Source organism: Odocoileus virginianus, chromosome 8 (genome assembly GCF_023699985.2).
Source record: "Odocoileus virginianus isolate 20LAN1187 ecotype Illinois chromosome 8, Ovbor_1.2, whole genome shotgun sequence".
Taxonomy (NCBI): Eukaryota; Metazoa; Chordata; class Mammalia; order Artiodactyla; family Cervidae; genus Odocoileus; species Odocoileus virginianus.
The window spans coordinates 20,620,178-20,764,356 of record NC_069681.1 but is presented as its reverse complement, the minus strand read 5'-3'; the positions used below and the strand labels follow the sequence as shown (position 1 = coordinate 20,764,356).

At 44.0% G+C, this 144,179-nt stretch overlaps 1 protein-coding gene across 1 annotated transcript; it reads right to left on the bottom strand.

Moving 5' to 3' along the window:
- Positions 1-45,339: 45,339 nt before the first annotated feature.
- FOXO1 (forkhead box O1) lies at positions 45,340-137,808 on the bottom strand. The gene is made up of 3 exons (XM_070471307.1): positions 136,691-137,808; positions 49,039-50,395; positions 45,340-48,577 (listed from the first exon to the last, which is right to left on the bottom strand). Exons 1-2 carry the CDS (start codon positions 137,360-137,362, stop codon positions 49,061-49,063), a joined length of 2,007 nt encoding a protein of 668 aa, XP_070327408.1. The 5' UTR covers positions 137,363-137,808; the 3' UTR covers positions 45,340-48,577; positions 49,039-49,060.
- Positions 137,809-144,179: the final 6,371 nt, after the last annotated feature.

Genomic DNA, 144,179 nt, shown 5'->3' with positions numbered 1-144,179 from the left:
ATACACTAGCTATATGACCTGGTTTGCCACTTTCTTTCCCAGGTTCTTCAAGAATTTCTTTCCTGTGTAGCCACTATGGAAAACAGTATGGACGTTCCTTAAAAAATTAAACATACAGTTACCATATGATCCAGCAATTCCATTTCTGGACATATAGCTGGAGAAAACTCTAATTTGAAACAATACATACACCCCAATGTTCACAGCAGCACTATTTACAATAGTCAAGACATGGAAGCAACCTAAATGTCCATCAACAGATGAATGGATAAAGAAGATGTGGTACATACATACAATGGAATACTACTGTCAGAAAAAAGAACAAAATGATGCCATCTGCAGCAACATGGATGGACCTAGACACTATCGTACTAAGTGAAGTAAGTCAGACAGAGAAAAACAATATCATATGTGGAATCTAAAATAATGATATAAATGAACTTATTTACAAAATAGAAACAGATTCACAGCCATAGAAAGAAAACTTATGGTTACCAAAGGAGAAAAGGAATTAGCAGATACAATTTGCTATATGTAAAGTAGATAAATGATAAGGTCCAACTGTATAATACAGGGAACTATGTTTTATATCTTGTAATAACCTATAATGAAAAATAATATATAATATATATTCACATATATATATATATGAGAAGGAAATGGCAACCCATTCCAGTATTCTTGCCTTGAAAATCCCCTGAACAGAGAAGCCTGATGGGCTACAGTCCATGGGGTCACAAAGAGTCAGACATGACTGAAGCAACTTAGCATGCATGCATATGTATATATATGTATACATACATATATATATATATATACATACATACACATGTATACATAACTTAATTGCTACACACCAAAAACTAACACAACATTGTAAATCAACTATACTTCAATAAAAAATAATCATTTGGAGGAGACTTCCCTGGTGGTCCAGTGGTTAAGAATCTACCTGCCAATTCAGGGGACACAGGTTTGATCCCTGGTCTGAGAAGATCCCACACGCTACGGGGCAACTAAGCTCCTATGCCGCAACTACCGAAGCCCATGAACCTAGAACCTGTGCCCCGAAACAAGAGAAGCCACCACAGTGAGACGCCTGAGCACCACAACTAGAGAGTAACCCGTGCTCGATGCAACTTGAGAAAGCCTGCGCACATCAGTGACGAGCACACGAACTGCAACAAAGACCCAGCCAAAGATAATAGTAAAGATAATATTTTTATAAAGAAAGAGTCTTTCCTGAATGTGATTTCTAAATACTGGTCTCCAATGTGGGGCAGCAGGGGTAGATTTCTCATCAAAAACATTCCACTGGTTCACACTGCTAAGAGACAGAGGTCCCTTGACTTCTCATGGTCTGCTCCCCTTGGAGTGGGCAAAGCAGGAGGAGAAAGAGCTATGCCTGGGGAAGCAGGTGCTCAGAACAGAAGTCCATCCTGCTGGGATCTAGGGGTAACACCAGATTTATCCCTCTTCGCTAATTAGAGCATCAAGAATCCAAGCATGTATCCATGACTTCTTTTCAAAGATCTTATCTTCTTAATGTCCTACCTCTTTTATTGTGATCTGAAATGTTTTGTTACAATTCACATGTTTAATATCAAAACATTTCAATGAATTCCTTATGCAAATGCATGAAAAATACTTTGTGGTGCATTTATGTATAGGTGCTGTATTATCAAGTACATGCTGGATAAGAGAGAACTTCTATTTTGATGAGGCATGGATAAGAACTGAATCCTCAATTTAAAATGATAAAAGAATAATTTATCATGACATAGCTTCTGGCTCCTTCCATTTCCAACCCTGATTATCTTCTGTCACCCCCATATTTCTAGTGGCGGGTGCCTTAGCACCTGTTCTCATGAAATATCAGCTCATGGTGCTGGTGGGGTCAGTACAGTGGGCACTGGGAGTATTTCTGGAAACCACTCCTAAATCAGAGTGGCCAGAGATACTTAACTCTACACAAGAGTGACTGGGAATCCCATCAATATAGGCTTCTGACGCAAACTAAATGCTTGCCCTACTCTGCTTGCCTTAGTGTGGTCCCTAAAATGCCTGCAGTCACCAATTCAAGAAGTATATGGAGAAGAAGTCATATGGAAGGTCAAAGTGGTATTAACCAACTAAAATTAATTTCTCTTCGGTGTACAAGTTTTACAAAACCACATGTCCATGGGAATAGAAACTTGCCTAGAGCCTTCACAAAGCTGTCAAAACAAAGGATTCTGAAGCTGAGACTTGACTACTTTTATGTAAATCCACTCTGGCACCAACCAATCAGAACAGATGCTGGGTGTAAAAAACCAGCTCCATCATCTGGCACGTACTGGCCGAATGAACATCCCTGAATTCTGACTACTGACATTCATAAATATCCATGGATGATAAATGTCCATAAAGACCTGATTCTCATTCTAACTCATGAAAAGTTCTGTTTTGCCTTCTTTTCTTTTATTAGAAGTCAAGTGGGCCTTAGGAAGCATCACTACAAACAAAGCTAGTGGAGGTGATAGAATTCCAGTTGAGCTATTTCAAATCCTGAAAGATGATGCTGTGAAAGTGCTGTACTCAATATGTCAGCAAATTTGGAAAACTCAGCAGTGGCCACAGGACTGGAAAAGGTCAGTTTTCATTCCAATCCCAAAGAAAGGCAATGCCAAAGAATGCTCAAACTACCACACAATTGCACTCATCTCATACGCTAGTGAAGTAATGCTCAAAATTCTCCAAGCCAGGCTTCAGCAATACGTGAACAGTGAAATTCCAGATGTTCAAACTGGTTTTAGAAAAGGCAGAGGAATAAGAGATCAAATTGCCAACATCCACTGGATCATTGAAAAAGAAAGAGAGTTTCAGAAAAACATCAATTTCTGACTTTATTGACTACGCCAAAGCCTTTGACTGTGTGGATCACAATAAACTGTGGAAAATTCTGAAAGAGATGGGAATACCAGACCACCTGACCTGCCTCTTAAGAAACCTGTATGCAGGTCAGGAAGCAATAGTTAGAACTGGACATGGAACAACAGACTGGTTCCAAATAGGAAAAGGAGTACGTCAAGGATGTATATTGTCACCCTGCTTATTTAACTTATATGTAGAGTACATTCTGAGAAACGCTGGGCTGGAGGAAGCACAAGCTGGAATCAAGATTGCCAGGAGAAATATCAATAACCTCAGATATGCAGATGACACCACCCTTATGGCAGAAAGTGAAGAAGAACTAAAGGGCCTCTTGATGAAAGTAAAAGAGGAGAGTGAAAAAGTTGACTTAAAGCTCAACATTCAGAAAACTAAGATCATGGCATCTGGTCCCATCACTTCATGGTAAATAGATGGGGAAACAATGGAAGCAGTGGCTAACTTTATTTTTCTGGGCTCCAAAATCACTGCAGATTGTGACTGCAGCCACGAAATTAAAAGACACTTACTCTTTGGAAGGAAAGTTATCACCAACCTAGACAGCCTATTAAAAAGCAGAGATATCACTTTGTCAACAAAGGTCCGTCTAGTCAAGGCTATAGTTTTTCCAGTGGTCATGTATGGATGTGAGAGTTGGACTATAAAGAAAGCTGAGCACAGAAGAATTGATGCTTTTGAACTGTGGTGTTGGTGAAGACTCTTGAGAGTCCCTTGGACTGCAAGGAGATCCAACCAGTCCATCCTAAAGGAGATCAGTCCTGGGTGTTCACTGGAAGGACTGATGTTGAAGCTGAAACTCCAATACTTTGGCCACCTGATGCTAAGAGCTGACTCATTGGAAAAGACCCTGATGCTGGGAAAGATAGAGGGCATGAGGAGAAGGGGACGACAGAGGATGAGATGGTTGGATGGCATCACCGACTCAATGGACATGGGTTTGGGTAAACTCCAGAAGTTGGTGATGGACAAGGAGGCCTGGCGTGCTGCAGTTCATGGGATCGAGGAGAGTCAGACATGACTGAGCGACTGAAATGAACTGAACTGAACTTTTATTAAACAGCTCATTCTTGCCTTCCTTTAAACTCTCTCATCTTCTGCATTCTTAAGTTCTCATTTTTTTATGATGTTGCAATTTAATCAGGGTAAATTAAACATTTTAGAATATATGCTGTGATAAGGGGCTTTATAAAGGCAGGATCCAGAACAGCAGGTCTCCAAAACAGCTAGGAGAGCTGGAAAAAGAGTAGCTCAAATGAAAAGGCAAAACAGGCAGATCAGGTAAAGGAGGCTAGGAAGCAATAAATTGATGACCAAACCAACCAACTTATGGGGAGTCCTAGAAGCATTTTCCAAGTCATTGCCAGCCCTCAGATTGGGTCAGGAGCCAGACATGTCTGTTTGTTGGTTTCTGCTCAACAAGAACGTTAAGGCTGTTGAAGGCAAGGGTAGCATCCTTTATCTCATGAATCCAGCATGATACAATCAGATTTATTACTGGGCCAGTGGATGAATGATCCACTGGGATCAATGGGAAATTGTCCTTGTTTGTTGGTGGTTCAGAGTCACTGGAAACCTTGGCAAGTGTGATTCTGGCAAAGGTGAAGTAGAGGAAATCAGACCAGAGGAATTCCGGAAGAGTGTTGTTTATTAAGGAAGCTCATTGTGCATGCCTGCTGCAGGATGTTGGGAGCGAGGGGGGAGGGGAGTGCAGCTGTAAACAGGGCCAAACATCTGGGTTTCATTTTATATAAGAAGGTGTCCAAAAAGAAGGGCTAGGACCCAAAGTAGAGGAGTGAGCTGGGAGGAAGGAGGCAGGGCAGGGAGGTGTCAAGATGAGGGTGACAAAGGGCCTTCATGAAACCATGACTTAATGTGTGTATAATGTAGGGTCCTGAAGCTTCTCATATGCCTCTTGGCCCCTTGTGGGAAAGTGCTTACCTCAAGGGCCGTGACACCAGCACAAATGAATGAGTGCCCCAGCAAGAATGAGTGACAATACAGGAGAGACTGTTTAACCTTCTCCTAGAGGAGGAAAGTGAGGTCATCAGAGATGGAGGAGACGGCAATACTTAATGCCTACAAATAGCAACAGTGGGATTAGATGCTTGAAAAGGTACTGATGGGTAATGAGAAGAATTCTAGCTCAGCCCAATGAATGAACACATAGTTTTTTCAGACTTTTCTCTCATTAAAAATCATTTGTTCATTTTCTTCATTGTTCTCTAGGATATCCATCCTCCCATTTCCACTGAGGATTCTTAAAGGTGACAAAACTGTTGAAATGGTTAGAACCATGCTCACAAGCAGTGAGAGAACTTGTTCAGTCGCCCAGTCATGTCCTACTCTTTGCGAACCCATGGACTGCAGCACACCAGGCCTCCCTGTCCCTCACCAACTCCCGAAGTTTACCCAAGCTCATGCCCATTGCATCAGTGATGCCATCCAACCATCTCATCCTCTGACACCCTCTTCTCCTTCTGTCCTCAATCCTTCTCAGCATCAGGGACTTTTCCAGTGAGTCAGCTGTTCACATCAGATGAGGGAATATTACAACCTAATTAATACCATTTTGAATGTTTAATTTGCTTGAACCTGATCTTTTCCTCACCTTCAACCCCAAAGTTGACAATAGCCTTTCCTAAGATGGGTGCATATTTTACCTAAGTTACCCATAACCTTTAATTTCATCTCCGTTAACTGGGTGTCCTTCCCCAGTTGTCCGCATCTGTGTTGAGTAACTGCGTTATTGTAACTCTCCAAGGTGCCAGCTTTCCCAGACTAACACAATGTTGCACGTAAATTGAATGTCTACCCATCCACTTATTCAGGCACAAGAACCAAAAAGAAGGATGCTCATTTTCTCTTCAATGAGCTTTTTCCCCCTTTTTTTTTTCTTTATGCCTATTTGATTCTTTGAGATAAACACAAAGTGAACAGAAATCTAGATAAACACAAAGTGAACAGAAATCTAGAAAGAGAGAGAAAAAGAAGTCCATGCTGGAAGGAAAAGATAGAGTCTTTTTCTATTTCATTGGCTGGCAGCAAAACCTGAAACTCCATCACTACGTTGCCTGGCAACATAGGAAATATTGTTCTGATTAAACAAAAACTATCTGGAGTAAATTCACAATAAAACGGCTGAAAAGCGTTATATCATTCTGCATTCCACCATTAAGATATTTGCAGCAGACACCTTGGGATGGTTCACTCCCAAGAAAACAAGAACAAATATACTGACATCAGCAAGAGGTCAGGAAATGCACTGAACTGAGGTCAGAAGTCCTGGGCAAGGCTCATAACCATTGGGGGACTTGGTTATTTTGGTTTTTTTTTCTCATGTGCCTAAAAAACAAGTGGCATTAATGAACAGTGACATTTCATGATTCAAAAGGAACAGTAAAAATGGAGAGCATAGTATGTCAGTTTTTGGAATGACAGCATTTACTCTACCTGTGTTGGTCAAGAACAAGGATACATGCCTAAAGGCTGAAAGTCATCATTTCACCTTAAGTGAAACCCACAGTGGGGAATGGTTGCTTTCCAATAGGCTACTGATGCTCTGTTATTACAAGAAACTCTCTTAATTTAGAAAAGCAGACGCTCAGCATTATGAAAACTGCTCATCTCATTAAGACAAAAATACCTCCTAGAAATTTCTTCAAGACTATTCTAATGAGCAATCCCAGTGACAAGGAGCTCTGGTGAATTTAAAGCAAACTGTTTGTGGAAATCACGAATGAACAGATCATAAAGTTCTCCAAACAGAGATGCTGCAGCAGAAAATTAAAAACTCCAGCAAGCAAGCTTTGAAGAGTACCGTGTTTCCGTTAAGCAGCAGACCCTGGGGACTTGCCTGGTGGTCCAGGGGCTAAGACCCCACTGGATCAAAGCAGGGGGCCGAGGTTCGATCCCTGGTCAGGTAACTAGATCCCACATGCTGCAACTAAGAGCTCGCATGCTGCAATTATAGATTCTGAATTGCATTCCGCAACAAAGATCGAAGATCCCACATGCCACAGCAAAGACCTAGTGCAGCCAAATAAATAAATAAACAAAATAAAAAATAAAAAAAGCAGACTCTGGTTTTAAATTTCATCTTTACCACTTGTACTGGTTGAGCTGTTTTTTAAACTCTCTGCCTCTCAGTTTACCCATCCATATGTGGGTGTAAAAGAAATACACACCCCTTTTATGGTTATTGTAGAAATAAAATGAGTTAGTAATGTGTTTAGAATAGTGGCTGACACATAGTTAGCTGCTGCTGTTATTTCTGGCATGAGCCGATGATTGCTCCTAGCAGTGCTGGAGTCAGATGAACATGGATTTCAAGCCCAGCACCACTGGCTCTTAGCAAGAGCCCTTCGGGCAAGCTTCTTAACCTCTCGAAGCCTTGGCTTCTTCTTGTGTAAAATGAGAATAATCATAAAGTACCTCCTGGAGGTTTTGTGAAGATTAAATGAGATCATGCTTGTGACAGGCACAATACAATGTAGCTACTGTGAATTATTATTATCAAGGATTCATCAAGAAATTTCTCTGCAATTTCTTTAACTTCTCATCAGTGCTTTTTGCATGTCATAAAAACTAACAATGTATGCCAAGACATTTCAATGAGAAAAGAATAGTCTTTCAACAAATGATGCTGCAAAAACTGGGTATTCATATGCAAAAATAAATGAGGTTGTACCCCTTCCTCACATCATATATAGGAATTGACTCAAAACAGACCAAAGACCAAAAGAGAAGAGTTAGGGACTTCCCTGGAGGGCCAGTGGTTAAGGTTCCGCACTCCTGAGACAGGGGGTGCAGGTTTGATCCCTGGTCTGGGAACTAAGATCCCGAGCTCTGCACATCACAGCCAAAAATAAAGAAAATAAAAATAGAAGAGTTAAACTATTAAACTCTTAGAAAAACCACAGGCATAAATCTTTGTGGACTTGGATGAGGCAATGGTTTCTTAGCACCAAAAGCGCAAGCAACAAATAACAATTTTTAAATGGACAAATCAGACATCATGTAAATAAACAACTTTGGCACTTGAACTGACACCACCAAGAAGGTGAAAAAACAATCCACATAACAGAAGAAAATAGTTGCTAATCCTATATCTAATCAGAAGCTTGTATCAAGAATACACAAAGAACTTTTATAATTTGATAATAAAAAGATAAATAACCCAAGTAATACATGAGCAAAAGGTCTAAATAGGCATTTCCCCAAAGAAGTTGTACAAATAAATGGTCAGAGAGCACATGAAAGATTCTCAAAATCACCAGACATCAGGGAAATGCAAATTAAAACCACAGTGAGATATCATTTCACACCAAGTAAGATGAATATAATAAAAAAGGAAGAAATAGCAAATGTTGGTAAGGATGTAGAGAAACTGAAACACTGCTAGTAGGAATGTACAATGCAGCAGCCACTTTGGAAAACAGCCTGACAGTTCCTCCAAATGTTAACATACAATCCAGCAATTCTACTCTTAGTTATACACCCAAGAGATAAAAATATATCCACACAAAAATTTGTACATGACACATAAAGCAGCATTATTTGTAATAGTTAAAAAATGGAACAGGGAGCTCAAACCCGGTGCTCTGTGACAACCTAGAGGGGTGGGATGGGGTGGGAGGTGGGAGGAGGTTCAAAAGGGAGGAGACGTACATACACAAGGCTTCTTCATGTTGATGTATGGCAGAAACTGATACAATATTGTAAAGCAATTATCTTTCAATTAAAAATAAACAAATAAAAAATATATATAATAATTTTAAAAGTGGAAATTAATGTCCGTCAACTGATGGACATTAGGAAATCAACCCTAAGTACTCATTGGAAGGACTGAAGCTGAAGCTCCAATACTTTGGCTACCTGATGCAAAGAGCTGTTTCATTGGAAAAGGCCCTGCTGCTGGGAAAGATTGAGGGCAGGAGGAGAAGAGGGTGTCAGAGGATGAGATGGTTGGATAGCACCACTTCTGGATTCCAGAGGTAGGAGAGAATACATTTCTGTTGTTTTAATTCACCAACATTGTGTAGGTACTTAGTTACAGCAGCCCAGAAAATGACCTAAAAGGATGGATCAGGCACCACTGAACCCACAGAAGAAAGATATATCGGGAGAACAATTCTCCATACCTCAGGAGAGACCTACTGCACCTGTTCTACCTGTCCCAACCACCGGGCTTGACAGGTGAGAGGGAGAAAGCAGGACTAGACTTGGGTGAACTTTCCATCATCACCGTTGGCACCTTGAAAAACTGTGGGCATGGATGACTGCCCACTTCTTTTTGTGCTGGGTCGTTCAACCGCCTCCTCAGTAGGCAGAGACCAAAGTCAGGATAAGGGCTATGACTACACGGACTAATGCAGTGGCTAGTACACTCTTACTGTCTCCGATCCCTTGGAGAACAGGGTATAATCTAGGGATCTTCTCCCAAGAAATACATGCACATTTCCCCTCAAAGTCGCATAGAGTCTCAGAAATTTCACAGGTCCCCTGAAGCTTTGATCATCTAATTCATCTATAATGGATGACATGGCTAAATTGAAACGCAGAGTACACTTCCCACGGTGGTGAGTAGCTTTGTTTCTGTATATGAGCACCAAGCACAGCAGAGGGGGACACCAAGTCCTTGGCGTCAGACAGACTTTGAGTCGAATCCCAGCACTCCCTTTCACTAGTAAATTGATTTAAACTCTCTCAACATCCGTGTCTTGTCTGAAAAAGGAGGAAGAGCAACGCCTACCTCCCATAGCTATGTGAGAATAAAATAGAAGTAAAGTTACTTACAGACTTCCAGGGGGTCCTGGCCCTCCCCCGAGTAGGGCTTTGCTCTCTTATAATCACTCAACGGCTGCTGTTGGGTGGCTGTTACCCCCAGTGGACTATCAGCTTTGGAGAGTTTATTCACAACTGTATTCCCAGGGGATCTGTACCTTTGGAAAGAAAGTTTTGCTCAGCACAGTGCCTGGTGCATGGCTTGATAAATGGTAGCTCTTATTAACATTGAGCTCATACTGATAAATACAGGGACACCTTGCTAGTCAGCTAAAGGGTATCGGCTGAGACCTTTGATCCCAGAAATACACTGAGAAAATAAGTGGACTCCACAGAAAAGGAACGAGGATTGTGTCCTGTGTTGCCATCTGTAATAGCGATGACTCAGAGTCTGCCACCCCCACAGTCTACTGGGAGTCAAGCTCCTGTCCCCAGTTCTGGTCCACACAGCAGCCTTGAGCCTCAGCCCAATCTGCGAGTCCAAATGAACAGGATACCTACTGCCGAGTGGGAGGCTGTATCACCCAGGGTAGGGGGCCTGGCCCTTTCTCAGCTAGGTGTTACTTTTGATTTCCTTCAAGTATGATCAAGGTGGGTGAAGTTGGGGGCTGCTGGAGGCTGTAAGGTGTGGGCTGGCTGACTCAGTGCTGGTCAAGTTTCCCTTGGGAAATTCCCAGGGGGAGGAGGTGGGGGACACGCTATTATCAGCCAGGAAATTAACCAGGCATGACTTCCAGTTCAATGGGTGGATTATAACCTGGATTTAATGACTGGATAGAACATTGGGGTGGAAATGAAATATGTAGAATGAAGTCCTTCACCTTGACCCACTCTGTCTGCCAATATTATTTCCCATCTCTCTAGCTCACAAGAAATGTCATTAGTATAAATAAAATGAAATAGTATAGACATATTTTTAAAAACTGAAAAAGTACTTATGATGTAGACAAGTGAAATATAAGCGAATTGGGTGGATTTTCGTGTTGTGTTACTTTTATAAGCAAAATGACATTGTAAGAAAAATATTACTGAAGAAACTTTATGTACGGCATTATGAACATTATTATTATTAGCCTCCACTTTGCACCAAGGAACAGGTTCCCTCATACCGGAGGATGGAGCTGAAGCCAAAGAATTAGGGTCCTTGGGTAATTTTTATGTTATTAGCCAACCCAAAGAAGCAAAAAAAAAAAAAAAAAAGTACAAGGGCAATGCAACAATTAAAAGATGTCTTAGAGGGACTTCCCTGGTGGTCCAGAGGCTCAGAATCCATGTTCTCAATGCAGGGGGCCCAAGTTCGATACCTGGTCAAGGAACTAGATCCCACAAGCTGCAACTAAGACCCAGCACAGCCAAATAAATAAGTAAATAAGTATTTTTTTTTAATATCTTAGAGACATTTAAAGCTTCCTCTCAAATTCTCATGTTTTAAATTAACATGTATTTTAAATTCTTAACTCAAGCCCTAAAGAGTGATTGGTAAATAAATTTGCATTAAAGGATCACAGGTTAGCAGTTCAGGGTAATAAGGGGGCCCCAGGAAAGAAATCTTGAGATAAAGACTCTTTCCTCCCAAAGATAAACATGCAGGGAAATCTTCTCCCACAACATAGCTTTGGCTTTCTTGGTTGAGTGGCTTCTGTGACACAAAATAAAGGACTGTTCCCCAGGATGGGAAGACGAACAAGCTTTTCATTAATAATGATTTTCTTTTTATCAGACATCAACTATGCATTAGATAATTCCTGTGCATTATTTCTAACCCTCAAAACATGCCTCAGGTTTTTATTTATTTCTTTATTTTCAAAAAGTTCAAAGAAATCTGAAAATACTTTCAGATTTTTTAAAGTTTTATTTATTTTTGGCTGCACTATTTATTTCATTTTATTTATTTCAAATTTATTTTAAATTTTATCTATTTGTTTTAAATAGATAAAATAAATTTTATTGATTTATTTATTTATCTTTGTTGCTGCATGTGGGTTTCTCACTGCAGGGGCTTCTCTTGCTGTGGAGCGTGGGCCCCAGGGCTTGTGGCCCTCAGTAGTTGCGGCTTCCAGGCTCTAGAGCCCAGGCTCAGTAGTTGTGGCGCACAGGCTTAGCTGCCCCACAGCATGTGGGTTCCCAGTTCCTAGACTAGGGATCGAAACCATGTCCCCTGCACCGGCAGGCAGACTCTCCACCACTGGACTGATAAGGAAGTCCCAAGCCTCAGCTTTTAAATGAGCTTGAGAGGGCACAAAGGATATATGAGCTCAACATGCTTATGCTCATTATACTTAGGAAAGATCATTACATTATGGGAGGTGGCCCAGGGTTTGAACCCAGGCCTGCCTGCTCAGTCGGCTTGTCCTTCCTTCAGCCACACTGAGGTCGTTCCCAGTGAAACCCACAGTGGGTGGCACTGCCCATGTTGGAGGATAAGCATCATGAGATGGGGTCCAATCGGGCATTTTTGTGGTCTGGGCTATGCCTCCTCTCTAAACTAGGACACATACTGCCAGAAATCCGGTATTGAACCAGACAACCCCTGATTTTAGCTTCTCTCCAGTAAAAGGGAAATTTAAAAACCAGACATGAAAAAAAAATGTTTTAATGTTTTATTACAGAAAATTTCAAACACACACACAAGTCAAGAAAGTGGTAAAAATTAACCCCCCATACCATCACTGGGTTCCAACTACTATCAACATTTTACCATTCTTACTTCATCTATTCCTCTTATTTTCTGGGGTATTTTAAGACAATCCTAGACCTCATATTATATTACCTGTAAATTTCAGTGTTGGTCCTCATCTATGAAGATTAAAATTCAACATAACCACAGATCCATTATCATTCCTAAGAAAGAATTACTTAATATTCTTTCTTTCTTTTGGCCATGCTGTGCAGCACCTGAGATCTTAGTTCCCCAACCAGGGATCGAACCCACGCCCCCTGCAGTAGAAGCACAGAGTCAACCACTAGACCGCCAGGGAAATTCAATATTATTTCTTAATATATTCTGTTTTCCCCAAACGTCTTCTTACAATTGGCTTACTGAGTTCAGTCCACACCTTACCAAATCTGCTTGTTTCAGTCCTCTCCAATTTCTTTTTTGGGGAAAAATATTTCATAAACAAGGAAATCTTACTGTTGGGTGGTCAAAGATGTTCTTTCACAGTGAACTCAGGAAGACAGAACTACACAAGTCAAATAACATTATCTGAGCAGTGTTCTTCACGTTGGTTGTAATTATCTCAGTGTAATCAGTCGACTCCTGTCATGGCTGCAGGCACAGGGTGGATTTTCATTGGAAGGAATAATGTGTGGACCAAGGAGGGAAACAGAATGTGAGTGGAATGGGTGAGAAGCGAACCTGGTGATCTCCTGAATAATCTATGCGGTTGTCTGGAAGTAAAAGAACTGTATCTTAAAAATAAATAAATACATAAATGCAGCACTAATGATCACTGCAAACCATCCACTGGGGGAATTCCTGGCAGTTTAGTGGTTAGAACTCTGCACTTCCACTGCTGGGGCCCGGGTTTGATCCCTGGTTGGGAAACTAAGATCCCAGAAGCCAGCCATCTGGCCAAAAACAAAAACAGAAAAACTATTCTTTGAATGCAGGAATACTTCTTTAAATTAAGAATAAATTTCATGTTTAAATTGAAAATGTAAAATATAATTCTGCAAAAAATATAATACATATATAATTCTGGAGTTTTAGATGTTCTTTTACTTAGAAAAATAAAGCCGTGGCTTTAAAATAATGGTAAAGATAATTCTTCTAACTTAGCTAACCAGTTTTTCTCATATTCCCAGAGAAGTTACTACATTTTGAAAAGTAAGTTGACGCTATTTTGTCTGACACCTCTTCTCTGTTCCTATTTCATAAAAGAAGATATTTTAACCTTTTGCATGTAATACTTTTTTATAAGTATTAAATAAGACAATGTGGACAAAAAAAGAAGAATAAATTTTACACTCTCCCTCCTTTAGAAAATAAGGCATCAGTGTTGAAGCCATGTTCATATTTTGTAATTCACATAAGAGAAAGTGAGAACAGATAAATCATGTTACCACTCCCTCTGGCCCTCAGTTTTCTTAGCTTCATGACAGTGGTATCTAGCAGGGAGGTGATGGTCTTCAAAGGATTCTTCCAGTCAACCAACTGGGGTAGAGATTGCCCTTCAACCCTTGAACTTTCCTTCCCCAGGATGCCTGTTGTTTTGGGTTCCAGGGGTTCACAGGTGAGTCCCTCCCCAGAAACTACACTTGACCCAAGTTCACATTCCCTCGCTGGGCATCAACCATGACCATTGTCTAGTTGATGTAGGAGGTATGAAAGTCCAGGCCTCAAGCCTCAACTGAGAAGACTCTAAAGGGCCTTCCTCTTTAAGGAAGACTGAGAGTTCTGTAAAGAAACCTGAACACCGAAGAATTGATGCTTTTGAACTGTGGTACTGAAGAAGACTCTTGAGAATCCCTTGGACTGAAAGGAGATCCAACCAGTCCATCCTAAAGGAAATCAGTCCTGAATATTCATGGAAGGACTGATGCTGAAGCTGAAACTCCAATATTTTGGCCACCTGATGCGAAGAACTGACTCATTGGAAAAGACCCTGATGCTAGGAAAGACTGAAGGCAGGAAGAGAACAGGGTGTCAGAGGATGAGATGGTTGGATGGCATCACCAACTCGATGGACATGAGTTTGAGTAAACTCCAGGAGTTGGCGATGGGCAGGGAGGTCTGGCGTGCTGCAGTCCATGGAGTCGCAAAGAGTCGGACACGACTGAGCGACTGAACTGGACTGAACTGAGAGTTCTGCTGTACTGTCTTACAGTTCAGCATCTTTTCCTGCTCCCCTATACCCAACAGATCATACCTGCAAAAGCTCTCCCCAGTCTACGTCTCCTGCACAAGCCTGAGCATCTGGGTCTATGTGAACTGACCCACAAGAGCCTCTGTGACTCCATGACCTGCAGATCATCAGTGGGGACCCTGTGTGTGCTTCTTAGCCTCTCAAGGCCCAACATGGGCAGGTCAGGTGCAGCGGGGTTAGCAGCCAGAAAGGAGGTGGCTCCCTTTTGAATACAAGAGCTCCGAGGCCAGTAAAGCTGAGAAACCACTCTAAGGCCAAGCTGGCAGGCCAAATTCCTCCACGGTCAGATTATTTGCACAATCACCTGCAGTTACAACTGTCATCCTTGACTGTGAACCCAGAAAGAGTTGTCAACAAAACTACCAGGGGATGAGAAAGACAATGATATATCTATGTAATAATCAACACAGCAGCCAGATTGAGGCTTTTAAAACAAAAATCAGAGGCTTCCCCGGTGGTCCAGTGGCTATGACTTCACGCTCCCAATGCAGGGGGCCCGAATTGGATCCCTAGTCTGGGAACTAGATCCCACATGCCCCAACTAAGAGTTCATAAGCCACAACTAAAAATACAGCATGCTGCAACAAAGCTCAAAGATCCCACGAGCTACAAAGACCTGGCACAGCCAATAAACATACAAATAAACATTTTTTTTTCAAAAAAAAGAAATTGGGGCATGTCATCCCAAGCTCAAAACCTGGCAAAGGACAGCTATTCTTCCCATCTCACTCGGAATATAATCCCACATTCCTACCTTGCACTCTAAAGTCTAACATGAGGCTGATTCCCTCTCTGGCCTCATATCCTACCGCCCTTTCCCTTATTCACTCTGCAACAATGAACACTGGCCTTCTTGCTATTTCCAGAACATTCCAAGACCACTCCTCCCTCAAAGCCTTTGCCTTTGTGGTTCCTTCTGAAGTGCTCTTTCCCTGAATAACTTTGTGGTTCCACCCTCACTTCCCTCAGGTCTCTTATCGAAGGCCACGTTATTAAGGATGCCTTTCTGCCTTTTCCATAGGAAGGTCTTCAAAATAGGGTACCTGCCCCCAGAGATACATAAACTTCCAAGGAGCACCTAGGCACTTACATAGTTTTAAGGGAAATATTTTTCAAAGCTTCAAGCTCTTCCTTCATTTTATCCTAAACTGACTTAATGAAGGTCGAATATCTTACAAGTTCCCTCTTCTTACTTCCTCTTTCAAAAATCCTTCTCCCAGTTTACAAAAGAAATATTTACCTCTTCCTCATCCCAAATCTTATAATGATGCCTTGTCCAATACCTCCAGGTGGCCAGGAGAAGTTTTATTTGGAATGCTGAGGTCTGAGAAAGTGTAAACACTAATAAGTAAATAAAATATCTTCTTGTAGTTCAACTCATTTTAATGCATTGCTTTTAACAAAATGAAAGAAGCTCCTAATAGACTTATTCACTATATTCATCTAAAAATAATTTCTGATGAAAGATCCCCAAGTGATTTTGGCATTTAATTCAGAAGGTATTCAGAGAATTGAGTGACATGCTCTAACAGAATCTTTCCACTCCTATCTACTTACGTATGCAGACAAGATTTCTTAGCACTTACATCTATAAAAATAAAAAATAGTAACAGAATTGATATTGAATGTTATATTATCCAAACAGTGTCATATTCAGCCAAGGATATTTGAATTCAAGTTATAGTCTTCATAACTACTAATGATAAAATTTAGAAGTTTAGTTAAAAAGGTGAGAATCAACACCAATGACCCCATAGACATTAAAAGAAATAGAGGAATATTATACAAAATTCTATGGCCACAAGTTTGATAACTTAAATGAAACGGACCAGTTCCTTGGAACACACAAACTAACAAAATTCACACAAGGATAAATAGATAATCTGGATAGACCCATATCTAGAAAAGAACTGGAATAATTACTAACCTCCCTAAAAAAAGAAAGCAGCAGGCCGAAATTATTCCCTGATGAGTGCTACCAAACATTTATGGAATAAATTATATCAAATTCCCACATCTCTTCAAGAAAAGAGAAGCAGAGGGAATACTTCCTAACTCATTCTATGAGTCCAGAATTACCCTAATACCAAAACCAGATGAAGATATTATAAGAAAAGAAAACTACTGATCAGTATCTCTCATGGACACAGTCACAAAAGACCCAACAAAATAATAGCTAATCAAAGCCAACAATATATAAAAAGAACTACCATAATGAGGTGGGATTTCTGAACTGAAAATCTATACCCTTTTACCAGCCTCTTCATACTTCCCCATCCATAAAAAAAGCCATCTCCGAGCTTTTCTACTCTTTACTACTCTTTCTACTTTTCTACTCTGTTACCGAGAGTTTGACTTTCGCCATCCCTAGATTCCACATAGAAGTGATACCATGTAATGATACCCTATATACAAAACAGAAAAAGAGACACAGATGTACAGAACAGACTTTTGGACTCTGTGGGAGAAGGCGAGGGTGGGATGTTTCGAGAGAACAGCATTGAAACATGTATATTATCTAGGGTGAAACAGATCACCAGCCCAGGTTGGGTGCATGAGACAAGTGCTCGGGCCTGGTGCACTGGGAAGACCCAGAGGGATAGGGCAGAGAGGGAGGTGGGAGGGGGGATCGGGATGGGGAACACATGTAAATCCATGGCTAATTCATTTCAATGTATGACAAAAACCACTGCAAAGTTGTAAAGTAATTAGCCTCCAACTAATAAAAATAAATGAAAAAAAATTTTTTTAAATAAAGTCTATGACAGGAGAAAAAAAAAAGAAGTGATACCATGAACTATTTGCTTTTCTGTGTCTAACATTTCACTCAGTAGGATGACCTCCAGTTTCATCCATATTATCACAAATGGCAGAATTTCCTTCTTTTTTAAGCCTGAATGACACTCCAGTGTGTGTGTATATTAATATCTATATCACTTTTTCTTTATCCATTCATCAATTAACACTGGAGTTGTTTCCATACACTGACTATTGTGAAATAGTGCTGCAATGAACATGGGAATACAGATAGCTCTTCAAGATAATGATTTCATTTTCTTTGGCTATATACCCAGAAGTGGGATTGCTGGATCATATGGTAGTTCTATTTCTAATTTCTTGAGCAACCTCTATAATGTTTACTGTAATGGATATAATTCTGGTTTTCATTAATACTAACAGAGTACATCTTTTCTCCACATCCTCACTAGCATGTCTTATGTCTCATCTTTTTGAGAATAGATAACCTAATAGGTATGAGGTAATATCTCATGGTAATTTTTATTCACATTTCTGAGATTAGTGATGTTGAACACATTTTCATGTACTTATTGACCATTTGTACATCTTTTTTTCTTTGGAAAAAAATGTCTATTTAGGTATTTTGCCATTTTTCACTCAAGTTATTATCATCATCATTATTATTATTCTCTTGTGTAAATTTATTTTATATTATAAATATCAATCCCTTATTGGATATGCAGTTTATAAATATTTTCCCCTATTCCCTAGGTTGACTTTTCATTTTGCTGATAGTCTCCTTTGCTATGTAGCAGCTTTTTATCGATGTAAACCCATTTGTTTATTAAGACCTACGTTGTGGCCCAACAAATGATCTATCCCAGAGAATGTTCCATGTGCACTTGAGAAGAATGAGCATCCATCTTAGATGTAATGTAAACCCTAGGAAAAATCCCAGCAGATTATTTTGCAGAAAATAACAAGCTGATTCTAAAATTTATATGGAAATGTGAAATATAGTAACCAAAACAGTATTTTAAAAGAAGAAGAAAATTGAAGATTTATATCTCCTGACTTTAATACTGACTAGAAAGTTATATTGATAAGTATGGCTCTAGTGCAAACAATATGATACTATTGTAAAAACAGGAATATAGATGAATGAAGGAGAATTAAGAGTCAAGTCATAAATCTGATTTTTATGGGCAATTGACTTTCAACAAAAATTCCAAGGCAATTCAATGGGGAAAAGTTAATCTTTTCAACAACTGGTGCTGGGACAATTGGACACTGACATGTAAAAAGATTAATTTAGACCCTTACTTTACAGCATACACAAAACCCAACCCCAAAATGGATCTAGGGCCCTAACTATAAAAGCTAAAACTGTAAAACTTCTGAAAAAATATAAAAGAAAATCTACACGTCCTTGAGGTGGGCAAAGACTTAGAAATCACACCACAAGTATGGTACATAAAAGACTTCATCAAAACTAAAACCTTTTGTACTTCAAAAGACACTGTTAAGAAAACAAAAAGCCAAGCCCCAGTCTCGGAGAAAATATTTGCAAATCCTAGATCTGACGAAGGATTTGCATCCAGAATATATAAAGAGCTTATGCAACTCAATAATAAGACAAAACAATTTCTAAAATCAGGCAAATTATTTAAATAGACATTTCACCAAAGAAAATATGCAAATAGCCAATAAAAACTTGAAAAGAAGTTCAACATTAGAGAAATGCAAATTAAAACCAAAATGAGAAAGCACTCTACGCCCACTAAAATGGTTATAATCAGAAAGATAGGCTGGGAACAGGGCAAAGCAAGTGTTGGCAAGGATGTGGAGAAACTGGAACCCGCATACATTGCTGGTGGGAGTGTGAAATGGTACAACCATTTTGGAAAATGGTTTCCACACCTAGGTATCTGCCTAAGAGAAAATAAAACATGTTTGTATGAAGACTTGGATGAGATTTTTCATAGCAGCATTATTCATAATGGCCAAAATCTGAAAACAATCCAAATGTCTATAAGCTAGCAAATGGATACATAAAGTGTGTTATATTGCACAATGAAATATTGTCTGGCAATTAAAAGGAACAAGTGACTGATAGAGTGGAGGCAGAAAATATAATTAAACAATCAGTTAGGTTCTCAATAAAAAACTTTATGCTCTTGAGTTGAATTGAAAGTAACACCATGAATTAAGATGTATTTTATCTTTAACACTTTTTTCTAGCTTTGTCTACTAAAAAATCCTAGTGAAAAATAAGCTTGTTATTGTTCTTCAGCCATCTCTGACTCTTTAGGACGCCATGGACTGTAGCTCATCAGGCTCCTCTGTCCATAGAATTTTCTAGGTAAGAATACTAGAGCAGGTTGCCATTTCCAAGTCAGGGGATCTTCCTGACCCAGGGACAAAACCTGCATCTCCTGCGTCTCCTGCATTGCAGGCGAATTCTTTCCACTGTGCTGCTTGGGAAGCCAAATGAAAATAAGCTATCCAGAATGATTGAGGTTCCTAGTGCCCAGACTATGGTCTCTGAATACAATTTTCCACCAAAAAGAATAAGTTCTCCTTGAAGAAATGACTGACTCCAGATCTGTGGCACAAAATGTACCAAATGAGCCTGGAAATTTTTGTCATACCACCGAAAAAAAAAGAAGAAGCTACCAAAAACTACAAGAGTCACATCCAAAGGAAAGAGGTGCCAAGTTGACTAGATTCCAGTGGGCACAAAATGGAACAACTGAGCATCAAAGAGGACAATTACCACAATAAACTGAAATACTTCCAGTAAGTCTGAATCTCTGACTTTATAATGACAGTAAAAACAAAACAAAACTCAATGACTGTCTTTGAAGGATGCTGGAGAATCAGCTCATTATTTTGAAAAATAATAAAGCAAAAAAAAATTAAGCATCTGTCTTGCCTTTCATATTCAAATTCATTCCTTAGGAGACCAAATGGTTTAAGAGGACAAGCTTATCTTACAGAAGTAATAAAGGCAGAAGGAAAATGAAATTAAAAGCCACCATTTTGCAATTCTAATGAAATAATGGACTTAGGCAATCATTATCAAAGGCTGCTAATGTCAAGAAGAGAGATAAGTCACACACCTTGACACCCTGTTGGAAGCACACTATCCCACTCATGATATAATCGAGCTAAAGGAAATAATTGTACCTGAACCTAAATGAGTCCCTACACCCAACTTACAGGAAATGCAGAAAGAAAGAATTATGTTAAATAATATCTCAATGATGCAGCTAACAAAACCCAGGCAAAGACCCATTTTTTCACTTAAAAAAAAAATTTTAAGCTGATATAAAGGGTAAACCTATATATTAAAAGAGACGTCAAAGACATCACCCAAATAAAACATTAAACAAAACAAAGATGACATCTCCCAATCACCATGTATTGGCCCTAATAAAATCATGATGCAAACAAACCATTAAAAATGTTCAAGTGTTTTAGGACTGAACTGAGGTGATGTTTGCACAACTGTACAAATTTACTAAAAATCAAGCTGCACATTTACAATGAGTGAAGTTTACAGTTTGTAAATTATACCTCAATAAAACTGAAAAAAAAAGTGTGTCAAACTATCAGGGAAATTTGAACACAAATGGATAATAAAGAATTACTGTTGATTTCTTAAGGTATGATCGTCAAATTGTGGGTTTTTTTTTTTTAAAGAGCATTTTTTAAAGATTAATGCTGAAATATTTGCAGGTACAGATAATTTGAAGCATTTGAGTTCAAAACTCTCTGGTGTGCGGTGAATAAGAGCTATAGGTGTTAAATCTGAATATTAATACTATTCTACACTTGTGCCTGTTAGAAGTGTTCTATAATAAAAAGGGTGTGGTATAAAAGCTTGATTTGAGAAACAAAAAGGGAAAAAGAAACAATGAGGAAGAGAAAATCTTTTAATAAAATAGTTTTCTCTTCCTTATTTAGTTTAACTTATCTTTCCACCTTTGATATTAATACAAATGCCTTGTGGGAATGGATGGCATCTAAATAACACTGTAAACCAAGTCCCATATCTTCATAACTACATAAAGTATGGAACTACTGCTACCACCCCCCACGCCCGTGGATGTTGCAAGAAAACTGGAAATCAACAACCAATACATGGACATGATCCCACAAATGATGGGTAATGATCTGAGTATGTTTTCATCATGACTTACAGGCATCCCAATGTCTCACATAGACTTCACATAATTTACTAGGGTCAGGCTGATGAAGTAAGATCCCCAGACCCATTCAATGCCTTTTTTTTTTAAGTACACTAAGTTCCCTACATAAGTTGTGAACTTTCAAAGATGTGAACATGCCTGTATGCCAGCTATCGTACTGTACCACTGAACTTTTCAAAGTACTGTTTTGTAAGATTAAAGATTAAAGATGTTGGATTCGTGTTTGCTTTTCATGTATTATTTGTGTGAAAAGTATTATAAACCTATTACAGTACAGTACCATATAATCAATGGTGTTAGTTGGGTACCTAAGCTAGCTTTGTTCAACTTACAAATTGGATTTAGGAACACGCTCTTGGAATGGAACTCATTCAGAGGTATGGGACTTCCTATAAAATACTTCACACTGTTTCCAGAAAGTCAGACCTCTCACATCTATGAGTAACATTACAACAGGAAGATTCTGAGTAGAAGCGAGCTTTCCCCACAAAATTTGGTAAAATACCCCTGTGGAGTATAAAGATCTCACCACGGTTTTGTGTAACGGTTGTTTATTGGATTACGCAGTTTATTCAACTGCCCCCTTCTGTTATCTTTTTTTTTCTTCTTGAATCGTGGATTATTTGTTCCAGAATCATCAGTTCCATGAGTGAGTTCGGGGGGCATCAATTCAATCCATAAGTGTTAGTATGATAAACCTCCCAGAGGCTACACGAGGGGTGGCTTGCATTGACTCACATCTGTCAGGTCTGTAACCTGTTTTTCCATATCTGAACATAAGCATCACTCACCTTGAACACTCAGCCACAGAAAACGGCTAACATTTCTTCTCGACTCATCTGCATTCATGCTCAGCTGTGTCCGACTCCAAGACCCCCATAGACTGTAGCCCGCCAGGCTCCTCTGTCCATGGGATTTTCCAGGCAAGAACACTGGAATGGGTTGCCATTCCCTTCTACAGGGGATCTTCCTGACCCAGGGATCAAACCCATGTCTCCTGCATCTTCTGCATGGCGGGGAGATTCTTCACCACTGTGCGGTATGGGAAGCCCATTGGATTTATCTGAGTTAGGTGGTAAAGAGCACAGCCTTCACCATTAGATAGATGGGCTCTTTTTCAGCAGGATGGAGTTAATTCTTGCCTTTTCTAAGCTTCTGACTCCTCAGTAGGGAAACAGGAATGAAACACCTTCCTCTCAGGGTTATTGGGGAGTGGGGGGTGCACAATGAGATAACACAGGGGATGCTTTCAGCACCATGCCTGGCACAAGTGACATTGGAACCAACACCAGTCACTGTGATCACTCCTAACCGAGACTGGTGGAAGGTGGAATTGGAGATGGACCGTGCAGCCTGTTTCATTGGCAAAAAATGAAAAATAAAAAAATAAAGCACTTGGGCTGCTGGATGACCTGGCAGGGCACATGTCTGATGAACAGATTTTTCCAGGGATGACTCTGAAATGGCAAAGACGTTTAAGAGAGCTTCAAAGGTCGGCCGCGGTCTCTCGGAGCCCACACAGCCTGTTGACCTCCGGACAGGGGCCCCTGGCGTGATGGAAAGAGCGAGGACTAGGGCGTCTGCATCCTTGGCCGTGCCGTTCACTTTGGCCTCCTCCCTTGAAAACGAAGATGGGAACATCTACCTCCTTAAGAAGGTGAAGAGAAACTCCCACAGGAGGAAGGGTGGGAACCCGAACTGCCAGGGACTGGGCTCCGTACAGGCAGTTCAAGGTCACTGTTATTTATTGAAGCCTCACAACAACCAGGAAAAGAACGCATCATTATCTCATTTCATCAGGGAGGAAAGAAAGGCCCGGCTGGGAGAAGGCACAGGCCCAAGGTTACATAACTGTTGTGGGGAGGCGCCAGGATTTGACATTGAGGCTGAGAACAGATTCCAGCCCTTCAACCACCCCTCCCCGAGCCTCCCACTCAGCTCCCCGCCCTGGACACTCCGGCCGGGACGTGGTTTTTTAGGTCTATGCTAATCCCTGTAATTTCAAGAATCCCTACCACAGCGACATGAAGGAAGGGGTGACAGAGGCCTGGCTAATCTCCCTCCCGAGTGTTGCTCCCAAGTCTCCAACAAGTTCGTTCCTTCCAGTGTCTGCAGTGAACCCAAGTCAAACCACCAGGCTCCCTGAAGACCCAAGAGATACTTCTTTGGTATCTAGAAGTGAACTCCTGGGAGGAGATCCATGTCAATTCATCTCTTCAGAAAATTAATTCATGGAAGGACTCCTGTCAGCAGTCTCCAGAACTGCATATGCAGAGAACTTAACGAGTTTACTTTCCTAAGAGCTGTCTCATTGCTTGCATTCTTTAAAGCTGAACCTCTGTCTCAAGACCCCAGGGTTAACCTAAGTCCAAAAGTCCCACAGTACCTGATCCACCTCACAGCTGCTAAGCTTTATAGCTGTTGTCAGACTGCTCAAACACAAGCTGAGCCAAACGTCCTCCCAGCCAGCACAGCCCTGCTCCTGAGAGGCATGTGTTATGGTTTCCATCACGCCTGGCCATAAAGTCCCACTCGAGCTTGTCAACCCAGGGAGCCGAGGGACGGCCCGTACCTACCTGGGTGACCCCTGCCTCCTCCCTTGGGACGGGGCTTCTCAGCAGAATGGCCACAGTCACTGGCTGCGATGAGTCACAAGTTCCCCAAATCTCCTGACACCAGTCGGGGAGCAGAGGGAAACGGAGAGCAAACAGGCCCAGCGGGGGCTGTCTAGCCGTGACCTAAGAGCCCAGCATATTTCTTCACGAACGTTCATGCCCGAATCCGCCCAGCTTTGAGGGAAGAGTATGTGTGTGGGGGTGGGGGGAGACTGCTCCAGAGACAGAGTGAGAGGAACAGGGCCAAGCCCCAGACATCCCCAGGGGACCTTCAAGATAGTCAACGTACCCACAGAACCTCCCCAACACCCCTGGACTCCATGAGTCTGTCAGGCCAGCGAGCTGGTTCCCAGAACGTGAAACAGTCTGTGAGCAGGAAGGGTCTATGTCACAACGGCGATTCTCCTGGTGCCAAGAGAGCGTCACGGAGCAGACAGGAGCCCAGGACAGAGACCCGGGGTCAGATCTGCTTCCCCAGGGACCCAGGGCTCACAGAACAGACGCTCCTAGGGACGGGAATCCCTGCCCACCTCCCCGTACACACTGGGACTCCCGTCATTCCCCCACTGAGGCCTCCACCTCCACGGGGGCTTTGAAATCCACCATCTGTTCCCTCACACCTTAAGTTATTGTCAAAGCGATGGAGACAAGCTCAAAATGCCCCTAACCTCTTCAGCAGGTCAAGTCCCCATGCTCAACCAGAGAGTGTTCTCAGTGACCTCAGCATGGCTTCTGGCTCCCCACCCACCACCGTCTGCCATGGGGGTCCGGCCTCCAGCCAGAACAACCCACTCACCCTTGTCCTGCCCTCTCCTGCCCCTGCATTTTGACCCAGACCTTTTAAAAGCCCATCCACCTTAAAAACCTCACCTGCCCAGCCCATACCTGCACGTCAAAATTCCCCCAGCCTTTAAAACCCAGCCAAATGCTTCTGGCCCAAGAAGGCACCCCTGATTCCCCATCCATGTCCTCCACCTAGGTCCATGCCTCCCACCTGGGGGAAGGTAATTCCATCCCTCCACCCCGGGGAGGGGGGGTGGGGGGCGGGGGGGATGAACTGTTTCTCTTTATTTACCATTCATCAGTGGACCTTTCTACAGTAATTATTATATGATATGCCATCAGTCATCTCTATTTCCCTCATTCCCTATGCATTAATTCATTAGGATTTTTCTGTAATGAAGAGTTGTCCCTGGGAGTTCCCTGGCAGGCCAGTGGTTAAGACTCCCACTTTCACTGAAAAGTATGTGTGTTCAATTCCCGATCAGGAAACTAAGATTCCACAAGCACAGCCAAAAACAAAGAGTAGTTGTCCCTCCTCCTTACATGTTTATTTCTTTATTTTAGTCATTTATACTTATCAGTATTAACTTGGGGATGCTTATTTTACATAAAAGCTAATATTAGATGTAATTATATTATATATTACAATATAGGATATAGGAGTACATTAAATTCTTTATATGTGCGTGCTAAGTCACTTCAGTCATGCCCAAGTCTTTGCCACCCTATAGCTCTTCTGTCCATGGGGATTCTCCAGGCAAGAATACTGGATTGGGTTGCCACGCACTCCTTCAGAGAATCTTCCAAACCCAGGGATCAAACCCGGGTCTCCTGCATTGCTGGCAGATTCCTTACCATGGAGCCACCTGGGAAGCCCCTGTGTTAAATTATATTCAGTATAAATTTATGTAGGGAATTCCCTGGTGGTCCAGTGGCTAGGATTTTGCACTTCCACTGCCAAGGGCATAGGTTCCATACCTGGTCAGGGTATTAAGCACGTAAGCACCCACAAGCCACAAAGTGTGGCCAAAACAAATTTTTAAATAAAAACAAATTATATATAATGTTTTACCTATAAATTATATTAAATTATGCAAATTAAATATAAATACTATCATGATTTATTTTGTTGCTCAAATTGTTCTAGCTTTAACCATGGGGAACTCATTTCGATTGCTATAATTTGTTTTACTAGATTATAAGTTTTTTCAAGATAAGAATTAAATCTTAGTTGTCTTTTTGTTCCCACAGCCCCAAACACAACACCATGAATATAGCTGGTTCTCAATAATAATACTTAATATTTATATACATTTTAGGATTTTACTGTTTTCAGATCAATTATCTTAATTTTTACATGGTTAGAAGAATGTATACATGAATAAAGACCAAAGTAATTCATGAACGACTTCTGTGTATATCCAAAAAAGTAACCTAAACTGAACTCACTTAGAAATTCAACTTTTATCTGTCTTTCCCTATTTGCACCTAGAGTTGATATTAGGCAATATACTTGGTTATTTTAGCTGTGTCCAGCTGTGTCCACTTCTGATGCAGACCAATTATGAATATGGCTCTTTTGAGTAGATCTTAGGTTGTTTTTGCTGGCATGTTTGTGCTCAAGTCAAGCTGAATTTCCCCTGCCTCCCTGCTCATCTGAATGATGGTGGTCTACTATGGTACACAGAACACTGAGATAGCTGTCTGAAATGAACAGCATCCTCAGCCATCACTCACTCTTAATACTGTTCTTGATCGTTGGGCAAAAGCTTCTGGAGTATTATAGCCAGCAATGAACATCTGGTCTCATTTGGCAGGATGGCAATTCAGATCCACGTGGACAGGCTAACATGGAACATACTAGTTGCTATCTTCTTGCTACACTGGCTTGTAACAGGCTGCATCATGATTGAGTGGAAGTGGCTTCAGATGAAAATCCATGTTTCCTAGTTATCAAAAGCAACAAGTCCAGACAAGAACAAGGTGGCGTTCTCAGTCTCACTGACCATATCAGAGGGACAGTCATGAAACACTAGTGATTCTTTTATTCAGGAAGAGCCAGGGGGCCATTTGCTCAGCCTGCTCACTCTAATCTTCATTCCCCCTGGCCTCACCTCCACCATTCCATTCCAACGGAAATGAATCACAGTTGATCAAGACTCCAAAAAGTAGGAACTAACTATCACTGATCATGAAACATACAAGAACACTTCTGTTTCACATTACAAGGACTAGTCATTTCCTTGTGCTCTTAAAGCTATATACTTTTAAAACTTTTAAAGCTATTGCTATACACCCACAATCTTGTTTCCTGTTGGCATCTGAAAATTTGCCAAACTGATCCAGTTCTGCATCTTGATGTTGAACCATTTAAGTGTTTTTATTTACTAGTATTTCCTGAATGTTTTTGATATATTATTGTTATTAACATCTAGTTAACATTATCATGGACAGAAACATATATTTTGTATTATTATTATTTCAAGCCTTTGAAATTTACTGAGAATTGTTTTATGAACAAGTAATGGGTGACTACCAAGTAAAAGTAGGATGCCCCCAGGATGTACATCTAAACCAAGACACTTCTGAAAGGGAAAGAGGATGCTATTAATAATGACAACAGGGTGACTAGCATAAATTGAGGCTACCCTGGAGGAACTGGGATGTATCCTCATTGTATGTAAAACAGAATCTCTCCCTTAAAGCAATGGAGACTGGTAAACCCTTACTGAAGGTATCTGCATCTTTGGGAAAGCCAACAGCAATCCTCAGTGAAGTTTGCAGGGAAGACAGATTGTCTCATAATGGAGTTAAATGGGCCAAAGGGATAAAAACTGCTGGGTATGTGGAAGATATTTTTGAGGAAGGGACTCAAAGGTAAGGAAACAGAAGGAGGAACAAGCAGTTGAATACACAAGAAATAATCTCGCTCCTCAAAACAAGAAAGAGAATGCAAACTTTTCTGCCTGGGAACCAGCTGAATGGTGCATCCCAGGACTGCCATGTAGCATAAACTCATTAGTCTTTCAAATCTTAAACACATTCGTCTTTCAAGTCAAACCCAGTTTCAAGTATTCTGTTTAATAATTTCCTTCAAACATCTAGTCACTTAGATCATTTCCTCTTAAAAGACATGAAGCCATAAAGAAAGGAAAGTGGGGGTCCTCACCAGGGAAGGTGTTTTCTCTGGGGGTGTTTTTCTATATTTATTTGGAAGCAATTATAGACTTCACCACCTATCCAAGCTGTCTCCAGTTGGTTTCTAGTAGGAAACACCTCTTTGGCAACAAGTCATGATCCAGTATTATTTTTTCCCATTCTACCAAGAAGGAAATGGAGCCTTTGTGAGGGGCAAATGATGTGTTTAAATTTCTGGCTTGAATCAGTAAGCAACCAGAGTTAAGATTACTCATGCTATAAGCCACAGCCCTTCTCTTTCAACTTTAATGGGAATAGTCAACATCTTATTATGTGAGTGTTTGTCCCAAGTTCATATTTCTTTCACGCAGAGAAAGGCATTTAATGATATAAATCTTTTCAAACCTATAAAATTAAAGGAGCAGGAAAGTCTTTCACAAGTCCATAACAGAGAGAGTGGCCTGGAAGAAACCCTTAGAAGATCAGAGATCATGAGATAAATCTATTATCTTATGGTAGAAGCCATGAGGATCTATGAGTAATAATTTCCAGCTCAGAATATCTGATGAGTGAAATACATTGAGTGCTTAAGTTAGAACCTTCCCCCAAAGTGCTCAGCATAGAATGATTATTATTGCTGCTGTTGTAACTATTTAATAAGCAATGACTTCAGCCTAAGGCTGTGGGGAAACTTAAATCCAGTGATGCAAGCAGATTAATAACTCTAGAAACATTGGCATTCCCAGAACTACTCAAGATAATGTCCATGGGACATCCAAAGAGTTGTTTTAAATATACCCTAGCATATGTAAGGTAGATAGCTAATGGGAATCTGCTATATAACTCAGACTCAAACCACGACTCTGTAACAACCTAGGGGGTGGGATGGGGTGGGAGGTGGGAGGGAGGTTCAAAACAGAGGGGACATGTGTATGCCTTTGGCTGGTTTGTGTTGATATATGGCAGAGGCCAACACAATATTGTAAAGCAATTATCTTTCAGTTAAAAATAAACTTTAAAAAACCAAATAAACAAAAAGAGTTGTTTCAGGGAAGTCTCTTCATTGAAGGTTTCAACTGTTGAGTTTAGAAGAGACAATGAAATATCATCATTTTATGACCCTAATGAAATAATAACAATTGTCAATGGCTGCTAACATTATACAAAAGAGAGAAAGTCAAATGCCATATACTTCCAACCCTATATATTCACAGAATACTATGAAATATTCTTCACAAAATTTGAACCTAACTATGATCACGCCTCTAGACCTAAGTATTAGTTTTCAGGATAAATAGGGGATGAGAAATATAATAAACAGCCCCATGAAGATATAATCTACAAAATCCAAACCATGGGACACTCTACAAGACAAATAACCCAGTTTCTTCAACAGAATGCAAAAAACAGGGCAGGTGGATTGGGAGGTGGGAGATACATAGCTTAAGAGAGCTTCTCAGAAACATCAAAAATAGCGATATGTGAATGTTATTTGCATTCAGTTTACATATTAAAATCTGTAAGGAAAAAATATTTGAGAACATACTTGAGAAAATTTGAACATTGTGCTGAGTGGATACTTAATAATACTAAGAACTTTTTAATTCTTTATGTGTGATAATGGTATTGTGGCTATATATTTGTTATTGTTTTAGTTCTTGATTTCATATATAAACAATAAAGTGATTAGAAGAAAACATAAGAGAATACAGAAATAGGTAAAGATTTCTTGGTGAACACACAGAAAGCACAAACCATAAAAGAAAAAATGAATATAAACTGAATTTAAAACTACTACTCATCAAAAGACACTATCAAAAAATAGGTAGCAGGGGTGGGAGGTGGGAGGCGGGAGGGAGGTTCAAGAGGGCGGGGATGTATATACCTATGGCTAATTCATGTTGATGTATGGCTAAGACAAACAAAATATAGTTAAGCAATTATCTGCCAATTAAAAACATATACAAATTTAAATTTAAAATGTTTTAAAAAGAAAAAAGTAATTAGTCGATTGGGAGAAAGTATGTATAACACCTATATCTGAAAAGATAGAAAGAAAGAACAAACAACACCTATATCCTTTTTAAAAATAAGGTATCTCCATTCACCATTGCAACAAAAAGAATAAAGTACTTAGGAGTATATCTACCTAAAGAAACAAAAGACCTATACATAGAAAACTATAAAACACTGATGAAAGAAATCAAAGAGGACACAAACAGATGGAGAAATATACCGTGTTCATGGATTGGAAGAATCAATATTGTCAAAATGGCTATACTACCCAAAGCAATCTATAGATTCAATGCAATCCCTATCAAACTACCAACGGTATTTTTCACAGAACTAGAACAAATAATTTCACAATTTGTATGGAAATACAAAAAACCTCGAATAGCCAAAGTAACCTTGAGAAAGAAGAATGGAACTGGAGGAATCAACCTGCCTGACTTCAGACTATACTACAAAGCCACAGTCACCAAGACAGTATGGTACTGGCACAAAGACAGAAATATAGATCAATGGAACAGAATAGAAAGCCCAGAGATAAATCCACGAACCTATGGTCACCTTATCTTCGACAAAGGAGGCAAGGATATACAATGGAAAAAAGACAACCTCTTTAACAAGTGGTGCTGGGAAAACTGGTCAACCACCTGTAAAAGAATGAAACTAGAACACTTTCTAACACCATACACAAAAATAAACTCAAAATGGATTAAAGATCTAAATGTAAGACCAGAAACTATAAAACTCCTAGAGGAGAACATAGGCAAAACACTCTCCGACATAAATCACAGCAGGATCCTCTATGATCCACATCCCAGAATTTTAGAAACAAAAGCAAAAATAAACAAATGGGACCTAATGAAACTTAAAAGCTTTTGCACAACAAAGGAAACTATAAGCAAGGTGAAAAGACAGCCCTCAGATTGGGAGAAAATAATAGCAAATGAAGCAACAGACAAAGGATTAATCTCAAAAATATACAAGCAACTCCTGCAGCTCAATTCCAGAAAAATAAATGACCCAATCAAAAAATGGGCCAAAGAACTAAACAGACATTTCTCCAAGGAAGACATACGGATGGCAAAAAAACACATGAAAAGATGCTCAACATCACTCATTATCAGAGAAATGCAAATCAAAACCACAATGAGGTACCATTACACGCCAGTCAGGATGGCTGCTATCCAAAAGTCTACAAGCAATAAATGCTGGAGAGGGTGTGGAGAAAAGGGAACCCTCTTACACTGTTGGTGGGAATGCAAACTAGTACAGCCACTATGGAAAACAGTGTGGAGATTTCTTAAAAAACTGAAAATAGAACTGCCATATGACCCAGCAATACCACTTCTAGGCATACACACTGAGGAAACCAGATCCGAAAGAGACACGTGCACCCCAATGTTCATCGCAGCACTGTTTATAATTGCCAGGACATGGAAGCAACCTAGATGCCCATCAGCAGACGAATGGATGAGGAAGCTGTGGTACATATACACCATGGAATATTACTCAGCCATTAAAAAGAATTCATTTGAATCAGTTCTAATGAGATGGATGAAACTGGAGCCCATTATACAGAGCGAAGTAAGCCAGAAAGATAAAGACCATTACAGTATACTAACACATATATATGGAATTTAGAAAGATGGTAACGATAACCCTATATGCAAAAAAAGAAAAAGAGACTCAGATGTATAGAACAGACTTGTGGACTCTGTGGGAGAAGGCGAGGGTGGGATGTTTCAAGAGAACAGCATCGAAACATGTATATCTAGGGTGAAACAGATCACCAGCCCAGGTTGGATGCATGAGACAAGTGCTCAGGCCTGGTGCACTGGGAAGACCCAGAGGGATGGGGTGGAGAGGGAGGTGGGAGGGGGGACCGGGATGGGGAATACATGTAAATCCATGGCTAATTCATTTCAGTGTATGACAAAAACCACTGCAATGCTGTAAAGTAATTAGCCTCCAACTAATACAAATAAATGGAAAAAAAAAAAAAATGCTTGAAACCTTAAACTTTAAAAAATAAAAAATAAAAAAATAAAAATAAAAATAAGGTATCTTTAAACAGACATACACAAAGCAAGGTTATGTATGATTGGTTGAAACACCTATGTCTTATATCCACAATATATAAAGACCTCCTACAACTCAATAATAAAAAGACAAACAATTCAATTTAAAAAATGGGTAAAATATCTGAATAGACACTTTTCAAAAGAAGACATACAAAAATGATCAATAAGCACATGAAAAAGGTTTCACCATCATTAATCATCAGGGAAATGCAAATTAAAATCATAAGGAGAGACCACCAAACATCCTAGAACAGCTAAAATTAAAAAGATGAAAAATACTAAATTCGGGAGAGAATGTGAAACAATCAGAGCTCTTCACACATTGCTGGTGAGAATGCAAAATGGTGACAGTCACTCTGGAAAACCATTTGGCACTTTCTTATAAATGAAAATACAGAATCTGAGAGAGAACATATATAGTCACTTTGTTAACTCAATATTGTAAATCAACCATACTGAAATTTTAAAAGGATAAAACTACAATAAAAGAGGAAAATAAATCTATGACCCTGCAATTTCACTCCTAGATATTAATTGCAATGAAAATATATGTACACAAAAAAACCTTCTCTAAGAATGTTTATAACAGCTTTGTTACAGAAAACAGTCTAGATGTCCATTAACAGAAGAATGGATCTGTACAGTGGGACACTCCTCAAAATCAGAAGGGTTCAAGTCACGGAAGTAAGCAACAGCCTGCATGAATCTCAGTGTAACACATCGAGTAAAGGAAGCCAGCAGCAGAAAAGTAACGTGTAAGAGCCCGTTTATAAGAAATTCTAGAATAGGCCTGGTGGCTCAGACAGTAAAGAATCTGCTTGCAACGCAAGAGACCGGTGTTTGATCCCTGGGTCGGAAAGATTTCCTGGAGAAGGAAATGGCAACCCACTCCAGTATTCTTACTTGGATAATTCCATGGACAGAGGAGCCTGGCAAACTACAGTCCATGGGGGTCACAAAGAGTAGGACATGACTGAACACTTTCACTTCCACTAGAATAGGCAAAAAATAACCAGTAAACAATAGAAATCAGATCAATGGTTGCTCCTCCATGCAGGGAACTGACTGAGAGGGACAAAATGGGATGGGATGATAAAAAAAAAAAAACATGCTATTCCTTGATTTTCAGCTGTCCAACTGGCTAATTACACAAGTTCTGAGGATCAGAATGCATGTAAACTATGCGGCAATAAAAATATTTTAAAATGTAAAAGGATTCTAATCTATATAACCATATATATTTTTTTTAATATATATGAAATTATATGATATATGGGGTTTTCTTCAAAATAATCCAGAGTCAAGGGTGAGTATACATGAAACAAGTCTGACCATGAGTTGATAACTATTCAACCTGTGTGATGAGTATGTAGAGTATGTAGAAGTATGTATGATACTTTTTATTCTCCCTACTTCTGTTTATGCTTGGAATTTTCCATGATAAAGAGTGAGTAAGAGAAAAAGAAGTGATGGGAATGAGGGAGAGAGAGGTGGAGGCAGGAAGAAGGAAAAATGAATCCAACCACAAGATCCACTTCATAGCACTGAGGATGAAACCAAAGGACTCTATGGAGCTCCTGGGCCTGGAAGCCTTTCTGTTCCCCATTTCTTGTTTGTCAGGAATAGACTCCAGCTTCCATGACCCTTCCTGAGTTCCAAAGGGCAGATTCAAACAGTTGCTGATCAGGGAGCAGAGGGGATGCAGAGACAAGGGAGAAGAAACCAAGAAAAAATGGTGCTGCCTTGGAGCAGGGTCCTTGGTTCCACCTCAAGGGAAAAACATGGTATCGTTGGGCTCTTCTACAGAACTAGAACCCACTCCAGTACTAGAGGTCACCTCCTCCCCTCCACACACACACACATACAACAAATGGAAGATATTAGCATTCTTCTTTCCAGAGAAGATCAGTTTGACAACCTCAAGAAATTCATCAGGGGACTACCTGAGGCCAGATTATAGAAACCAAAGAAACTCATCAAGAGACCTCCTGAAGCCAGGTTACAGGGCTACAGGCCCTGCACACACTCTGATCCTTATCAGCAACCTCTCTCTTGAACCACTGCTGTAAAACTCCTCACCAAATCTTTCCAGGTTTGGACACAGTTTTGGGAGCATGAGCCCACTGTCTCCCCCTTTGCCTGGCAAAGAAGTAAAACTATTCTTTTCTATTTCGCCCAAAACTGTGTTTCCAAGATTCAATTCGGCACCAGTACACAAAGTCCAAGTTTTCAGCATCAAGGACACCTCTGGACAATAACGGGGCTTAACCACAGATATGCCTGTGATGACCCTGAAAAGGTAAAGCTGAATTGGATACAGCTCTTTTTGCAAGAGAGATTTATATCCTAATTTGGGAGATACTTTACAAACAAAAGAAAAAATCCAGGCAGCCACGGAGGTGGAGACTTCCCATGATTCTGAAATGTTCCCTTGTCTGGGGCAGAACTCAGCCTGAGGACACCACCCAAATGAGGTGTCAAGGTGCTATCATCACGGGCGACTGACCCTGCCCCAGGGCCAAGGCTGTTGCTCCTCACTGGGGTTTGGAACAGAGGCTCTCCACCCTGGAGCGCTCTGCCCGGGAGCTGCACAGGCTTGGCCCAGGGGCAAGGCGGTGTCTGCCCAGCCTGGACCACAGCACTCAGTATGGTAAGCTCATCTCAGAGAAGGGACAACTGGGTCCAGCTTACGTTCCTTCAAAGCTGTTGCAGGATGAGCTGTTTCTCTCACGAAGCTCTTAAAAAATAAAATTAATTGGGAAAAAAAAAAAAGAAGCTTCATTTCCAATGGAAAACAGACCCTACACAGACTGGGTTATTTTCCTCAGTCCCGGATGCCCTTAGCTCTGCCATTTAGTCAGTAGGGATCACGCTGGCCGTGTTTCCAGGTCGGCCTTTTAGCTGAAGCTGCTTTAATACCACTCCACAGTATTACTCAGGTATGGAGCCCAGTTCTGGCAAGAGGCCAGCCCAGACCTGGATTTGCTAGCACCTCGAGGACAAAAAGCCAGTCTGCTCAACTAGTTCACTCGGCATGCCCAGCAGGTTAGGCAGGGGAAAGCTTTTGATGGATGATGGAAATTTTAGAGTTTTAGGACCAGTTATCAGCCCAGTATTTATCTGATCCCAGTAGCCTATTTTTTAAAATATTTATTTTTTCCTATGCTGGGTCTTCACTGCAGCACAGGCTACTCTAGTTGTAATGCATGGGCTTCTCACGGTGGTGGTTTCTCTTCTTGCAGAGCACAGGCTCGAGGGCACAAGGGCTCAACAGCTGGAGCTCCCGGGCTCCGCAGCACAGGCTCAATAGCTGTGGCGCGCCTACTTAGCTGCTCCGTGACATGTGGGATCTCCCGAGACCAGGGATCGAAGCTGTGTCTCCTGCATTGGCAGGCAGATTCTCTACCAGAGCCACCAGGGGAGCCCCACGTAGCTCACGTTTAAAAGAATACTTAGTGACGCCTATCTGGTGACTACACGTCCAAAGAGGACAAGGGACCGAAAGCCTCGCGAAGGAAGATGATAAGCCTGTCCAGGGCGTTCCAGTCCTCTGCAGAGGACCGGCTACACCCGTGGTGCTCAGGAGGTGTTTCACTGCTGAATGAAAGGATGAATGAGTATCAGTAAAGCAGCACCTCCACAGACTGGTGATAGTTCTCAAGTTTTAGTGTTCACAGCAATCACCTGGAATAGTTAAAACGCAGATTTCTCGGCCATCACCCCCCACCGCCCAACCCAGCTTATTCCATCTATCAGTTCAGTTCAGTTCAGTCACTCAGTCGTGCCCGACTCTTTGCACCCCCTTGGACTGCAGCACGCCAGGCCTCCCTGTCCATCACCAACTCTTGGAGTTTACTCAAACTCATGTCCATCGAGTCGGTGATGCCATCCAACCATCCCATCCTCTGCCGTCCCCTTCTCCTCTCACCTTCAGTCTTTCCCAGCATCAGGGTCTTTTCAAATGAGTCAGCTCTTCGCATCAGGTGGCTTTCTGCTTCAGCATCAGTCCTTCCAAATCTATAGGTATGGCAAGAAACCCAGAAATTTGCATTTTTTTACAAAGCTTCCCAATTATTCTTTTTTTAAAAAAATTAATTAATTTGGCTGTGTCAGGTCTTGATTGCGGCACATGGAATCTTTCATTGTGGCTCATGGATTTCTCCAATTGTGGCAGGCCAGCTCTGGAGCAAACCTAGGCCCCGTTGCTCCACAGCCTGTGGGATGTTTCTTGACCAGGGACTGAACCCACGGCCCTTACATTGCAAGGCAGATTGTCAACCACTGGACTCCCAGGGAAGTCCCCCTCAAAGTATTCTGTTGCCCACGGTTGGTAGTTTATACTTGCAGAAACACCATGTCTTACTTCAGCAAGTTTCCCCAGGGTCTCTAGGAACTAACTCCACCCAGGGAACATCTTCCCTAGAGTGTGATCCATACAAATGGGTTTGCTCTGCTCATCTGAATTCAAAGGGAGGCTGAGGAAAAAACTTCGGCAGATGTCAGGTAATCTTTCACGGAAAGTATGACACACGTAAAATGCTACTAAGATCACAAAACCTTTTGAAGAAAAAACCTTTCCCAATAATCCACCCACTTTTCTTAATTATAGTTTTTCCTCCACGAGTCTTAGAACTGCCCTGGAAAATAACATCGACTCATTCCTCAGAGAAACGCTCAATTTCAACATTTTCTTTGTGCTGGGCAATGACCAGCCCTACCTCTTTCAAACATGCCGTATGTGGAACATTCCCTCTCTGGACTCTAGAGGGTGACAGGAGGTGTGCCCCTCAGCCACGTCGGCAGGAGGCCTGCAGGTGGGGACATGTGAGACAGAGCCAGGCTGCGTCTCATGACAGCCTCTTTGGGACCCAAAGCTGATTCAAACTTCTCTTTCCTTTCAAGAATATTAAGAATGTCTAATCCCAGAGGGAGTATTATTGTCCATAATAAAGACTTGAGTTTTCATTCATCAAATTGATAACACTCTCTTTGACACTCAGATCCAGCAGTAGGGATGATAGCTGGGATTTGAGCCAACTTCTAGAGCAAACTAAGGTAACTCAGACTCCAAGAAGTATTACACAACCAAATGCCCAAGCCTGGAAACATTCCGAAGCCTTTTTTAGTTACCCAGAAATGACAAAGGAAATTATTTACTCCAGGAAGGTTTGCAGATTGGTGTCGCTGAGGGATCCAAGAATGCATTTTTCTGATGTCTTCCTCCCTATTTCTACTCCTGTCAGCAGCCAAGTGACAACAGAATTATTGCTAGTCGTCTATTTTTTTAATCATGTGATTTTCTTACAAAAGACAAGGACAATTGTTGTTTAAAAAAAAAAGGCCACATGATGGTTACATGAGATTCCATACAGCTGTTAAATGCCTCCAGCCAGTCCAATCCAAGGTTTTGAAAATTATTCACGCTTTTAATGGAATTTCAATTAAGATAGAAAAAAGAAATCAAAAGGGACCTGGAACTTTAAAGATAATACTAATTTAAAATACAGCCCACAGGGCTCTAAGAACTGCTGAGATCTCATAAGATGCATTCCTAAGAATAAATGAAATTTTCTCTTCAGGGAGTGTTCCCTCACAACTTTACAAGTATTTCTAAACAGAATTGTCTGACTTCAGGAAACGTCTCCTTTTTACCAAGCCATTGTTTTGGTAGGTGTGGTGAATTGAGGTAGGAAAAGAACTGTTATCTTGTAAAGGAGAATAATTACCTCCCTTTCAAAATAATATTGTATTTCAAAAAATATTGGAATATTTCAAATTAATTTCAAAAATATTATTTAAAAAGTCAGAATGAAGAAAAAAAAAGGCACACACCTATTTTAACTAATTCTATTCTGTAGGGGAGAAGTGGAAATAACCCAGTGAGATGACAGGAAGGCAAAGATTACAAATGACAGTGTCTTTCTTGGGTGAGGTTTTGAGAAAACAAATCAGCAACTACCTCGGGGTGACCAACTGTGTCTTTTTTTTTTTAATGGAGAAGCTAGGACTGTCCCAGGATTGGCACAACCTAACACCCAGCTCCGAGAAGACAATGACACCCCACTCCGGTACTCTTGCCTGGAAAATTCTATGGACGGAGGAGCCTGGTGGGCTGCAGTCCATGGGGTTTCGAAGAGTCAGACATGACTGAGCGACTTCACTTTCACTTTTCACTTTCATGCATTGGAGAAGGAAATGGCAACCCACTCCAGTGTCCTTGCCTGGAGAATCCCAGGGACGGGGAGCCTGGTGGGCTGCCGTCTATGGGGTCGCCCAGAGTCGGACACGACTGACGCGACTTAGCAGCAGCAGCAGCTGTTTCTATAGACATGCAAACCCAGTGTGTCTGGTACATAGGGTGGGAGAGATGAGAATGCCAAAGAAGGTAGGAAAAGACTATGCACATTTCAGGTTAACTTATGCTATTTAGACACCAGGCTAACATTCCTTTAGAAGCAAAACCCTCCAGTTAGAGCCGGCTTCTTCCAGGAGGGCTCTTGGTATGTCCACCGTGAAATGAGGACTCTAGGTAAACAGAGAAACTGACATTTCAGTCTCTGTATTGGAAATTTTCAAGGTAGGAAGTGAGCTAAAGGGGCCTGAGCCTAGCCCAGGAGCCCTGAGAAGAGCTATGGGGAGAAAGGATTAAGTAGCCCGTGGGGATGACCGGCTGGAAAGAAAGCCAGACGTCCCTTTAAGGCATTTCATCTTGGTCCCATCCCCTCTCTTGCCTTTGAACTCCCCTTGGTTGAAGAAAGTGAATAGCAGCTCCAGACTTGTCCAAATACCTTGGGCTCCTTGGTCTGCCTTTAATTTGTTGGAATGTTGGCAGGCGCAGACTGGCACACCCCAGAGGAATGCCTTTGGCTGTGTCCAGTGGCAAGCACTGGCCAGTTGCTTTAGGCTCACTGGGAGCTTAGTGATGACCCGTGCCAGCCAAGCCTGGTTCTGAACTTCCCTGAGATGGCAAGAGGGCTGCCCAGGAAGGACCACTGAGGATGACTATGATGGAGCCAGAGCTAAACACACCACCCACATGCCTGCCTTTGGGAAAGGTGTCCTGAGAGGCATCCAGCCCACCTGTGCAAGGAATGACTCTCACACGAGGGGCCTGAAGGCTAGGAGGAGGTTAAGCTCTACCTTGTTGACAAGGAAAGGAGGAGAAAGGCATTCCAGACAAAACCTTCCAGTCTGTGGAACAAGTGGAAGCATAAAAGGGGATGGTTGCTGGGTGTGACTGGAACATACGGCAGAAGCAATGAGAATGCCAAGGAAGGTAGGAAAAGACTGTGTACAGCTGAGGTTAACCTATGCTACTCAGACACTAGGCCAACATTCCTTTAGAAGCCAAATCCTCCAGCCACAGCCAGCTTCTTTCAGGAAGGCTTTTGGTACGTCCACTGTGAAGCGAGGGCTATAGGAAGTAGTTCACTGGAAAACAGTCATTTGCTGATAGGGTGAATATATCATTAACCACCCCAGAGCTTGACAAGAGCAGCTAATAATTGTGCTGGGCGCAATTAGCCCAAGCCTGTCTTGGCCAAACCAGAATATCTGGTCACCATTATTTCTTGAGAACTTTCTGTGTGTCAGGCACCATGATAGGGTCTCAACTCAGATCATTTGTCTCCCTCAGTAACTCCAGTTGAGTAGGTGTCATTATTTCCATTTGACAAACCATGGTGAGCCCCCAAAGCAGAACTGGCATCGTTTTTGTATTTCTTTCCCTACTCCAGAACCTTCCCCTTCCACCCTCTTGTTTAAAAAATCTCTGTGGGAGAATTCCCTGTCGGTTCAGTCGTTAGGATTCCATAATTTCATTGCCAAGAACCCAGGTTTGACCCCTGGTCAGGAAACTGAGGTCCCACAAGTGTGGCCAAAAAAGAGTAGTTATCCCTCCTCCTCGCATGTTTATTTATTTTAGTCATTTATACTTATCAGTATTAACTCAAGGATGCTTATTTTATATGAGGTTAATAGTAAATATAATTATACTATATATTACAATGCAGGATATATGATTATGTTAAATTGTTATTGTTCAGTCGCTAAGTTGAGTCTGACTCTTTGCGACTTCATGGACCGCAGCACTCCAGGTTTCCTTGTCCTTCACAATCTCCCACAGTTTGCTCAAACTCACGTCCATTAAGTCAGTGATGCCATCCAAATATCTCATCCTCTGTCGCTTCCTTCTCCTGGCCTGTCTTTCCCAGCATCAGGGTCATTTGCAGTGAGTCGGTTCTTCGCCTCAGGGGGCCAAAGTATTGGAGCTTCAGCCTCAGCATCAGTCCTTCCAGTGAATATTCAGGGTTGATTTCCTTTAGGACTGACCAGTTTGATCTCCTTACTGTCCAAGCTGTCCAGCTGTTGAGAGCTATCCAGCTCTCTTCTTTAGTACCATAATTCAAAAGCATCAGTTCTTCAACACTCAGCCTTCTTTCATATTCATTATAAATTGGGTAGGGAATTCCCTGGCAGTCCAGTGGTTAGGACCTCACCCTTTTACTGCCAAGGACCCGGGTTTGATCCCTGGCCAGGGAACAAAGGTCCCACAAGCCATGCGGTGCAGCCAAAAGATTATAACTAAAAAATTGTAAAATAAAACCTCTGTTGGCACTGAGGGCATTCAGCTATTCCCCTGAGCACCTTTCCTAGGTAGGTACCCTACCTGCCACTTGACTGGTTCCTCCTCCAAATGAAGATTTTGGGCCCTTGAATTTGAGACTTCCTCTCCACCCCATTCCTGCTATGCCTTTTGTTGGCTCTGAAGTCTATTTTGCACACCCCATGCAATCTTCAGGCTTCCTCTTCCCTGATCTTCTACCAGTCTAGGGCCCCATCCTGCTTGTCAATCACTGACTATCGTGACCACACCCTAGACCTTGACACAACTTCCTGTTCTCTCCTCCCCTTGCTGCCAACCCATGTTCTACATCATCCAAACTGCCAGCCTTTTAATGCCCTCGTTACAACTGTCAGTGGTGCGCTGGTCAATGTTTAACATGCTCCATGGGGCAGCAACATATGCTGGCATGTATGTACGTAAGTTTATTATGAGTTTATTGATATAAAAAATACGTAGCACACAAGCATAGAGAATAAAATATACAATAGCCTTGAATGTAAACTCTATTAGGCGAATTGATTTTTGCAGCCAACATGTAGTGGTCACGCAATTCAGCTGGAATTTGACAAATGAACTTGCGTATCAATCCACTCTCTTCTCAAAAAATTTAACTGACATGGGAATTCCCTGGCGGCCGAGCAGTAAGACTCTGTGCTTTCACTGCCAAGGGCTGGGACTCCATCCCTCATCAGGGAACAAAGATCCCACAAGCCATGCAGCGTGGCCAAAAGAGAAAAAACTTACCTGACATGATTTACTGTTAAGTCGTTTCCCAACCTCGTTCCAACTATATTTATTAAACTGAAACTTTGTTCAGCTTCAGCACCAGCAGTGGCAGCATCCCCATCATCAGATGTGAGTGCAAATACCTCCAGAGTAGACAAGAGACGAGGACATGATGAGTTTTGAGTTTTTACTACCTTTTTGTTTTTTAATTTTTTTGGCTGCATGGCATGTGGGCTAATTTCCTGGGCCAGGGATCAAACCAACACCCTCTGAATTGGAAGCACAGAGTCTTAACAACTAAGTCCCACTACCTTAGTTTTTTAATGTAACTTATTTAGTAGTAAGTTTCTTTAAGTCAATTGCAAACCACAGTGGTTTCTGAAATCAGCTCACAAGATTCCTGCAAACTTCAGCATCACTTCCCGTGAACTGGCAGTCAGGCTCCAGCACACGAGGAGTGCCCCGCAACCTCAGCCTGGTCCTCTTCTCTTTTCCTGTTTTAAGGGGTCAGCCTGTAAGGGCACATGGAGTTGGCAGTGTCTGGGTGAGTATGACTGAGTTGAGGTCAAGGTCAAATTGTCTAAAAATGTCTCTCAATTTTCTGCATATGGGTCCACAGAGGATTTCTTGGGAAACAAATATCTCAACTAGTTTAGACTGGGCACATAGCAGGTTTACAATTTAGTATGTATCGAGTATCTCTGGAGTGACCAAAGAGAGGTTAGACTCTCCTGGAGTACGCGTCTGGTAAGATGTCTACCCACTTCCTGCGTAAGAGATGGAGGCCCGCAGATGGGAATGCAGAAATACGATGGAAACGGACCAAGCAGTCCTTCCGCTTACCCTGCAGGGAGCAATGACTGTGCAGAAGCCCACTAAGGAAACAGATCTCCAAGTCCTACCATGACCTATGCTGACACCAGCTCCTACACGGAGGCTTTTCCAGAAAGGGGACGCCATCTGCAGACATTATCTCATCCTCCAAACCTCACGTCAAACCTGTGAGGCATGTAGCAGACAGTACCCTCAACTTACCTCACCTGTGGGGAAACTGCTGCCCAAGCATCAGACCAGCTTAGTGCCCTGACAACACTGTGAGCATCCCTGCCACCAGCAGACTGAGTGAGCGGGCATCTCTAGTTTGTTCTGGAACCACTTTGCGGACAGAGTGCAAAGCAGACTGCCCTCTGTCCCAACTCATCAGGGAGAGAAATCCGGTTTAAAATGGCCCCCTGTGAGCCCTGTTCTAAGCAGCTAAGATCATCTCAAGGGAGTGGCAACTGTATCCACAGTAAAATTATAGCCCTGAGTGTATCTGCAGAAACTCCAGCAAGTGGGTCACCATCCTAGGCCAAGTTGGAAGTTTTACGGGAACTCGAAAGTTGCTTGTCGGGGGCTGGAGCTCATGGAAGGAAGGAGAGGTAAAGAATGACTACCAAGCCCTCATCAAGCTGCCCTCCTTCTTCCTGAAGGATGCAAATCTCTACTTCCCACCCGTGGCTTCCAATGCAAACAAGCCTCACTTTTCGAAGACGTGAATGTGCTAAAAGTACTAAGGCCAAAAAGTTTAGTTCTGCCTTTGAGTTCATGGGTGGGAGAGGCAAGTTGTTCCACTACCAGACGAGTTGAGGAAAGCTGGCTTCAGAAAGCTGGCCTCAATCTCCCTTTTTTCCTCCTTTACAGGTGAGCTCCTTCCCAGCACAGAGCTCTCCCCTCTCAGGGCCATGCTGGCAAGCCAGGGCTCTGCCCAGAGAGCCTCCTCTTCCAGCCACCTGCAAAACTCAAAAGTTCTCTCTCCAACTTTCAGAGGCCCATGCCACTCTGTAGCTCCTCTGGTCAAAGGACCCAAGGGCCTGCTCAAGCTCACACCTCAGCTGTCTCCGTCTCAGATCCGGATGACCCACCACCACCCAGGACTAACTAATGGCCAACACAGACCTCCCTTTCCAGTTCCCAGTAACTTCACTTGTCCTCCAGGTAATTAAACTGGTAAATGTCCTAGGAACCACCTAAGTGATCACCAGGGTGATTTCCTACACCATAATAACGAAATAGTACACGAGAATAAGGAAGCCTTGCATAAACACATTCTCATCTTGGTGGTCATGGCCCAGCCCAGCTGCAGGCTCCTAACCCACAAGGTTCGATGTCTGTGTGACAGTGATACTGCCAAGGCTGCCACTGAGGGCAATACTCCTCTTGGAAAAGCCTCCCACCTACCTGACCACACCAACCGGTCTAAGTTTAACCAGCACCATCATTGTTTCAGTAGGTCATGGAGAAACAATAGTGAAGGCAAAGTCCCGGCAGTACGGCAGGTTCACAGGTCAAGAAACAATCGGTCGCTCTCTGGTCCCAGCAGGCGCCGAGATACTGTCCGAGGAAGGAAGTCTCTCCCTCCATGTTAACCATCCAGCTCTAACCTTGCATCTGTCCCTTCCTGCTGTGTTGCTTCCTCTTATCAACGGACGTGACAACGTGGGAACCAGCCTTAATAAATGACACTGGGATGTGTGATTTGGGGTACATGCACAGCGGGTTTTGAAAGGTGCCTGTTGGTATGTTCTGGCAGAGCAGTCAAGGAGTTTTCCTTGGCATTTTCTAATCCATTTGGACTAGATGGTTGTGCTGTGCTAGCTGCTCAGTTGTGTCCGACTCTTTGCGATCCCATGGACTGTAGCTGGCCAGGCTCCTCTGTCCGTAGAATTCTCCAGGCAAAAATCCTGGAGTTGCCATTCCCTTCTCCATTGGATGAGATGAGTGGTTTTCAAAACGATGTGTGCACGAGCTTCAGGTTTGGGAGCAGATGGGGTTATCTGTTCTGCACTCTGGGCTTCTGACTATCGTTATTTTAAAGCAAGGGTTCCAAAGCTGAGTGGGAGGAAGGAAGAAGAAGAAGAAAAAAACCCCTGAAAGCTGGACTGATCTTCCAGGGTCCACATGGATAAACACTAGAATGACCTCTCTCCTTTTTCCTACACCAACTCATGCAGACAGTCCCTTGCCTGGGTAAAAGCAGAAGCATGGAAAGCCGGGACTTAATTCTGGTTGTAAGATGCATTTTAACCATTATCAACCTAATCCTGGATGGCTCAGCGGTAAAAAATCCTCCTGCAGTGCAAGAGATGCAGGAGACAACACAGCTTCAATCTCTGGGTCGGGAAGATCCTTGGAGGAGGGCAAGGTAAATGCCATGGATAGAGCAACCTGGTGAGCTACAGTCCACAGGGTCACAGAGCCAGACAGGACTGAACTCACACGAGCGCACAAACAGTCTAATCCTAGTTTATTCCTCAAGCGTTTGCTGAAGAAAAGCAAACATGGAAACCTCCAATCTACAGCCACCGAATGGAAGAACTACCCCCTGCCCCCGCTTCATGTGGCCCTGGGAAGCCAATGTTCCCACCACACCACCCATCCCCGCTCGGTGACTTCCCAGCCAGGGCCCTCCCCACCTGACCTCCAGGTATTGTTACCTTCAGCTCTGCCTACATCAGCACGAGCTCTCCTATACCTAGTCATTTCTGTGCTGATGCCCTGTCAGACACAGACAGACAAAGTGCTCCACGGTGGTCTGTTATCACGGCCCCAACTTGCTCTCCAACCCTCGGGGACTAGAGTTTGGTCCCAGAGAGAGTGTTTCCACCCCCCACCCCCCACCTCGCCAAAGAAATACCAGATTTGAATAAACCATGGCACTGTGGCTGCCAAGGTTTTAACTCATGTGACAGCTAAACACGAAATGGGGGGGGGGGGGGGGACGGGACAACCTAATAAAGAGCTTACTCTGCACAATTTAAAAAGAACGACACCAAACCATTTAAACATGATTTATGTACATTTATGGCTTTATACAATAATAGCAAAGATTGTTCTTGTGTCTGTAAGTACATCAGCATCATCAGGCACTTTTCACTGTATTGGAGCGGGAACGCGGGATCTGCACGGGTACTAAACTCGGCTGGCCAAGGCTGGGTGAGTCTGTCTGCGTCCAGATGGGATGAACGTGGCCAGGCCTGGCCAGGCTGCCAGGCTGTCACCCCCCTCAGGGAGGAGGCCAAGAGTAATGCTAGGCTGTTTTGTCTGCATAAACCACACTGCATCTTTTACTGAACGATTACTTGGTAATCATTCAGCTGGGGAGAGGGGTGGGGTGGGGAGACTGGTAACACATATCCAGCAGCTGAATTAAGTCCAAATCATATACTTTGGGGGAATTGTTTTCATTTTGAGTGTCTTTCTCCTCCTTCTTGGGACGTTCCATTGATTTACTGCTCACTGGGATTTTAATTTAGACTTTTGTCAGTTTTTCAAAGAAGACTTTTCCAAGTAACACATCTATCACCTAAATATACTCCATACGTCTATATTACGGAAACAATACTTTATATTTAAAATATCTGAATAGCTCTATAATACAATATGCTTTTAATAACAGTACAAACCAGAGGAAATAAATCAAACAAGGCTGCATAGGTGATATCATTTGCACATTTCACAAAGCAATCATGTACAATAACTGATATACTCATTACTCCAGAAAGTCAGTATTCGTACAGAAAAAGAATTACCAGAGGTCACATAATGTTTGTTTTCAAAACTGACAAGGTGCCTTTCACTGAACTTCACTGTACCCTGGAGAGCTACCCAGGATTCCTGTTAAGAATTTCAACACACACACACACACAAAAATTTGAAGGGAAAAAAAAAGATATTTACACAGACTCAAGAGGAAGCAACATCTTTTTAAAAGTCACTCTATGAAGTAGTAAGATTTGAACAGTGATTTTTTTTTTTTGTAGCTAGTTGCCTCTTCAGTGAACGATGGGCCTGATGAGGCTCAGAGTGTGCTGGTCAGGGGGCAGGAAGTGGTGGTCACAGAGGGGAACACGAGAACTGTGGCCCCAATGAGTCCAAGCGCATGTGCAGGGGGCACCGGTCAGAGGAACCACGGTTTCTGAAACCAGACCTATTTTGGAGTGGCCAACAATGAAGATGGTTAGAGGGGTGGCTGTTTAATGAATTTTCAAAAGTGTATAAGTCACTGTGGGAAGCATACAATAGAGCCTGCCTCCTGGAGGAAATCCATCCAGAACACTTGTGTTCTTGTTAAACATGGAGGAAAACCCAAGCCAGCAGAGACGCCATTCTTGGGCAACACAAAGCAAGCGTCATGTGGGCTAGGTTCACAGAAGTCAGAGCGTTCTCAAGAAGGCCAGAGGAACACTTTTGTACACCTGTTCCTTTCATCGAGCTGACTCTGGGCATTCCGCACGACTTGAAAACACTGACGGACTAAATGGGATGCAAAGCCAATTAACTTGGGCCTAATCAGTTACAGGTAACTGGAAAATATTACAACATGATGATCAGAATTATAGTTTGGGTTGCTAAAGGGGAAAGAAACTCTCCAATTCTTAACTTACACAATGGCTTTCTAAATAGATCCAAAGGTATAAATTACTGCTGGCTTCTCGGTTTTCAAATTTAGTGCCTGAATTTTTAAGCAAGTGCTATTCTGTTTGGTAACCATCTGCACTCATGAACACCAAGCACTTTAAAAATCACTCAAGTCCCATTTAAAAATTCCCCCATTCGACATCACTTTCCACAGTGCACCAAGTAATCTGTAGGACAGAAGGGGACAGAAGGGGATATAATTCTCCAGAAGCACAAAGCCAACTTCTGCCTAGACCAGGAAGAGCACAGTGTTACGAGGGAAAACTTTTGCTGAAGTTCAACTCAAAAAGGTTAAGTTGATCAAAACCCCAGCTTGAGAAAGGAGCACTGTTTTGGAGGTGGGTCTCCCCTTCTGATCTCCAAACACTACGCAGCCTCCCCCCAGGAGTACTTGAAACAAAGCGCATACAGGCACTGATCAGAAGATTCAATGCTGGGCAGGGATGCCTAGTTCACAAGGACAGCAGAAGCAGATGGGATTTCTGTAAAACACATACACAAAAACAAATCAAGTTCTCAACGTGAAACACAAAATGTCCGTAACTATACATCACTCTCCTGCCAAGGTAGGGCCAGAAATGGTGGGTGTGCAAGTACTAATTACAAAGATTTTAAGATTAGTCAGAAAACATCACCAAGGAGCATCCCCAAGTATACAAACCAGTGAAGCATGTATAAAATTAGTACTAGTCCAGTTAGAAATACAAAAGGAAAATCACGGATGCTGCTTCAAATGTCTGGGATTCCACAAATTTCCAAGCAGACTATGTAACAAAGGTAGATTCGAGTTTTAAGAAAACATTACAGTTCAGTATCTATTCCAAAAATGATCTCAAGTCCCAACAGTAACATCAAAAATCATTTATATGGAAATTAGAACCATTTAAAGTGTTTGTACAAATTTGCAAATAACAAAATAAACAAACGAAGAAGAAAAAAAATAGAAAAGACCTGTACAAGGCTGGAGTTTAATCTTTTTTTTTTCCCCAAAAGAGTTTTGATAAGTCCATTAATTCAGCAGATGGACAACAGGCTACTCGTTCTCCTGTGAATTATGCGGTGCCGTGAACAGATGCGGAGCTGGTCAGTGGCGCTGCAGAACGGACAGCTTGGTTCTCTGTGATTCATCAGTTCAGCAGAACACGGGTAGCACAAAACCAAAGTTTAACTTACCAAGGGCATGAGACCATCACAGTATTACAAAAAGAGTATAAACTTTCCTTGGACCAAATGAATATTAAAAAAAAAAAATGCACACAGATACAATCCTGTAGCTACGGCTTATGTACAAAAGTTGAAAGCACACCACGATCCAAAAGTCTTTTCTGCAATTATATGGTGTAGTGAGTTTGGCACTTCATTGTAATGAAATTTCCAATGGCACAGTCCTTATCTACAGTAGCACATAACCTGCAAACATTGGGCAAACATCCTGTACAGGAAAAGTGTCTTCGCTGCCAAGTCTGACGAAAGGAAAAAAGAAATGCGTTTTGTTGGTTTTTTTTTTTAAATCAAGAAAACGAAAAGGTAGGGTGAAGGACATCTTTGGACTGCTTCTCTCAGTTCCTGCTGTCAGACAATCTGAAGTACTTTTAAGTGTAGCCTAGAAAAAAACACATACACACATACAAGCATTGAAAACAACCAAATGAATATCAATTCAACTTAACATATTAGGGTGACAGACATACTTGGGGGAGGGTTGGGCTTTCTCAAACAGCTCTGAAATCATTCAATGGGAGAAAATTCCACTTTAAAAACCCCTTCAGCATTTGATTTGTATCAAATGTATTCATTTATTGAAGAGTTGCTAAGAAGATGCAGCCGTCTGTCAAAAGAAACTCTTTAAAGCCATTAGAGGAAGCTTCCTTATGTTTCAGCTCAGAGGAGAATTTATAAGCTACAAAAAGGGCAGAGAATGAATGATAAAAGATGCCTCTCCACAAGGGGTGGCTGGCTGACATAAAAATGAGAAAGTCCCGACCCTGGAAGATACAAGGCAAGTTACTGGGCTCCTCTCTTTAAGTCCCGTTTTCAAGCCTTTTGGTATCAGGGTGCTCTTACCTGCTCACTCGCTTGCCCACTCTCAGCCTGACACCCAGCTGTGTGTTGTCGTCTTGACGCTGTGCGGGAAGCTTTGGTTGGGCAACACGTTGTCAAAGTTAAAATCCAACGTGTCTCCGTCCATGAGGTCATTCCGAATGATGGACTCCATGTCACAGTCCAAGCGCTCGATAAACATGCCGTCCAAGTCACTGGGGAGCTTCTCCTGGTGGAGAACGCCCACCCGGCCATAGCCGTTGCAGCTGCTCACTGAGGAATAGCCCCCCAGGGTGTTCATCTGCATGGGGTGGGCCAGAGGCACTTGTAAAGCTGTCTTCACCTGGGCCAGGCGGTTCATACCCGAGGTGTGGGGCATGGGGTTTACCGCGTGGGGCAAGGCACGCCCATTGACTGCAGATGTCGACTGAGCGTGTCCAGGGTGGGTGTGGGAGCTGGGGGTCATCATTTTGTTGTGAGAGGCCTGGCCGCCGTAGGCTGGCATGACCGAGTTGGGGCCCATCAACACGTTCTGGCCGAGCACTCGGCTGTTGGTTTGAGCCACCCCCGGATCGACTGGCGTCATGATGTCGTTGTGCGGAGGAGAGTCGGACGTCAGCAGCTCCTTCAGGAGTCCCGGCGCACAGTACTGGTTCATGCCTCCGTAACTCGATTTGCTGTCCTGCAGCGTCTGCATGGGCATCTGGGGCAGGGGGCTCATGCTGGACTGGCCATACGTGTATTTTTGGTAGTTGGGGCTGGCTGAATTCAAACTGGTGTTTGGCGGCGCAAAGGAGTAGCAGGGTGTCTGCTGCATCATGGTGCCTGCTGAAGACTGGGTGGACACAGTTAATGACGTTGGTGACGAGAGAAGGTTGAGATTATCCAAAAGGTTCTCCATGTTCTCGGGGTTACTGATCTCGGACAGACTGGGCAGGGTAGAAGCCATCTTTGCGGCGGACGGCGGGTACACCATCGAGTGCACGTCCCCGTCTCCCAGGTCGTCCTGATCGGTCATGATGGGAGACAGTCTCCCGCTAATGGTACTAGCGTTCGAGCTGGTGCGAGGGCGAAAGGTACTCCAGCTGTCGAAGTCGTCGTTGCTGTGAGAGCCGGGGCTTGCGGGCCACTTGGGAAACTGTGACCCCGGGCTGTCCCCGGCACCCTCCTGGCCAGACTGCAGGGACGCTTTTTTCTTGGCAGCTCGGCCTCGGCTCTTAGCAAATTTGCTGTTGTTGTCCATCGACGCGGCTCTTCTCCTGGGGGACTTCCCACTCTTGCCTCCCTCTGGATTGAGCATCCACCAGGAGCTTTTTCCAGTTCCTTCATTCTGCACGCGGATGAACTTGCTGTGCAGGGACAGATTATGACGAATTGAATTCTGTAAAGCAAAACACCATGTCAGAAATACAAATACTGCTCCGGCTGGAAGATCCGCTGTTCCACATAGACATGTCTCACGCGGAAGACAGGTCATGTTTTCAAAGTTTATGGTACAGATCTGTACCATCACTACAAGACTGCTCCAATGAGTAAAGTGGTACTGTATCTTAAAAACAGTTATCTGTATTTTAATTTAACAAGGGGACAGAACTAAACAGGCATTATTATAAACACTTTCTTTTACATAGCTCTATTGTCCAGGGAAATTATAGGACCTGGTTTTTAAACCACTTAGATTTGCAATGCAAATACCACTCCAGAACAGAGCGCAATCAAAACCTCTATCTGTCCAATCATCCCCCAGAACTACTGCAAGTTCTCTGCGGACAGTGCATGCGCCACTTAACACCAAGCGAGAAGTTTTGTATTATGGGGTCCACGTGATCACCAACAAGAAAGAAAGGAAGCAGACTATATTCTCAGTCGAAAACTAGTTAAGACCTGGATTCATTTACATTCTTAAAGTCCATTAGGCAGATACAGGTGAACAGAAGGAAAACGAGGTGGTGGTGGTGGTTTTAATTTTAGAAAAAACTGAACTACCAAGAAAAAAAAAACAACTTAAATTCATTTAAGTGTTGTTCACGACCCTCTCTTCCCCGCTTCTACTCGAGCCAAAATGCTGCCCTGGGAGGGAAGGAGTTGGTGCAAAGGGCAGAGAGCTGGTGGCTCTGATCCACTGAGTACGGCTCCATGACTAAATTGTGACATACACACCCCCAGGATGGTTAGGACAGAAAGCCAACTTTGAGCCCCTGGGTAGCTCTGCTACTCACTGGCTACAAACCCTGGGAGGCTGCCTGGCCCCTGCATGCTTTAAAGCCCCCTTTGCGGCTGGCTCCATGGGTTCAACGACACAAGGGATGCCAGGCGCTCAGCCACGTGTCCAACATGGTAAGTGGTTGCTGGAAAGAAGCTGTCAGATCCCACTTTGGCAGGAGGACACAAGGCTCCACCCTTTCTGAGCCCATTCCCCTCCTCCTAGTCACTGGTGTGTGGGTAGGAGCTTAGTGGTATTACAAACACAAACCCGCAACTCCGAACACCCCGTGACAGGAGCCAAAGACGGCGCAAGCCCCAGCAGAAGCGGTGGGGCCGGGCTATAAGGGAGGAAGCCCGAGCGTGACCCCTGTCCTGGGGGAAGCGTGAGGCTGCCGGCACCTGGAGAGCCTGCTGTGGACAAGGGGGGCTCCTGGGAAGCAGGGAGCATCCTGGCTGGCTCGACCCCAGCACAGGACAGGCACGCGGCAGCCTCTCTCTCTGTGCACTCAGCGCGCTTCATCATCAGGGCCCGGAGCGGGTTCTGGGCGTCCTAGACTCCCGGAGCAGGACTGAGAGCGTGGTCCCCACACCTCTCTGGCTTCCTCTGCCAAGTGGATGCCCGGCTCGGCTAGGCGAGCCCCCGGGACCCCTGCGGCCCCTTCTCCCCGACCACGAAGCAGCTCTGGCTGGATCTGTGGTCACCCAGAGATGCAGCCACAGCGCCCACATCCTCATTGCTATGGGACTCAGATGCTTGAGTGCCAGTCGCTGTGCCAGAAGAGAGCCTCTGCACGGCAGGACCAGCCGGGGCACCACACAAACCATGAGCTCGCCATCTCTCTCGTTTAGAGGAGGCAGAAAACAAAGAAAAAGAAAAAAAAAAAAATCTCCCTTTCAAAAAGGAGACGCCGAAGTCAGAATGAGGCTGGACAGTCAAGGCTGAGAAATCTACATTTCCAAATGCCCTCTGACCCTCTGTCCTACATTCCACGCGAGGATTGCAACACAGCAGCCCTGGGACAGCTCCTCGGCCAGGCCCAGGCGAGTGGGGTCGGTCACGGCCCTGGAAGGGGGCTTCCAGGCTGGATGCTGGGCAGGCGTGTACGTGGGTGGCGGGGAAGGGATTCTTCTGTTCCCAAGACTCTGTCCTCTTTCTTCCCACCTACAGACCTGTCCCCAAATCCAGACTGGAGCCCTGAAAGAGGCCGGGAGCTGCATCTCCCTAATATCCTGTTCCAACCCCGTCAGATTCTCCAAACCCGACAGGGAAGGTTTCACTGAATCACACACACACACACACACACACACACACACACACAGGGAAGGTTTCACTGAAGCACACACACACACACACACACACACGGAAGGTTTCACTGAATCACACACACACACACACACACACACACGGAAGGTTTCACTGAATCACACACACACACACACAGTGCTTTCCTGCTGGCCCACCAACCTACACACACGTGTGTGCACTCCAGCAGGGCCCCCAACCTCTACGCACACACAACAGGGCCCCCCAACCTCTACATCCCTCCTCAAAGAAGCAGGCCTGCTTCTGGGGCCAACCTGGAACGGAGCCTGTACAGGCTGGAAGTCTGGGCATTTTGCACAATATTCCATCATGATTATCTAGTTCTTTAAACACAATAGAAACACAGATAAGCTACGATGGAATCTCTGGAGGAAAGGAAGCTTGACTCCTGTCCCTGTCACATTTGGTTAATGATGAAGGGGGAAGATCTTCCTAGATAGTGGCTTCCTGGCTGTCTGTAGAGCCTGGGGGGCGGGGGTAGGGGGACACAGCTCTATGATACATATAACTAGGTCAGATCATTTGTAACTGCAACTGGGGGACACTTCAAACAAGACTGCAGAAGCTGTTCAAAGATGGAATCTTTAAAAAGTTTAGGAGGAAGGAAAAAAAAAAGGTCAGGAAGTATTCACTAGCCTGGGCAGGACACACACTGGCTTACTACTCAGACTTACCAAAAACGGGGGTGGGGGGAGGCGGCGCGGGGGTGCACATGGGGTGTAAGCAACCCCTTACTTATCAAAACATTATGCTACATATTTTCCTAAGAGGACATTTCAGGTCACTCTTTGAGTAACAGGGCTGTCTCCTAACTTTACCAACAATTAAAAAAATTTTTTCCCCAAACAGGAAAAGGTTTGCTCTGCAGGGCTGGTTACATAAATTCCTGTTTTTCACATAGCCAGCAGGACACTAAAGAAGCCATGATAATCCAGTGGGAGGAACTGGAGTGGGAGACGTTGAAGAGGTAAAGCCTGAAAAAACACAGGTCACGAGTCATGATGCTGGGCTCCCTGGCGGCTCAGACAGTGAAGAATCTGCCTGCAATGCAGGAGCCTGGGGTTCAATCCCGGGGTCAGGAAGACACAGGGCGACAGAGGAAGAGATGGTTGGATGGCATCGCCGACTCAACGCACGTGAGTGCGAGCACGCTCTGGGAGAGAGTGAGGACAGAGCAGGCTGGCGTGCCGTGGTCCATGGGGTCGCAGAGTCGGACACGACTGAGCGATTGAGCAACATCAATTCATGAAGTGACGCCTGCAAATCCCAGCCGGATGCAGTGGACCCAGCCAGGGTGGGGCAAGCGTGGTTACCTATGACCTGGGCAGAGAGCCACACGCAGCCAGCAGGGCTCTGAGCTGTTCAGTTCTTCAACTGGGAACAAGTATCACGTGAGGAGAGAGGCAGAGTGTGAGGACAGAAGGACTCACGCAGTGCAAACCGCTCACCCAAATCCCGAGTGTTCGCCCGAGACCACCAGAGAGAAGGAGCCCTCAGCAACTCCCCCTCCACCAGCTGTCATCTCCACTGCACGCACCCCTCGGCTGCCCGCCCCCCCATCTGTGGACTGGCTACCCTGAGCGAGGCGGCAAGTCCATGGGGGCAGTGGCACTCTGGACCCGCTGTACCCCAGCCAGGGTGCCCCGGCTTGCTCAAACTGCTCTAGTGGCTGTTTCTAGCTCACGGGTTCATTCCATGCACTCTGCAGACCAGATTCCACACCTCTTGAAGGGTAAGGGTTTTTTTTTTTAATCTCATCTCAAAGCTCCTAGAAGACACCTTACACACAAGATACATTCAATGAACAGCTGTTGACCAACATCCCAAAAACATCACAGGGAAGGTGTCATGCCATCCACCTCTTTTCTCTGTCCATTTGTGCACGGCTTCATGCCAAGTAACTTTTATTAACACTGGAACTGATTTATGCTGGGCGCTGTGGGGGGCGTCAGAAGGAACTATTCACAGAGTCTGCCTTCTGGGTGTTTTATGCTCTACCTGGGGAAGGAACCAGTCCACCTAAATGGCCACTCAGGACAGGAAATGTACAAAGGACTGTCCAGGACCTTTGACGTTCTCCTGCCAAAGGTCACCACTCCCACCCCACCCGCTACTTCAGTCTCAGCCCGTGTCTCTTTCTGAAAGCATTTCCCGAGAACCCCATCCCATTCTGCAGCTAACACGGGGCCTGGTTTGCTCACCACAAGCACAACACTGCTCTGCCTGGCCCCCACAACCCTGTGAGCTCCAGGAGCTTGGAGACCTGGGCTGTCTTCTTGGACACTGTACCCTCACAGCTCCACCGCCGAGGAGACACTCAAGCATCTGCTGGATGGATGAACAGATCTTACATTTACAGGATGTTTTCAGGATTAAATGAGATAACAGATGCCCTTACCTCAACTGGTATCAGCCGCTGCTCTGATCAGGATAATGGCTGTGTTTCAGCAAACCGTCCATATTACAATCATCGGTCTCCTCATTATTCCTTTATAACTACATTATTCTAATAATTAAGTTATTCCTTTATAATGAGAATGAGACCACCACCTCTCAGCCACCACTCTTCACCCCAATTTCTGCTGGGCATTCTAAGACTACTCTGGTCTTTGTGTTCAACCAAATATAAAACCAGCAAACTTAAAGCTGAATACATCCTGCTCAGGACCCCCTGGGCCTTCATATTTTACACCTGGATTTTACTCTAGTGCTTACAAACTGCTTCCAATACATCATGTCTCATTCGATCCTTGGAAGAGTACTAGAAGGCAGGTTATCATTGGCCCCATGTTGAAAATGGGAGCACTGAGGCTCAGAAAATGAATCTCCTGCAAAATGTCTCTGCATGCAACACCACTGCTGGAAAAACCATGTTTTGGCTTCACCATCATTAAGAAGAATCAGAGGAACATATTTACTTAAGACTGAGGTTACCTGTGTGCATCCGCGAGGGAGCAGAAATAATTCTGTTTACAAATACTAGTTTAGAAAGCTTGTTTTCTGCCTCAATGGGTAATAAATTTACAAAATATGATTTGCTTTTAATTCTAACTGGCTACTCTTCGTGGCAGGAAACCAGAGCAGCTGAAGTGTGAATTTCAGATGTGAGTGTTGCCTCGGGGAAAGCGTGTGCAAAGAAGCTGTGGGAACCCACAAGGAGAATGGAAAGGCCCCCAGAGGCCCCACAGCCCAGAACTGCCCATCGCCCTGCGAGAGGGTGGGTGTGAGCAACAGCTGGCCAGCCAGCCAAAGAGAACTTCAAACCCAGACGCTGGGACACATGACTAAATGAACTTGTTGTTCCAGAAATTCTAGAAATTCTTTCAAAAATGCGAGACAAACTAGATTTTTCCCAGAGTGTTTTATCTAATTCCTGTGAACTCTGTCCGCGTGTGCAATGGCTTCGTAGGCTCCCGCATGGACGTGGCCCCTCCTCCTGCTTCCTGGCTTTTTACACATCCCTTCCTGCACTTCCAAGAGTAAAAACAAACTAAGGAGAAAGTAGGAATAATCTCTATTCAGCAGAGTTCCCGTCAGAGGTGCTAATAAAACAACAACTCTGTAAAGTAACGCATGTTGCTTGCAAACAGGAGGGAAAGGTGACCTTGTTGCCCATCCTTTTTTACAGGTGATGGTGACAGATGTATGTCACCAATCGAAGCATGTACATTCAATTTTAGAAAATGCTGTAATGGTAGATCTGCTGCGGAGAGCTTGATCTACTACACGCGTGCATGTTAGGCTCCGGCACCCAGCTCTTCTGGAAAGCCGGTTTCACCTCCCCGAAACCTGTCCTTCTCGCTTGCCATCAGTGGCCCCCAGTCTGCACTAGGACCCGCGCTTCCCCAGGAAGCTTTGTGGACAGAGGACGCACAGCCTCATTAAACTTGTGAGCCGGAAAGTCCTGGGAAGGTCACCTCTCCTCACACCCTTACTTTGTATTAGGGAAAATAGAGTTCGGAAAGATTAAAATGCAGATGGAAAGCTCATTTGCAAAAGGCAGGAACCACGTGGTGCAGAAGCCCTAGAAGAGCCGTAAAACCAGAATCAAGGACACGCAATGACTCCCCCGGACCAAACCAATCTCAGCTACACATTCTCCGACGGCTACAGGTGCACAGTTAGCTCCAAAAGCAGCTTTACCTCTGACTCAAATCATTTCAAAGGAAGGAAAATATGACTACATTACATCAGCCTCTACTAAAAAAAAGCATATGGCAGACCAGGCTCGCATGTGAAACAGAACCAAAAAGGCAAATGTAACATCTCAGGAGAAGTTTCAGGTTTTGGGGAGGCAGCGGGGAGGCGGACTCCAAGGTCGGACCGTGGGGTCCTGGTCTCCCCACGTCCTGACACCCGTGACACAGCACCGCTGTGACACAGGTTCGCTGGGGACGGAACAGCATCCTCTCCACGAAGAGCACTCAAAGAATCACCTGGCACAAAGCGGGGAAGTGAAGGTTGGCTATTTTGTGATAGGAAGTAAAGGGATGTATAAACAGGAATTTTTTGGCCATCATGGAACGGTTACAACTTGATTAAAAACCATTCATCACAAACTTCCTGTTCAACAAGGCAGCCAGCCTTCCTGAGGCTGTTTCCATGTCCTTGCAACTGAGCTGCGACGGTTCTTTGACAGAGAAATTGTTCTCGCCCCCTAAGAGGACTTTAAAGGTAGAGATCTGGATCGTTTAACTAGCGTGCTTGGTCAGCTTTGGAGGTGATCCCTGTCAGAACCTGTGTCATCCACAAGGTTGTTCAAGGAGAGAGGTGCGCACGCCGGCCCATTAACAGCTTGTATTCGGGATGGCAAATAGGAGAGGACAACTTGCTGCCTCGTCTCTTCCCACACTGGCCAAGGAGGAAGCCTTGGAACAGAGAACCGGGCGATGCTCCACAACTGGCCTGATCTTTAATAAGGTCGTATTTGCCAAAAGCCTCAGTGTTTCAGGGTAAATCTTCAGCCACTAACATCAGACACTGGGGACTTAAGGAAAAATCTTCAGAATGGAACAGAAATTTTACTTGATGATATTAAAATTATCCCAAGTTCTGGCTTCTCTGAAGGTTGTAATTAAAAAGAGGCACCATGTTTCCCCATGCTGTGTCCCAAAGGAAAACTGCGTGTCACAGAAAGCTACATTTCATGAAAGGAAGGGCAAAGTCCTTGATTTTCAGGATGTGAAAACCCATACCATGTCATGTCCTGTGTTCTACACACAAGCAGAAACCAGCAACTCCAAGAGGCAGAGCCCCAAACAACCCAGGTGAGCTCAGAGCCTCAGATGCAGGCATCTCCCTCTATTCCAGACGCCGAGGTAGGTACCTGAGCCCCCCTGTCCAGGTACAGTCTCCACAAGAGCGGCTGACGTGGAGCCCTGCTTAAGCAAAGCCTGGAAAACAGAAACTACTTCCCACAGTCACACGCTTGGGCCCGAGGTTGCCATGGGAGCCGACGAGGCCACCTCTCAGGCGAACGCCATCACCCCTGGCTCTAAGGTCCCAGTATGCAGAGACTACGTTTCAGGGTGTGTGTGTGTGTGTGTGTGTGGCCACCTCTCAGGCGAACGCCATCACCCCTGGCTGTAAGGTCCCAGTATGCAGAGACTACGTTTCAGGGTGTGTGTGTGTGTGTGGCCACCTCTCAGGCAAATGCCATCACCTGGTGGGTGTGTGTGAGTGTGTGTGTGTGTGTGTATGCAGAGACTAAATTTCATTTAGCCAAAATTCTCCTAAATACCTCAGAAAGGTGGGGGCGGGTGTGTGTGAGTGTGAGTGTGTGAGTGTGTGAGTGTGTGTGTGTGTGTGTGTGTGTGTGTGCGCGTGAGCTACTAAAAGATTTCAAAGTAGACCTGGTTTCTCCTGAGATTAATTTAGTTCCAGTGCGGCAAGCAGGCAGCCCGGCCCTTTAACCCACTCACTGCTTCCCCAGGGAGGCGCAGAGGCCTCTGCCAAGTCCATGGCGGGGAACCACCACTCCCCACTGCCTGTCGGCCGACCTGAAAGACCCCTTCCTTCCAGAAAGGTCTTTTTAGTTAACTGCCCAGAATAGGGAGGTTTTGGGGTTTTTTTTTTTTTTTTGCTGCTCTTACCTAACAACTGCTTCAAACACATGAGGCCCTACCAGAACAGAATATTAAGAGGAAACTCATTTGTTGAGGCGATTTTTCCATCTGCCTAATGAAAGCCTTTGTCTATTTTATAGGCCATACCATTTTTCGAATCTGCAATGGCTCCATAAACACGCTGCTTTACAAATGCAATTAACTATCTTACGTATTTGGCTACCATAATGAGGCAAAACAAAATCAAAACCAAAAAACAATATGTTAGGATTTTACTTACTCTCTTCTGGTGAGGAACTTAAATCGGGCATACAGTGAAACTTCACAGGTAGCATGAGTTTGATCCATCTTAAATTTTTCTAAAGAGAACTAAGTGAATTTCAAAGTATTTGGTCAAAGTTAATGATGAGCCCATTAAACCTGTTCATGTTAAGTAAATGTTTATCCAAGGTGTGCACCTAAACTGCTTACAAAAACCAACAAAAAGCTTTACAAATGTAAAGGCAATATGCTGAAACTTGGGACAGATTAGAATCTGCAGGATAATATCCCACCGATAGGATGTACTGTCTTTAATTGCCTTTTACCCTAAATATGTTAATATGTTCACTTTCTAGAAAATGCTAAGAAAAGATTAATCCACTGAATGCATAATCTACTTACGAAGAATTGGTATGCATAGTAAACAGAATTACAAAGTACAAAATTGAGGTTTATACGGATTTTTTTTTCTATTTTGGAACTCAAATATGATAAATCTAGACTGCAAAATGAACAGCAAATTGCAATAAAATATGCCACTCTGAATCACACATTATTTGCAATGGAGCATTTTCTTGGTTATATGGAATCTTGAAACCAGCTTTCGGGCCATCATTCTGGCTAAGGAATAAAGCAACAATGACTTCTAAGTACATACTGTTGTGGGGCCACTCCAAAAAAATTCTTCAGAGCTTGTCCCAAGTCAAACAGTTACAAATATTCACTGACTGACCCAACACGAGCAATAACACTGGGCCCATTTACTTTAAGATAAAACAAAATTCCGCCCACCATGGGAGACTGGGTTAGCCAGAGCGTTCCCCACGCCCTGCAGACGCCAGGGATCCACCTCAGTGAACAGACCACAGCCCTACTCCCCACACCTTCCTTCCTTCTTCCAAAGGATTCATCAGCACCAGCAGGATCCATGCCAGTTCAGAGACCCCAAGCTGCTGCTGCTAAGTTGCTTCAGTAGTGTCCGACTGTGCGACCCCGTAAGACGGCAGCCCACCAGGCTCCTGTGTCCCTGGGATTCTCCAGGCAAGAACACTGGAGTGGGTTGCCATTTCCTTCTCCAATGCATGCATGCATGCAAAGTTGCTTCAGTCATGTCTGACTCTGCGTGACCCTATGGACAGCAGTCCACCAGGCTCCTCCGTCCACAGGATTCTCTAGGCAAGAATACTGGAGTGGGTTACCATTTCCTTCTCCAAGAGACCACAAGAGAACCCCCAAAACACATCAGAAATGCAGCTTTCAGTTAGGTTACCTAAGTGCCTACACACACGGGTCCCTCAGGGCCCTTCATAATGTGTCCACCCCCGAAGCCACACCTCCTCGCCAGCACAGCCCATCCCTGCATGAAGCCTGCGCTCGACTCGACCGGCATCTGTCCAAGGTGCTCCCGCCGCAATATGGTGCTGCTCTTGTCTGTCACCTCTGCTGTGAACAGCACTGTCACCTCGGAAAACTGTGCATCAACTGAACAGCGAAGGAGCCCGAGAAGCGGTCCCCTCATTTCTACACAGTCACTGACACTCCACCAGAAGTAACACATTTATTAAGGGATGCCCGCCCACAAGGACCCACAGCTTAAGTCAGCCCTCAGGTCAAGATTAAGGCCAGCTCTGGGAGGACATACTCCACCAAGACCTTCCTGGGCTCAGGGGGCTGGAAGGCTCCTAATTGAGTCTGCCCTGGAACCCAATTTAGATGACCTGGGGACATCCTACCTGAAGAATCTCAGGGACAGGGGAGCCTGGTGGGCTGCCGTCTATGGGGCCACACAGAGTCGGACACGACTGAAGTGACTTAGCAGGGGATATCCTACTAGGACTTCTGTGGATTCCATTACTTTTGAGCTTAGCCTCAGGGTTAGGCTGGTCCATATTCCAGAGAGAAGAGAGAAAGAAAGTCAAGTAGGACAAAGTGAAGTGAAAAGTGAAAGTCGCTCAGTCACGTCCAACTCTTCGCGACCCCAAGTGGGGTCCCAAAGAATTGGACACCACTGAGCAACTGAACTGAACTGGCCTATACAGTCTATGGAATTCTCCAGGCCAGAATACTGGAGTGGGTAGCCTTTCCCTTCTCCAGGGGATCTTCTCAACCCAGAGATCAAAGCCAGGTCTCCCACATGGCAGGTGGATTCTTTACCAGCTGAGCCACAAGGGAAACCCAAGTAGGACAAAAAGGGTCCCCAGTTGAGTGATTGCAAACCTTGCCCATCTGGAAAGCTCTCCTTGTATTAAACCTTTTACTCTCACACTGCAATTTTAACTCATAACCTCTTTAGAAACATGAACGACAAAGTCAAGAATTAAAAGCATAAGACTATGTTTACAAATCTCCAAAGGAAAAACCTCAGAGCTACTTTTGAATATCATTTTTAGGATATGTGCCCTGGCTACACATAACCATTGTTTTGGGTTGAGAAAGCAAGGAGAGAATTTTGTACAGTTAAGCTCTATCTTAAATACTAGAGGGAAATGGAAAAAGGAAGAATGAATAAATAATTATATGAACTGTTTCTTAAGATGGGTGAAACCAATGGAGAATGAGAACTTCTCGCCCAAGCCCAAAGGCTGTGGTGATACACCTTAAACTCCTCTTTGGAACTTTAGTGCTCACTGTTCTCAGTTTTATCACTTTGAATTTTGCCCCAAACGGAACTGTGAATAGCAACCATTGTGGCTGGAATCTTGCACAGGGCACAAATGTTTTGTATCTCTTCTGAGCTACTGCATTCAAGTATACTCTGAAGCACTGCTACAATTCACCACAGTATGTTAGTACATTTGGGGTGCCTCTTCTCCACTTTGTTAAAACTATGCATTTGCCAAAATGGTTCAGTATTAGGGTGTTCGCAGAAGAGTAAAGGTTTATAATCATGTCCAAGTTAGGTAATTTCTTCTGCATATGCATCTGAGCCAGGCAGATGATGTCCTATACTTTACCATCATATAACCCAAAGGAGCATGGTGAAAATGTAGTGATAGCACACTGGGAAAACACAGTATTTATTATTAAAAATGTGAAAGATGCTAAAAATTTCAATTTCTAGAAATCTTTGATCATCTAAAACAAAGGCAAGACTTCCTGGATGTTGCTGGGCCCATTATTAAGACACCAACCAGTCCATCCTAAAGGAGATAAGTCCTGGGTGTTCACTGGAAGGACTGATGCTGAAGCTGAAACTCCAATACTTTGGCCACCTCATGCGAAGAGTTGACTCGTTGGAAAAGACCCTGATGCTGGGAGGGATTGGGGGCAGGAGAAGGGGACGACAGAGGATGAGATGGCTGGATGGCATCACCGACTCGATGGACATGAGTCTGAGTAAACTCCGGGAGTTGGTGATGGACAGGGAGGCCTGGCGTGCTGCGGTTCATGGGGTCGCAGAGTCGGACACGGCTGAGCGACTGGACTGACTGGCTGACGATGAGCAGTGAGTAAGTCTAATTTCAGCTCCTCTCATTTTGTTCTAAACAACAGGTAGTGTCTTTGATATGAGTTTATTTCCTTTGTTTTTTAATTACTTGGAAAAGTAATTGAGACAAATTCTGACAACCTAGTTAAGACTGTTAGCGAGATTAGAATTGTAAGTGGGTGAACTGAGTTTGAAACACTCATTCTTCACTGCAGCTCTAACCCCAAAGGTAAGAAGTTTTATATTTTAACCATTTTTAGAGTCCATGATACATTTCTATCAACCAGTTAATGAAGATAGGCCCCAATACACTGGACAACTATTTTGGTCCTCGAAGTAGCCATAAATTAAGCAGCAGCGGCAGCAATTTCAGAACAAAATATTTCCTTTAAAAGCCTTCAAGTTTGGGTTATTCATATTTTTATTTAATTACATAGACACCCGACTGTTTCAAAAAGGACCCCAAGGTCAGTCAGGGCTGGAGCAGGACATGTCCAGTCAGCTCTGCCCCAGTGGGTACCAGAGCAGTTTTGCTGTTGGGGGGATGGAGGGGACCAGGGTACTACGGATCTCACAGGACCAGAATCAGTCATTTTTATTGGAAATACAAACAGAAGATAAACTCTTACCTTCATTTTTATCATTCAAAAGTCCATCCAAAATTAATCAAGAAATCAAGCAAAGCTTAGCTGAAGTGGGTCTACTGCAAACTATTTAAATCCAGACAACCTCAGAAATTAACTTATTTCCATTTCCATATCAGTAACATTAAATCAGGATCTTCTACAATGTCATTTTCATTCAACAAGTATTTATTGGGCCTCTACTGTATACTCGATACATGGAAAAGGCAAAGTAGCATGCCTCCCAGGCTGACAACATGGAACGAAAGGTGGCACAAGCTCGACACAAGAAGGAAAGACCCTAACCTGGAACTGGGGCGTGAAGAAAGGCAAGAGTCAGACCTTGGGTGAAAGAGAAGGGGGTTCTCAATGTGAGTGCATTAACAAATAAAAGGTGACGGGTATACTATGTAACAGCTTCCCAGGTGGTTGAGTGGTCAAGAATCTGCCTGCCAATGCAGGAGACGTGAATTCAATCCCTGGTTTGGGAAGATCCCCTGGAGAAGGAAATGGCAACCCACTCCGTATTCTTGCCTGGAGAATCCCAAGGACAGAGGAGCCTGGTGGGCTATAGCCCATGAGGTCGCAAGAGTTGGACATGACTTAGCAACTAACCCAGCACCACCACACTATATAACGAGTTCTAAAACCCGAGAGACCTGGATCCAAATCCAAACCTGAACAACCCTGGGCAAGTGACTTAACAATCTAACAGTTAGTATTTATCTTACTGAATCACAGTATTAAAATGCTCAGTGTATACAAAGTGACCAACAAAACAGTATACAGAAGAAAAGTTTGTGAAAAGAATTAAAAACATGTCTGGAAGAGAAAGAAGGGGTAAGTGTGGCCATATTTGAGTTCAGACACTGAAAGGGGGGAAACAAGATGGGAGGTGACTCTTATTAATAAAAATGAGCTAGAAGCTTGTGCTTTATCCCACATGCAATGCTCAGGAGATCAAGTGAAAAATCAGAATAAAGTTATGACACGAAACCTAGAGGAACGAGCCAACCTGCCTTCCCACGAAACAGAAGAGGAGGCTGCGTCCCCGCTTGAAAAGCAGATATTAATATTTTTGGTTATCCAAAAACTTAAGAATGCGAGGGTATCTGTATTTTTATGTGCACATAAATGTTTGCTGATTAGCAAAAGTGTCTCGGGAAGGTGCTGTCTTTCGTACGGTTCTTCCCGAAAGTGTGTCCTTGGTTCAGATCACCCCAACCTCACCACAAACGGAGGCAGCTGCAGCTTGTGTGGAAAGGCTGAGAAGCATCATCTCGAGGACTCCATGCATCCCTCTCTCTAAAGTTGCTGCTGGGCTTTTTTTTCTCGTGATTCTAATGTTGCTTGGTGGTTCTAAGACTTGTGGCATGATCTCAGAAATATGACTATGTTTTTTTTTTCATAGTCAGAGAAGGGCAGGATACTGGAGCTGGGACCATTTGTTTTGAAAACAAATTCTAAAAGTCGTGAAGTCTGCTGTGTTTTCATATTTTTATCCATCGTTCACAACATTTGGCATACGAACGCCCTTCTTACTCTTTGAGAGGTTTATTTTTGTTTCTTGAGGTCATTGTCTAGGCTCAACCATAACATCTTTCAGGGTGTTTTGAAAGGCTAAAGGGAAATTAAAGGAAATAATGCCCTACAATGTAACCATGGACTGTTCAACATAAACAGGGATAAAGTTGCTACAGATCACTCAGCTATTCAGTACCCTGGTGGGTGCATGTGAGATCCAGGGCCAAGACCAACTCGTGGCTGGACGGCAGTGGTATGAGGATAAACAGATGGCGTTTTCCCCCCAAACACACTCCCTCCACCACACATCACCTCCATTACTGTGGTGCACACACTCCCCACACACACACACGAAAGGTCTAAATCTTGGCAACTTAATGTTCAATGGCTAACTATCCAGTCAGAATTTGACTATACAAGTACAGGATTCTGGATAAAAACCCTACTCTCAGCAGATTCCACCGACCTTTCTTCTCCCACAGCCCAGCGGCCCTGGCCTCTGTCTGCATCCCTTCCTTTCTGCTGCTGAGGAACACTTGCTAAGAGAAATACCACACCTTTCGTTATTAACGTCCCATCTATTGCACTGCGCTTTCTCCCAACTGTGGCTCCTGGTGGGATCATTTTATTCTCCCCACCAAAACAAACAGAACCGAACTAAGCACTTTCACTGATTCAGAGTTTCTATCTTTTGGATTTTAAAATACTTTATGTGAACTTTCCATCTACATTCAACTCCTGGAACAGCTTAACTTAGGTGGGGATGAAAGCAGGAAGAAGTGAAGACAGAAAGAAAGAGACCCAGAGAAAGGAAGGAAGGAGGGAAGGGGTGGGGGGTGGAGAACAAGGGGGCTGGTGGAGAAGGGGGCAGGGGGAGAGACATGGAGAAAGAAAGAAAAGAAAGAAAGAACATCACGTATACTGTCCAAGGATCAGGTCTCAGAAGTTGGACTTGCTTCCTTAGTTTGAGATTTCGGTGTAAAATATTAAATCATTCCTGCTTGGCTGGAACGTCTCTCAAAACAGGAAAGTTCTGCTAGGAAGCTCTGCTTCTCCCAAAGCAGAGGGCTGACTGATGGTTGAGAGGGATGTGGAATCTGCCACTCGCACCCCCACCATGCTCCCCACCCCTGCCCCCGCCCCAATCGAGCAATCTCCAGAGAGCAACAAAAAGCGGCAAAGCCAAATGTTAGATATTAAGGATGAGCTGGAGGAAGGACGAGCTGGGGGAGGGATGCTGACACGCGGCCTCGGGGAACGGGCCTGGTCAAACACCTGCCAAAAGGCAGCGGCACGCTGCTCTGGGTCCAGGTTTCTGCAGCCCGTCCTTGCCAAACAGAGCAGCTGTCACCCAGGCTACAGTTCATGAATCTTTACCTAACAACCCTGACACCCGGGCCTCGAGCACTCAGCCTGGTGACTGAGAGCCTTCCTGCGTTCTGGTTCAAGTCCTGCTCCACATAGCTGCAGCCGAACTGCTGACGATGACAAGGAGACAGACAGGACTCCCCACGGCCAGCCTCTGCCTCCCCCCACCCCCAGGGAGATGCTCTGTTCCAGAAGCATCTCCAGCCACTGCCCAGGTGGACTCGCCTCCAGCTCTCTCAAAGGTGAGGTTGTCCCTCTCCCCATGGAGGTCCCCTGGAGCACCTCCAGAGGAAACCCTGGACAGAGCAGCGCGTTCTGGCCCAGCAGAGCGTCTCCAACGTCCGCGCCAAAGAGCAAGGGTTCCTCAACTTACACTGGACTCCCAACTGCAGGGTTTTTAGAGCCTTTAATACGCTAACTTCATGTTCACACACAAAAGCAATGCAAAGCGAAACACAGCGCCCTTCATTAATGCAGACCTTTTGTTTGTTTTGTGGGTGTAATCACGTGCACCCCCCACGGCTCTGACACTTCCTGACAGACCATGCTGTGAAACCAATATTTAGCGGCAGGCACACACTTTGGGAAACGCTGGTTGACTGGCAAGACGCGGTCAAGGGAGTGAAGGTCTGGCTCTATCTCCATATGGACGACTCTGGACAAACGTCATCTCCCGTGTCTCTCCGCTCTGTCCTAACTCCAGAGAGGAGCTGAGACGCGTACAGCGTCTTCAGGAAGCACGCAGAGTACTGCCCACTTATGAGGTCTCAGGATCACCAGGCTGGAAGGGCGGGCCACTGAAAGCTGCTGAGCTGCCTCCCAAAGAGCATACCTTTCCCAGGTGCCCGGGGAAGCCCGGGTGCTCGGTGAACTGTGAACCCTCCCTCTCTGAAGGATGCAGGAGACGCAGACGTCCCCAAGCAAGCCAGGGGACTCAAAGACTGTGGGTCCCGCACAGATCCCTCGCCCACGACCTCACAGTAAGAGCCAACATCAGTATCTTCAATAATACACATGGCAGACTTACCAAGGGGCCAGAATGAGCCCACTCTAATTTCAATTCCAAATCCCTCCCACCCCTCCTGAACGCTTCCGTGGGAGGAAGGCAGGCAAACACAAGGTACAGGAGGAGGAAGAAAGGGAGGAGATGACGGGAGGAGAGTGTGATAGGCCCATCTGCTCAGCAGACAAGGGAACGGAAAAAATGATTTGATTCCTAAGAAGTCTCCTAGGTCAGGAAAACATACCCCAGCCCCGGCCATAACACTATACTGGGTAAGAACCATGATGTGAGCAGGGAGCCAGTTTCCAGGGTCATGGAAACAAGAGTCCGGAGGAGAGGAACCTGCACACCGGCTCTCCTCGTTAGCACACGGTGTTAGCAGCGCTACTGCAGACAGAACTAGACTGGGCAAAAGCAGCAGCTAGGATTGGAGGGTTTACTTACATACATTTGACAACGAATGTCGACTATCACCTCCAGTGAGTGCTATTTGCAGCTAATATCAATGGTGACCTTCACTGCCAGTTACATGGAATCTGTATGGTCAACTATTTCTTCTACAAGACAATCTCAACGAACATGTCTCTCAGTGGTGAAGGCAATGGGGATCTTTACTTTCTAGTTGTACATTGTCTTTTTGCTGCTGTTAAAAGAAAGAGCACGTACAACTTGCAAAATCAGAATACAGTTACTTCCTCCAGGGGGTAGACCAAAAAAACTTAGCCTGTTCCTCTTTCATTTGTTCATTCAAAAAAACTGATTTCCTATCAAGTGCCAAGACCTGTATCATACCACACACACACAAATATTTTCATAATCAAATAAAACGAAGTTCACAAACTATATCCTAAGATTTTTTATTTTTTCAGGAAACAATAGCTCTTTCCTTAAGCAGGAAGTAGAAAAAAAACAAGTTCTATACAAAACCAGTCAGATATGGTGGCTGAGCCAAAGAACCTGAGCCTGCTGTCAGACAAAACTAGATTCTAACAACCCAGTCCTGGCATTGAGTGAACATGTGACCTTGGATGAGTCACTTCCAACTCTCCATGCTTCTTTAATCGCCTCATCTGCAAAATGGGGACAGCGGCTGCCACTTCCAAAGAGTTTTCATAAGAATTAAAATGAGATAATCACACAAAGCACTTATAAACATGAAATGTCAAGCAAATGTCGAGCCTCTGAACACAGGCAAGGAAAACCTCAAGTCACTGCCCTGCACAAATGCAAAGAGAAACAAGTACTGGTACGTTTTTTTAGACAAAACACATCCCCAGGCACTGGGTCTTAAAGTTGATCCAACCACTATTAGCAGTAGCAGCAACAAACGATGCTGTCACTGGAAGGTGAAAGTCATCCAGGGCATGATCAAGCAAAGTAAGCTCAGCCAGAAGCTCAAAGACACTTTAAGTTGCCAAACTACTCCTTAGCCCTTGTCCACACACAGACACGGTGGCTCAGATCATAAAGAATCTGCCTATAATGCAGGAGACCTAGGTTCGATCTCTGAATCGGGAAAATCCCCTGGAGAAGGGCATGGCAACCGACTCCAGTATTCTTGCCTGGAGAATTCCATGGACAGAAGAGCCTGGCGGGCTACAGTCCATGGGGTTGCAAAGAGTGGCTAACACTTTCACTTTTACACACAGACACACAAGGGTAATGTAGTTATCGAGACATGGGCAGCGACATTCTGAAACCCAGCAGGAGAGGGTGCTGGAAGAAATTCGAAAATCAAATCAAATCAAGTGCTTGGGCATGTCCTCAGAGAATACAGAAAGGCATTTGGGCTTTTCCAGAGTAAAAGAGGTGTCTGGAGTGGACGGAGCACCATGGAACACCTCAGCTGTGTTTTGTGACCCCTTCCTTCATCGTGGATAAATCCTGAAGAGAACCTGCTCGGAGGCATTTAAAAAAAAAGTGAACAAAAATAGAGTCCAACAGCCCTCACACTTGTTGCTGAAACACATTCCTTCGCCTTGGAAAGACAGTCAAAAGAGCTTGTGGAGGACTGTCCTCATACAATTGTACAAACTGTGTTTAAATTGGGGAGCCAGCTGCTCCTTGATCAGCCATCCTTTTATCATCAACAGAACTTTAATTAGCCCCCATCTGCTTCCTGTTTTATACCACAAATTTTAACTTTCACCTGTCTGGAGCCAAACTGCAGTTAACTACACCCATAGTAAATAAAAACACTGAACTTTTCATACAACACGCAATTAATTTTCATTAAGTTGATACTGGGCTATTCAAAATAGTGCCTGATTCAAGTCAACTATTTTCCCCTAAATGACAAAGTTCTATACTAAAAATTCAACAGAAACTCTGTCCCACCCACATCTTCTTGCATTTTTTCCATTAAGAAAGTTTTCAAGCTGTCTGGCTTCAATTTCCTGATTTTACTGTTAAGTATGGGGCCATGTCAGGTCATGTAATAACAATGGCTCAATCTCAAAAACACAATGCTGACTTAAAAAAAAAAGTTGCAAAATGATACCTACATTGACAACATTTATATAAGTGTAAAAGGGGGGGGAGGGGTGACTATATAGGATTTATGGGCCCTCATACATTAGCCCAGCCAGGGGGCAGGCTTCTCTAAGAAAGCCAACACCCCACCTCCAAAACCGTGACTGCCTCTGGGGAGACAGGAAGGCACGGAGCAAGGTAGGTGTCATTTGTTAAACCCGTGCAGTGGCGTGTGCAATGCTGTTGTTCAGTCGCTCAGTTGTGTCCAACTCTTTGCAGTCCCATGAACTGCAGCCTGCCAGGCTTCTTTGTCCATGGGATTTCCCAGGCAACAACACCGACTATACTAGCCTCTCTGCACTTCTAGATGTTGGGACTATTTCATACAGTTGTACGCCAAAGACAAAGGGAGGGGCAGCAGTCAATAAGTGAAGGCGAGCTGGTGCCCTATGCCTTCTGACCCCATTTGAGAGCTAGGATGGCAATGGACACAGCTTGAAAAAGCTCCCCCAAATTCTCATGCCCTCATCCTTTGGAGAGGCTGAGTAACAATCCACATGTCTCAGGGCAGGGACCCCGCTCACTCATCTAAAAACTGACAGTGCTTACCTACCCAGTCAGGACCTGAGGTGTGAGTTTTATCTGAGTTAAATCAATAGACAGCACAAGAGGATTTCTGTGCTGCTATTTCCTATCCCAATAACCAAGCACATCAAGTCAATTTATCTTTCTTGAAGGAGTCTGAAGAGATGATGAATGGTTACCACTCCTGACTAATGACTGGCGACTTCTAGGAAGCATGTTGAAAACTGAAGCCCTAAAGCCTGTGGCTCAGAGGTTGGGATTCAGCAAGTTCAGAGTGGGGCCCAGGGCTCTGTATTTTAAAAAGTGATAATACTGGAACTTCCCTGGCAGTCCACTGGTTAAGACTTCACCTTCTTACACAGGCAGTGTGGGTTTGATTCCTGGTTGGGGATCTAAGATCCCACATGCCTCATGGCCAAAAAAAAACCCCATAAAACAGAAGCAATATTGTAACAAATTCAATAATGACTTTTAAAATGGTCCACATCAAAAAAAACCTTAAAAAAATAAAACAAGTTATAACACTGAGCGTCACCAAGTTTGAGAACACTTGGACTAGCTTCATGTCCAACATTCTTTCTTTCAGTTCTAATATTCTAAGAAAATAACTCAACTGTGTCATTCCAAGAGATTCTGATTCAACAGGACGAAAGTGAAGTCCCAGAATACTCTTGACAAGCATCTCATCTGACAGGCAAGTTTGAGAAACACCATGTTAGTGGTACTTTGCAGTCACTAACACCAAATAATATAAGGCAACTTACTGGTATGATGTTATTTCACAGATAGTTTAAAAAGGATGATTAAAAATATAATTATATGGTTATGGATAAAAGCCAGTGTGTTCTAAGATCAAATTTTAAATCACTGTTGTTTTTTTTCAGAAAGAAAAACAGAAGCATCGTTAGTGAATGAGGACGTGTCAACCTCACCTTTCAATTTCCTGGAATTTTCCTCCCCCACTTTCCTCTTTAATATATAGTATTTCCTTTGGACACACACAGCCAACTTCACAATGGAGTCTTTACAAGATCATGGCTGCAGATACCAACAGGCCAGCCAGGGACTCTGTGGGAGCAACCCTACTGCAGCCTGACTGCACCCGCTTCCAAGGTTTCTGCTCTGGCTGAGAAAGGATAATCACTCCTTATCAAACGCTGATAGCACCTAAAATTCCTTCTCCATTCTGACACGCCATCTGACTCCAGAGTGGGGGCAGACACCACATCTGCTCTGGAAATTACCAGTGGAATGTACTTTCATGGGAGCAAAGGTTCTGCTCACAGCTGACCACAGGTCAGGAGAACCTCAGATTAATGGAGAAGAAAAGGAGCTGAAACCCCATCCAGCAAAGTGGATGCAAGCAGCTGCCAGTTTTCAACGGTTGAAAGCAAAAATCTAGATGACCAAGATATCCAGAAAAGTTCAACGTTATCCTGGCTAGGATGTCACATGGGCTCACTTGGCATCAAACATGTAACTTATCACATGCTTTTAATAAGTTCACGTATAAGATAAAACCAATCCAAAAAGGGGCTGTGTGTCCAAGGGAAGTGTGGGCCCCCTACTCCCGGTCCACAACCAAAGGCCATGTCTTTCATATATAGAGACATCCACTCCCCCCACCCCCAACTCCAAGGTGACTTCAACATGAAGGTCTTTTAAGAATAAATGTGGGAAAGCCCTCAAAACTCTGGATCACAATCCATAAAGTAGTGAAATCAATCTAGAGGGTGGAGGCTAAGAATTTTTTTTTTAATTAACAAAATAGAAAGCTTTTTTATTTTGTAAAACTCTTATGTCACGTGTGTACACATGTACACTGAGTCATACTAGAAAATGGATTTCTTACTATGCATCAGGCTAGGGGGAAAAAAAAATGAGAACGCCACAGAAACAGAAAGAAAGGTACTCCTTCCTAGAGGACCCGCTTTCCCTCTCTAGGAAAGGCCTAATGACAGAGCCCACTGAAAAAGAACACGGTTCCATCCCCAGGGCTTCCGGGAGATAATACCCTCAAAACCTTCAGGGAATGCCCACGCAGTATAGGCAGCAGAAGGGCCTTGTCCCCGATGTCCTGTGAGAGGTGGCTTCCCATCTGGGCCTGGGAAGAATATAGGCAGGGAAAAGGTTGTGTGCTATCGTGTTTGACTTCTTTTTTCTTTTTTAATCAGGTAACTTCTGGCCGAGCTACTTTCTCAACAAGAGAACAAAACAGGTGCTAAACCTTCATAGGGTGAGATTTCAAAGAAATATTACTTAAGCTTCCATTTTTCCTTCAGGGAGGTGCAGAGTCAGCACAAGAAAACCATGGCTAGGGCAAGCGAGAAAAGTGAATTTAGATTATGTTTACAAGCCAAGGGAAGGAGAAAAGAAGACGCACTGAACAAACCCTCTACTGGAAACACTGCTAAAGTGTTTTGAAACTGAAGATTATACCACCACTTAAGATATTTTTTTCTCCACTATTTTCCCCAGCATATTACAAAACTGCATCTAGGACTGAAATAGCAGATTGCCTCAAGAGCAAATGACAATATTTGTACCAGAAATGTTGGCAACCAGCGGCACAGATGGGTTTCTGCACAGCAATCTTCAAAATGGGGCTCCGAGAATAACTCCACCTACTGCACCAATGCTAAATTGCTGAATCCAAAGTCAGAAGGGCTCATTACTCCATATTTTCTCCACCACCTCCTTCCCAAGCGCACGTGTACCTGCCTGACCTCCTCTGCCTGGGAAGAAGAGCTCAGAACAAAGAAGAAAAAGAGAGAGAGAGCAGATTTGAGTGAGAAGGTCCCCGGGCCCCACAGGTGGTGGATAGTCAGTTATCCACAAACCGCAGGATCACGCAAATAATGGAAGCCAAACAGTTATTTATATGAACAGTGTTCATCCTCCCCTTCAAATCCAAGTTTTTTAAACACTGTACCCAAGTTTCATCTCCTCTCCAACGCTGGGTACCTTAGTCAGATGATGTCATTTTTGTTAGAGAGACTCAAGAATGGAGCAAGGGACCAGAAGAATTACTAGGATGGTCCCAAAGCTGCCCTTCAGCACCTACAGCATAGCTCAGTGGACAAAAACCAAACCTCCTTCAAGTGCCCAAAGGAAACAGCCACCTTTAAACAAAGGAGTTGGCACCTCCACGTCTGCTCTGCCTGCCAACTACGACGTGCTGTTCTCTCCCTCCGTTCCTCTGCAATTTCTACCAAATGGTCTGGAAAGGCAAATTAAACAGAAGTCTTCACTTAAGGAGACATTAATTATGAAACCCATCCAATTAAAGCACTGTCTCTGGCAGTCACCCCATCCTTTCCCTGTCTCTGAAAGTGCCCTGGGGGTTGGCAGTGGAAATGGGTCTCTGCCTCTGCACTCCGTAGGCTGACCTCCAAGCAAACCAGAGGGCCTTCCGCACAAAAGAAAAGAAAGATAACAGACTTTTTTCCAGGTTAGGACAGTGCTTTTCAAGTTACATAATGCAGAGGGCAGAAGACGGCAACACGTTCCCAGTCCACACAAGGTCTAAAGTGGGGTGCTGCAGGAGGCCTGCAATCTCACAAAGTAACAAGGGTTAGGGGTTCAGGCAAACAGAAGCCCTACATTTAAACACTTGTTAATTTAATCCTAAAGAAACCAAGAGTGGAGGATTAAGAGAGTGCTAAATCTCCCACCCTTCCTCCCCTCAGACAGGCTCTGATAATTCCATGCCCTATACTTCTCAGGAAGGTCAGGTATATGTGGAGAAAAGACCTCTACTTTCATTATTATGTCTTGATTCAGCTAATGCTGGATAAGCCAAGTGATGTCACAAGTGAAACAAAGTTCTCTGCCTTCCTTTTCATTTTCCAGGGTTATCTAAAATCCAAGTGAAAATGAGGGTGTTAAACCCTACACAACTGCCATTAGCAGAAGCAAACAATGTTCACAGAATCCCGAAGTCCAGGGGAAAAAACTCTTTTAAGCTTTGGAATGGGATTCCCCGGCAGATCAGATGGTAAAGAATCTGCCTGCAATGCAGGAGACCCGGGTTCAATCCCTGGGTATGAAAGATCCAGAATTTTTGCCTGGAGAATCCCATGGATAGAGGAGCCTAGCGGGCTACAGTCCATGGGGTCGCAAAGAGTCAGACGTGACTAAACAACTAACACTTTCATCTTATACTTGAATGAGTATATCAGGTTTGGAGGGGAATTTACTCCAAGACAGAAAGTCACCCAAAGAAGACACTGGCTAAAAAGGAGCTAGAGAGCAGTGTGATCATTTCCATCTAACTATCCACTGAATCTCCTCAGGTCACCCTGGGAGAAGGTAGGAGCCTCATCAAAAGCAGTCCTCAACCAAATCTGCTCTAGAGAATTCAGAATCCAATGAAGGAGCCTTCCTTGGTAAAACAAAAGGCAGGTCCATCACTATCAACCAGACAGGGACTCAGAAATGCCATTAGCACCAACAGCCCAGGGGACAATCAGTCAGGGCAGATCATCAAGAAAAGACCACAAGAGTACCAGACACTAAAAGAACCCTCCAATATTCCCACCTATTCTCACACAGTTTCATCCAGTTCCCATTCATTCTAAACAAGAAAAGACTGGCATGAAATTTACATTTTCTTCCCAATCAAGGCCATCCTCACCCACAGCAACATGGAATTTAAAAGAGAGGGGAAAAAAAAAAAATTACATAAGCAGTCAGGGTTATTTTTAGAAACAACTTTCATTTCCATTTCAATGTACTTAAAATTCAAAACTTGCTAACAATAGAAAGCACTTCAGTGTCACTAAAGCCGGAAGTTGCTGCAAAATAAAATATGGTATATTTCAGAGTCAAATTCAAGGATCCCATGTTGTAAAATATTTGGTCTCTGTTACTCTTTCAGCATTCAATTTGTAAAAAGGAAACATGTTCTAGTCTGGTTAATTAACCAGTAACAGAAGTCAAGTCATGAATGCGGCTGCCTCCTAAATAAATCAGAATAGATAAACAGAACCCTCCGAGTTCATCTGGTTTCAGAGCCCACGGTGGCTCCGCCTGGAAGTTAAGAAAGAAGGCATGTGCTCCTGGGCGTCAGCAGCAGAGGTGTGCAGGAGCGCTCCCCGTTCCCAGGACGGGGGCAGGCCGCCAGACTCCTGGGGCTGGTCACCGGGGCACGACTGGGCTGACAGCAGAAGCAACAGGTGTCTGAGGGCTGTGTGGAAACAAGGCGAAGATGCAAGCACTGGAAACTCGGAGACAGACACAGGTCTCACTCTTCTACCATAATTTGCAATCAACAAGTTTGAGTAAAAGTCTGCAATTCTGTCCCTGGCAGCCTCTCTCTGCCTACTGCTCGTGGCCCCTACCCAACTCCTCCCAGTAGCAATGGTGTTGTTTTACAACCCCTCCAGCAAGTCTGAAAAACGTAACAGATTCGAAAGACATCCTCTGTCCCGGAAGAGCTATTCCAGCACGGTGGCAGAGAAGAGACTCTCGGGTAAGCAAAAAAACCTATTTTCACAAAACAAGGGATTGGATTTGACTAGGAACAGCTAATAACATCTAAGACAAAGGATGCACACAAAACACCAGAAAGAGGAATTCACTCCGTAGCCTAGAGGCCGCACACGGGGAAATCTTCTCCTTGTTGAGATGCCCGGGTCTCTTCTTACATAATAACTCCTGGCAGTTACCATCCCTAAAATAAGCTTTCTTTCCCAAAGAACCATCATCCAAATGTCCACCCTTTCCACAACTAAAGTCACTCAAGTTTGAGAGAAGCATTCACCAGTCAATGGTGCAGGATGGAGACAAGACTGCCTTCCATGGGCTCTGCCGGCCAGGCAGCTGGGAAAAGGCACTTTGTGTCCAGCGGGAGGCCACTGAGCTGGCAGCCAAAAAGCCTGGCTCTGCCCAGTGTCATCTGCTGGCCTGGCAACTCAGGCCCAGCCCGAACCTTTCAGACTCTTCAAGTAAACTGGAGGCCCCCAAACATCCTTCAGTTCCTGTAGTTGTCCGTGGGTCTAAGAAAACTGGGCCCCATTTTGGTAATTTAGCCAACTCTCGGGAAACAGAGGGACCTAAGAAAACCCTGCAGGGTGGATGCGAACTACATGCCAAGCTTGGAGATACCATGGTGGGTTCCAGACCACCCAGATAAAGGGAATGTGACAATAAAGTGGGGTGTGCAAATGTTTCGGTTTCCCAGTCCATACAGAAGTTATGCTTACACTATTCTGTAGTCTATTTAAAGTGTGCCATAGCATTTTGTCCTCTCTCTATATATATACACACACACACACACACACACACACACACACACACACCTTCATTTAAAAATAATGTTGTTGAAAAAAATGGTGCCAATAGACTTGCTCAACACAGGGTTGTCACAAACCTTTTACTTACGAACACGCACTATCTGTGACATGCAGGAAAACAAGGTATGCCTGTATCCCAACTGGGAACCTAGCCAGCTTTCTAAAATACAGAAACTCCAAACCGGAACTAGTGAAATATAAAGATGAAGCCAAAACAGCACAAATCCAGAAAATTCAACAGACAGAACTGAGTTTTCCATCCTCGCTGCACAGGTTAATCCCAGTAGTCTCAAAGTCTCAATTTGTTACGATGGCTCAGACTGGCTGTGAATGGAAGTACAATGAGGATGGGGAGACACGATGAAATGCGAAAGCCAGTTTTAATAACACATCCAGAACTGAACTAATGCCTTCTGTGCGGATTTTTTTTTTTTTAAGAAAATCAAATTGCTCTGGGGAGAGCAGTGGACTTAATGTTAACTAACCGTTTTGCCTGGGACATGACAATTTTTCATTTAGCATTCCACTTCACAAGCTGCCCAGCAAAATCCTCTTTTACTTAACATCCACTCCTCTGCTCTTCCTTTTATTCCCTTCTGGTTTTCAAGGCGTTGTGCGTATGTGTGTGTTAACTGCTCAGTCGTGTCCGACTCGTTGCGACCCCAAGGCCCGCCAGGTTCCTTTGTCCATGGAATTCTCCAGGAAAGAATACTGGAGTGAGTAGCCATTCCCTTCTCCAGGGGATCTTCTCTGGAGAACGAACCTGGGTCTCCTGCATTGCAGGCAGATTCTTTACCATCTGTGCCACCAGGGAGGCCCCTTTCGAAGTGTTAGGTGTTGCTAAAAACACCATGCGTAGGTTCTAGAGCTCTGCAGGGCTGGAGCATGACTGATGGAGACAGGATGAGAGTCCCAGGCAGAGAGGGTACCCACTCAGTGGGTTCGTCAGAAGTCCATCATTTCTGCTCTGCAAATCCACTGAGAATCACAGAGGCCCTTCTGCCAACAAGCATGGAGGAGGGAAGGTAGCACGAAGAAGTTCAAGAGGGAACGCAGACTCTGGAAGAGGGTGGCCTGGGCCCTTGGTGCTGAGGGACGGCGGTGATGTAGACAGATTCCTTGAATCTCCCGTTTTCTGGACACAGGGCACTATGACGAGGTCCAGATATGGTCCAGCAGACCGTGGCTCCCATGGAGAAGGTAAGCATCTCAAAAAGAAGAAACCATCCACGGCACCGAGCTACAGCCACACTGGGCAGAGTTGCCAACTGGATGGCGGTGAAAGAACTGTGAGCAACCGAAGTCCCAGAACCAGTCAGGGGTAGAGGGGCTGAGGAAGCGAGTACTGACTCGTCCTTCCCCAGCAGGCCAACGGGGGAGCACACACAACTGCTGAGCACAACAGACAGAGAGCAGAGTGCAGGCCAGAAGAAATTCGCAATTGTTGCTGCTCAGCCGCTGAGTCATGTCCGACTCTCATCTACCCCATGGACTGCAGAACACCAGGCTGCCCTGTCCTTCCCTCTCTCTCTGAGCTGGCTCAAAGTCACGTCCATTGGGTCAGTGATGCCATCCAACTATCTCATTCTCTTGTCCCCTTCTCTTTACGCCCTCAATTTTTCCCAGCCTCAGGGTCTTTTCCAAGGAGTCAGCTCTTCGCATTAGGTGGTCAAAGTATTGAAGCTTCAGCATCAGTTCTTCCAATGAATACTCAGGGTTGATTTCCCTTAGGGTTGACTGGTTTGATCTCCTTGCAGTCCAAGGGACTCTCAAGAGTCTTCTCCAACACCACAACTGCCAATTATCATCTCTTCAGTACTCAGTCTTCTTTATTATCCAACTCTCACATCCATACATGACTAATGGAAAAACCATAGTTTGACTATATGAAACTCTGGCAGAAAAGTGATGTCTCTGCTTTTTAATATGCTGTCTAGGTTTGCCATAGTTTTCCTTCCAAGGAGCAGGTGTCTTTCAATTTCATGGCTGCAGTCACTGTCCCCAGTGGTTTTACAGCCCAAGAAAATAAAATCTGTCACTGTTTCCACTGGTTGCTCTAGCTGAGTAATATTGTTAAAGCTTTGCAAGTAGATTAAATGCAACAAATCATAAGGCTGAATTCTCACACGCTGGCATCTTCACGCGTCAACATTCCATGTCTACACACGCGTCACTCTTCTCAGCTGGGTATATCACAGTGTGCAACCCCCATCTCATTTCATCATCATGCCACTCTCATCTCCTCTTCCAATAGCTCTCAGGTTACTAAACTGCAGACAAACTAATTTAAGGACGTGTGAACCTGCCATTGCTTTAAAAATAAATAAATAAACTTTTGCATTAAAAATCAAAACTCTGGACACAGAGCCCGTTGCTTCCTGCCCACTGCACAATTTGCTTTGTGAATTAAGCCTACAATGTCTTCCAGGGAGTTATCTTAAATGTTTAAAAGCAGCAGATCAATCTGTATTTCAAAGATCCAGAACAAAGAACAGTCTCTTTTTGAATAGCTGTGAAAGCAGAGAAGCAGCAAGACTAAACCAGAAGAGCGCCCGATGACTACATTCCTCCTCGGGAACATTTTCTGAATAGCTCCAATTCTACAACTGGAACTGCAGCATCAGGTGACCCCTGCCTTGGATGTAAGCTCCCGGGACTAAAGCTCAGTCTGACCCTGTCTTTCTGCAGTGCTCAGCACAGTTGGGAAACCAAACTTCTAATAACTGAGGAGGATCTAAGTTACTCCCTCCTTCTTTCCAATTTCAACGGTCTTAATTTCTATTTTCCAATTCTTTGTATTACTTTACTGCTTAGCAGGGATGGCAGGTCCTTACTGTCTTGCCATGAAATGTTAAATGTAAGGGGCATTTCCAGGTCTCACATTATTAAACATAATAAAAAGGCACATGGCTTATGATATTAACAATATAGTAATACACAATCACTTCACAACAACAGTTACGTTTATAAAACTTAACACTAATATTAAAAATATCTACTATGCCTCAAGAATAGGAGGTATTTTGAAAGATCATTTAAAATCAAAGACTCGAGGAGCAGAGGTACTGAATCTTGGATCACACACATAATATAATCATTAGAAAAGAGTTTCACTTTCAGGGTCTCAAGCCCTAGTGTTCTATCACTCCAAGAAGCTACTGTTTTCTGCCTACATGATATGAAAAAGCTTTTATACAGACTGCAAAGAAAAGCTATTACTACTGCATAGTGTGCTCTAAAAATATATTTCAAGTTCAGATGTGAACTCTGGTAATAAATACAAACTACTGAACATCCCAACCTGGGATATCACAGGTGAAGAAAAGTGAAAAAATTTAGCTTTCTGTTTATTTCTTCAAACGGCAATTTATTATATGAAGAATCCTCCAGCTTCCAGTAAAGTCTACCCCAATATAACAAGAATTCAGGACTCTGGATCCTTCTTTGCTCCTTAATTAGATGTTTCATAGGCTTCCAAGAGAAACTCAACAACTGGCCCTGAGATCATCTGCACGTAGCCAGACAACATGAGCCGCCCCGTCACCATCCTAGAGCAATGACTAATGAGGTTCCCTTAGACAAGCCTCACTTGACAACAAGCCACAATTTAGTTAAATACTGGAGTGATCTGAGATTTCCTGATTCCTCTGAATTTGGAGAGGATGTAGGGAACCCCCCTCCCTAAAAACGGAGGAATAGAGAGATAAGATTTCATGCAGGGGTGTCTTCTGTTTGAAGGGCCCCCAAGAGAAAGAGCGCTGCATCGTTACCAAGTGAGCAGTAATATACACTCATATGCATTCACAAGCTCGCCCCCCAGTCCCTGGCAGTATATAGACAGTGCACAAAAACCCCATGCTAGTCACCTCTGTGCTGCTTTGGAGTTTAAGCAGGTCCGTGAACGTGGGAGGAGCAGAGTAGAAGGCAGGGCACTTAGGAGAGCAGGGAGGAAGAGCAGAAGGAAGGGGTGTCAGAAGCACGGGCAGAAGCAGCCCCGGGCCAGGAAAGAGCTAGCTGGAGAGGGTGGAGATGGGCTGGTAAGGGTCTTTGGAGTGTCAGAATCCCAAGGCCTCATTTCAGGGGTGAGGAAACAGGCAGTGGTCACAAAGCCAGTAAGCAACAGGACTCATCCCAGGCTGCTCAAGTCTCCTTGCTGGAAAAGTCAAGATGCGTGGACAACAAAGGAAGACGTGCAAACCACATGGTGTGGAATAGCTTTCTACCTGTTCACCTCACACTCCCCTCCAAGGAAGAGCATAAGATGAAGGCAGTAAAGAGCTGTGCCCCAGGAGGAGGGGCCGTCTGGACCATACAGTTGGTCACTGGGCATCTATCTTCAGTGGTACCTACAAGAGAGATTCATAATTGGGTTGTGGTTGTTATACTCTTTAAGAGACCAAGATCAAATCCTCTCCCCAAATAAAGGAACACCCTAATAACTCTGGGGCTTCCCTGGTGGGTCAGATGGTAAAGAATCTGCCTGCAAAGTGGAAGACCCGGTTTCGATCCCTGGGTTGGAAAGATCCCCTAGAGGAGGGCATGGCAACCCACTCCAGTGTTCTTGTCTGGAGAATTCCATGAACAGAGGAGCCTAGTGGGCTACAGCCCATGGGTACTTCACTACTTTCCTAGTGAAAGTAAGAGTCGGACAGGACTGTGCCTCTAACACTCTCACTTTCACTAGGAACTCTGAATTACAAATGGAGAAAACTGAGATGGCGTGATCAAGAGGTTTAATAAAGGTCATTGCTACAAATGGCAAAATGCCCCTTGGGTGCTAAACAGCTGGACTTAAGACTTCTGTTCTTTAGGGCCTGGCTCCAAAAATATGAGATTATATTCTTGAAACAGGCTTTGTAGAGAAAAGAAAAATCTCCATTCAACAAGCTTAACCATTAACTTTAGGGCGGGGTGGGAGAGCACCATAAAGTCCAGTGCGTCTCATATTAACACGCACAGCAATCGCCAGGGATTTTGTCAAAATGCAGGTTCTGATTCCCTAGAATCTCAAGCCAGGCCTGAGGTTCTAACAAGCTGCTGGGTGATCCTGACATCACTGGCCCATGAGCCATACGCCAAGCAGCAAGGCCACAGAACAACAAGAGGTTCAAAAGCCACATTTCAACGAATGCTTATCTCACAACTCGGACTGCTGGCTACCAAACAGTGACATGTGAGTCTTTCTCCTTCTGATGAGTGACAGGCTCTGCAGAAATGTCAACACAACTTCTCGGGGGGTGGGGGGGGGATGTTTCCAGTCCAACAAGTATACACAAAAGCATTCAGCACATGGCACTGTGATTATTTAATACAAGAGAATTTGCTCTGGGTTTGCTGGCGGCAGGGAGGGGATCAGTCTGTGTGTTTGTCATACAAGAAACAGAGAGTAAAGGCTGGAGACACAGAACATGGTTTAAGTCCTCCTGGGTGGTCAAACGGACCATGTGTCCATTTGCATGAAAGCTAATCTCCCCCAGTTGCGCTCAGAATGGGCCCTGCTTTACTCTGCAGGAGTCCCACGGCTTCTGTTGTGACAGCCCTCGGGAGAGCCTGAGCTCACACCACAGAGGGGGGCTACTCTCACCCAGGCATTTCTAGAACACCTGACCGCACTTCTTTCCATGGTCTCATGCGCCTTAGTGGAGCTTTCTGAAGACTGTCTTACAGTCTTTGCGGGCTATGCCACACCTGAGGAATCCAATTTTTAAAAGTAGCCTTTAGGAAGCAAAGTAGCTTTGGAGATCTGAGATTTGGAGATCCGATCCAAATCCCTGACCATGACGAGTTACATGACCTTGGGTAAATTATTCAAAGCTTTCTGTTTCCTCGACTATAAAATGAGGACAACAGCCACCGAGGGAGGTTTCAGGGAGCTCAGGCACCGGTGGCCGGCCTGGTGAGGCCCAGTGGCAGGGGGACCGCCAGGGCCACCTTCTCCAGCCGAGCCAGGCAATCCCGACCTGCGCTGTGACAAACACACACATCACTGAGGGGCTCTCTTCTCAGTGACCGTGCGCCCCAAGCCAGCAACATGCCTAAGTCACACCCACTTTTTAAACATCACGGAGAACTCCTGATTCCTCTGTACTCATCTAAGCACTGTGGTATGGTAGGAAGGAAGACTGTCATATTTATTGTCCCCAGTGCCACCTCATCATTAATCCTCCCTGCGTCCCACCTTCCCCTTGCATCCTCATCCTGTCAGAAGATAGCTCAGCACCCCAAAGTGGAAGAAGAGAGCCTGTCCTCTCACCCCATCTCCCCACTGTGTCCCCCCTGAGCCAACAGCAACTGGTCTACCCAGCAGGGTGTGAGAAGGAACGACCGCCTTTCCCCTCCAGTTCAACAATGACCACACAGGAAGGCTCCTTACGATAGCAAGACCCTGGCAGACCATGATTTACAAATAAATGTGTGGGATTAATGCTTTAAAGAAAAGAAATTAATGCTTTATAGAAAGCTGAAGAATTGATGCTTCTGAGCTGTGGGGTTGGAGAAGACTCTTGAGAGTCCCTTGGACTGCAAGGAGATCCAACCACTCCATCCTAAAGGAAATCAGTCCTGAATATTCATTGGAAGGACTGGTGCTGAAGCTGAAACTCCAATACTTTGGCCACCTGATGCGAAGAACTGACTCATTTGAAAAGACCCTAATGCTGGCAAAGATGGAAGGCGGGAGGAGAGGGGGACGACAGAGGATGAGGTGGCTGATTGGCATCACCAACTCCATGGACAGGGGGTTTGAGTTGGCTCTGGGAGTTGGTGATGGACAGGGAAGCCTGGCGTGCTTCAGTCCACGGTGTCGCAGAGTCGGACACAACTGAGCGATGGAAATAAACTGATCTGAATGCTTTAAAGTCCACAGTATTCCAACATATGTTATCGCACTCAATCCCAACAGTAACCCTATGAAGTATTTAGAACTGCTCTTCTTATTACCATCGTGACAGATAAAAGGCTTACACAGAGTGAGAAATGAGACAAGTTCATGGCCACCTTCTCTCATTCTCTTAAGACAGAGGTCTCCCCAGGAAGATGGTGGGGAGGACATTCCAGAACCATCTGCGTCACTCAGTTGCACACATCCTTCTGACAGAGACCGCTGGAGCCCACTCTATCAGCCTGAGCTGCGCCCGCTCTAGGTTATCAGGCTCAGTATAAACCGCAGCTCACCAGCTGCGGGCCCTTAATCATAGCCTAAGGTCTCGCGCGCTGGAATGTAAATGGCAACGCTGAGTCAAGGGTGAAGCTGAAACCCTACATTTTCCCTTGGAGCAGCTCTGTGAAGAGCCTTCCCTTGAGCTCGGGATTCAGAGCCGAGCAGAAACAGCTAGCTGCACAGGCAAGAGGATGGCGCGAGGGCCTGTTCACCAGCGTGAGAGCTGCGTTCCCCCTCCCTCTGCCCACACACCCGTCCGGGGCTGAAAGGGCCTTTTCAAAGGCATCGGAGGTGCTAGAACATCTCCGCTAAGTAATTTAATAATGAGCGTCTGGTACTTGAGTCCCAAACAGAAAGGAATGTGCCCGGGAGCTGGCGGGCCGAGCCACATTCCTCCTGTCACCCTGCAGCAGCAGGCGGGCGGGTGGGTGGGGACAAGCCTTCTGACAGCTCCGCTTGCCCAACATCAAAGGGCCAGGTCGTGTCTTCAATTTGTAACTTGGGACGTTTTTTCTCAGTCTCAAATCACAGGCTGACAGAGGTTACAGGCTGACGGGGTAATAAAATCATCGTGTAGCGAGTCAAGAAAATGACAAGCAAAAGGAAACAGCGGGATAAAAGAGGAGAAGGGGATGGAAATCTACCACGCAAGAGGCAGAGCACCAAGCAGCGAAGCTGGCTCTTCAAATGGCACAGGGCACAGTGGTGGTGATGCTGCCAAGTATTGTTCGCGGAACAGAGTCACAAATGGGCAAGGGCTGTGTCCTACTGGTGATTTTTATTTTTTTTTTAAAGGAAGAGCATTCACAAATGATTCCAAGTTATTTCTCATTTTCATCCCCCCGAAAATTCTGGTTGAATTCACAGTCATTTCCACTGATACAACACTATTTGCCAGAGGAAACAAAAATAAATGCATGAAATCAACCAGTCTTGCCCACTAGTATTAAAAAAAAAAAAATCATATAACACCAGAACTTTAAAAGACGAGTCAATACTTTCTTGAATGGATTCTTTCAGGAATATTTACACAAACATGGCTCACCTGGTCACTATCCACCCAAATGTGAGGAGTGGTTTTCATGGGCTAAGCTGTTCCTGTTTGGCCCTTTATAGTGTCACATCCCTAAACCTGAATATGCCTCTGACTCTGTGCTAGTTAAAGTGTGGTTTGGGGACCAGCAGCTTCATCCAGGTGCTGGTTACAAATGCAGGATCTCGCCTGCGCCCCAGACCTACTGAGTCAGAACTATGTTTGAACAAGATCCTGGTGATTCATATATACATTGAAGTTTGCTAACCACCATCTCAAAAGATGTTTTATTATTTAAAAATCATTTAAACCCATTTTAACAGCCCTGCTAAGAAAGTCTTCCTTACACGCAGTTGTAATTTGCCCTCCCATATGTCCCATTTACAGTTGCTTCCTGCTAACTAGATTACTCTTGGGCAAAGAATTCCAATCTTAAGCCTATTGTGTGAAATACTTTTAAAATATACTCAAAGTTCTTTTTGTTTCTGTGTGCAGTGCATGAGAGAAGAAAAATCTCTAAATTCATTCTAAGCTATCCATGACACACCATACTGCCACTATTCCTATTGAGGATCGAAAATGTACCCAATAAACAAAAATAAAAGCAGGTATCCACATTAAATAAGCAGTATCAACCACGCAATAAACACAGCAATTCAAGTGAAAAAGGTACCCCAACTGTCTCTAAGACAAAATTATTTGCAAAATTCGTCTTGCTGGGGAATATCTGCTATACAATTCAGAGTGAAAAAGACAGCATTTGTTTCCCCCACATGTCAGTCTCTGCCCTCAGCATTTTCAACACTACTGAATTTAAGCTATATCACAGCCTTGTAAGATGGATACCATTTTGAGTCCATGTTTTATTGATGTTTAACTTACATACAGGTGAGCACTGAAATCTGCTGTGTACAGCTCAGTGAGTTTTTTACAACTGAACACCCTCAGGTAACCACCCCAGCCATTCCCAGCATCAGGCTCCCAGCCGCATCCAGTCGGCAGCCCCTTCCCCACAGCTTAACCACTAATCTGGCTTCCAGCAGATACACTAGTTTTGATTGTTTACTGAAAGTCATATAAATAGAACCGGGCAGATGTCACCTTTCAAGCCTGGCTTCCTTCCTTGAACAGGTCTAGAAGGATCTACCTAGTGTGGCTAGGGAAGGGGAATGACTTGCTGGGGGAACAGAGTGAGCAAAACAACTAGGAGGGAGGAGAATGCCCTGGAGCATGAAAGCGGAGACTGGTAGAGGAGTTTGTAGGAGGGAAGTTGGAAAGGTGGGCCTATTGGATGGTGGGTGGCCTTGGATGCCAATAGAGAGTGTGCAAGTGTTTGAAGGGGTGACTGCTCTAATTAATGATAAAGCTAAAGTGACATGTCAAGGAATCTGATGTCACAGGTTTCCCAGAGGCGAGTGGAGGAGGAGGAAACTGGAGGCAGTAAGCCCAGTGTGGACCCAGGTACGAGATGGTAATGACCACAGGGGAGGGGAGGGAGGAGACAGTCCAAGGGAGCCTCCGCTGGGGAGGCTGGAGTTGATGGGAGGAGTTTTCTCCGTGGCTCCAGGATGAGACTTCTTTCAGTCCAGTGAGTGCTAGGTGCTACTCAAACAATAGAGAAGTCGGGAGGGGAAACCAGCTTTAGGGAGGAAAACACCCTAGGTTTAAGGCCATTTGGTCACACAGCTGGCTGACAAATGCGAGTAAAGCTCAGGAGGAAAGATCCGAAGATGTTGTGTAGGAGGTGATCAACAAGAGAGCAAGAATTAAATGCTGTCCAGAAATCACGGGTTTGAATCAAGGCAGCTGAAGCCAATGAGAAGAGAGGACCACCACAAACAGCGTGAGGGACAGGACTGCGCCCTGGGGAAGACTCGCAGCAAAGAGGAAACAGGAGTATGCAAAACAAGGACAGCAACAAGGCAGGGGTAGTATAGAAACCTAAAAGATGGTAGAATATATTTAGTAGCAATTCCCACAACAGCACTGCCTTTAAAGACTCTTTTTCTCAAGTATTTTTTGTTGTTCAGTTGTGTCCGACTCTTTGCAACCCCATGGACGGCAGCACACCAGGCTTCCCTGTCCTTCACCATCTCCCAGAGTTTCTCAGGTATAACCACTGTAAATCCTGAAACCAGATTCTCTAAGAAAACGCAAGGTGATTCTGAAGTTTCATTAACTCTTTCTAGCATCTTCAAGGTATTACTTTGCAAATTACTGTCTGGGTATGCTAAACTTAGTAAATTATTGTTTGGGTGAACTAAATAGTAGCCTAGCGCTCTGGAAGAGTTAATGGGGCTTTCAAACTGTCTAATTTACTCCTGAGGTGCTCGTCACACTCAGAACTCTAACTCGACTTACATATCACCAAGGATGATTATATCCACTAAAAAACTGGGCATTTGCATTTCAGTCCAAATTGAAGCTAACAGATTTTTTATTTAGGCTTCCTAGTCATCATAACAACCAAAGTTCAGATGATTAACAACCAATCAAAAAGTGGTCTTTCATCAAGAAAATCCACTACAAATAAAAGCTGAAAAGCTACAGGAAAACAGAAAAATGCAGATCAATGTCTGCAAGGTGATGGTGTGTGGAAGCAGGAGCTGAAGGTGGGTCTGGTCTTGGTATAATAAAATCAACCCACAGACATGGGTCACAGCTCACTGCCCCCGCCTTCCTTCTCTGCACTCATCTTTCCCCTTTCACCAAATGAAAACTGCTAAATCTGTTTGTTAAAGCCCAGTCTTTGGGAAATAGTAAGCTAAAATTCCTAAGAGCAGGTATGTTTCTTTTCTCTAAACGAGGACAATAGATAATATAAAAGGGAGAATTCAGCTTCGGATTTAAAGCTTAATTTTTATCTGCTCAAATCACTTCCAGTTATGTTGCCAATGACAGCATTTTATGTTATTCACTGAATGAACTTACTTTATTAATCAGAAGCAAGTTAGCAAGTTTATACACAGTATTAAACAGAGATTTTTTTAAAAGATACTGCATGGAAAAGAAAAGCGGAGCATTACTAAAACATTGTTTTCTTTCATTTAAGAAATATGGCTCTTTTCCCTATTCTTTCAAATGTCTTTTATGATGTTTTTTTAAATTATAAATACAAAGTCGAATTACTTCACATCAAGTCTTCAAGCAAATCTGAACAAATCAATCTTTTGAGCTGCCCAAACACACTGAACACTGACACTTCACTAAAATGTGATTCTGAAATTCCCATTAAAATTCGCAGTGGTTGAATGGCTATTTTGTCAGACTGTCACTTTTTGGCACACGTTTTCAAAGATGATATTCTTGCTTTGCTATATAGAGCAATAAATAACTAGTCATATCTTTATAAAAAGACAGTTTTATCATTAATATCTTCATTTGAAAACTAGCTTGAAACAGAAGTATCACCAAAGACCCTCAGTTCAGACCAGTTATGAAATCTGAAATTAGTACCATGTTTTCAATTAGAGATTTTAAAGAAACAAGGTAATTGGAACCCTATAGAGGTACATATATTACTGTTATATATGTAATATACAAAATTTCATTATATAGCTCTCAGAGCACACAGAACAACAACAACACAGACCTTAGCAAAAAAGTTCAGTTCCATCATAGTAGGAACAAAGTAAATACAGTTTTCTCAAACTTTTTTTTAAAAAACTAAGTGCAAATCAAATGACCGACCTATGCCTCAAGTGCAGGCAGGTTGCGCTTCCTCTCTTGAACTTTCTGAAGATGAACCCGAGCAAAGGAACAGAGCCATGCACAGTCAAGGGATGGTGAGTCTCACACACTCTCTGGCACTGGTCATCTGCAAAGCCCTAAGCCTGCTGCACACAGAGGAATTTTCAAAAGGAGTAAGTATGCGAGAGAAATAAAAGCTTTCAAAGGAAATCTGAAAAGCCTTCCTCTCCTTCTCCCCAGTCTAACTCTTGAAGGACAAAAGAAGAAAAACAATTTTTAAATTTTCAAAGCATAAAATTCATTAACACAGATCCCTAAGGGATTAAATGTGGAGGATGGGAGATAATGTATAACCAACGTCAAGTGTAAAAGAGAATGAAGTCCATACAAGCAATACAAACAATTATTTCAAACACCAAAGGAGTGAAAGGCACTCAGTCGTGTCCAACTCTCTGGGACCCCATACAGTTCATGGAGTTCTCCAGGCCAGAATACTGGAGTGAGTAGCCTTTCCCTTATCCAGGGGATCTTCCCAACCCAGGGATTGAACCCAGGTCCCTGCACTGCAGGCGGATTCTTTACCGGCACCAATGGGAGAGACGTGCTAAATTTCGTGCTAAGTCTATTTAGTGGTATCCAACTCTCTGCAACCCTATGGACTGTAGCCCGTCAGGCTCCTCTGTCCCTGGGCTTCTCCAGGCAAGAATACTGGAGTGGGTAGCCATTCCCTTCTCCAGGAGATCTTCCCAACCCAGGGACCAAACCCACATCTCCTGAGGCTCCCGCATTGCAGTAGGATTCTTTACCGCTGAGTCACTAGGGAAGCAATGGAGAGACACTTACCTTCAATCACTAATAGAGCTTTTTTTTAATGCCATGGTTTTTCTACACAAAATCATTTGAATTCCGAGGGGGGGGGGTGGTACGACTTGTTTTAATTTCATCCTAAACAGTACATTCCATCTAGCAGGCATCATTTATTTACACAGCCCCTAACACACCACCTTTGGCTACTAATTGGCAATCAATCCTATTTCAGGATTTGTACCGTAGATTTGGGAGTAGATTAACAACCTATTCTTTTCAGTTGACACAAGTAAAGATGAACCCAAATGCAAAAACAAAACCAAAACACCACACTATGAAGCTCATCTACTCGATGAGCAGAATCTTCTTTCTACACCTTACTCACACTACCATAAAACTGGTACAGAGGTCAAGGTACCAGGCTAGAGGCAGTTCTGTGTGGGATGAGTAAGGGATGAATGTGAACACTCCACCCACAAGTACCCAGCACACGCTCACCCACACACTGCCTCAGTCACTCAGTAGCTACACCACTGTTAGGGCTTTTTCCCTAGTTTTAACTGAAGGCATTGGCAATAATCCTTCAAGTCTCTTTCAAAGTCTTACCACGCCTGGGCCTTTTATTTGCATTTCAGACTTTTCCTAGCACATTCCTGAGATGATCTATCATTCCAACACAAGGTAATGAAGAAAAGCAAGAGATATCCCTAACAATGTGGCTTTTAGTGGTCAAAGTTTTTAATACCACAGGTTAAAATACATTTGTCACCCAATACAATCCCAGATCAAAACCAGAGTTGGCCAATTAATTTTTAAAAGGGAACATTAAAGTGCACAATTTGTTAAAACTGACATACAGGCCTTAAACACTAACCTTAAAGTAAATACATGCAGATGTGCGAGGTGAAGCAAAATCTTTCCTTTGAGACAGTCCCCATCTTCCTTATAAACCCACAATACACTGTCACCAAAGGTTTACAACATTGACTTCTTTAAAGTGGCTTCCCTCATGGCTCAGATGGTAAAGAACCTGCCTGCAATGTGGAAGACCTGGGTTCGATCCCTGGGTTGGGAAGATCCCCTGGAGAAGGGCATGGCAACAGACTCCAGTATTCTTGCCTGGAGAATCCAACGGACAGAGGAGCCTGGGGGGCTACAGTCCATGGGGTCACAAACAGTGGGACACGACTGAGTGACTACGCACAGCAAAGTGGCGGAATCTACCGGACCACTGCAGAGCAATCTGACTACAGAACTCTTCATGCTTTCCCCTTATTTTCATAGGGTCTGACCATACCTGATTTATCAGCAATTTATTTCCAAAGTACCCAACTCAGTTTTCCTAAAGATGATTATTTCAATTCATATTTAATGGATCCAATGTTTAACTACTTTTTTTTATTAATTGGGAAAGTGATACAACAACATAAACATGTCTGATAAAACACTAATGAGTTTCAAGAAGAATGAGACCAAGCTGGTATACTAGAGGGCAGCATGAGCGGCCAGAGGAAGGGTGTATTTCTCGAGGGAATGGAGAGCATGGGTTCACGTGTGTGTTGCTCAAGCACCAGTCGACCACGAGGCCTGCTCCTGCATATGCTGGCATTACCACCAAATTGCACACGTTTTTTGGGCATCCAACTCTTTGCAGACCCATGGGCTGCAGCCTTCCAGGCTCCCCTATCCCTGAGATTCTCCAGGCAAAGATACTGAAGTGAGTTACCATTTCCTTGAACTTCAGAGAGGATCTTTCCAACCTAGGGATCGAATCCCCGTCTCCTGCATTGGCAAGCAGATTCTTTACCACTGAGCCACCAGGGAATCGCCCTATCACCAAAGTGGACCACAGACATTTATCTGCCAGATAGGGGTAAAGACAGGGAAGAATATGGGTTTTTTTTTTTAAGGCTCAATATATGCTGAATATGACTGAATTAATCTGAAATGTTTCACTTCCATTAAAAAAAAAATACTTGCCACCCAAGAAGCACTAATATTAACACATTAAATGTGTAAGAGTTGAATGTTACTTGTTCCTACAAGTCCATCTTCTGGAAAATCTGAACAGTGATACTATATATGTATGTGCATGCATGTACATGCTAATTAATGTGCACATACGGCTGCATGTAACTCAATTATCTCATAATTAGCTTGGTGCCAGGTAATTTTTTTTTAACTCTCCTGGAGTTGACATCCACGATATGGTCTTTAGGGAGCTCTCGTGGCACAGTTCTCTTCCTTCATGCTCTCTGTATGAGAACTGACTCAGCGCCCTTTAGCCCAGCGTCACCCTGGGACTAGGCGAGACGTGCCAGTGTGGATGAAAAGACGACAGGTACACAACTCAATGCTGCAGACACTGAAGGGGAATGCCACTTAATCACCGCCAGCCTTTCTCTGCTGGAAACGTTCTTCAGAAATGTCCTAACAGGCAATGTGGCTCTACACCACACAGCTCTGTATTCGCTCACATACTTGTAAATCACTATCATCCCTAAAAACTGTCCTATGTAGAACAAAAAGCCACCTACTACCAGGTTAAGATGTGATCCCCACCCCGCCCCACAGAAACCCAAAGTGTATGTACTTAAGAGAGCAAAACAGCTGTATGTTAACTCTTTCTTTTTAAAATCCAGCTGGTTCCTATTGGATGTGAACACTTTCTCCTGGTTCTTAAGCTGCTTCAGGAATGCAGTTTCTGCTATGAATAATCACATTTATTAAACACCATAGAAACTGAAGCCTCTGTTTCCAAGTTAAAAACTGCTAAGTATTTCTTGATTTATTAAAAAAAAAAAAAACTGGGTTGTAATGTTCTATGTCACTTACTCCAGAAAAGTATGATTCTTTTTTAAACAAGACTTAGCATTTTTTAAAAAACTTTGAAATGGACATGCCGAATCTATAATAGTAACGGAACTGACATTCCCAAAAAAAATAAGTATGCTCAGTTATGTCAAAGTCCTTTTACTACAATTTAAGCAGACAAAATTGGTAACTCAAAATTTCCAACAGTAATTAATATATATTCTTCTTGATAAACTATAATCCAGTCCTTATTTTTAATAAGCAAAACCACACACTATAGGAAAAAAAGTCAATACTGAATGAAAGCCAGTTACTGGTATATGACTACAGGAGCAAATAACTAAATAGAAAAATAAAACTCTTAATAACATGTGATCATATCATGTTATTCCTTGATCAAGTGGTCCTTTTCCAGGATAATTCCAGTCTGTTCTCAGATGCTCCGACACAAATCCAAGCAATCGTAACTGGCACTTAAAAAAATTAATTAACAGCATTATTGTCAGGAATGATACGTATGAAATTGTCACTTCTCAACAGCTCCTGGCTCTCAATTACAAATGACGGGGACGGGACAAGGCCCTCACTTTGGCATGATCTCCAGGAACCCACCTCCAGCTACACTGCACTTCCCAATTCCCTTAACATACAGGCTCGCCCCCACCAACAGCCCTGTGTTCAGGCCACTCCTCCCTGCTTGGCCCAGAAGCAGGGTCAGACTGCTGAAATTCAACCCGCACTTCTCGGGCGTGGGCCATACTCCTCCTGGCGCTTCCAACCCCTGAAGCCCCAGTCTTCCCTGTCACATTTCTCTCGGGTCACTTGCCCTTAACACCTGTGCCGTCAGTAGTTATCTAAGCCCTGACCAGGTGTGACCTCTTAAGGCAGAAGTTGTATCATCATCGGCTGAACAAGGCGAAGGAATAATACCCCTGGTGATCCATAGAGAGGCAGGCTGGCAAAACCAACCAACCAGTGTGTGGAAGAATGCCGCGAGTTACACCAACAGTGCTGTCAACATGAACCGCTCAGAGATGCCTCTTACTATCAGCTGACAAGTACTTAATGCTAGCAAGTATGAGCCTAATAATCTAGATGTACGTGGACCAAACAATAAAAACATCCACGAATCGGAGACAACATGAAAGACATTCTGACTTGACACCGTGGTGGAATTTTCTGAAAGGCATGTTCTGCTTAGCCAACACACCGTGAGAACAGCTCTTCTCCCAGGTGTACGGCGGTGAGATGGAGCACACCTTAAAAACTGAAGATCAAAGAACAGCCACTACTATAGTGAACGAGGTGTTTTCAAACACCCCAAGGAGACGTTTTAACCAAACTGCGGTGGTATCAGCCTTCAACCCTGAGACTCCACCACACCCATCCTGTCACCTGAAGCTACTATCTAGCCTACAACAGCTGATTTCTAGGATGGGCGACACTTCAAAAGCAGTATACCAGCTCCGATCAGCAGAAAAGGTTTTCATCGATTGCACATCATGTTCTCTATTTCTTGGAAGGACGGCAGGATGAGGCGGGGTGCAAGCAGGGGTGGGGGAAGACAGTGCAGGCAGAGGTCCCGGGAGACTCTCCCATCAGATGGCCCCTGCCCCTGCAGCCTCCCCGCCCACGCAACTTCCTCACGGCCACTCCTAGGCCCACTTTCTATAAAAGCCCATCTGCTCACATCCCTGACCCTGCTTCAAACCCCTCTGGCTTCCTTTTTCCATCAGATAAGGATCAAGTTAGTGTAAGCCTCTCAGACCTGACCCTGCCTGCCTTTGCAGCCTTGTTTCACCCTGAGTCTCCCTTCAGACTTTCTACTTGGACTCCCAAAATCTACTGTGTCCTTTCATGCTTCCCGGGGACTCTCAAGAGAAAGCCCTTAAGTTCCTCCCCAGGGACAGCTCCCTGTCCCTTCTGACGGGAGGGAGGGCACTGCTGTCTCCTGTTTCCTTGTCCTGCACCCTGAGTGCTTTGCAAAGTGCAGGAGGACAGAGTAAGGAGTCCAAGAGTACATGACGTCTGAGCACTGGTGTGGTCCTGGGACTACTGTAACATTCCCAACGCCCTGAGGCGACAGCTATCCATCCTAGTCATACAAAGGAGCACCAGGAAGCCTGTGCCCTCTTCTTAGACACTTTCAGGCTGCCCCTCGCTAATTTCCCGTCTGAGACTTCTTTCCTCCATCCGTTCATTTCCAATGTGCGCTGCTACAGGGGAAGCACTGCACCAGACACTACAAGTGAGTGAATGGACGAATGACAGACAGACAGATAAGGCACTGTCTCCACTCCCAGGGAACCGAGTGCCTCCCGGGGCATTCTATAACCCCTCAGTACAGCGGTCAGTAACTACTTCACATTTTTAGCACAGTACACATAGACAGTAAGCCTCTACACATCCAGTGCCTTTACTCTCATCCACTATTTAACCTCCTTTCCCTACTAAAGTCATCCTTACGCTTGGATGTTTCCCAAGTTTTACACCCTTATGACACATGGCAACATAAAGATGGACTGGAGGTGCCAATAAATGAAACCTGCAGTTATAGACAGGGAATGAAATCTCAATTCTAGTGGTGCAGAGAACTACAAAGACTAGCCCAACATCTTCATTTTACAGAACAAGCGGCCCAAGACAGGAGACAAATTACCCAACTGCCTGGGGTCTTCCAACAGATTACAGCTAAACCTGACTTAGAATCGAGACTTCCTGTCTCAGCTCCATTCTTTTTCCCTCAACCAACAGTAACATGTCCCCTGTGATACGTTAGATTCAGACCACAGTCACAGGAAAAGCTGAACTGGTGTTTCTTGGAGGCAGAGGAAAGGACAAAAGCCAAAGGCAACCAAGTAGCACCAAAGAATCTCCTAACCAAAGGCTTCCTTCAGCTAGCCAGCATTATTTGAATTTGTGGTAGACAGAATCACTGGTCCCAATTGCTCCAACGTGGTTACTCTCATGGCCCCTTGCTGAAGTATACGCCTCCACTCCTTGATTTCAGGCTTGGCCGTATGGCTTATTTTAGCCAGCAGGGGCATGGAATGAACTTGTGAAGTAAGGCTTCCCTCGTGTGCATCTGACATCACCCCAAGAAGAATTGACCCCAGACAGTCACTCACCTGCCAGCAGGGGCCTCAGAGTGAGCTGCCCGAGACAACTCCATACAGGTGAGCGAGATGCAGAACAATACATGCTTACAGGTGGACAGCTCCGAGATGGCCGGGTGGCTTGTTATGCAGTGAAAGCTGACTGATACAATGTCTTATTTATCCTCAAGCCAAAAATGCTTACTTCTGGTTATCTGTCACTGTTGCATCCCCTCAGAGTATCTGCATGCTGTCAATGAAGAAACTGATTTACTCTCTTTTACTTCCATTTTGCTGATTTCTTGAGACCATCTCTTATTCGAATTATCTTCAGAAAAGAATCTTGTATCCAAATTAAAGTGTTATCTCCAAGTGCTTCACTGATTCTTGTGATAGGTATTATGTAAGTGGGAGAAAAATGTATCCTTTCAGCATAATCTCATGACACGCCTTGTCTCCCGTTAAAGCAGTAAGATTTGTCACGATCACTATTAATTTAATAAACGTAATTTTCAGCTCATATGATAGATCCTACAGAGAGGCGGAACAGGAATACATGTATCTTTCTGTGCAGGTACTAAAAAAAATTTCAAGGCTGCTTTTAAAGCCCTCACCCGGAATAAATGCTAAAAACACCAATTTAAAAATATATATATATATTTAAAGGTCCTCTAAATCAGGGTAACATTAAACAATGACATTCAATGTAAATGTCCTTTGATTTAGCCATTTTCTGATTTCAGCACATACCCTGATGTTATGAAAACTACTCCAATTTCATTATCATTATCATTTGTGATTTTTGAAGCTCAGCAGACTTGAAATAGAATTATATTTGGACGACAAAACCCATTATGCAACAGAGTCATCTGGAGGGCAGAACACCACCCTGGGAATCTAGGAATCTACAGCTTATTTCTGCTGCTTGCCGTGACAAGGTTAATTCGTTTCCTTTACTCTTTTTTCTGTCTTGTAAAATGAGAAGGATATTATTTCTTCTCAAAGAACATAACTTCCACTTTATATATACATATATAACATGTGTAATATATTCATATACTATGTATGCACAGTATTATACATCTGGAGTGCAGACAAAATTGTGTATGAACAACATACATGTGAGCCCACTGACGGGACACCACAGGTGTGAGGGTGTCTACCTTTGATTGTCAAAGCACTTTATGCTCTTAGGAAAGAGAAGGCTAATTTGTCCATGTTGGACTGCAGATAGTTAACTAGAATTTGACCAGGAAGCCAAAACTAAACATTCCTTCTTGTTCTGGAACCAACACCAGTAGAACAGCACTATCTTCAAGGAAGACTGGATTTGTATGTATCAATCTGATGTCTAAGGACAGCCTGCAGGAGAGAAAAAAAAAATCCTCAAGGGTTCTTAACCTGGAGCCTATGGATAGAATTCACGGGATTTAAGAAAACTTAGGTGGGGGCGGAGCGGGGGCAGGGGAGAGACATACATTTTGATATTTACTAACCAATCATTGAAATTTAGCATTTCTTTCAATTATGAAAAGAGCAGTGCAACACAGTATTAGCAGTACCTGTGACTGTAACACCAATGGAAATAGATCTGTCAAAAATTCAAAAGACTTTTTTTTTACTTGTGATGAGTAATTACCTAAAAATTATGGTGCCTTGGCACTAAATCCTGTTATTTTAATGTATTGATAAAGAAGCACATGTCTTAACGAGTGACAATTCTGATAACTGTATTCGCTATAACTGGTTTTCTTTGCCATCACATGCACTGCATCCACCTACCACATCCCTCACTCCCTAGTCTTCATGAACGAAGGAGCCCAGGGCAGGAAGGAAGGCAAGCACTCTGGGGAGGAGAGAGGAGATAACGACCTATATATGTGTCTATAGCAGCGAAATTAAAAAATGGTAATTATGATGAGGCATCTGTCTGTTTGGCACCATCTAAAACCGGCAAGCAATAATTGTACAACAAGGGGGTGTTTAGTGTGTGAGGTTTAGGACATTGTGCCAGAAAACCTAAAGCGTCCAAGTTGTAAAACACTGTAATAAGCAGGTAATCCTAGGCCCAGCGTCCAAGTTTCTGCCCTAACCTGTTCCTTATGATTATGATTTTAAAACATCCCAGTGTCAGCAGGTTCACTGTGACTCAGACCTGAAATAATAAATGGCTTATTTTCCATCCTGATGGAGGAAATACATCACGGCTCATTGTGGCTCACTTAACTGAGGCTGTTTTTACAGGAAAATATAAAAATAACTAAGTCATTCTGCCTGACCACTGTTAACTTTTTTTTTTAATTAACAAAGCTCTTTACTACAACCACTTTAAAAAGAAAAGGCTGTTTTCAATATAAGTTGCAAAAACAATACCTCACAAACATCTAGAAGGAAAAGTAACATAAACATTCAGGAAGAAAATTAAGTTTTTGACTAACAAATACCCCAGTGGGCCAAGACAACCAATCAGATGCATTCACTTCATCAAGATAAAGTGTTGCTTATTTAAACTGTCAACCATGTGATAATGCTATTAAATGACAGTCAAAATCTTTCACCACCATTTGCTAAGACTGCCAGGTTTTCAAAAACTACATTTATTTATACACAAATATAGAGACACATTCCAGAACCCAAAGTCTCAGCCACTGCACCCTCTCAACTAGAAGCTGATAGAAAGGTGACATCGTCACCAAAGGTGAATGCTTATTCAATGACATCTATGCTGCAAGCAGACTGCCAAACCCATCTTGTCTGTGGATAAAATAACTACAGTGAGTGAGCAGTATGTTCTACGAACAGTGAGCTGATTTTGTCCTGCATTTCAACACTTTCTGTGTGACCTTACAGAGTTCTAGAGACCACTGATGCCACCGCTTCAGAATGTCATCTTGTTTGCTACCCAAAACTCTGCAAGAGTAGTTCAGTACATTTTGGGGGAAGAAAAAAAAAGACATCATCACTGCAGCCAACATGAGGTACAAACAGTGCATGTTTCAGGATCTGACCAAATGAATGAGAATTACATATGAAGTACTTGGTGTGTAACACATCTGAAGACAAAACGAATTCACAGCTCTGCTGACTTATTACAAGGAGAGCGTTAACTTTCATTCCATCTCCCTGAAATGGTGCTGAGAGGCAGAAAAACCTGTTGGGAGCTCCCACTGACTTACCTGCCCATTCCCTTCTCACCTGTGTCCCTGAGCAGGAATGGGGGAGTAGGGAAAGAAGGCATGAAGGCAAAGAGCAGAAGCTTCATTTCACAGCATGTTGTTGCTCCCAATTTCAAATAAGAGTTTTATTAATAAAAGCCAGAAACTCTACATATAGTCCATCACAAGCCCTTCCATCACTCTCCTCCCATCACAGCTGAAGAGTTATCAACAGTTTAAAGAAAAAAAAAATCCTAAGAACTAAGGGTCTAGCTTTTGCCCTGCCTTCTGCAGCAATTACCAAGGGCAGGGTCCTTAGGTTTTATAGAGGCTTAGCGGGAAAAAAGCCTTGCGTTCAGACACTCCAATTCTCCCTCTTCTGTTTATTAGCTGTCTCACTGTAGAGACCGATAAAATCTGGCTTCACCACCTCTCCCACGGGGTCCCGTAAAGTTCACGTGCGACAGACCATGGCAGGCACACAGCATGTCACACACTCAAATATTAAGAGATCACACCATTTACAAGGGGAAAAATGTTACACAGGCTCCATGAAGCTGTAAAATACAGTATCAGGATGATACCTAAGGTTTTCAAACTTCAGGGAAAAACAAGAGAAGGGATTTTTTTTTTTTCTTTTTTTGACCACACCGTGTGGCTTGTGGGATCTTAATTCTCCAACCAAAAACTGAACCTGGGCCCTCAGCAGTGAAAGCTCAGAGTCCTAACCACTGTGCCGCCAGGGAACTCCCCAGAAGGAATTCTTGATAGATATATCTGCTGTGCTACACACACACACACAAACAAGTGCAAGCATACTTAACAAATGCCTTTCAAAAAGAAGGCTGACCCTACAATTTCTACAGCCAAGAATTCTCAAACTCCCAGGCACAAAATTTCTTGTTCACTTTAAGTCAATTCCATGACTGGTTTATCAACCAGTCTAGAATTTTAATGTCAACTTTTTAAAAAAGAAAATGACCCACAGACTCTGCTTTCCCTTTTCCCATATTCCTTTCATCATAAACATAAAGGCAAAAAACTAAACTTCTGCTAGCCACAATTTTCACAAGCCTCATATACGATCTCAAGCATTTGTACCTTGAGATCTTGCCTAAAAAGAACATTTAATGGGAATAAACTCTTATTTCCCCATCAAGATTATTACTAGGTCAATGAAACACAGCCAAGTATAAGAGTCCTCTTCTGGGGGGCGGGGGGCCTGGGCATGTGTGTTGGGGGCAGGGTCTGTGTGCAGAACAGCTGTGAGAAGGAAGAGACAGCAAAAAGGTCAGTGGCCTGCCACCTCTCTCTTTCTGAGGCACACAAGGATGTGACATGCTGACATGTGGTTAGCAAGAGGCCTCTCCTCCCTTTATGATCTGATTCTCTACCCCATCCCCAATCTAAATCAATTTTTATTTTCAGTTAAAAAAAAAAAAAACTTGCCACACATAGAGGGACTTTAAGTCTGAGACTGTAATCACATCAAAGTCTGGAACTTCAAAGATGCAGTTCCCACGGCAACAGCAGCTCGGCTCCCCTCTGCAGCGTGAATGGTACCGTGCACGCCTGCGTCTCTGATCGAAGACCCTGATGAGTGTGTGGGCAGCGGGGCCACGACACACGCACTGTGAATCTGGGTTTCCTGACCCTCGCTTGGCTGAGCTGAGGCGGGTGATTATGAGGCGCGAGCATCTGCATTTGAAACAGGTCCCCAAAGAGGAAGCACATTCAGGTCACTTGAACAAACACGAGCGCGAGTCACACCAGAGCCATCTGACAGGCTGCCCGGCGGCCCCGCCCCTTCTGTAGTACCGGCTTCCGGGTCCCGTGACAGGATTTAAAGCTGGACCCTCATGGTTTGTACCATGAAATGGCTCATTTTTCTAAGAGCCTTGACAGACAGAAGGGAAAGTAAATCAAGTAAAATCAGAACGAGAAAAAAATTAGCATGTGACCCAGCATCTGAACTACTAGTGGTTACCTTGCCTCTACCAAGCAACATAGTGGTTTCCAAAGGTATTTTCCAGCAATTCTACTTCCTGATCTCAGTAGCCACTGTTTCAGGAATAAGAACAAAATTCAACACAGAGGCAAATGTTGGAAAAGCCCCAGGGAACTGACTCGGCCCAGTGGTTATGGGCAAGTTCACTCGGCCATGCCAAGATGCTTCCCAAAGCCCAAGTGTTTGCTGTAGGCTTGATCCCCATTTGAGTTTAGGTGGGTTCCATCTCCTTTGGTGGCTGGAAATTTTGAGGCCAGATACATTCAACTACCAGGAAATGACACGAGCTAAATCCACTTTAGGAAGGCAAGAGCACTGGTGGGAATACGACCCTCTGTTTTACAGCATGATCCTGCAATATGATGGCACCACACTTGGTTCATCTGAAAATGATACCCAGGAAGTAGCCGAAGTCACTCAAGGTCACTGAAATTGTAAAAGACCTGTAAAAGACCAGTCAGTCTGGTCCACCTCATTTTGCAAACAGAAAACTAAGGAACAGAGGCGATAAATCTTCACGAAGAGGGTTTTGTTCCTGAGAGTGAGGCTAGACGGTCTTTGGTGTTGCACTGTCCGTGGAAGACACGCAGGCCCTGGGCCCTGCAGAGGAAGGAGGGCAAGCACCGCAGGGCTCCTCTTACCTGGTGGTCAGCCTTCCAGCAACCTCGACCATTCAGAAAGCATTTGTACTGTTCAAGCAGCTGTGAGTCAGAGAAGCCAGGGCAGAAGGAAAATGAAAGAGTATTAAGCCAGAGAGCTCAGAGACCTTCTGAGACTCTCATCCAGCACCTGCTGGGTCTAAATAACTTTAGTATAAAATAAGGTCAGTTATTTAGCACACTCTATTACCCAGGTTCTCCTGAGGCCTCACTCGATCCTATGTAGAGGACCAGTTTCAAGGAGCTGGGAGACCAAAGAATGCACAGCTGAGAAGAGGTGCTTCAGTAGCCCCAGAGGACACGACGACAACACAGGTGGGAAGTGAAACAGTGGATGTTCCCAATGACCACCCCAGTCACACAGTCAGGCAGAGAGCATATGGTGACATCAGAGGTAGAGGGAAAGTACGTTCCTGCGGCAAATGGTTGCTGGGCACGTACACATCCTGGGTTCAAAGGAACAAACAAAACACACAGGCGATGCTTGTCCTTGTGGAGCCCGGGCTCTGCAGGGGAGATGGAGAGAGTAAACGCAGTGGATCAGGTAGCAATAAATGCTATGAGGGAAAATAAAGTGGGGGTGGAGGCGGCTATAATTATCAGCAGAGCGGGTCAGGAAAGGTCACACAGAAAAGGTGGCATCTGAGCAAAGGAGGCGAGGTGAAGGAAGTCAACCGTTCAGACACTGGGAGGAGAGCGTTCCAAGTGGAGATGAAGGACGGCACCAAGGCCCTGAGGCAGAAGGATGCCTGGCCTGCAGGAAGGTCAGTGTGACCAGAGGGACATGAAGGAGGAAATGAGTTCAGAGAAATGACTGGGGATCAGGCTGGGGGAGGAACACTGGAGGAACCTGGGCTTGCACACTAGAGGGGTGGGGGGTTTAAAAGAGGGGTTGTGAGCAGAGGGCTACTCTGGGCCTGCTGGGAAGGGAAGCAGAGCAGAGCAATTCTCTGCTCACAAGCTCCCCCTGCCCAGCCCCCCGGGGCTCCTTCCACATGCAAACCAAGGTTCCTACAGTGTTCCAGAAACCAATAGGTGCCATGCCTGTCAAACTTACATCATCTGCATGTCTAGATATTCCATCCAGAGTAATTCAAGACTTAAGGACAGCAGAAGTACATGTACAAATACCAACTCATAACAAACACTCTTAGCACTTCCAATCTCCTGAGAGTGGTGTTTCATGCTACAGGATTAGATTTTGGTGGGTGACTTTCCTAAACTGGGTGATGAGGCAGAGAAAAGAGTGACTGTCATTTTATTGAAGAGCAGAGTGACAACTGAGAACAGAGCAGGAGCTTTAAAAGCAAAAGCCTTGGAGACAGACAGACCTGGATTTGATTCCAGGTTGTCCTTTTCATTAACGATGTCATCTACCTAAAATAGCTAAGCCTTGATTTCCACTTGTTGGAAGAAGGGGAACGGCAACATTATCTACCTTATATGGGTGGAATAAGAACTAGAATCGCACTCAGAATAAGCAGTGCTCAGGAAAAGGCAGCTATCTCATTAGCTTGTCTCCAACTTAAGCCTGATTTTTACTGCCATTCCAGAAGTAGAGAGCAGCACAAAAACGGAGCTGGCTGTACTCCTTAGCGTCCTGAGAGACTGGTGGTTCTCTACATACGTGTGAGGCTCCTTAAAAGAGACTTGATGGATTAACAGTACTCTTTAGCATTATACAATTATTTGTATATAGTATTAAATATGATTTGTATAATTTCTCCTAATTAAAAGGCTTGGCATCTCTCTTATGTAATGGCCCATATTCCAGCAAAGATTTATCCTTCATTTTAAAATCTCAAACACACAACTGTGGTTAAGAGTTAGACTTACGGAAGGGATGTTTATTCAAAACAAAACCTTTGATTGAACTGGCTGAGTCTCAACATGACACCCCAAGATAGCACTCCTTGGGGGATCCATGGCCGGGTCACCTATGGAATTTCCTTCATTTCTGGCAGAAGGCAAATCTGCTTTTACCAAGTCCAAGATACGTAAACGAAAGATATCAACCTTTCGTCAATTCCACATTAATTCTACTTTTTCCCTAACCCATTTCCTCAACTGTGAATATGGTTAAATAGCAGGTAGTTACTTCAGGACTGCTGTGATGATTAAAGAAAGTAATTAAGTTGTATGCCAGGCAGAGTGATGAAAAACAAAAAGTGAGCTATTTGCTGTTATTACTAATATTACTCCTGTTTTTGTCCATTCTGCAAGAATTCCTAGAGCTGTAAGTAAGCGTAGAGGAGGAAAGGAGTTCCTTGTCCAGAGAGGCGACTCCTTGGGGCATTACATACTTGGATGGTTAGAATCACAGATCCAAGCCTATGCCAATCATCTCTTAGGGCTCGAGTGGGCTAATAGTTAACACATTTATACAGTCAAATTCTCAGCTGAAAAAAAACCTTTTATCAAGAATATCACTTAATCAAAACAAAACAACCTAATTTGCATTAATTTACCTTTCCACTAATCCTCCAATGAGAGTTAAAAAACAACTGGTACAAGAGAAAAGGAACAATGAAAACGGGAAACTAACTGGCTTCTGAAAACTAACACAACCTTTACATTGAAATATATTTCCCCAACTATCAAAAATTTGACCATAAAACATTAACCCACTGGAAGACCACTCTATGAACACAGGCTTTCTTAAGTACTGGGCATCATGTGGGACATTCGTCCTTACTGGTGCTGACTTGTTAACAAAGCTCTTCTTACTCCATGTGTATATCTATCGCATGATGAACCAGCAAACCCACCAATGACAAGCAGCGAAATAAGACAAGTGAAAATCAACAGAAGAATTAATTTACACAGACAAATTAGAATGCTGGGCTAAAAAATCAAGATAAAATTGAAAGTTCAACAGAGTTGTTAAAAAAAAAAAGACATGAGATAGGATATTCCTTATATGTGGAATCTGAAAAAAATGGTACAGATGAGCTAGCTTATTTACAAAACACCAAACTAAAATAAATAAAACCCTGGTGGCCCAGTGGTTGAGACCCAAACTTTCACTGCTAAGGGTGCAGGTTCAATCCCTGGTCAGGGACCTAAAATCTCACAAGCCATGTGATATGTCCAAAGGAAACATACTAAAATAAAAATTTTAAAACTGAGCCATTTATGTAAAAAAAAAAAAAACTTATGGTTACCGGGGGGAAAGGTTTAAACTGGGAGGTTGGGGCCGATATACACACATTACTGTTTTTAAGATAAACAATAAGGCCCTCTGTATGGAAAAAGAAATTCTACTCAATAACCTGTACTCACCAACCTAAAAAAGACTAGATACATGTGTATGTGTAACTGATTCACTTTGCTTTACACCAGAAACTAACACAACAGTACAATCAACTATACTCCAGTACAAATTTTAAAAGATGTGAAAAACTGGGGGGAAATATGTTTGGAGGTAGTCAGAGAAATGTCTGCAGACTGCAGGCTTCAGACGAAGCAGCAGAGTGATACAGATCCTGAATAAGCTGTTAAAAGATATAACCTGCAGAAACAAAGTACAGTTTTCAGATCACAGGAAAGTCCCATGTGCTCAGAAGAGGCCATGTAACAGCTAGAGGACAGGTGAGCTCTTTATTACCACTTAAAATGCACACGAGAGTACCTGTCAAAAAGAGATCGGAGGCCAGATCTGCACACTTGGGTCAAAGAGGTCCTTACCTCTGGAGATAGGAAGGGACTAGGTGACCCTCTCCAGGAGATGTTGAGAGGGGATGCGACCTAGTCCCAGCTCTGAAATCATGCACCTGGTAACTGCTGCCGTATCACAGCCTGAGAGCACCATCAACAAGAAAGAGATCAGTAATGTGATCAAAGCCATCAGCAGCTAATATTGCTGTTTTTAACACCAGACCACTCATTAAGCTCCTAAAACCACAAAGAAATGATGGACCTCAGGAGCTTCCCCCAAACTTACCATAACCCACAGGAGTGCTTTGCTTTATCACATCTAAAATTGCACTGAAGAAGAACAATAGCCAAACACCACTTACAGGGTTTCTCCCACCCTATCCTACCACTGATAAACTTACAGCACTGATTCATATTGTATTATGAGGATGGTACTCTGACTAAAGGAGAGGGTGGGTAACCATCTTGTTGTAAATTAAATGAGGGTTAGCCAGGCAAATGGCAGGAGGACATTGTGTATGAGTTTCAGTTCAGTTTAGTCACTTGGTCGTGACTGACTCTTTGTGACCCCATGGACTGCAGCACACCAGGCCTCTCTGTCTATCACCAACTCCCAGAGCTTGCTCAAACTCATGCCCATCCAGTTGGTGATGCCATCCAACCATCTCATCTTCTGTTGTCCCCTTCTCCTGCCTTCAATCTTCGTCAGCATCAGGGTCTTTTCCAATGAGTCAATTCTTCACATCAGGTGGCCAAAGAACTGAAAGCTCATGTGATAAAGAATCCTCCTGCAATGCAGGAGACCGTGGTTCGCTTCCAAGGTCAGGAAGACCTGCTGGAGAAGGGATAGGCTACCCACTGCAGTATTCTTGGGCTTCCCTTGTGGCTCAGCTGGTAAAGAATCCACCTGCAATGCGGGAGACCTGAATTTGATTCCTGGGTTGGGAAGATCCCCTGGAGAAGGGAATACCCACTCCAGTATTCTGGCCTAGAGAATCCCATGGACTCTATAGTCCATGGGGTCGTAAAGTGTGTATGAGTTTAATACTTTTTAAAACTGAGCAACTCCACTGGAAATATTTTTTGGAATATTTTAAAGTGTATGGAATCACCCATTCTCCCAATCTCCTTGTAAACATGAAAAGGAACATGAGATTACAACTTTCAGTGAGACTGTTTCAATAAAGAAAATAACTATCTCACCGAGTATGCCTAACAGTTTTTCATGCATATAACAAAGAATATTTCTGGCATTTCATTAGTTAGAAATTTTAATAATACCAGTATCAGCAGCAAAAATTTGTGTCTATATTCTAAAGTCCCTTGCCAAACAATTATAAAACATGGTTTTAAATGCTTTTTGAAAAATAACAAAAAGTCTAGTAACAAAGTTTTGATTGGATAAATTTAAGTCAGAATTCATGAAAGTATTACTTATTGTGATAAAGTGGATTGTTAGCACAGACAAAATTGATTAAAGCTTTAATGCAATAGAATTACCACAGCGAACTGAAAGAAACACAAAACACAGTAAATTAATCCCACTTAAGCAAACAAACAAAAGGACTTCCCGGGTGGCTCAGATGGTAAAGCATCTGCCTACAATGTGGGAGACCCGGGTTTGATCCCTGGGTCAAGAAGATCCTCTGGAGAAGGAAATGGCAACCCATTCCAGTCCTCTTGCTTGGAAAATCTCATGGATGGAGGAGCATGATAGGCTACAGTCCATGGGGTCACAAAGAGTCAGACACGACTGAGCAACTTCACTAAGCAAACAAAAGCGGGAGGGGGAATACAAGCATTGCCACAGACCATCATATACGTGGCACGTTGATAAACTCTTTATTACGACCTAGAACCAATGTGACATGGCACAAATGCACTTACGGTCAAGTACAAAATGTGTCATCTGAAGACTCTCACTCACAGGTCTCCTTCCTACTTATGCAAGATAAAATAAATGTGGCGTCAGCAATCTATACTGCTTGTAGTCCCCAGTGCTAACGGATCACTTCTCCAACAAACACAGCAAATTCTGACTACTGCTCAGTTAAGTACCCACAGTTTCCCACCATTAATGCTCAGGATGAAGAGTAGAAATCCAAGTGTGACCTAACAGAGAATTTGAGTTTAGAACTGATGCTTCCAAACTGTGGTGCTAGAGAAAACTCTTGAGAGTCCCTTGGGTTGTGAGGTGAAACCAGTCAATCCTAAAGGAAATCAACCCTGAATATTTATTGGAAGGACAGATGCTGAAGCTCCAATACTCTGGCCACCTGATGCAAAGAGTCAACTCATTGGAAAAAACCCGGATGCTGGGAAAGATTGAGGACAAGAGGAAAAGGGGACGATGGAGGATGAGATGGTTAGATGGCATCACCGACTCAATGGACAACTTTGAGCAAACTCCAGGAGAGAGTGAAGGACAGAGAAGCCTGCTGCAGACCATGGGGTCACAAAGAGTTGGGCTCGACTTAGCAACTGAACAACAACATAATACTTAAATCTACATTAACTAAGGCTCAATTTAAAAGTCTAATTTTCCACAAAGAAAGAGAACATGGTTATATGATCTTGTGATAATTCCACATAAGGCAACTGCCTCTTTAAAATATTTTCGGTGCAAATTAAAGGAAAATACAGCTCATGGTAGGTAATTATATGGGCACCAAACTTCCCACTACCATCTGAAGACAAGTCTTCACATGAGCACCATCAAAAGCAACCCAGGACATGAGAGATTATCATCTCTATTTTAGAGATGTGGGAACAAACATGAGTGTCTAAATGACAAATGTGACCGAGGACCAGGGCGAAAAGCTTTTTCCATCTTTATTACTCTTTATTTTAAAACCTAAGACTATTTCAGAAAATACCTGGTTCTATATGTTCTATTCAGATATAATAATAGGAAAATCTCAGCCAGTAGATAGTCCGATAGCAAGATGCATTTTAAACGAATCCCACCCTTAAAACATTGTAAAAACTCTGAAGAAAACAATATCTCCAAGTCTTCTGACAAAGGAACCAAGGAAAATTACTGATTTTAGGCACTACCACAGACTAATATAAGTGACAAGCATTTTACCAAATGGAAAACCTAAGTTTCTAAAGCTGTCCTGTCAGTGAGAGATGATCTGCCCCACACCCTGCAATGTTCTTTGCATTACAAGGATTATAAAAATAACTCTTTATCAGTTAAGATTGCTAAATTTTCCAGACTACTATATGGAAGATCCAGAGGTAATGACTTGCACTTAAGTAAACTATTACACACACATAGAAATGATAACTAGACTACACAGGCTACAAAATTGTAAACTCCACCTATGCCTCTCCATTCAAAGTCCATCCTTAAGGTGAGGCTCTGCATATGGTCTCTGCTGGAAATCTTGGCCTACTTTCACTTGCAGGGCCATGAACTTCCCTAAAACTTGGTACACTAGACTCAGCCCAAGATGACACCAGCCTCGACTCCTTAAAGCTAAGAAGACAAACTTCTCTCCATCTAAGGCTGAAGAGCTACCAGCTACCAACCTGTGCCCAAGGGTGACTTCACTGCACGGGCCCTTCATGCAAATAACTTAGATCTGGCCACAGGCCCTAAAGCTCCTAAGATTTCGCAATCTCTTTCTAAACTGGAGGTGTCACGGTGTCCATCAAGTATGCAGAAATCAATAGATACACCTGGGGACATAAAAGTGCCTTCCCAGTTTTTCTTTTACTTCTCCCCCCGCCTCTTTCATTATTTCACTTCTCGACCACGAGCCTTTCCGGGACACTGCAATGTGCTCTGCTCTCGTCCAGGGCCATCTACAGCCAAGTAATTTCGTCAGCATCTCCTCCCCCAACTTGGCCTCTCAGAGCCAAGCAACAAGGCCACTACTCTCAAGCCGCTCCGCCTCCCCATGCATCTCACACCTGTTCATCCTCCCCAAGTCCAGAGGATCCTATTTCCCCACCTGCTCAAAACCCTCTGACGCTCTATAAAAGTTGTACTCTTCCAAATTGTCAATCGCCTAAAAGATGAAAAATGAGGAACTGTTCAAACCCAAGGAGACTCCAGAAGGTGCTGCTTAAGCGCGTGTGTGCTCCTGCACTGGACCTGTGCCGTGAGAAAAAGAAGCTGTGACTAAAGACATCACTGGGGAGCTGACAAAGCTGGAACACAGAATAAAAAAGCGGGATAAAAAAGGCTGTACAACGGATACTAAAAAGCTCACACTTATTCTTTGAAAGTATACACTGCAACATTAAGGAATAAAGCAACACCACTTATCAGCTACTCTTCTAATTTTTTCATTGGCGTACAGGTGATTTACATACTGTAAGTGTCTGTTATACAGCAGTGAGTCAGTTATACATATACAAATATCCACTCTTCATATAAGCCACTCTTGAACAAACTGGGGGGAAATGTGTGTCTACTATATAAATTTACACACATTCGTGCATATATACGGGACTTCCCTGGGGTTTTCCAGCAGTCATGTACGGATGTGAGAGCTGGACCATTAAGAAGGCTGGATGCCAAAGAACTGATGCTTTTGAGTTGTGGTGCTGGAGAAGACTCTGAGAGTCCCCTGGACAGCGAGAAAATCAAACCAGTCAATCCTACAGGAACTCAACCCTGAATATTCACTGAAAGGACTGATGCTGAAGCTCCAATACTTTGGCCACCTGATGCAAAGAGCTGACTCAATGGAAAAGATCCTGATGCTGGGAACGACTGATGGCAAGAAGAATAACGGGCAGCAGAGGATGAGATGGTTGGATGGCATCACTGACTCAATGGACACGAATTTGAGCAAACTCCGGGAGATACAGTGAAGGATAGGGAAGCCTGGCGTGCTGCAGTTTCCAGGGAGACAAAGAGTTGGACACAACTTAGCAACTGAATGACGACATCAAATGCTTATATACATCAGAATGCAAGCAAGTGTGGCAGATGTTAAAAACTGGTAAATCTGGGTAAAGGGTGTGCAGAAGTTCATTATGCTATTCTTTAAACTTATCCTTTGAGGGGACACACAAGGAAACTTCGCAGTGATGGGTATGTTCATTATCTTGACTGTGGTAAAGTTTCATAAGTGCATATATGTGTCAAAACTCATTGAGGAGCACAGTAAATACGTGCAACAGATGAATGTCAGTTATGCCTCAATGACGCAGCTTCTTAAAAACATGTATGCACAGCCCTGTAAGGGTTTCACTCTTCGTGAGCCCTCTCACAAAAGCATCTCAACACACCTTGCACCATGTGGCCCTCCCGTCCCTTTTCTGCATTTTTCACCCTTCCTTCCCACAGTCCTAAAGAACTCACTGTGCTGTCTGAGCTTGCCTTCTTCCCTCTTTTTGTTCATTCTTCTACTACTTCCTGGAAAAGGGGGAGCAGAATTTGAACTTACATGGCCTAGACCAACTCTCATCTGTATCCAGTCACACACTCAGTTGGGAGCCCAGCTCCTAGCCTGAGAAATGGAGATTAAGACCACCTACAGTCCAGACACAGACGGGGGACTGGTCCAGTGGCTGAGGTTCCAGCTGAGTGAGGTGGAGAGATGAGAGAGCTCTACAGACGGAGACAATACACAACAGTGTCCAGGGTCATCACCTCCACACATCTGAAGCCTGCAGGCTCAACCCTCTTCCCCACGTCTTCTCCCAGGCACCTGCTTTGAAACAGACTCACGTCTCCCGTGAATTCACACAGCACCACAGAGACACTCAGTGAGGCCACCCAAGGTCGGCCAGGTTCATCACAAGTGCACGCCGTGAATAAGGCCCACCTATCTCAATTCCCAAGTGTAACAGCCTCATCTTGATGTGTCCTCCTTGTACATCGGAAAAGCACAGTACCTCACTGCAATAATCATATTGAGTTACAATGATTAGATCCTGATCACTGAAGGAGCTCAACCAATAAATGGCAATGAGCAATTGTAACAGTAAGTTCTGAACTGCCTATACCTTCATTCACAACCGTAGGATGTACAAAGTGGCTGGATGTGGGGCCGACCCAGCCACCCGTGGCCCCCTGTTCTCAGACTTGAGTTGTGAGCCTTAGCTAAAACCTGGGAGGAGACCACAGATCCAGTTTCCCTGTGGCCATCTGGTTCCACCTGGCCCTTCTGAGGCACTGAGTTCTGTAAGAGGAAGCTATAAATGATGGGACTCTGATAAATATGCACTGGTGGAGTGAGTACACATCATTCAGAAACCAGGGGACCTAGAAGGCGGATGGGAACTGGTGGTCAGGAAGCCTATGAAAGAACAAGGAGCCGAGTTAAGGCCTCTCTCAAGCTCAGCACTCAAGCTCATCAGCATATGGAGTGATCAGAACCTCTAGCTACGTCACATTTAGGATTTTTAACTCACTGCTCACTACACCAAAAACACTGGTATCTTCTACCTTCCTATCTCCAAAAGGTAAGGGAAGAAGGTTTAAAGTGTAATTAGCTAGACCAGGAGCCCCAGACTGGCCAAAACACTAGGCATTTTGTTCTAGGAATTCAAGTACTGTTAATTTCAACAGCAAGAGGAACCAAAACCCAGAGAATCTGATTATACAGAAAATCTGCATGTAGTATATACACAGGCAAGCCAGGGGAATCCTCCAAAACAGCCTGGGCCAGTTTTATCTTTGTTCTTACTGAAGAGCAAAAATGATCAGTCAGCACTGGAAAAACCAAGAAAGGCCTGTCATTTAATGGTTGGTCTGGTAACCAAGAAAAGGGACTAAAACAATCTATTCATTCCCGAGAAGTCCTGTGACAACTACACGCCTTGGCAACATCACTCTGTCCTTTTCTTGGGTTAAGTCTTCTGTATTTGTTAGAAGGGAGGGAAGCTGCCTTGCAGTGTAACACCAAGGTTCCTCCTGGGCCCACTCTGCTGGAAGGTGGTTCAGAAGGAGATGAGAAGAACAGAAGAGGTGATGCCTCCACACAGGTGTGACTTCCGAAGCCCCGAGAGGCTTACTGAAGTGTGGGGGGATTTTCTGCCTGACATAAATGATGCTGTGGGGGTAGATAAGAGAGGAAGAATGAATCCATTACAATGAATAAAGAAAAAAATGAAGAGGATACAAAAATAATCACTACCGAAGTCATCACTCCAGAGTTCTCAATCCTGCGGGGCTGAGAGGCCGGGCCTGGGGAGCCGCTGCAGGTGGGAGTCACGCTGTGGTGGAGGAGCTCCCCACCGACACCTTTAGGCCCCAGCTTTGCAACACAACCCGAGTGGACCTCACAACTGGAGGGTAAGTTTAGCATACACCACTCCATAAAACAGAGTGTGACCTCACAGTATACACCAACATTAACTCCAAAGGATCACAGACCTTAATGGAAGAGCTAATGCTATTCAACTCTTAGAAAGAAATGGACACGGAAGTCTTTGTAACCTTGAATTAGGCAATGGGTTTTTTCTTTCTTCATATTTATTTATGTATTTGGCTGCACTGGATCTGCTTGCATCATACGGCATCTCCATTGTGGCGTGCAGATGGTCTAGCTGGGGCAGGCGGGCCCCGGGGCACATGGGACCCGGGGCACATGGGCTCAGTGGCTGCAGCCAGGAGGCTGAGTTTAGTTGCTCTGCATCATGTGGATCTTAGTTCCCCAATCAGGGATCGCACCTGAGTCCCCTGCATGGCGAGGTGGGTTCTTAACCACTGGACCACTACCCAGGCAATGGATTCTTAGACAAAAGCACGAGCAACAAAAGAAAAACATAAATAAATTGGGCTTCATATAAATCTAAAACTTGTATACTTTGAAAAACACCACCACCATTTTCTACACCCATGTTCATAGCAGCATTACTCACAATAACCAAAAACTGGAAGCAATTCAAGTATCCACTGACAGATGAATGGATAAACCAGTGTGGTACATACATAGGAGGAGATATTAGCCTTAAAAAGGAAGAAAATTCTGTTCAACACAACAGTCTCTGTTTGAAAATGTTATACTAGGTGGAAAAAGTCCAGTCACAAAAGGACAACATCACATGAATCCTTTCATGAGGCACCTAGTACCTAGAGTAGTCAAATTCAGAAACAGAAAGGAGAACGGTGGTTGCCAGGGAACGAGGCTGGAGGGTATGGGGAGTTACTATTTAATGCATCAAGAATTTTTATCTGGCAAAATGAAAAGAATTCTGGAGATATATAGTGGTGATGGTCGCACATTACGACAGCACTTAAAGCCACTGAACTACATACTTCAGAATGAATTCAGATGGAAAATTTATGTGGATTTTACCACAATTTTTTAAAGTAGAAGAAAAAAAACCATGCCACCACCAAGAAAGTGCAAAAGCAATCCACAGAATGGGAGAAATTATTTGCAAATCATATATGATAAAGGATTTATATCTAGAATATATAAAGAACTCTTAAATCTCAATAATAGAAAACATAAATAACACAACTTTTAAATGGGTACAGAATCCAGGGAGTTCCCTGGTGGCCTAGTGGTTAGGATTCAGCACTTTCACTGCTATGACCGGGGTTCAATCTCTAGTCTGGACCTGAGATCTTAACAGGCCACGTGGTAAGGTCAAAGGAACAAAAACCTGGAGTTCTCCAGGCAAGAATACTGGAGTGGGCTGCCATTCCCTTTGATGATCCCCTGGAGAAGGGCATGGCAACCCACTCCAGTATTCTTGCCTGGAGAATCCCACGGACAGAGGAGCCTGGTGGGCTACAGTTCATGGCGTCACAAAGAGTCAGACATGCCTGATGATTAACGCTTTTAAAAAATAATAAGTAAGAATCTGAATAGAAATTTCTCCAAAGAAGATATGCAAATGGCCATTAAGATGCTCAACATCATCAGCCATCAGAAAACTGGAAAACAAAGGCACAATGAGGTACCACTTCATATCCAGAAGGATGTCTAAAATAAAAACAGTAATAATGTCCAGCGTTGCCAAGGATATGGAGAAATTAGAAGCCTCACACACTCCCGGTAGAAATATAAAATGATGCAGCCACTTTAGAAAAGCCCAGCAGTTCTTCAGAGGCTAAACACTGAGTTACCATATGACCCAGCTATTCCACTCCTAGGTATATATCCAAGCCAAGGAAAATAAAAAGGTACGTCCACACACCAGAAACATTACAGGAGTGGTCCCACAGCAACAGTATTCGTAACAGTTTAAAGGTTGAAACAACCTAAATGCTCATTAACTGATAAAATGCAGCGGAACACTATTTGGCAATAAAAAAGGAATGAAGTACATACTACAAAATGGGTGAATCTTGAAAATGTCATGCTAAGTGAAAACCAGTCACAAAAGATTGCGTATTATATATGAAATGTTCAGAATGAGCAAATCCATAAAGACAGAAAGCAGATGAACAGTGAGTAGCCTAGGGGTGAAGTGTAGGGGGCAATGGAGAGTGATCAGCCATGGTGACAGGTTTCTTTTGGGAGTGATGAAAATGGTCCACGGCTGACTGTGGTGATGGCTGCACAATTCTATGTATATACTAAAGATACTGAATTTTACTATTTAAATGGGCTAACTGTACAGTATGTGAGTGATATCTCAATGAAGCCATTATGAAAAAAATATAAATGTGAATGTCTATCCATGCCTTACCTAAAAGATACCAAGACATAGTAACTCTCTGAATGGCAAAGGAGAAAAGTCACCGGTCTCCTTAAAAATCAACCAGAGGAACTCAAACTACTGGCCCAGGCACACCTCATCAGTAGACGTGCCTGCTATATGTACTGTGCCCAGCATCCAAGGTCATCCGAATAAAGTGACAAGGCACTGTACTCAAGCACCTCGCTCACCATTCAGGTTGGAAGCGTACTCATGAGAGGCTCCTTTACAGTCTAGGACTTGACAACAGCTCCTGAACATCAAACTGTCTGCCCACATGATAGACAGGTACGACAGCACACCAAGGTGTGATATTCCATAGCTATGACTTAACAACGAAAGATAAAGAAGGCTCACTCTTCTAATTAAACTGCCCATGATGAAGTCACCTCAGACTTCCCAATGACACCACAAAGTCTCGCCTTGTGTTGGGGAAATCTTCAGGAGAAGACTCAACAGCATAACTGGTTCATGTCTACGTGAGTACATATTTAATTATTTGGCTATATAAGCAATAACAAATCTCACTTAAGACAGAAAAAAAGTCCCATGTTCAATAAAATGAATATAAACTTAAGAAGTTGCAGTAGAAAACACATAATTTGTAAGTGACTGAATATCATTACTAAGAAAAGTGGTTTTGGTCTTATTTAAAAAAAAAAAAAGTACAATTTCAACATCACTTTAACATCATTCACTAAAATCTACGCCTCTAAACATACCTCACAACACTTGTGAGTCATAACCAACCTTACAGGGCATCTGGCATTGTTCTACATGCTTGAAATGAAATATTAGACATCAGAAATGTTTATTATTACAGAAGAGCCTTTCAATCAAGAAATAGTAAGGCCTACTTCCACGTTAACTAACCAGAAAGAGTTTAGAAAAATACTGCTTCGCATTCATCCTGCTTATTCAATTTTTTCTAAGAAGATAATAGGGAGTGAATTCATGATAATATTTTTCTTTAGGCTATGTATAACTTTACAGAACCACTACATTGCAAGCCTCTCTTAATATTAAAAAAGAAAGAAATGTAATTACTTCTAATAAAAAGCCTTTTAACCCAGAAGGGCAACTTTTAAAGACTTAATTACAGTTTAATATTACAGCACACTGGACTGAGGAGGAGACACTTTATACATTGCCAGGGTTGTTTAAAAAGAAAAATTACCATGGCCAGTTTTGTTTTTAGTCAGCTTCATAACTCGCTTGTCAGGCACTAGTGAAATTTTTGTAATCAGGTTTATAATCCTTAAACAAATATCTTGTTAAGACTAAAATGAAACGGAATCCTGCCAGAGAATTTGTATATAAAAAACTTAAAGAAGACGTCATGTCAGGGCGATTCCCTGAACTAGATTTCTCACCTCTAACCACTGCCCTCTACAACTGGGCAGGGCTGGTCCCTTGGGCAGGCAGAGCCTCTGGCTGACGGCCAGCCACACCCTGATGAGGGAAATGGCTTTACAGAGCGCTTCACTCTCCACTGGGGGCCCACCCCGCCCGATCAAGGGGTCTAAGACAGTCCTAGCCATCGAGATGCAGGGCACTCTAACTGCTGTGCCCTCCCTGGGGACCCAATACGTGCATTTCACAGGCCCATAGGAGCACATGTCTGCAGGAAAAAGCTGTAGGGCCAGTCCTACCTCTGCCACAACAAAGGATACAATCTCAGGCAAGGTTCTCCTAACTCTCGGGGTCTCCTGATGATAACACTTACCTTGGAAAGTTGCTGAGAGAACCAAACAACATCTCATAACAAAGCTAGCACAGTTCCTGTCATGAGGTACAAGCTGAATAAATGACAGTGGTTATTAACTCCGACATTCCCTGAACAATGACTGTGCCAGGCACTGGTTTTACACATGTTAACTAACACGGTTCTCAAAACAACCCTCAATCATTATTATCCTGGCTTATAGATGAGAAAACTGCAGTCAAGAGGTTATGAATTTCACCTACCAGTCAGGTAATCTGGATTCAAAAATCAAGAGGAGTATTTCCAATTTGATGGTTATCAGCCCGTCAAGTAGTGATGGTACATGCAACAGCTATTGGATCCTAGTGTAAAAAGCTTACAACAGGGACCTCTCTGGAGGTCCACCTGCAGGGGACATGGGTTGGATCTTCCCTGGCCCAGAAGATTTCATATTCGGAGAAGTGACTATGCCCGTGCTCCTAGAGCCTGGGCTCTGTGACAAGAGAAGCCACTGCAGTGAGAAGGCTGTGCTTCGCAACGCAAGAGCAGCCCCCACTCACCGAAACCAGAGAAAGCCTGCACGCAGCAACGAAGTCCCTGCACAGCCAAAACTAAAATAAATAAATTTTTATAAAACGCTTCCAACAGGCCCACACTGGATTTCACCCTTGACCCAGATGTTCCTACCTATCAAACTTTACCTCAAAAAAGTCAGCCTCATCCTTCCTGCTTTCTGTTATGTTCTAGTCTATGCTAAAAAAATAGCTGCCATTTATAAAAGACACTTGTACATGCCAAACACTGCACTAGAGTATTTCATACTTTATTGCATTCTCATAACAACTTATAAGAGAGTTCAGTTCAATTCACTCACTCAGTCGTGTCCGACTCTTTGTGACCCCTTGGACTGCAGCATTCCAGGCCTCCCTGTCCATCACCAACTCCCAAAGCTTACTCAAACTCATGTCCATTGAGTTGGTGATGCCATTCAACCATCCATCCTCTGTTGTCTCCTTCTCTTCCTGCCTTCAATCTTTCCCAGCATCAGAGTCTTTTCAAATGAGTCAGCTCTTCCCATCAGGTGGCCAAAGTACTTGAGTTTCAGCTTCAGCATCAGTCCTTCCAATGAATATTCAGGAACGACTTCCTTTAGGATGGACTGGTTGGATCTCCTTGCTATCCAAGGGACTCTCAAGAGTGTTCTCCAACACCACAGTTAAAAAGCATCAATTCTTTGGCACTCAGCTTTCTTTATAGTCCAACTCTCACATCCATACATGACTACTGGAAAAACCATAGCTTTGACTAGATGGACCTTTGTTGGCAAAGTAATGTCTGAGCGACTGAACTGAATTCTAAGTTGTTATGAGAATATAATAAAGTATGAAGTACTCTAGCACAGTGTTCGGTATGGACAAGTGTCTTATAAACGGCAGCTATTATTACTCTAGCATAGACTAAAACATAACACAGAAAGCAGGAAGGATGAGGTTGACTTTTCTGAGTTGAAGTTTGATAAGTAGGAACAGCTGGGACATAAGAGAGTTACTGTTTACATTTTTCAGATGAGAAAACTACAGCACAAGTGAGGCCCAAGTGTGAAAGGCAGGAATCATCTGGGGCTACCTCAGATTCTTACCACTCTAGAATATGGACTTCCTCAGCAACGATTACTTTATGAGAATAACTGTCACATCTATGGTTCAGATAACCAACCAAATTTCAGAAAAAGCATATGTTTATCTGTAAACTAACTACAGATGAGGATAAAATGTTTGAACCATCACATTTCAGGATCCCTTCCAGTTGCAGTATGCATTTTTACCAACAGTGTCTTACTAAGTTAACAGTGATATGTTTGTCTACTTTGTGTCTATATTTTTAATTCTTGGAATTTCTTTTTCTGCCAGTATAGTTCAGCAGCAGAGAAGACGAATACTGAGGAGGATTCTTTTCCTTCCTAAATCTATGAACAGCATGGATTGGTTTTGGCTAGGCTGCTGAAGCTCCAATACTTTGGCCACCTGATGCGAAGAACTGACTCATTGGAAAAGACCCTGACGCTGAGAAAGATTGAGAGCAGGAGGAGAAGGGAACGACAGAGGATGAGATGGTTGGATGGCATCACCGACTGGATGGGCATGAGTTTGAGCAAGCTCCGGGAGCTAGTGATGGACAGGGAAGCCTGGCGTGCTGCAGTCCATAGGGTCTCAGAGTCAGACACAACTGAGTGACTGAACTGAGTACAATTAATCGTGAACCAGATAATTTAAGGACCTGGTAATTTAAAAGATTGCTCTAAAAAAACACATCAAGCAACGTGAGAATCGCTGGCATCTTCATCATCTAACTTACAGAGGACTATTACAGTGACGTATGAAAACATGAACGCATAAAGAAAATATCTTTCGGTCCTCCTCAAGAAAAATGTAATATGCTGTTTTCTAAATGTTTGTTTCCTATCCATTTATGTGGGAGGAACTATACTCAGCTGTTTCCAGAGACCAGGCAGCAGAAGGGAAGAACTCTGCCCTAAAGAGCTGCCAGTGTCCGGTGAGACAGGAAGTGAGAGACAAATCCATGAGAAGGCGCACCCATCACAAGGAATCAAAGGCAAGAGATACCTTTGGATGGGGATTCAACTGGGAGGGAACCAGGAAAGGCTTGGTGAGGGAGTGAGCAAGAGAGGCAATGTGAGCCGAGGAAGGGGGCCGTGCAGGAGAGGCCTGGGCGGGGCGCTCCGCCACCACACACTCGGGGGCACCTAGGACTTCAGAAGGCAGACCCTGTCCTTAAGAAAACTCACTCCCTCTTAGACAGTACTGAAAACAACTGAAGCAAACTTTATATTCACGCCGGACAGAGGGAAGAAGAAGTTCTGAAGGCACTTAATAAAACAATAAATGAGGCTTCCTCGGTGGCACAGTGGTAAAGAATCCACCTGCTAATGCAGGAGACTGAGGAAACACAGGTTCGATCCCCAGGTCGGGAAAATTCCCTGGAGGAGGAAATGGCAGCCCACTCCAGTATTCTTGCCTGGAGAATCCCAAGGACAGAGGGGCCTGACGGGCTACAGCCCATAGGGTCGCAAAGAGCCTGACAGGACTGAGCACACACAACAACAATAAACAACAAATAATGAGATTTTAGGGCAGGAGAAAAATAAAGGGGAGTTTTATATAGAGCAAGGCTTCCCAGTCTCAGCAATACTGAGGCGTGAGGCTGGATGACGCTCTGCTGGAGGGCTGTCCTGGGTGTTCAGCAACAGTCACGGTCTTTCCCCTCTGCGTGCTAGCAGCCCCACCCCCAACTGTGACAACCAAAAAATCTCCCAAATTGCCAAATATTCTGGGGGGGGGGGAGGTGCGCACGCAAATGCCTCGCAGTTGAGAACCACTGGCCCAGTCTTTTGTCCGGAATGCAGAAATACAGACATGCCTCGGACACAGTGCAGGTTCCATTCCAGACCACCGAGATAAAGCACACAGGCAGTACAGTGGGTCACACGCACCTCTGGGTTTCCTGGTGCATGTAAGTCACGTTTACACTGTTGTTACTGCTGTTCAGTCGCTAAGTCGTGTCCAACTCTTTTCGACGCCGTGGACTGCAGCACACCAGGCTCCCCTGTCCTTCACTATCTCCCAGAGCTTGCTCAGACTCGTGTCCATTGAGTCGGTGGTGTCATCCATCCATCTCGTCCTCTGTTTATTAAGTGTGCAGCAGCATTCCGTCTCAGGAAATATATACGTACCTTCATTTAAAAAGCTAACCATCATCTGAGCCTTCAGTGAGTTGTAATCTGTTTGCAATGGTAACATCAGAGATCACTGATCACCGTAACAAATACAATAATGAATATGTTTGAAATTTTGCAATAATTGCCAAAATATAACAGAGACACAAAGGGAGCAAATGCTGTTGGGAAAATGGCATCAAGAGACTTCCTCAACACATGGTTACCACAAACTTTCAATTTGTTTTTTGTCATTTAAAAAAAAAAAAAAGGCAGTATCAGCAAAACACAATAAAGAGAAGTGCAATAAAATGAGGTAAGGCTGAACTTAGAATATCTTCCTTTTTCTCCTCAATCTGAAAAATCTCTCCAGATAAAACAGATAAGAGGACAAGGGAGACAGTAACATTTGTCTTCTTATGTAGCAACCCCAAGCTCTTAGCCTTCACAACAATCCCAGGAAGTAGTATTCTCATTTACAGATGAGGAAACCTATACCTAATGTTAACCTGCCCAAAGTTCTGCTAAGTTCAACAAGCCTGAATGGATCTGTGACAATACTCAAGGTTCTAAACGCTACTGCTATTGCTCCTCGGCCTTTCGGGTAAGATCAAGTGTAAATGTTACTGCTCCAAAGGGTCCTTCTACTTAGGTAAAGAGAAATTCCATTACCTAAATAAAATAAATATTAATAACCTTCTATAAAACCCCATACTAAATTAAATGGCACAAATCCTGTCCATCTATTAGGAACTACTTGTTCAGGAAAAACCTAACACGCTACCACTTCACCCAAGAAATACACACAAAAGCAGATGGGAGAAATAATTGCTGTGGGTTGATGCCATTTTTCAAGACTGTATGGGAAAGGTAGGAGGGAATGAACACCACTTGGAAGGAGGATCCGAAATTAAGCTTTATCTATCTCTGAAGCACGGCTACCATATCCTCCAAACCACAATCCTCTGGCCAAGCAGCTCCCAATGCAGAGGACTTTCTCTCGACAAAGGGCATCCCAGAGTTATACAGACCAACTGAGATGACCTAGTAAGGTCCCAGCTGTGGGATGCAAACAGGGCCAACTGGTAAAGAAGGCTGACTAGCACCTTATTAAAGTTTGGGTGACAGGTCAGGTAAGAATTTGCCTTATCCTCATCCCTTAAATGAGGGCTCGATAGCCTTCCTGATGCGTAAGCTCGGCCCAAACACAAGTCTTCTCTGTCCAAATGGGTCAGTATTTGTCCTTTGTTAACCCCAGAGCATCGCCAGGCCAAGTCCATCTCCCCCTGCAGGAAGCGCTCTTCCTCCTAGGCAGTGTGCAGATAGACGGAGTAACAGAGCCCACAGGACACCCCAGCACCTACCAGGCCACCTGGAGAGGAAAACAGGGGCCAAAAGCTCCTTTCTGGCACACTCCGAACCATGACTGGGTCACCGGGTCACTCCTCCCAACCCCTCATTAATCATCACCACAGATGCATGCCTCTCCCCCCTCAGAGGACCAGAAAGCTCACTACCCCAAAGGCATACTATCCCGGAGGACTCTTTCATCTCTGAGAGTCTAGTTAACTAGCTGGACAAGCTAGCAACATTTCTGTCTTAGGGTTGTCACTGTGTGTATTAACTGTTTGGATGCTAAAAATTAACTGATCACCGTATCCATTAATTTTATCTTATTTCCAACTTAAAGTCCTAGTTTTCCTCCAAGATCCCAAACATAATCATTCTCTCTGATTAGTGACGTGGTTAAGAGTCTGAGATCTACAATAAAAACCCACCAGTATCTTGGTTCTCTCACTTACTGTGTGACACTGGGCTGTTTATGCCTCAGGTTTCTCACCCAAAAAACAGGAACAGTCAATTTTTACAAATTATCTTTGTTCAACACTTGGTATTGTCATATTTACAGTGTTTGCCAATATGTAGGGTTTTAAATAGTATATTACAGTTTTAATTAGTTTTCCGGTTACTGATCAACTGGGTCATCTTTTAAGGTACTAATTGGTCATCTGCTTTTCTTTCTCATATAAATTGCCTATTCACACCCAGTGTTTATTTTGGAGAGAGTTGTTTGACATTTTCTTATTGATTTGTGGGAGTATTTTTAATATTCTGGATAATAATCCAATATGCCTTTTACTACATAAAATACTTCAACTCTGACATAATAAAATGCATCAATCCTTTTAAAAAATGGGGATAGCAATGGTAGCTACTACCTTTTATGTTTATGTGATTGCTTGCCTGAATCCAATATTCTCTAGAGGAGGAAGAAGAGGAGGGATGGAAAATCTCAAACTTCATTTTCATTTCAAAAACCTTAATGCTTCTAATAAAGGCATGTGTTGCTTAAAATTTTTAAAGGCAAAATACAAAGGCAAAAAATAAATTACCCATGTTTATACAATTTAAATACAACCCACCTGTAGTATCTGGGGATATTTCCTTCCAGACATTTCACACAATTGGAAATTGAAACTGAAAGATATCTCATACAGTTGAACAAATTTACATACAATTTTACTCTCTGCTTTTTCACACTGCCAGCTATTTTCCTGTACTATCAGAGGTTCTTCCAGAACACAAAGCCAATATCCAGAGCACAAAGCCAATCTCCAGAGCACCCTTATTAAACTTGCTACAGAATTACTAGGAAAGTTTAGGAAAGAAAGGTCTAGTTAGCCATTTTAGCTTTCTTTGGTTCTACTCTGTTTCTTTATCTAAACATACTTTTATATAATCAAGACGTCCAGAAACAAAATATGAAAGCCCCAGACTCTCAGCTACTCTGAATCTCAAGTCCAAGTACTTCGGCTAATGCTGAAACGTGTAATATGGCCTAACTACCTAGCTCCCTGCTCTGAGCACCTCAACGTGCCTTACAAGTACTCCCCAGTGCTATCATTAGCCCCATCTTACAGATAAAGAAGCTAATACAGCAGAAATGTGACTTGTCTAAATATGAATTATCTGTTTACCCCTCTAGAAACAAAACCCAGGACCTCCTCTACCAGTCACTGAAAAATCACAGATCTGGACGAGGCTCATGAGGGCATCAGGAAAAGCAAATGCCAGAGGGAATTCTGACGGCTCTGGAGTGACCCCAACACTGAGTCTCAAACACCTTGGTGGTCTACGGGCATCCTCCCAGGGGTGTAAGGAGAGATAGCTAAGTGTGTTTTGTAGACACTGGCCGGCCAATTATTCCCAACAATCTGTGATGAAAACAGGACGAATGTTCTCTCCCGCCTCAGCTCGTCCCAGGTGGAGCCAGGTAAGGAAGCCTCCAGGCGGACCAAGGAAAGGACGGCGATAAGGGCGAGCATCAAACCCGAAGGACACAGAGACGCGCCCATGATGGAAGAACGTCTGCACACACACAGTACTGGCTCAGGAGCTTCTGAAGTGATTTACGGGAGATTCCCGTCCTCAGCATTACAGATCTCAACTCCATAAAGCCTGGTTGCTGCTGCTGCTGCTAAGTCACTTCAGTCGTGTCTGACTCTGTGTGACCCCAGAGACGGCAGCCCACCAGGCTCCCCTGTCCCTGGGATTCTCCGGAGTGGGTTGCCATTTCCTTCTCCAATGTGTGAAAGTGAAAAGTGAAAGTGAAGTCTCTCAGTCGTGTCCAACTCTTAGCAACCCCATGGACTGCAGCCTACCAGGCTCCTCCATCCATGGGATTTTCCAGGCAAGAGTACTGCAGTGGGGTGCCATTGCCTTCTCCGACAAAACCTGGTTTGCCTGGGTCAAATCTCTGCAATTAACAGAAGCAGCATTCTCTCTCCTCATTAAAAAAACAAAAACCACACAACCCTAAGATTTTAACTGCTTTTACTAATGTAGAGACTTCTCCAGTCTGCAGTCTCATATTCTCTAGGCCCGAAGTTGAAATTTAAAACTTCAGAATGTGAAATCAACCAACACCACCCATCTCAAAAATCAATCATTTCCACTTTTAACACAGATGGAGCAGGAAGGTTACAGAATCTGCTAAGCCAGATTCTGGCTAGAGACAAAGTTCAAGATTCATCACTGAAAAGCAAGAGGACACACTGGAGCTCATAAAAACAGCTGATGACAATATACACCTAGCATAACGCTGATATGGCTAGGATTACTCATCTTGTACTTTGGTGCGGTCCTCCCTTCCAAAAGTCAAACACAGGTTGACTACACATCTCAGAACGGGATGAATGCGGCAGTGCTGGAAGTCACATCTATACATTCAGACTATCCCACATCCAAAACGTTCTTTCCTTCCCTTCCCGTGATTACTTATCAGTACAAACTGTAGTTAAAAAGGAAAATCAAGACAGGCAGACTAACACGTTTTTAGCATAAAAGGCTGAGTTGCTTCCATTAAGTTTATTCCCCTCAGTTACTCGCCTCCTTGCAGGTCTCCTCTTCACAGGTCTGGCTTAACGTGGGGCTCCTACTTCGTTCATTTGAGACACAGGACCACTGTCCTCCAAACCCTGATGAGAAACCAACACAGGCCTCCTAGCCCTGTTCTCTTACCTCTCTTCTATGTCAATGAGAAACACAGCATCCGAAAGTTAGCACGGGCTTTCTCTCCAGCCACCCGATCAGAAGCGCGCTGTCCTGGGACAAGGGCACTGCCAGCGCCGCTGTGTACTATACTGGTTCAATGTTTTGACAACGTGTACAAATCTTAAGTCCTTGGAAGTGTTTACTAAGGAGTTGGGACTGGTTAGCTGGGAAAATAATTATGGGAAATGGCTTTGGGTACACGAAGGGTACATGAAGTTAGCTGATTCAATGACGCTCCCAAGTCCAGACCCAGGAGCAAACCAGGGGCAAGGAGGAGGGGAATTATACATCAACACAGAGGCTCAATACAGAAATAAACTTTTCAGCAGTATGGGTGGTAGGGATTCTCAAAATCTCCAAGTGACCAACCAGAGGCTCACACACTAAGCAGTGCTTTTAAAATTTATTCAACTAAAAACTTCATGATTCCTCACACCTTCTCTTACACAAAGCTCAGTAAACTTTAAAGGCCTTGAGCCAAAAGTCAAGAATGAGGAGATAAATAGGAATCCCAACTCTTTAAGGTAACCTCTATATAGACAACTCCTTGTTGTCTGTTTCAGACACAAATCTCCTTGTAAATACTTCTGAATGGGATCAGATCTATTAATGATAGAGTGATCATTTCCAATGGCAGTTGTAAATACAATCAGGTTGCTGGAACCAGCAATAAACTTTAAGCAAAGGTCTCACCTAATTTTCATTAATAAGCTGGAAAAATGTATTCAAAACAAATGAGAGGGCTGAAATGAGAAGGAAAGCAAGGAGGTGATGAAAAAAGAATGGAGGGTGGTGATGATCAAAAGCAGCACTATTTTAAAATACAAGCATGTGGATGTGTGCCCTCAAAAAGCTCAGAAGGCTGCACGAGACATTCTTCATTTAGTGCATAACTGAAAACAAAACAGAGTCCCTACATCATACACTGTTAACTAACCTCTCCTGGGTGTTGACCTTAGATGAGGAATGAGAAAATTAAATGGCAGGCCTATTGGTGGGTTATTGGGAGGTAGGGATACTTTACGATTTTCTGTTCAAAGTGCTTACAGCAAAAGGTGACTTTTAAAAAGAAAATACTGTAAAACTCTGACTTCAGTTTCTCTCCACTTCAAGTTTCAGAAGCTAAAATTTCACGACAATTCAAAGGGGATAATTTTTGATGTCAGTTTTGACTACATTCAGGAAACATAATCACACAGGTAAGCTTTTAGTCAGTAGCAGCCAACACTCCCCTCCTCGGGGAGAGGTGCAAATATGTCCCCCCTTTGCAGTTGATGGCAAACTTAGGACTGGTAAAGACATCACAAAAAGACAAGCATTTTAGTTCTCTTTGCCATGTGTACATGGATGAAAGAAGCGTTCAAAGACCCTAAAATGTCGAGCTAGTCAAAAATTTAAATCCAGATCAGAGAAACTAAAACTAAATATGAGTATAGCATTTTCTCAGTATTTGGCACTACTTTCGTAGGCTCAGACTCCTAATAAAAAGCATGCCAAGTGTACCACACCCAGAAGAGAAAACTAATACCCTCTTTGTGCAGTCCAATTTTGCTTTTTTCCTGTCTTCCTCCACCTCTGATTGAAAGAGCCAAAATGCATACTCCCACACTATCACAGGAAACAAAGCCAGGGAATTCCATCTAAAGTGAAGGCGGTCAAATTGCCAAGCATGCCAAGCAGGATGTCAAAAGCCATGCCTCGTGTTCAACCACACAAAAATACTACTAAATATATCTATAGCCAGAATGAGTTACTGTAAATCCAAAAGCTGTAACCTGGTGAAAAAAGGCAGAAGGGACATTAAACTCAAAAGGGTTTAAGCCTACAGAGGGGAGCTGTCCCGGCTGACTTTCAAGTTCATTTGCACAATAAATGCGGTCTGACACGTCATTACGCTCTTCTCGGCGGGCCCGTGAGCCGGCAGTGTGTCCCTCCCAGGGCTGCAGAAAGGTGGCTGCTGGCTGGTTTCAAGCCTGAGGAACAAGACAACAGCCCAGGGGAGCAGGGACAGCTCATCAACAGAGGTGAGCTTTTCTGTAAAAGGCAGGTGGAGGACTTGAAACTCTGCTTAATAAAATTCAATGTCATTTTTCTCAGTGAGTCCCTCAAAGAGTCTCAGCAAGCCACCCAGAAACGAGTTTAATGGCGCACATGATTTAAGGGGTGGGGGGCTGTCTCCATTTCCAATCCCAGGGGTGGATTCACAGAGTTAAGGATCACAAAGACTTTAGACATGAATCCCTCTGAAATGGTTTAAGTTTTCCTGTTATCCTTCATTACTTCTTCCTCCCAGCGCTCTTTTAAGAGTGATTTGAAACACAAATGGAGGTGGGGAGTGTAAATGAGGCATAATTGGCGGCCCTGAGTTGTCAATTGCAGTGCAATCGATCTCCGCTCTAAGACTTCCAGAACTGAATGTGTTTTCCCTTTTCTCTTCTTGGCTTTTACACATAAATACAGGCAGAGGTAATGGGTAGTCTAAGGACACAGCCATCAACAGCTTGTCTTTGATTAAAATGTCTCCATAATTTCATCACAAAAGAAATTAAGCAGGAATTCCTTCTAGGAACACATTCAGCATTTCAAGTGACTCAAGATAGTTTACACTATTCAATGGGAGCACATGGCACAATAATCAGTATTTTTAATTTTTTTCATAGAAATATAATTTAGAAGGCATGCAATCAGAAAGTAGTAAGGTCTGAAACTGACTGACTTCAAACATGCACCCTCCTATTGTTCGTGGAGAAAAAACCACTCAGCATAAATATGAGCTGCCTCCATATCAATATCAATATCCCCTCCATTTTATTCTCTATCCCCTACTCTTCAGCTCAAAATAAAGCAATCACACCAAGGAATGCAAGGCACAAACTTAATATTCAAACTACTTACCAAATGATTTGTAACTCAACTCGGCTGAACAGATTAATTTATTACTGACTAGAGTCAGACACCACAGTGAGAAATTCAGGCTGAAAAGACCATGAAGAAGGGCAGCCTCTGAAAGGATGGTGACAGACAGGGAGAGTAGCGCTCCAGCACAAGGACCCACCTAAACACTGAAGCGTGGCCAGAGGAATTCTGGAAGCTTCTGACAATCATGCTTCTAAAATTTTATTTAATAAAGTGACTTCTGCATTTAAAAAAAAAATGTTCTTGGTACAATTCATTATCAAAAGTATCAAAATGGCATTTCAAGAAATACACAGCACTTTAAGGAAACACCTCAAGAATACTGGAATATAATATCACAGGGCTACAATAGAGCAGGGGGATCACAGCTGGAGAAGTACTCACTACAGAAACAAAAAAAACAGAATGTAAACTGCATCAAAATGTGCCTCATTACAGGAATTTCTAACTCTAGAAAATTTCTTTCTTTGGCATTAATTTTTTAATTATCCCACTTATTTCAGAAGATAATAAAAACAACAATAAAAACCATTATAGTGACCCTCTTCTAAAACAGGTCACCAAATACTGTGCTTAACATCAGCGTTCCATCATAACCTGAAAGTCTACACATTAATGCAAATGCATATAATAAATATAAACCCAGGCCCTATGTTAAGTAATTCTACTCCAGGAATTTGGGTAACAAGAGTTGGAGTATAGGCATCTTTCACATTCAGTGGATGCAAATGTCACAATGGGCTCCCAAAGAGAAAATTAAATTCCAAAAGGCTGAGGGAGAGAGACCAATACAGTCGCACAGATTAGAGAACTCTCTCAGTCCTGAGGGTCCACAGGACTCTTTCATATTCATTGCATGTAAATTTCATGATGGCATGCATATCTACCCATCCAGAGAGAAAAGGTTTACATTCAAGTTTAGAGAGGTGCAGCCAGCTAGGTTACCGGGTATACAAACAACCTCGGCTGATATTTACAAGTTCAGCAAGTTCCCCTTGGCTACCTCCCCCTCCGACCCCTTCAAGGCTGGCCTTTCGGAGCAGACAGGTGATGCAACGCCTGCCTTTAAGGTGGCTGGGCGTCTCAAGTATTCAAATCACAGTACCGGCGGGCTGAAACCTGACAAGGAACCCTCGCTGGTGTGACAAATTGATGATCCTGCAAATTGAACATTATAGAGTAAAGAACATCTCAAATGCACCTATCTCGCTGCAACCCTACACTAAGGAATAACTGCAAAAATTCATGTCAAAATAGGAGTGCGATGAAATCCACTGTCTTAAGAATCTGCCAAAATAAGACCCTCTGGCTAAACCATATGCAAACCATTTCCTTTTATTTTGCTTCCAAACAACCAAACTGTCTGAGGTATGATATATATTTACTTCTATAGACCATTTCCAGATATTTATGTGGTTATTTTATTTTTTTAGCTTTGAAGGACACACAATATTAACAAGTCTAGGAGTTAACATAATCCAATTTTTTATCTCTCCAAATTGGACTTGAAATTCAAATGCATTTCTTTTCAGGTAGCCTCTCTTCACTCTTAACCCTCAGCATCACTACAAACACACTGCCCCCTCATTCTGTGGGCAGGCACTTCTCATTCAGACAAGAGAGGTCTTCCCTCAAGCCACCTACATGGCAGGCTTCTGAGGCACGATATTGGTGGAGGAAAAGTACTTATTTTTTAATTAAAATAGGAACACTGATATGGGAGGGGGGCACTGCAAAGAGGCAAAGCTAAGTGCCTCCTCCGCCTCTTCCTCCTTCCTTCACAGGTAGGCCTCTGTCTTGGCTTGAGTCCAAATAAGAGAGGGTTAATCATGCTCTTTGAGACTTTTTTACTGCAGGTACAAAACACAACCACCGAGGTCCCCTCCCCCTTCCTGAAATCAGGTTCCTTTAGCTACTTTCAAATTTTTAACTCAGCAAACCAATAATGTAGGCCCCTCACTAGCAGTGCAAAGGCAAGCTGTTAACAACTCAGGGTCACAGCCGAAACAGAAAAACGTTTCTTCTCAAACCCTGACTGTGCAGGCCTGCTTTGCAACAAGTCCTGTCCAACTCTTTGCAACCCTGTGGACTGCAGTGCGCAGGCTCCTCTGTCCAGGGATTCCCAAGCAAGAATACTGGAGTGGGTTGTCATTTCCTACTCCAGGGGATCTTCCCAACCCCGGGATTGAATCCACATCTCCTGCATTGGCAGGCGGGTTCTTCACCACTGAGCCACCTGGTCCTGATTGTTATCAAGTCTCCAATTTAACAAAAGGAAAGATTCACGAAACCATGACCCATTTTCTAGATTCAGAAAGAAACGCAATTGAGAAATAGCCTTCATCAATATAGCCTTCATTTGAAGTCATCAAATGAAGGAAAAACCAATGGACACAGGCCACCGCCTCTTTCCACCCGCTTTCTCAGGACAGCTTTGCTTTTAAACAGGTGAGCTGGGCAGCATCTCCAGAGCTGTTAAGATCATGGGGTTTAGTACTAGATCAGGTCTGTCACTTCAGCCACACAAAGAATAATGCTACAATTAAGACAAGTATCATCTAGGGAAAAAAATTAATCAATGCAAAAAAAGACTTTCTTTTTAGGTCAAAGACCAACGCAGAGATTATTATAGAACCAAATCATGGTCAAAAAGGTGGCAGCCTGGGCATCTCCATGCATGTGGCTGGTGAGGGTTGAAGAAGAGCAGGACCTGTCGGAGGCAAGAGCACATGCCAGGTCACAGGCACACTCCCATGGGCCACGTGCTTTGGAGGTGACATTCTCTTCTCAAATGATGGTAGTGCCACCCACAATCATTAAGAACTGAAGAACTCATATGACTTGGTGTCAGCAGGAACGGGCCACCGTGGAAGAAATGACCTGTCAACCCACAGACCTCCCCAATGACTTCTGACTCTCTGCCCAGGGGGAGATGTTTCACCTCTCTCTCTGCTTATGGAATGAAAGACCAAAGACCTGGCCAGCAATTTTCACCCTCACTCAATCTACAGAAGTTGAGAGGGGGAAAACAATTAAGACTGACCAATCGTTTCCTAGTTGCTTTTGACTAGATGACCCGGACATCGTTAGCAACCACACGAGAGGGATGACCTGGTGTGCTGTGAAAGCTACTTCATCCAGGTGAGTGGTAACTTACTCATTTAACAAAACCTCACAGTGGTGACCTATGTGGTCTATTTTTGCATCACTGTCCCCCTCCCAGCAGCAGGGTATCTTCTGAATAAAGTGCTGTCTGCTACTATAGGTATAAACACACAAGAAAAACAGCTTCCTACATTTCTTCAACACCTATCATTTCTAAAATTGCTTATAAGTTTTAATATATCTGTATGTCTGCCTTTTGATATGCCAAGAGTTTTTACGGTATAAACCTTTTAGTTCACCAAAAGGCTAGTCAGATTCACTCCAAGTGTTCTGAATTCATGCAGTTATGTCCACCTTACTGACATCAATTTTGGGTTTAGTCTATCTAAATTTAACCTCCTCTGGATCTGTTGAAACACCTCCTTATAACTTACTTCATCCTGTACTTGGGTTAGTGGATAAAGATATAATATAATGAAAAAGTTATTAAGGATATCTGACATTTAAACTGCAAAGCAACATAACTTTCACTCATAATTGCTTAATTGCTGTAGGTTTATGTAAAAACTGATAACTTCAAGATTTCTCATTAAAAAAAAAAAAACTAAGAATTACACCCAATCATCTTTCTTTGAATCACTCTGTCCCCAGGACACTGGGCATGAAAGTTGATTTTAAAGAACCAAGTAAAAAGCTAAACATTTTATAAACCTCTACTAGTCACATTAAGTCGATTCTGTTCCACGCAGTACCAAATTCTGTACATCAGTTTTAAATCAAATGCAGCACACTGTCTTTAAATCGCATTCCATGGGCCTCTGTATTTACACGAGAGCATATTTCTGAGAAATTGTATTTAGAAAACTAAAAATGTAAGCCTATTTTCACAATTTCTTATATTACAAAAACAAAGATACAATCTCATAGAAAAATTTGGTTTATATTATTTTTATGATGTATATAAAGTCCAAGTTCAGTCTGACAGTAGACTCTGCTTCCTATACTTTTCAAACCTTCCCTATGTGCAGCATATATCCATCTCACAGAGAAACTGTGCTTCCCTATTTTCACGCCCTTATGAAGGCCAACCCATCATTCCAAAAATAAATTTTAAAAACTAGGATTGATGGGAAGATGGATGTGCCAACAGACAAACATATGATAAAGCAAGTACAATAAAATGAAAAAAGTAGAAACTAGATGACAGGTAGACGAGTGTTCAGTAGAGAGTATTTTATAATGAAATTTTGGGAGAATAACATTCCATTTTCAAGGTCCACCTCAATGACCAACCCAGAACTCCACTTTTCTCAAAGGCACTTAACCATGCTAGCACGTATCATAATATTACATGTCACATCTAACCTCCCTACAGGATCCACATCTGAATCATTTTTTAATCAAATGCCTCTAATATAACAACTTACGCACAATAACCATTCAACAAATGGGAAGAAAATACTTTGACTACAGACTGAAAATAATCATTGTTCTTTAATAATAAAAATATATCCTCATGTATTACATGAGAATAACTGCAGATTTAGCTTTCCAATTTTATTGGGCCTAATACCAAAACTAGTTCACTTTTCTTTCTTTTGGTTACAGCAAAGCTACATGAGGACTGGTGGGAGGGGCTGGGGGGGGGGGGGTGACCCAAATGCCTTCCAAGTGGCAAGAATAACTCAACCCAAGACTCAGTACTTTCAGCACTTAGCCCACAAGTCCATAAACCATCGACAGACTGAGTGGAGTAAACTGGGATGCCAGTGGAAAAAGAAAAAAAAAAAAGTTTTGTTTTTTTTTTTTAAAAGGTTGAACAATATGAAATCACCAATGTACAAATAAGCATTTTCATGTTTCTTGTGTTTTATATGTGACTACAAAAAAAAGGTAGTAATTGTCTTCGAAGACTTTCTGTGCCACTGACTTGAATATTGTTGGTCCTCATTGGTAATTAACAAAAAAAAAGGAGGATCCATCAACACTTGAGTACATTTATACATTTGTGCACAGAGTATCCATTGAAATAACAAGCCTTTACCCCTCAGACACAGCAAAATAAACACTTTCAAGTTCATCTGGTCCTCTTTCGTTCACAACTGAGTAACAATCTACCAACTTAAGACCTCTGTGTACACCAGGGCAGGTGGGGGACTGGGCAAGTCTTTGCAAACTGTTACTATGAAGCACACCTTGAACTGCAGAAGCAGGGCTGGATCTGCTCCTTCAACGTGCAGCACAACTATGCAAACTCCTCTGCTCTCCCACACCACGGGGCTTACACAGCCTTTCTAAGAGGATCCTAGGAAGCCCGAAAGTTATGGCACACAAAGACCAAAAAAAAAAAAAAAAACCCAGCAGAGTCAATTCCCGTGATGCCAGGGTACTGGGTCATTTCCAAGGGCAGAGGGTGCCAGAAAAATGCAAACAGTTCAGGCTTCCCAAAGAAATTCCAGGCTAATACAGACGTTCTCTTAGAAAGTCAACCAGAACTGCAGTTTAGGAGCTTGGATCAAGAGGTTAGAGAACAAGGGCAAGCAAAAGGTTGGGGCCCTCCCTATCAGGGATTCTAAGCAACCACTGAGTATTCACTTCTCCCTCCCCATTTCATGGGGGGGGGGGGGGGGTGCTCAGTGGCTCAGTCATGTCCAACTCTTTGCAACACTATGGACTGTAGCCCGCCAGGCTCCTCTGTCCATGGGATTCTCCAAGCAAGAATACTGGAGTGGGTTCCCATGCCCTCCTCCAGGGGATCTTCCAGATCCGGGGATTGAAACCACATTTTTTGCATTGGCAGGCCGATTCTTTGCCACTGCACCACCTGGGAAGCAAGCACTTAAAAGATCCCCTCGCAGTGCATGATAGCTGGCAATACTTCTGTCCATTGCCAATGCCATAGCCTTTAAGTAACTAGGGGCGGGGGGGGGGGAGAATCTCAACAAACATTAACATTTTTTAAAGTTTACATGAGACACGAGAATTTAAAATGCCCCCTTTCCAGTATTCACGTTTGTCACTTAAAAAAAAAAAAAAAAAGCTGAATATCATTCAAAAATAGAAGCCACCCCTCCTGCCGCATCTCCCCAAGGATTTACCAGAAGACGGAAAGTAAAATAAAAATGAAGCTCTTATGAGGGACAATTAAGTATTCACATTTGACATCTATTTGGGAACTTCTGAACAAAACATCTGAGCCACAGACATGTTCACATCAGGCCCACATAACAAATAAGACATCACACTTCCCTGCATTAGCCCCTTTCCCAACTCTCTTTCCTCATGCTTCTTTCCTCAGACACATATATTGAGATTTTCGCCTGACTGTAAAAAACGTTTTCTTAAAGGTTAATTTCAATAATCCTCACAAGATTCTGTCAAATATAACTGTGTAGTAAGAAAGCAGCCATCAAACCTGCCATGGAATCTCTGTGGCTAAATTACTCACCTGCAGATTGAAAGCCCTTAGAATAGAATACATAAGAATTTTTAAACATTATGAGAAAATGCACCATCAGGTCACAGACCAAATTAAAGAAACTTCATTCCAAAATGAAGACTATCTCAGGTAGCTCATAGTAAAACAATTTTAACAACTGTTAGGTCTTACTGTTGAAGTAAGCTATTAACCTATATTAAGTGTTCCAAACAATTTCAAAACAAAAACAAAATACAGAGCCAGAACTCACAATATTACTTCCCAAGCTCTAGAAAACTTTCTGTATGGGAAGAGAAAAAAAAAAAAATAGATCATAGAAATGAAGTTTCACTATTTATAAATACTGTACATGGCTTAAAAGATCCCGGGTTTTCCAAAAGTCTCAGCTTCCACTTTGTGTGTAGCCTTATGACAGCTCTAAGCAATATTCAAACAAGTATAGAGAAGATTTGGCATACCATTCCTACAAATACAAATGCATATCCCACAAATACAACCAGTCTTTAAGGAACTAAAAGTTTCTGAACTTTTCAACAGCTTTCCAACTATTCTGTCCTATGCAAATCACTTTCAAATTCTCAGGCAGGCCTCAGGAAGTAAAGCACAACAAACTATATTTAATTAAATATTCAATCTAATTCCCTACAGTAAATCACAGGAAATAACTTAGTTCCAAAGCAGCCTCTCCTAAAGCAGTCAAGTTTGGGTTATTTGCATTTTAGAACTGAATTTTTTTTTCAAGCTAAGTCATAGTAAAATTTCTCCTTTTTATGAATCTTTAAAACACAGTGAGTCTTTCAGATCTGAGAGTGAAACTTGGTTTTAACAAGTAACTCATTTTTATGAAAACTCCAACCAGAAGATGAGTTATGAGTTAGAAAACACTTCAGGTTGTTTCTTTTCTTCTTAAAATACCCTTTTACTCAAAGTGAAAACGCACTTGCTGTAATCTGACTTGCACCAACTGACTGATACACCTGAAATATTTCCTCAGTTGAGAATGGCAGCCTGCTCCCGCCCAAAGCCCCAGGAGGTTTCTACTGGGAGCTGCTACTGATGGGAGCCACCACTGGGCCTCTAATTCTGGACCAATAATTCTTACTAACATTTAACAGGTCTTCCAGCTCTAAGCAGTACATTTTCTTTAATTATAGTTGCATTTGGGAAAAAAATTAAAACAAGAACGAACCTAATATAAATGGCTTGGGGGGGGGTGGTTTTAGCCTTAGAATCTTTTATTTTTAAAGCACTTAAAAAAAATAAAAACATTTAAGTTATATTCCTAGTTTAAAGAATGTCTTAAGGCTACATGAGAGGCGAAACTAAAACTAATTCCCAAACTTTGCCTTCCCCTATCTTCAAAGAAAGGCACTCCAACAAGCTGAAGTAGGCTGTATCCATTTCCAAGGACATGCAAAAACGGTGTTAAGTACATATTGTACTCTGAACGATTAAAAAAAAAGGGTTTTTTAATGGCAAATGCTTTATAACAGCTCAAGCAGAATTAATAAATAAGTCAAGTACTTAAATTCAAATGTTAAAGTAAAAGTGAATTTGGCAGACATCCTCTATTTTCTAACTTAAAAGAATATACACTGCGCATAAAGTACAGAGGCTCTTTACCTTTTAGAAGCGCTTAGTAAAATTGCATGTAATACCTATAATGAATGAGATTATATGTGAGGCTTTTACTCTAAAAATCACTTCGGAAGAAATAAGATCCTGGCTCCTTCTCCACGAGTTTCAATACGATGTGATTAACTTAACCTTTCCGACACACATTAACCACTGGGATGACACTGTATGTAAAACAACTTTGGCGTAACAAGTGCGCAGCAAAGAAAATTTCTATGCTGTACATACAGTCCAGATGAGGGGTGAGGAGGAGTCTGGCTCAACTACAGAACCTTGACATCCATCCTTCCACCTGTGACACTGAGCAACTGCCAGATTCTGGAAGCCGTAGGGCGGACGGAAGGTCGGTCAGCCTCCCCTGAGCCCGCCCTCCTGAGCACCCCAGGGCCTTCTCTACCTCGGAGGAGGGATGGACCTGACCCCTCCAGGATCTCTCCTGGTGGGTATCTGTCTCTCTCTCAGAAAAGCAAAAAGGGCCAGAGGCACTTCATCTACAGGGTCTCCATCGAGGCAGGAGGTCCCTCCGGTTCCCTAGATTCGAACCTCCACTCTTAACTCCCCCAAAATACTGGTCTCAAAGCCCCCTGCCCTGCCTCTCGAATCTGCACCTCCGTACTAAGACGGAAAAGCAACAGGGGACACATTTTCCCAACCCCGGTCATCCAGGGGAGCCTCTCTGTGCCTAATTAAAGGCCTTGAGCCCAGGGCGAGGCCAAGTTTGCGGGGCACTTCCTGGCGCGGAGAAGCGCTGGCCTCGCCGCCCGCGGCCGGGGCCAGGCGGCGCGCGCGGCCAGAACGCGCTGGCCCTTTAAAGGCGCAAGCTTCCTGCGCCCGCGGCCCCTCCCTCGCCGTCGCCAGCTCCCGCCCCCGCCAAGGGTCACACTTGAACTTTAGCTTGCCTCGCGCGGCCGGGCGCCGGCGCTCCGCCGGTGGTGGCCGCCCCTTCGCACGTGTCGGAGGCGCTACCTCTGGCTGGGCGCGCCCGGCCCCCGGCACTCGAGGCCACTTCCAAACGCAATCAAAACAAAACAAAATGCACGCGGGCCTCCCGAAACTGCGCGGTCGGCCCCACGGGCCTCCCGGCTGGCGCCCTGCCGTTCCCCTCCACCTGCAGCTCCGTCCCCGGGCGGCGGGGCTCTGAGGCCCCCATCGCCGCGCCCTCCTCCGCCCCGCGCGGCGGAAACGGCTCCGCGGGGCGTCCCGGGGCTTGGGGGTGGGGGACGCCCGCCGCGTGGGCGGCGGGGAGCCGCCCTCACCCCCGATGTCCTGGGGGATGGGGAGCGGGAATATGAGCAGCGACTGGAGTCCGCGCAAGCCTCGGGGGAACAGCTCCCAGTGGACCCCCCGCCCCACCCCTCTCTTTCACGGGCGAACTTTTCTGGCCGCTCGGAGCTCCACTTCTTGGCGTCCGTTTCCTCACCCCCTCTGGTCCCAGCGAGCCCCTTCCCGGTCCCGCTCCAACTCTCACTAGAGCGCGCGCGCACACACTCAGTCCTGTCCCCCCACCCCCGACGGGTCCCGGGCAAGCCCACGACCCACCTCTGCCACTCTCGCCATCACCCTGCACGCGCTGCCCGCGTGCCTTGCACTTTCAGGCCAAGCGAACTTGCACCGGCGAGAGCCCCCCCCCCCCCCCCCATCCTCCTCCTCAGCCCCGCCGCGACCTCAGGCGGAGGCCGGCTCCCCCGGACACCCACCCGCCCCTCCCGCTTCGGCCGTGCGCCCGAAGGCCGCTCACCTTCCAGCCCGCCGAGCTGTTGCTGTCGCCCTTATCCTTGAAGTAGGGCACGCTCTTGACCATCCACTCGTAGATCTGCGACAGCGTGAGTCGCTTCTCGGCCGAGCTCTCGATGGCCTTGGTGATGAGGTCGGCGTAGGACAGGTTGCCCCACGCGTTGCGGCGGGACGAGCTGCTCTTGCGCGGCTGCCCCGCGAGCGGCCCGCCGGCGGCGGCCGCGGCGGCGGCGGGAGGCACGGGCGGGTGCTGCGACAGCGGGCCGGGCGGCGGGGGCTGCGGCTGCGCCGGGTGCAGGCAGCCCGCCTCCGGGCCCGGGAAGTCGCCGCACAGACCCCCGGTGGCGGCAGCTGCGGCCGCCGCTGCCACCGCCGCCGCCGCCGCCGCCGCCGCCGCGGCCGCCGCTACGGAGCCGGGCGCCTGCTGGAAGTCCCCGCTCTCCTCCAGCAGGCTCAGGTTGCTCATGAAGTCGGTGTTGACAGCGGCCGCCGAGGCCGAGGGCAGGCCCGCGGCGCCGTCGGGGTTCGCCGCCGCGCCGCCCGACGGCGCCGGGCTGGAGGTAGCCGAGTTGGACTGGCTAAACTCCGGCCGGGGCAGCGGCCAGGTGCACGAGCGCGGCCGGGGCAGCGGCTCGAAGTCCGGGTCGATCTCCACCACCTGGGGCGCTTCGGCCATGGTGACCCCCCCACCCTTCCCCCAGCCGCGGGACTTGCCCAGAAGTGAGAAAAGCGCAGCACCGGGCGGGGCGCCGAGGGGAGAGAGGGCGCCGAGAGCCGGTCCGAGATCTGCGGGAAGGGGTGAGGTCGGTGCAGCGAGCGGACGGAAACCGGGAGGGAGGCGCGGCGGAGTGGAAGCGCGAGCTCAGAACTTAACTTCACGGCTCCGTCCGCATCTAGGCGCCTCCGGGTCCGCTGCACTGACTGGACGGCAGGCCAGAGTCGTCGGGGCCCCGACAGCGCTGGCGTCGCGCTCCCAGCCGAATGAAGGGCGAACGGACGGACGCCGCGGGCCGCTCGCTCTCCCCGGGCGGGCGCGACCGCGGCGCTGCTGCCTGTTGAATGCGGCGGCGACGGCGGCAGCTGCAGCGACTACGCGGCCGCCTCGACTTACGGGATCTGCCGCCGCCCCCCGCCGGCGGCGGCGGCGGCGCGCGCGCCGGCCCGCCCCTGACGGACGGCCCCCGCAACCAATGAGAGCGCGGCGGCCGCGCCCGGGCCGCCAATGGGCGCCGGTCTGGGCGGGGCTCAGTTTTCCACGGGGAGGCGGCAGTAGGTTGGTGGGGGGTAGTGGGGTGTTTTTCTATTTCACATGAACACTCTCCCTCGCTCGCTCGCTCTCTCTCTTTTTATTTTTTTGGCTCTCTGTTATTATTTTCTGGTAATTCTCGAGTGTTTCTGTGAGTCTCTCGCCCTCTCAGTGTTTTGATTGCTAGGAGGCAAACCAACGTGGAGGCGGCGGCGACACTTTGTTTACTACTGAGGAGCCCAGCCGAGTACTCGGGAAGCCCGAGTGCAACGAGCCGCCCGCTTCTCCTCGACCTGCGCTCGGGAGCCCGAAGCTGGGCCGGGCGGGGGCCGGGGACGCTCGGCGCTTAGGGGGCCGCCGGGTGGGTGGGTGGGCGGGCAGGCGGAGGTGGCCTCGTCGGAGTTCTGCTCACTCGCCCCCTCACGACTCCGCCCACGATTTCTCTGCAGAGAAACGTGGGCAAGTCGGTGGGTTTTGTTTTTGTTTGGTTTAGTTGGGTGTTTTTTGTTTTTTTTTTTTTCCTTTCCCTACCATGTGTAGAGTCTCGGGCCCCGGGCGCGGGCCGCACACACGCTTGTCCCCACCCCCGCGCGGGGCCGGGGTTCTGACTGCCGAGTCGGCGCGGAGGACCCAGCCGGGAACCCACCTGTCCGCACCAGCGAGCTGAGCCTCGGCGGTCGGTGTAGACTAGTGGCGTGGAGGGGTAGGGGCGCAGTTAGCCAGCCGAGCCTCCACGAGCCGGGTTCACTCCAGTCTTGACCTAAGACTAGAAATGAGGGAAGGGGGCTCGGCGCCGGCCGAAGATAGTTGCTCATGCACACGCACCCTCAGGCCCGAAGGCAGCCTCAACTCCCGTGCCCTCCGTGGGAACCTGTTCCCCTGGGCGGGAACCTCAGATTGTCCACTGAGTCAGTCCCGGACGACAGGGAAGGCGGGGTCAGAGGAGAGCACTTAGGGAGAGCCTTGTCACTTTATTACTTACTTACGCTAAGTTCGATTGTTTGCTTGTCATTGCTTTGCTATTTAGAATGCAAGTGCTGAGACGTTGAGAAGTGAAAACCTAACAGGGGACAGAACCAAAGGCTTGGGCGCAGCCCTGCCCCACCCCCAGGTGTTGCTTTAGGCTGCTTGTCCCGCGTGTCAATCACCGCCCCCTCCCATCCCACCCCACCTCTCTCCATCTGGGCTCTAGGTCCAGGCTGTCCTGCCAAGATCAGTGGGGACCAAAGGAAGACAATGGCCCTTGTGTCTCAGGGAGCAGAAGAAATACTTGTCAAGTTTTGTTTTGCTTTTTTTAGAAGGAATATGGAAAGCATTTCCTTTCAGAGACATGGGATCACTGAAGATGTAAGACTGACGGTGGAGTTTTAAATATCTTTGTCCAAAATGACAGCTTGCAATCCACTACCACCACCCCACCCCCCGGCAAAAAAAAAAAAAAACCTCTTTATGACAGTTCTTCAATTGAAAAAGTGGCATCTAAAGCAAAGGAGGCCTCGTTTAGAAAAGTTTGAAAAGACTTAGAGAAAGATTTGGTCCTCGTTGACATTCTCACTCGTCCAAACTCCGATTTCTTCACAATCCGATTATCACAACAGCTTCCCACTGATACTGGGGGTGGCTGGGGGTCGTGAGCCTGATGGATTGAAAATAGAGTTGGTTCCCACCCGCCTCCTGTGGTCTCTGCGTTTACTATCAAACTGAGACTGTTCCGGCCTCCCCAGCCAGCCGCTAGAGGACCTCAGTAACCCAGATGATGAGCCGAAAGGAAGGCGGTAGTGTACAACCGCTGCTACCCTCTACCTTTCTGACTGCGCTTTATACAGGCAGCCCCCATTCAGACGGCCGCACCCTACAGATAGGCGGTGCCCAAGTGGATCATGCTTGGCAAAGGAAGCCAACTGCAAATTTGGCCTTGCCTTCATTTCAATTCCGGTTTTTCAGGACTTCAACTGGAGGAAGGTATTTGGTTAAGGGAGTTTTCTTACAGACTTTCTCCCCAGATCCTTGAAATCTTCTGAGCTATCCTGCCCAATTGTTTCTTTAAATGACAAATTCGCTTTTCTTTGGTCTTTCCTGAGTACCTACCCCACCAATGTCCCTGCCACATGGTTACAAAAAATTAAAAATATATATTTATAGCTGCCTACCATACCATTGTATGTATCAGTTTACTCACCCTTGCTGGAGAACGTTTTGCTTGTTTCTACACTTGAGGGATCACAAACTGTTCTGTAATCTCATAAAACTAAGAGATTTTGCATATGTGCAAATACATCCACAGGAGGAATGTCCAGAAAGATCACTGGGGTCAGCAGTCAAGTTCATCTGTAATTCTGAGACACTGCCAAATTGCCCTCCATTGTGGGTGTATCAAGATGAGCTTTCTTTTCAGCTAGACCTAGAGGATGTTAAAGTTGGAAGAAAATCTGGAGATCATCCTAGTGGTGAGGCACCACACAATGAACTGAGACAGCAAAGTGAACTGGTTTGCCCAAGTGCACATAAGTAACAGTGATGCTGTCAGGGTTAGAGCTTCAGTTTCCTGCTTTCCCTTCAATAATCTCAGTACACAGATAGAGAATTATAAATACCACGTAATATCAGTGTGGGCTTCCCTGGTGGTTCAGACAGTAGAGAATCCGCCTGCAATGCGGGAGACCTGGGTTGGATCCCTAGGGTTGGGAAGATCCCCTGGAGGAGGGCATGGTAACCCACTACAGCATTCCTGCCTGGAGAGTCCTACGAACAGAGGAGCCTGGTGGGCTACAGTCCATGGGGTGGCAAAGAGTTGGACACGACTAAGCAACTGAACACAGCTCAATCCCAAGATATCAATAATCACAATAAAACTTTGTGGTGTATTTCTCAGTCAATCCTATAGATTTTAGTAGTTTTACTTCGATGAAATTACTGAGCTGGAAGTTTTGATTTAAAAGATTTTTAAAAAGCAGACACACAAAAGATGATAGAGATAATAAGATAGAAAGATTACAAAAGGAGTTTTGTGGGTTTTTTTTTTTTTAGTCAAAACATGTAAACGTTTTCTTTGAAGGATGGTGAAGGATTTAGGTTGGCACTAGTTGTTCTTAAGAGAAAAAGGTTTATTTATTTTCTCCTGCAGTTTTTTTTTATGGTAGCTGTTTGCTTTGAAGGCTTTTTCTAATGATTCTCACTTCTTAATAAGTAAGTGGGAATCATTATCATTGGTGCGAGTGGCCAAACCGGAAAGAAAAACATTTCATGTCAGGTAAGGACAAGTAAGATGAAAAAGGAAGTTTATGCTCACAAAGTCCATCTCACAAACCATAGTGATATTCTTTCCTCTGCCTCTTTTCAGAGTAATTATTACATCATCCTTGACAGGAAAGACTGAGGGGATGGTTTCCTTTGATCAATTCCCAGGCAGAAATTTCTATATTTACCCCTCACCACCACCACATTGATCTCTGGTTTAAATTCTTACTTGTCAAAATAGGTAATTTAAGTCCTATTTAATGACTAAAAAGCTTGGATGCTTATTCTTCTTAAGTGGATGGCATTTAACTTCATACTCCACCTTCTCTTCCCCAGAATTGCTCATTTTCAATATTTTGTCTGAATCATTAGGATACACTGCTATCAACTAAAAACAGTCTTTCGTCCATTTGCCATAGAAAATAATCACCTGAAACAACACAGCTTTGGCTTCTTAAACCCATGTCCTGAAACCTGGCCTATAGCAAATACCAGAAGTAGTCATTCATTTTTCTTGAGGAATAATTCTCTTTGGATTTTCTTATTCATTCAACAAATATTTATAGAGCACCTACTATGTACAGGCTAGGTGCCATGCATCTCAGAGTACCCTGTTTAGATGGCAACTTCCTTGAGGTCATAAAAGAATGAGTGAGTGAAAGTCGCTCAGTCATGTTTAACTCTTTTCGACCCCATGAACTGTAGCTCCTCTGTCCATGGAATTCTCCAGGCTAAGAATATTGTAGTGGGTTACCAATTCCCCTCTCTGGGGGCTCTTCCTGACCCAGGGATCAAACCTAGAACCCGAGTCTTTGGTATTACAGACAGATTCTTTACCACTGAGCCACCAGGGAAGCCCAGGTCATAAACAGTTTATGTTATTTTGCTTTACATGATATTTGATGTCAAAATTAAAACTGTGTCACTCTTTAAAGAATCAGCAATGCATCTTGACAATATTTTTTGAATGAATTACACAAAAAAAGTATTTGATAGATACAAGGAGTGCTAAGGCAGAAAAGAATTGAAGTATTATCATAGTCACCATTTTGAAGAAAACTAATAAGATGAGGTAGAAAAACTGAATAAATGCATATCCACACGTGTTGGGAGTATGAGCTCGGAGCACCAGGCCTTGGAGTTGGGATGATAAAAAAATACAGGCTACATCAGATCATTTGTCTAATACAAGTGACACTCACTAATTTGTAACTGGAGACAAGCGCTGGGCAAATCATAAGCCAGAGACCCAGTATTTTCAGTTCTCTTGTGAAGATGTTCATCTTCCTCGATAAACTCTGTTCCTTTGCTTTGTTAGTGAGAGGCTAGTTGTGGGTCCCTACAACAATACTAAAAATGTATTTGTAGATCGTCTAAATGACCAACAATAGAGAATGATTAAAGAATGGCATATCTGTTGGTAGAATCATATATAGTCATTTAAAATAAAGTGGACCAAGCATTCGCAATGGCATTGTGACAATACTGGTGATAAGATATTTAAGAGGTTGGAGGTATCACTATAGGCTAAAAATGTTAGCAATGGTTGTATCTGGGTGATGGATTTATAAGTGATCATTACTGGGCCCACAGAAACCCCTCATTTTACAAGTAAGAAAGCAGACACTGAGAAGTTAAGTAACAGAGCCCAAGGCGCTGGGGTCAGAATTCAGGCCTCCTAGTGTTCAGGCCAAAAGTCTTTCTTTGTATTGCACTGCTCTTCACTTTAACTTTCTTTTTTTCTTTTTTTTTTTAACTGGAGGTTTTCAGATCACCAGTGAAATTCAGCCTATTTTAAACACTAGGTCTTAACTATCTTCAAAACAATAATATTCTCTCAAACTCCCAACATTACATTTAAATTTTTTTGTAACCTTAAGGACTGCAAGTTGCCATAAAAACAAATGGGTGGCACATGAAATCCCAAGTTCTTTGAATGTCATGAATCTGAATTTTGCATGCATGCTTGCAACACAATGTGTTTTTACTATTTTATTTCTGTTTCATGTCATATTAAAGCTCTTAGTATGCTTCCAAAAAGGGGGGGGACATATGTATTAAATAAGAAAAAGCTGCCATGTAGATCACAGATGGTACTACATTTTTGGCAGAAAGGAAGTTTAACAAGGCGTCCTACTTATTTACTTGGAAAACTAATATGTATGAATGTTCACGTTAAGCAGTAAGAATTAATCACCGTTTTACAATAATCCATTTTTCCCAATCAAATTGCCCTATTTCCACAACATAACAGTAGGGAAAAGGAGTCAAGTGTGATTGTAAACAAACACCTAAAAAGAAAGTCCACAACAGTAATAAAAGAATGAAGCAAGAAGAAACATCTAACATTGTATAGTAACTAACTACGTTGCTTGTCATTTGTTGGTAAAAATCAATAACGAGGTAATGGCTGTGTAGTCAGAGCACATGTGTTTTTAATATGATATGTATAGTCACCGTCTGTGTCAGTTATGCTGTAGAAACAGGAGGTAAGAGTTTATCAAATTTCAGATTTGGCTGACTCACAGGGCCTACCCATATGCGAAGTCTGCTATGCCAGAGAATAAACATAGATGAAGAATGAGTATTTCTCTGGAATATCAGGTTTTTATTTTGTGGTAAATACAGCCTTTAAGACACAGAGATACTCTACATTCTAAGGTTTAACATTTAAAAATGGAACTTCCAATTAGTTGATCACCGATATCATGTTGGAAGGAAAAACTGATTTGTCTCCTGTGATGCTGTATGTACATTAAATAATTTTGTGTTTGAGCAACAAACTGAAAACAGAACATTTGACAACTACATAGCACGCTTGCACTCCAGAAGATTCCAACCTGGAAAAATTCTTTCTACAACCCAGAACTAGGCTGGGTGAGATCCCACCCTCCTGTTTTTCAGATTTATATATCATCTGAAATAAGATGATATGTATATTGATAAATATAAATAAATATCTCTCATTTCAAAATGTTTTCATTTCTAAGTCATAAATCATTCTTCATCC

Coding starts and splice junctions, on each gene's coding strand:
- FOXO1 (XM_070471307.1), bottom strand. CDS start 137,362: ATGGCCGAAGCGCCCCAGGTGGTGGAGATCGACCCGGACTTCGAGCCG. Junction 50,396..136,690: donor ACAGCTCGGCGGGCTGGAAG/GTGAGCGGCCTT, acceptor TTTGCTTTACAG/AATTCAATTCGTCATAATCT.